The sequence below is a fragment of the Mytilus galloprovincialis genome, chromosome 8 (genome assembly GCF_965363235.1).
Source record: "Mytilus galloprovincialis chromosome 8, xbMytGall1.hap1.1, whole genome shotgun sequence".
Lineage (NCBI taxonomy): Eukaryota > Metazoa > Mollusca > Bivalvia > Mytilida > Mytilidae > Mytilus > Mytilus galloprovincialis.
This window is the reverse complement of record NC_134845.1, coordinates 63,480,615-63,624,793: the sequence shown is the minus strand read 5'-3', so window position 1 is coordinate 63,624,793 and position 144,179 is coordinate 63,480,615. Positions and strand designations below refer to the sequence as shown.

General features: G+C 32.4%; 2 protein-coding genes across 2 annotated transcripts; one reads left to right on the top strand and one right to left on the bottom strand.

Annotated features, from left to right (window-relative positions):
• The first annotated feature begins 34,159 nt into the window (after positions 1-34,159).
• On the top strand, positions 34,160-116,559 carry LOC143042355 (uncharacterized). The gene is made up of 49 exons (XM_076214632.1): positions 34,160-34,306; positions 40,407-40,561; positions 42,658-42,773; positions 44,274-44,416; positions 44,904-45,127; positions 45,466-45,545; positions 46,710-46,813; positions 47,438-47,573; positions 48,442-48,515; positions 52,177-52,308; positions 53,489-53,593; positions 54,095-54,265; positions 55,591-55,676; positions 56,207-56,360; positions 57,015-57,059; positions 57,643-57,816; positions 58,423-58,551; positions 67,786-67,911; positions 73,634-73,681; positions 75,046-75,183; positions 76,727-76,944; positions 78,141-78,282; positions 80,126-80,457; positions 82,480-82,621; positions 83,878-84,056; positions 85,096-85,242; positions 86,020-86,158; positions 86,906-87,196; positions 87,598-87,777; positions 88,806-88,963; positions 91,369-91,482; positions 91,983-92,098; positions 92,505-92,653; positions 93,317-93,513; positions 96,296-96,426; positions 96,801-96,862; positions 97,311-97,478; positions 98,010-98,060; positions 98,703-98,949; positions 100,211-100,311; positions 100,811-101,065; positions 103,658-103,821; positions 105,394-105,493; positions 105,933-106,186; positions 106,828-107,008; positions 109,210-109,467; positions 110,772-110,951; positions 114,024-114,266; positions 115,100-116,559. The coding sequence occupies exons 1-49, from the start codon at positions 34,258-34,260 to the stop codon at positions 115,312-115,314; spliced, it is 7,503 nt and encodes a 2,500-aa protein (XP_076070747.1). The 5' UTR covers positions 34,160-34,257; the 3' UTR covers positions 115,315-116,559.
• Positions 116,109-129,808, bottom strand: LOC143042356 (uncharacterized). The gene is made up of 8 exons (XM_076214633.1): positions 129,357-129,808; positions 128,597-128,682; positions 125,454-125,534; positions 124,542-124,638; positions 122,776-122,894; positions 121,300-121,384; positions 120,082-120,177; positions 116,109-117,970 (listed from the first exon to the last, which is right to left on the bottom strand). Exons 1-7 carry the CDS (start codon positions 129,805-129,807, stop codon positions 120,086-120,088), a joined length of 1,011 nt encoding a protein of 336 aa, XP_076070748.1. The 5' UTR covers position 129,808; the 3' UTR covers positions 116,109-117,970; positions 120,082-120,085.
• Between the last annotated feature and the right edge of the window lie 14,371 nt (positions 129,809-144,179).

The window sequence follows — 144,179 nt, the reverse complement described above, 5'->3', positions numbered from 1 at the left end:
TTACATTACAATACTTATATTGTAAGTACAACTTTACCCGAGACCGAAGAATAAAATTGTGTTGTTAATTGAGACAGAGGTCCCTTTTTTTGACATTAAAGGAATTTAATGATTAGATAGCCAGATACAAACAATGCATCTCAAGTCTACCAATTTATATATACATGTAGTACATAGTATGAAGATTCTTCGACTAAGTATAAGTAGCTTGCTTGTGTGCAAAATGCTATTAAAATGAAAATTTGATATCTTAATTGGTTGATGTATGCTTTATGTCTTTATACAAATATTTAATGCATATTCAGTATGAGGACAATTAAACGACAATTTCAATAGGTACTCAATAAAAAGCAAATTTACCAGGATTAAGGACAGCAAATCTGATTCTTTACTGATAATACAAAGTATGTTTGAAAGGTGTACTTCATACACACCACATTTAGACACCTCACATTGTAGCATTAAAGAATTGATATTAATCGTGATAGTCTTTATGTCGACAAAAGTTGATGTGAATTTTTGTTTTTAAAGACAAAAAATTCATAAGTTTTCTGAAGCAATCCAAAGGAATATTTTAACTGTCTATTAAACAACATTTTTTTTTATTTGTAAAAGCACGAATTAAAAGATTGAAAAAAATTCAAACAATCTGATGATGATACAGTCGTTAAACAATAACACCGTATGCATTGTAATAAGTAATAGCATGTGCTTTCAAAAAATGTATATAAAGTATTTCATGAAGAAGCACATGCAATGAACATGTAAATATAGAGTAATATATAAAGTTAACTTTTAAAACAGAAAATACAGCCAACACGTTATGACAACAGGTATGTCATTTATGTTGAATTTTATAAATCTATTATTTTACGGACTATTAAAGCTAACTATGCGGTATGGGCTTTGCTCATTCTTGAAGGCCATACCGAGACCTAAAGTTGTTTATTTCTGTGTCATTCAATTTCTTGTGAACAATTTTCTCATTGGCAATCATGCCACATCTTCTTTTTTTATTACAATATATATTGTTATCAACAGTCGGGAATTAAGATTATGGGCTGGACTAGAATTCTACATGGGCGTTGTTTGGAAATGGAAGGATGACACTGAATATGAGGAAAATGGTGCAGTTCAATGGGCAAGTAAGTTTCATAGAAATACGCAAATGTTGGTGTTAAACCATACCTAAGGCTTCCTCTAGTCATTCAAAACAATAGGGTTAATATTCCCTTTCTATATATTTCACTAGCAATGTGAAATTGCTGGACAACAGACGGATTTGAATAAAAAAGAATATGCATTTACAGCTGAAAACCAAAGAACAATTTGCTTTTACAAAATAAAATTTTATCCAGCACTATACATATTGGGGACAAATAAATTTTAATATAATTTACAAGTCTGACATGTTTTAACTTAAATGACGTCCCTAACCAAAACAGATGTATTTGTTTCCAAAATACAATTTAATTTTTGGTAGAAATAGTCTTAATGATATTTTTAATGAACACGTTACTATGAAAAAAGTGTATGCTAAAATTGGTAAGGATAAATCCATAGAAATTTGACAGAACATGTACATTTGTTATGACTGCTATCAATCTTGTATCATTATTGTGTAATCAGCTGAAATATAATACTGGAAATACAGGTTTTTTTTATGAAAATGAGAGAATTTTGCGTTTCGCAATCAATAAAACAACGAAAAACACGAAAAAATAAGGAAAAAATAAGATCTCCGTCAAAAGATTTGAACAGCCTCAGTGTCTGAATGTGAAACACTATATCGACCCAAGTCTAGAAAGAGGGTTAACAAATTTTCATAGACTTTTACTTTTCCGACTATGAATATACAAAATACAGAACTTGAAAATAAAATACAAAATCAACATGTGTCAAGATTAAAAAGGATTATAGTTTCTTCATCATTTACCTTTAGTCGTTTAAGTACGGATGTAACTTCTGAAATGATTCGACACTTATATATGGTTTGCTGTTTGAACATTTATTCAATTTCAAGATATCTGATATAACTTGTTATACATCTGTTTAACTTGAACTTGATAAGATATGCTTTATAGAAGTTGAATATTTCATATAGTTTTTAAGATATATGATATCATTTTAAAATATATTTTTCCAAGAAAAACTTTATATTTGATTTATAAGACCGCTGATTTAATCTATTAGATATTGGATTTAATCTATAAAATGTCGTGTTTGATTTAAAAGATATCTAACTTAATTGGATATCTTTACTATATATTTAGATACGGTCTTTTGTTAAAAAAAACATTTGGAAAATGAGATAATATGAAATCGGCTTTACATATTTATTTTTAGTCCAATAATACGTTGGCACTCAGCAGTTCAAATGTTGGTACATAAGATGGTTGGGATATAAAAAAGATAAAGAGATGTGATATGATGTCTAATGAGACAACTATCCACTTAATTTCAAATGTAGTGAATGTCTAATACATGATAAGTTTCCTATCAGAGTTGCAAAGAATTAGGTTGAACAACTCTGTAAAACTTTTAATTAATACGGAACAATTCTTAACAATGTCATAAAATATTTGATAACATTTGGTTGAATAATTTTCCCTTTTTTATTTTACAAAAATAGGTAGTAGTTTGAGAATGGAATATTGTTTTACAAACAATGTATATATTTTTTTCTACAGTACAACCATACAATCCCTCTCTATGTATAGGGATAGGAAGGTCTACTGGCGAGTTATATGATCAAATATGCTCATTCCATCAAGGTGTTATTTGTCAGAAAGACGTTGGAAATACGGGTAAATAAAGGCAACAATAGTATAGCGCTGTTCGAAAGTCATAAATCGATTGAGAGAAAACAAATCCCGGTTACAAAGTAAAACCGAAGGAAACACATTAACTATAAGAGGAAAACAACGAAACAACAGACAGAAACACTAAAGTTCTTTTGGACTAAATATACAAAAAAAATCAAAGTTATGTATTTCATGCATGTCATCTTATTCATGGTTTGCAATAAGTTTGTGCTCAAGTTCGGTCTAAATGATCTTACACCTTACACTTGATATAATATTTATTTTTTGTCATTAACCTGACTGAAATTGCACATAGATGAATAATAACTAAATTAGCAATCAATATTCCTTAAGTTTTTGTGCAATACCATTTAGTAATCGATACAAATGCATCTATTTGATATAGGATCTTGCGAATCCGGATGGGTAAAAGATGGATTTTTGTGTTATAAACTCTTTCGAAAGAAGTTCGATGGTGTAATATATACTGAAGCATTGGATATGTGTAAGGAAGATGGAGCTGAACTTATAATGCCGAAATCAAGTTTAGTTGCGAAATGGATCAGTACCAGTTTTGGATGGTGAGTAATAAACGTATTATTATTACTCAATTGCAAAATAAGAGACCTAATTGGTCGTGTCGTGATGTTGTGTTCACCAAGAAATGGTACTGATGAACAGTGCCACCATTGAACCAGCTGTATCTCTATTGATATCAAGTAGCCAAAACTCCCGGCCAAAACTTGATATGTGAAAGTGGTCCGAGTTGTCAATTTTTTTCAAATATTTTTATGCACGCTTAATGAGATATTTTTCACCTCAATGTGAAACATATGTTTTGGATACTTTTCAACTTTTTATTTCGCATTTGTACTCTACATGCTCTAGTATATCTAAAAGTAATTGAATACGGGCCACAAGGGAAATTACAGACTTTTGGACAATGAAAAATTTGGCAGGATATTTATTCCACAAGCCAAATCCATTGTAGATTATTAATAGAACAATCAATGACATTACATAAAAGATATTTTCGAAAATTGTAAGGTGCAAGATGTAGCCAAAGTATAACTCGGATCTGGTAAAATCTGAAAGAATCAATACCGTGTTATATGATTCAGATGTAAGTTTAAAATGACCGAAATATGTAGTTAATATAAACCGCACGGATCGTTATGTGAGTTATTTGGTTCAAATGAATTACTGAGCAAACGTGTTTCAACAATACACATGATACAGGTCTAGCTATTCTTGGTTATATCTGCTTCGTTATTCTGTTGACTAAATATTGTTGTTATGTCACATCTGCGTATCAGATTATTATACAGTTATGTCCACACGCGAATGACCAATACTTCTATCTGGTCATGTTTTATGTAATGGCTAGAACAAAATGTTCTCCAAGTCTATATCAGCCTAATAAAAGAGCAATTTATATCATGACAATATCGTCATTTTCCACTAGAATTTGCGTCATTGCAAATGAATTGCCTGTTTTACCCTAGAAGACGTTTAAAAAAAGTAAAATCACAAAAATACAGAACGCCGAAGAAAACCGGATATATAAAAACTGTCATATTCCTGACTTGGTACAGTCATTTGTTTTCTTATGTAGAAAATGGTGGATTAAAACTGTTTTTTAGCTTGCTAAACCTATCACTTGTATGGTAGTCGCATCATATACCATTATATAGACAACAATGTGCAAACAAAACACATTGACATAACAGGTAAAAATGTCCTAAAAATATTGTTCAGCAGTCAATATTGAGTTATAATTTTAATCACAATAAAAACAAATAAATATGTAACAAAGAAACACAAAATATCATAAAGACAAAGCACATGGTTTCCAACCAAAGCCAAAAGAATTAATATATATGTTATGTTGATAGGTTTCATGCGTTCACTTACACATTGGAAATAAGCAAAGACAGAGAACAGCTGATTTCCGCTCTTCGTATTAATAGTTTAACTTGAAATTTGAAACATACATTTGTAACTAAACTCTAAACTCTAAGACAAAGCACATGGTTTCCAACCAAAGCCACAAGAATTAATATATATGTCATGTTGATAGGTTTCATGCGTTGACTTACACATGGGAAATAAACAAAGACAGAGAACAGCTGATTTCCGCTCTTCGTATTAATAGTTTAACTTGAAATTTGAAACATACATTTGTAACTAAACTCTAAAACTTAATGGAAAAATGTTCAAATGATAATGTTAAATATTTTGAACGAATACATTTGTTCAATATTGAAGGCACTGTGTGATCATGACTTCAGCAAGAAGTGAGAGGTTCAGAAGATCTAATTAATGAATAGATATCCTGCCTTTTCACTTGTCCAAAAGTTAGCAATTTTTCTTGCTGCTATTTTCATTCGATTTTCGGAATTTCTTGGTTTAAATGTTCCAGACGTGAGAGGTTTATGTAGCTTCAAAACAAGGTTTAATCAATCACTATCTACACACGAAATTGCTTGTACCAAACCAGGGATATGAAAGTTATTATCCATTCGTTTGATGTGTTTTAGTCTTTGATGTTGCAATTTGATTACGGACTATCCATTTTTAGTTTTCCTCCGAGTTGGGTATTTGTGTTTAATTTTTGTTATATTATCCCAAATAATGACATGAATGATGTTTTGTGTTTCTCTTATAAAGTTCCTGTTGGATAGGACTCACAGATTATAACGCAGATGGTATGTATATTTGGAATGACGGAACACTTGAAAACATTTCAAATATGTGGTGGTACCAAGGTGGAAGTAGATGTAAGTGTTTCACAATGCTCTAGCTTTTCATTGAAATATAAAAAAGAAGATGTGGTATGATTGCCAATGAGACAACTATCCACAAGAGACCTAAATGACACAGAAATTAAGAAAAGTATAGGTAACCGTACGGCTTTCAACAATGAGCAAAGACCTTACCACAAAGTCAGCTATAAAAGGTCCCGAAATGACAATGTAAAACAATTCAAAGGAAAAAACTAACAGCCTTATTCATATAAAAAAAAATTAAAGAAAATATGTAAAACATAAAAAAAAAAACAACAACTGAATTACAGGTTTAGATGCATAGATGCATCGGTGCATAGATGCTAAAATTGACACCTACGACAGCAGTCACGAAATTTACTCTAAATTATTATCCTTCATTTCGACACGACTTTATAAAATGCATCATACATTGTACAGGTTAACAAATTTTGGATGTGAAACATAAGTTGCCGTTATTTAACACCAGAATTAAAAGAATGATTTACAAAAAGGTATAAAGAGTTATATTCATATCTTAACAAATATTATTTTACAGTTTAACTTACAAGTGGTAAAGTTATAGGACACGAATTAATATCCAGTCTCTAAAAGTAACTATACTAATCTACCGTACACGCAGTGACTTTTTACTGCTGAAAATGATCAGGAGCTTCATTTGCAGTTTCTTTTAAACTGTTAAATACATATTTATTTTTCTTGTCTAGCTTATTTGTATTTCTACAAGTATCTATAAAATAGAAACAAAATTTATTTTGATATTAATTCGTTGTTACAAGACAGAGAGGAAAAACGATGAGTGGTCCATTTCTTATAGTGTGTGTGTTTTATTTTTTATTTTGCATCTCAAAAAGAGGGAGAGAGAAGATAACTTTGGGCGGTTAAGATTCATAATTCCGTTAAAAATAGACCCCAAAAAGAGCACGAGTGGACGAGACGAGACGCGCGTCTGGTGTAAATAAAAATTTAATCCTATTTATCTATGATGAGTTTATTTATCATCGCTGGGCCGATGCCAATGCTGGTTGAGTTTTAATTCCCCGAGGGTATCACCAGCCCAGTAGTCAGCACTGTGCTGACATGAAATATCATTGATATGGTCCTATTGATGAATTAACTGTTTACAAACATTTTGAATTTTTGAAATACTAGGGTTTTTGTACCTCAGGTATGGTTAACCTCAGCTGTATGTTGCATAACTTTTGGGATTTTTTTCTACTTCGTACTTTACTTTGCCTTTTCAACTTTTTTTGGATTCGAGCGTCGCTGGTAGGTATTTTGTGGACAAGACGCGCGTCTAGCGTAAATACAAATTTAATCCTGGTAGCTATGATGAGTTTATTTCTATCATATAGCATATACACTATTATCCTTTATTTGTATGTTGAAGTTGCCCTACAGCCAGATAATCGGGAAAAGAACAACTTATGTGCTTACGTATATAGAGGAAAATTATATGACGACGACTGCAGTTCTCTAAATAATGTCATCTGCGAGGTGAATGGTAAGTCGAAAAGTAAATAAACTAGTTAAAACCCGCATCATGAATCAGGACATTGATCTTTCAATTGAGTTTCTAGGTTTATTTTTGTCTTGTCATATTGAGGCCTTCCGTTTCTTGCTATTAATGTTGCGCATTGTTGAAGGCTGAACTATAACCTATAGTTGGAAACTTCTTTTTCAATATCTCTGTGGTGGGTATTTCAATTAATGTGCAATCACATTACATCTTCTTATTCTATATAGGTCTGACTTGATTATTGGAGGAAAAATTTAATACTCGAATTATTGAAAAAAAAATAAAGACATCCTGAGTGTATGCATGCATCAGATAACTATGAAATATAATTGTTAATATTTACAGTATTTGGTATCTTGAAGTGAGTTGTCTCATCATACCACATCTTCTTATTTTCATTTTTTTTAACTTGGTATGTCAGAACAAAAATATACATTAATTTATGCTAATGTATGGAATGGTTTCCAACGTTGAGCAAGTGTACTTGGTGACAAGCACAGTATCGCATCTAAAGACGTCATAACTACTCAATTCCTTCAACTGACCATATGTCACACACTTGATGTTCAAAGTACATATATAAAGGCAACATTCAAAGATACGATTTAATTGAAAAGTTAAAAAAAATAAAAAATAGATGGAATACCATCAACTTCAAAAGGAGCAAGATCGGTACGTCGACAAGTTAGGAGTCTCCTGTTTTGTATGCGAATCATAATGTAGTCATAAAATTGATAATAAAGTGTAATGTAAGTAGCAGCCAACATGTACATACGGTGCATTGCCAACTATTTTGAATGTCTTTTACTTATTAGTTAAGAACTCAGCTTCCATAGTATTAGCAGGCTTGTAATACAGACGTTCGACTACTTAGTTAACTCAGACAACGAAGTCATTACTTAATTATCTGGCATGTTTCGCATACATATAGTTACTATTTATTTATTTGGCATGTTGTCTGGTATAATAAAACTCATCAAAGATATCAGGAATTTTTGTCTTATTTTACAAACATACTAGTATAAGGAAACTATTTCAAAGACTTATTTATAAATTCCAAGATTTCACAGGTTAAATAATAAAAAAAAATATTTTCACGAATGTAATGTAAAAGGTGCTTGGTTTGTTGATTTTTTTTTCTATTTGCAGCAACTGAGCAGCTGTCAACCATATTTGATATTAGTTCTGATACTCCAAGTAAATCATATATTGATACTTCAACCGCAGATGTCTCCCGTACGTCGTCATTAATACCTGGAGGAACGTCAGTATCTGATAAAATGTCTACACTTAGGAAAATACATACTAATGGAGCATCAACTGCAGATGAAACAACAACTGTGGCTAACCTAACCAAACATCGTGTGACTTGTACAACCCCATGCGACTGCTTATGGAACTATACAGATCCTTCAGACAATAAACATGATAGACAAACATATCTCCCATACAAAGTAGATAAGAAAACTTTATCATCATACCGTGGAAGAAGACAGTGTGCTCGAGACTACAGAAAATCAGCACTTTACCTTGGGTGTGGGGGTATAACAGTGCTTGTATTGTTCCCCTTATTCATTGTAATGTTGGATTTTTTACCAAGCGCAAGAAAAGTAAGATATCGTCATTAAATCTAAGCTTTGTTACACAACTAATCGAACAAAGAAAATGACAATAACTAATATACACTCTGCATCTTGGAATGTTCTCAATTTCAGGTTCAGGTTTTGTGATAGCTTCATTGAACAAAAAGCTAAGCTTTACACATCTTGGTAAAAAGGTTTCGATTGTTGAAAAAGAAAACTGTCAGCACTTTGCATGGAGCTGTGACACTTATTTCTTTTTTTAATGATTCTGATTTCACTTATGTTATTCGAGTAAAACTATTGAGCTAATCGAATAATCAACATGACACTTTGAAGATGATTAATTAAAATTAACAAGAGGCTCTCAAGAGCCTGAATCTCTCACCTGGTAAACAATGCCTTATTGAACATATTGAACCATGCCAGGCAAACATGTACAGCTAACAATTCTTCAATATTACAAATATATATGACTTACTGTTTATAAATAAAGAAAATGCGACCAAAACACAAACACTTAAAACTTAGCAATGGACTTGTAGGGGGACATGGTTTTTTTTCTGGTCAGAATATTTTCTATTTTTTGGAAGTAGCACAACAAATTATTTTTTTTTGCAAATTGCAAATTGAAAATTTCAGGACAGGTAGACCTTGACCTAATAAATATTTTAACTTCTAGTCTTATTTGCTCTAAATGCTGGAGTTTTTTAGATATAAGCCAAAAACTGCATTTTACCCTGTGTTCTATTTTTAGCCATGACGGCCATGTTTTTAGACAAAATAGAAAATAAAACACAAACTTTATTTTATACACCCTACTGATCATTCAGTTGAAGTTTGGTTGAATTTGGTTGAGGAGTTTTAGAGGAGAAGATTTTTTAAAGTTAGCAAATATGATGAACAAATTGTGAAAAAAGTGTCATTAAAGGACAATAACCCCTTAAGGGGTCAATTGACAATTTTGGTCATATTTAACTTATTTGTAGATCTTACTTTGCTGATCATTTTTGCTGTTTACAGTTTATCTTTATCTATAATGATATTCAAGATAATGACCAAAAACTGCAAAATTTCCTTAAAATTACCAATTAACTGGCAGAAACCCAACAATCATTATGGTTTGTTTGATTCGTCTGAAAATTTCAGGGCTGATAGATCTTGACCTAATGAACATTTTTACCCCCATATCAGATTTGCTCTAAATGCTTCCGTTTTTGAGATATAAGCCAAAAACTGCATTTGACCCCTATGTTCTATTTTAAGTAACGGCGGCCATGTTTTTTGACGGATCAAAAATCGAAGCACACACTTCATTCAAATCCATTCAGTAGTTTCAGAGGAGAAAATGTTTGAAAAATTGTTAACGACGACAGACGACGACGACGACGCCAGGTGAGCTAAAAATGCACTTCTCATATGCTTCTTGGAGTATATTTTTTTCTAATTGTTTACCAAAATACATATTTTACATACTTTTTAGTTTTTCTGAAAAAGTCTCAACAATATTTATTTTTTTTGTGCAATTTTCACATTTCTTGAGAGATGGGAGAAAAGTATTTCTCAATACTAGTGAAATATCTTTTCTAAGCAAATGATTAGCCGGAATTTTATTTGACGTAAAATTTCCTTCCTTTCTTCAAATTTTCCTAATGTGACGTCCTGAAAAATAGCGACTTTTTCTGATGATGTCACATATAAAGATCACAACTTTCTGCATATCTTTGAAAATAGCAGAAAAAAAACATAAGAGAAACAGATTCTATCACGATCACTCGTGTATTACTATCTTGTTCCACTCTCAACAGTTAATATATTTTTAAACCTCGGCAAGCCTCGCTCTTTAAATATCAAAATTAACTGTTTCGAGCGGAGAAATATCGTTTCACACTTTTTGCAGTGACAGGATCTATATTTTCTAACTGTTTTCCTTAAACAAGAATATTTGTTCCCCTCTGTCTACTGTTGGAAATTAACTCGAAATGTTGATCAAACTTTTCTTTTCATAACTGTATTTCATTTTTGTTTGTCTTTAACACTCAGTGCCATATTCGAAGCTGTAAATTGGATCCAGATCACAAAGTTACTAAAGTTAAATATACTTTCAACAAAAACAAATTATTATGAATAATACAAATATGTTTAATAAACATACTCAAAATTAGGATTCAAAAACAAGCACTTCAACTTAGTGTGGTGTAAGTATCCTTGATCTCGTTTCTTTTATGAACAATTTATTTTTAGACAAACTATAGCTCTTTTCAACAAAATTTAATCGAATCAATTCAACGTCACAATTCTGCGCGTCAGAAACTCGTTTATTCGTCAGATAGTTTTATACAAGATTGATCATGAACTCCCGCGTGACTTTACATGGCAAAATTAAGTAGAAAATTTATTGTTTAAAATAAATTGACCCAAAAGAAATCACTTGACATAATATATTACACACTATTCCTCTGAAACTAAGATACTCTGACTTATATTACCACACTTCACTTGAGTTAAATAAAGACAGACAAATTTCCTTATTTGTGGATGCTGTTGTGGAATCACTGCTTCCTTTAATGAAGGGATAATGTTTTTCTGTGGTGCTTTTGGTTTCCGACTTGGTTTTGCACTTATTACAAGTATAATATTGCTGCAAAGTTATTGGTAATAAAATTTATCGGTAATAGCATTTATTGGTATTTTACGAAATTTTCCGTTGAACTTGCTGACTGATAATTTTCTTTCTGAGCATAGCCGAGTGATATGAACAAATATCGCTAGAAACTAAGGGAACAAGACTTAGTGCCCGTTGTCAATGAAATTAACAACGTCGTCATATTAATGTAAATTAGCGAATTAGCGATAGACAGATTATCATTGGTCTTTTCAGCTCGATTGCTTTTCACACTTTCGACGTATTGGCTCAAGAAAGAAAATCAATATCGTTGAGATAACCAACGATAATCTATAAAGACATGACAAAAGGGTACCGGTTATTATTTTGTTCACTAAAGGTCTTGAATGTTCTTTTCTATGTTCGGTTATGCAAGATTAGAAACGTGCTTTGATAATTTTTTATAATGATCCGTGATTTTGAAATCATCATTGAAAAGTTCAATATTCATAGCGAGTAGCGATAACAGGATAGACATGTATTTCGTGTACGCCGATTGAATTTAGATTGTAGAGAAAATGTTTCTTTAAATGATATAGAAGCTGTAATTGTTCGTTAGAGTTATTATAAACATTTGGAAATAATTCTTTTCGCTGACAGCAAGGCAATCAGAAATTATGAAAATAAAAATAATTTGAAATATGTGACCCTGACGCTGTAAGGCGTGAAGGCATCTGAAATTTACTACAAAAACTAACGTATCTTATCAAAGCAGATCTAAATCGTGATCTTCCGACTTATCAATCCAAAAATCTGTCATTTAAACACTCACAACTGCATTTTCTTTTAAAATAAAGTTCATAGCATAGATGTACTGAAAAGTCGACATATTTTGTATATTTCCTTTTTTTATATCAAATTAAAGTCCATATAATGTTGGTTTTTTTTTATAAATTTCTCCAGATGTAGTTTTTTTCATGTTTTTTTCCCTTCTAAATATGATAAAAAGATTATGGGTCATAGAGCGTTTATTTACTCATTAGACAAGCTACATTGTCTAATTTTGTTAAAATGTACACGAACAAAAAGTGTTGCATGATAGAAACACAACTAAATGATAGAATTGTAATATGAAATATGAAGAAAAAAGAGTGTTTTCAGAAAATGCAAATTGGTTTGAGGCTAAATAGGTAGTTTCCCTAGGTATTTAACCTGTGAAACGATACGATATATAATATCAACTAAAGTACATACATATACAATTACTTGATACCCATCTGTTTAAAACATTCACGTCACAAATACAAATACAACAGTCAGCATTATTTTATAATCTAAATCACTCTCAAACAAAATTTAAGACTAGTATGGCGTTCATTATCACTAAACTAGTATATATTTGTTTAGGGGCAGCTGACGGACGCCTCCTGTTGCGGGAATTTCTTGCTACATTGAAGACCTGTTGGTGACCTTCTGCTGTTGTTTTTTTTCTATGGTCGGGTTGTTGTCTCTTTGGCATATTTCCCATTTCCATTCTCAATTTTATTTCAACAAAGAAAAACAAAATGGCAAATAGACACTTGAAAGATAAAGTTAATGAGCGAAAATAAAGGGTTGAGTAAAAATTTAATATAGCACCATACCCAAAATGGCAGTATATATGAATACTGAGCCACGACAAAAATTACCAAATATTAATTAAACAATAATATAGAGAGTAAAGGTTAACAATGTAAAAAAATACAATTAAAAATAGCACTATAGTACGAAATTGAGATGATAAACAAAGTCAGCAGATATAACTAATCTGTAACTATTATCTATTACTGCATTCTCCAATAAAGAGTATATGAACGGAACTTTATTTAAGCAGCAACTGCACGACAAAAAAAACTTAAAACATCTTGAGGTCAAAATTAATCCTTCAACACTACCAAGTACCATATTATCAGTTGTTAATTGACTCTGGTTCCGAGGATAATTAAACACATAATACAAAAGACCTACATTCAACACAAACATTTCTAGAACACAACAACAACACAAAATGGATTATTACAATATTCATGACATGGGACAAGTGGCCAGACTAATAATTATAAAAAACTAAACATTTTTTCTTTCAATTTTGATCAGTAGTTATTAAAATTACACGAGCTACATAAATTAGTTATTAATTGTTGTTTGCTTAACGTACACCGGCAAATAGATCATGCATGTTCAGGACCAGAACAATAAACAATAAATACAAGTCAGGCTGCGATCGGTCTGTAAAGGGGTTTGACCGTGGTGTTAAATGGCGTGAAACATGAACACGGATAGATGAAAGACCGTACAATACCATAAGTGTTTAAATATACAATGTGAATCTTGATAAGAAAACACAGGTGCAAGTATTACTCTACGAAGTATTAATTCTAGTTGTTCTTTGTTTTCGCAAGCAAATAGTAGTTAACCGATGAAGGAAAAATTATTCACTTATATATATTTCCCAAAATATTTTATTTAGTAATGTAATGAAAATTCAGTGCACACAATATCTTAGTACAGACTTAATCCAAATATTTTATCATAAAACCGTATGTTAATTACTTAAAAAAAATTCAGGCATGTGTAATCATTTTCCCTTAACAAATTCCTTTATTTTCAAATACGTTAGAACATTTGTGTAATATATATAAGTATCCATGTAGATCAAGTGTTTAATGAAAATAATATTATTATAAAAAGAGATCGAATTATGTTTTTGTTAACAGCTAAGAATATAGAAATTTTAGTCTAGTTAATATAAGTGTTGAAGTCTGACTTTTTACCTCAGGATGTCTTTTGGTGCGTGCGTCGTGTGGTTGATATCTCATTGAAGTTTTTTTTTTATTTCATTCGAACAAAAATTATTTTCAGATGACAATATCATTGTTTTGTTTCGATCGATATCGTTCTGTTTTGAAAAATATTGCTGTTTTCACATCGAGTTTGTATTCACCTAGTCTATTTCTCAGTCGCTTTTTTTTTATCATTTCCCATGTCCTGATGAGTTTTTTTTCGAAATGACTTAACAAGCAAATGCGCTTTATCATATCCAACATTGGTACCAACAAAATCGTCGGTTTATACAAAAAACATATATCATAAGAATACTGAATTTATAATTTCTAGCTTAACTTTATTGACCAAACGTGTGTATCTATAGGGGTATTTGTTACTAATTAACTCGTTAAGAATAAAGATTTGAAACAAGAAATGGTTCAAAGAGACAACTACCTGATCAAAAAGCATAAAACAGTCGAAGGCGATCAATGGGTCTTCACAGATAGAAAAAATCACGCATCTGGAGGAGGGCTTCATCCAGCCCTTAAACAATATGGTATACTAGTTCAGCGATATAATTAGAGCCACACTAAACTTCGTAACATACAAAGTCCGGTCCGTGTTTTTGATAGATGTTGTTTCTGCTTTTTATCGATCTGATGACTCAAGCCCTTTTCAACTTATTTTTATAGATTGTTCTTATGTTGTATTGTTACACAACTGACTTGGGTTAGGTAAGCCATGTTTAACCCCGCCTCATTCTTTATATGTAGCTTTCCTTAGTCAATAGCCTGTCGTTCCGTGGTTTTTCAATGACCCATGTCTGTCATATTATTTTCTCCTAAATTGTTTTTTATAACTAAGGCCGTTAGTTTTCTTAATTGATTCCTTTCTTATTTTTCATTTGCTGGTCTTTTAAAGACGACCTTACGGTATAGGTTTTTTCGATGTTGAAGTCTTTCGGTTGCATATTATTGCTTACATCCACTTCTTTTGAACTTTGGTGGATAGTTGTTCCAAACTAAATCTCCAAATTTTATGAATTAAATAAAAACACACACAAGACTACCAAGGCTAAAGGTTCCTGACCTTAAAAAATGCGACGTAGTTCATATCATGGTTTTTGATATATACAAATGAACCAAAATGAATACACACACACACACACACACATTCAGAAATAACAACTAAAGTGTAAGCGTAGTCTAATATTATCAACTAGTAACAACGGGTACTTGCTTACTCTTCCTGAGCACATATGCAAATATCACTTCCGGTTCTGATTTGTTATTGCTTAAAACATGTAACACGTTGGATAAAAAGGTTCTCTATTCATGTCAGTGTGTATAAGTCTTATTCTTGTACATGTACATAATCTAAGTATTATAGTGTAGACCATTCTAGAAATTGCCTATTGACTGAAGTCTGTAAACAAATGATATGTCTAACTACTTTTACATTTGTCTGGTTAATGCTAATGGAAATGCTCGTTTCTTTTTACATATTTATGGTCACTTATCTACTAAGTAAAGGGCCGAGTAGATTATGTAGTCGAAATGCTGTATCATAAGACTGTCAACACTTTGCCTGCGAACCACGCACGTGGCAGGTGTGCCCCGATTCAAATCTTAATTGACTAGGATTATCAGTTATCCTTCCTGTGTTCTACGCATGCTCTATATGCGCACTCCAGTTTCCTCAACTTATTAAAATTCATCATCAAAAAATCGTTAATCGTGCTGAAAGTAGCTTTAAACACGAATCAATCAATCAACCTACATTTGTGACATTTAGATTAAAATTCTGATACACATACTGTAGATACAAAAAAAATGATGAAAAACTGCAATCGACACCTGTTTCTTTATCCTTTCTACGACGTAGCAAACATTATTGAGAACACGTTGTAAAACAAGTGATTTGATCCAGCAGATTGACCTGTTGAACATAAACTATGCAAGAAAAAGTAATTTGTTCATGGCATTTTATTTTTAGGTCAGATATATTATACTTAATACTGTGAACGTTATTGTATGTACCACCCAATAACTATGCAAATCTGCTTGTGCTTATATGTCAGGATTTTGAATCCTTGACTGGAGACATAAAAAGATCTACTGAATCTTTTAAAACATTTTTTTTACATACTAAATCGAATATTTATAAAATATAATCAAACCGTTTTTTCCGTACAATTGTCCAGAATTATCACCGTAGGCCGTCTTTTTTCTGACTGATATAATTTTTTAAACATTTGCTTCCAATGAAAGGAATATCATATGATTATATTACGGACAATTATAGATGATAACGTTTCCAAAAATATTTACAATTATTAGCCTTTTATTGTCTGTGTCAAAGTGTATGTCGGCAATGTTTTCAATACCATCTTCTCTGTCAAGCACCTGTCTACCATTTTTTCCATCAGCTGATAAGAAAACGATATTGTATGAAGCCCGTCCTAACGCGTAAATGTTTCCATTTGCGTCCAATGTAATGTGTGTAGGCGATAGTAATACATTTTTGTCAACGAATTTCCAAATAATGTTTCCATGTAGATCAAAGAGAATTACTTCGTCGGTATCAGAGTTGCACACACATACATTATTCTTAGACAGGGTAATACCACGTTGAAAATTCACATAGTACCCTGGTAGATAAAAATCTGATACCGTATAGTCCGAGAGATTTAACACAATCACAACTCGACCATATTCGCAAAGATATAAAACTCCCTTTTGATGTGCTAATCCAAAATAACCGCCTTCCGCCTTGATCCAGCTCTTTTTGTTTTTGATATCAACCAAACGAACGTAGTAATGTTTTAAATTTCTACACGCAAGAGCAATTGTAGAATTGTCTATTGCTACTATATCTGCTATTGACCGACATTTGATTGAAAATCTATCCTGGCATGAACCATCCTTATTACAAATTGTCAAAACGCCGGCATTATCAGCAAACACAAAGTCTTTATTTAGAAATAAGCAAAAACCACGAATGTTTGGCTCAGGTGAATCTGCTTTTGCAACATTGAATTTATGAGCTATTCCTAGCTCCGTATTATGACTTCTAATTGGTATTTGAGCCCCATGGTACAACTCTCCTACTGGCGTTGTCTTATGGTTAATTGTCTTATTGGATATGTTGTGTTGGTACCTACAAACACCACATAGACCACTTTCACATTCTTGACACCATATGATTGAAACTTTATCTTTTCCATTTTTAAGACAAATACTATAGCTGACACCAGTAGACGTAGCCATTTTACCTGGGAATATCGTTCAACACTGCACAGCCGAATAGTTTCCTAGGTTTTTTTAATCACGTGTATATATCGAAGGTGGGGAATTCAATGTCAATATTTACATGCATCAGTTGACAAAGATTTCCTCAATACAAACATGCTACTGATACATTGTTTAATAGGGGTAATATGATAAAGAGATATATATTTCATAAATTTTATAGTGATTATAAATATAACAAAAGAAGATGTGGTGTGATTGCCAAAAAGACAAGTGTCCACAAGAGACCAACATGAAACAGACATTAACAACTATAGGTCACAGTACGGCATTCAACAATGAGCAAAACCCATACCGCATAGTCAGCTATAAAATGACCCGAAATGACAATGTAACACAATTCAAACGAGAAAACTAACGGCCTTATTTATTTACACCAAAAAATGAACGAAAAACAAGTTTGTTTATACACATATACAAACGACAACCACTGAATTATCACTGAATTGAAAAAGTTGTGTATAAAACCGCTTGTCAAACTATTTTAATTTGTCGACTACTATGTACTATTAATTAAACAATTAAAATATGTTTGATACAAATTCAGTTATTTGAATCACAATAACGAGTAACAAGAGTGTCAGGATACTTAAATTAGACAGCAAACCAACGAAAAAGGGGTGAAACAAAAATGTATGCATTTATAGGTCAATACTAATTGGTCTTCTCTTACCATTGACTGATATTTATACAATATGTCAACATTAAGATTTAAATTGGGGAGCACCTTAAATGTCATGTTAATATAATATATATTTTTTGTTTTCTTGAGATTTAATATGGTGCGTACAACTCTTAAACTGATGCGCACGACTTTTGATCTCGTGAGCACGATATTTAAAACTGGAGGGCACGACTTCCAAAAACACTATATATTTTAACAAAGGGTGCACATGGCTTTCAATCTCATATAAAGTCCGTCAAACTTTTTTGAAAAAAGTGACCTAATTAAAAGACGTGCTCACCAGTCTGAAAGTCGAACACACCAGTTTGAAAGGCATGCATACAGGTTCCAAAATCCAATGTTATTAAGTTTATTAAGTTTCGGGTACCCTGATGTATAAATATTTTCGTTTGACAGAAATTTAATCTTGTATGCACCAGTTTTAAAATGTCGTGCATACCTGTATTGCAAGATCGTGAGCACGTTTTTTGAACGTGTGCGTACAAGATTGCTTGTCTAATATATCTTTGATTAGGGGCCAGCTGAAGGACGCCTCCGGGTGCGGGAATTTCCCGCTACATTGAAGACCTGTTGGTGACCTTCTGCTGTTGTTTTTTTCTATGGTCGGGTTGTTGTCTCTTTTGCACATTCCCCATTTCCATTCTCAATTTTATTGTCTAACAAACTTTAGTTTTAATTCATTATTTTTTTATTGGTGGGTAATTGCTTTGAACTAGCTGTCATTAACTGGGAATACTCTCAGATAATACTTTTTTGTTTTGGGGATGTAGAAGTACCCAGCCACGTCTTCTCTATGTTTTTGTTAAATGTATTTTTATTTGTATTCATCTGATGAAATAAGCTTTTACAGCTTTTTGTATAACTCGTTCTTATGTTGTACTGTTACACCACTATCCCAGGTTAGGGTAGGGTTGGGATGCCGCTTACATGTTTAACCTCGCAACATCGAAAGTCAGGAGCCTGTATTTCAGTCGTTTGTTGCTGTGTAACATATTTGATTTTAGTTAATTATTGTTCACTCATTGGGTCGTTACTTTTCTCGTTTGAATTGTTTTACATTTGTAATTTAGGGGCCGTTTGAAGAAAAACTATGCAGTACGCGCTTTGCTCATTGTGACATGCCTTACGGTGACCGCGCTGAAGTACGTCCATTATTCATAGTTCATTATTCTAAATTCAAAAATGAATAATGAAATAGTTCGCTATTCACTATTCAGTATTAAAAAAATGAATAATGAATAAAGAAATAGGTTATGTTTCATTATTCAACTTGCAGCGGTGAATAGTGAAATAAATATTTAAAAAAAATTGACTGTGACACTATAGCTATATCCTGAGTCGCTATGATCATTAGAGGGTTTACGGAGGACCTAAATGCCAAAAAACGCGTAAAAATGAAGAAATAGCTAATTTGAATAATGAAATGGATAATTTGAATAATGGAATGAACTGCTAGGACCCTTCAGCCCCTAATTACAGATATATATTATACCTAAATCGAAAGCTTATTAAGAGAGAAACAAAAGGTATATAGTCAATATGTTCCGCAACGGATATTAGAGGAGTAACGAAGGACTTAAATATCGAAATACGCGTGAACATTGAGAAATAGCAAATTTTGAATAATGAAATGGATATTTTGAATAATGAAATGGACTTCTAGGACCCTTCAGCCCCTAATTACAGATATATATTATACCTCAATCGAAAACTTATCAACAGAGGAACAAAAGGTATATAGTCAGTATGTTCCGCAACGGATATTAAAGGAGTAACGAAAGACCTAAATGCCAAAAAACGCATAAAAATGAAGAAATAGCTAATTTGAATAATGAAATAGGTATTTTGAATAATGGAATGGATTGCTTGGACCCTTCAGCCCCTAATTACAGATATTCATTTTACCTCAATCGAAAGTTTATCAAGAGAGGAACAGAAGGTATATAGTCAATATGTTCTGCAACGGATATTAGAGGAGTAACGACGGACTTCAATATCGAAATACGAGTGAACATTGAGAAAAAGCTAATTTTGAATAATGAAATGGATATTTTGAATAATGGAATGGACTGCTGGGACCCTTTAGCCCCTAATTACAGATATTCATTATACCTCAATCGAAAGTTTATCAAGAGAGGAACAGAAGGTATATAGTCATTATTTTCTGCAACAATTGAGGAGTAACGCCGGACTTAAATATCGAAATACGCGTGAACATTGAGAAATAGCCAATTTTGAATAATGAAATGGATATTTTGAAAAATGGAATGGACTGCTAGGACCCTTCAGCTCCTAATTACAGATATATATTATACCTCAATCGAAAGCTTATCAAGAGAGGAACAAAAGATATATAGTCAGTATGTTCCGCAACTGATATTTCAGGAGTAACAAAGGACTTAAATATCGAAATACGCGTGAACATTGAGATATAGCCAATTTTGAATAATGAAATGTATAATTTAATAATGGAATGGACTGCTAGGACCCTTCAGCCCCTAATTACAGATATATATTATACCTCAATCGGAAGATTATCAAGAGAGGAACAAATGGTATATAGTCAATATGTTCCGCAACACGGATATTAGAGGAGTAACGAAGGACTCAAATATCGAAATACGCGTGAACATTGAGAACTAGCCAATTTTGAATAATGAAATGGAGATTTTGAATAATGGAATGGACTGCTAGGACCCTTCGGCCCCTAATTACAGATATATATTATACCTCAATCGAAAGCTTATCTAGAGAGGAACAAAAGGTATATAGTCAGTATGATCCGCAACGGATATTAGAGGAGTAACGAAGGACCTAAATGCCAAAAACGCGTAAAAATGAAGAAATAGCTAATTTGAATAATGAAATGGATAATTTGAATAATGGAATGGACTGCCAGGACTCTTTAGCCCATAATTACAGATATATATTATACCTCAATCGAAAGCTTATCAACAGAGGAACAAAAGGTATATAGTCAATATGTTTCGCAACGGATATTAGAGGAGTAACGAAGGACATAAATATCGAAATACGCGTGAACATTGAGAAATAGCCAATTTTGAATAATGAATTGGATATTTTGAATATTGGAATGGAATGCTAGGACCCTTCAGCCCCTAATTACAGATATACATTATACCTCAATCGAAAGCGTATCAAGAGAGGAACAAAAGGTATATAGTCAATATGTTCCGCAACGGATATTAGAGGAGTAACGAAGGAGTTAAATATCAAAATATGCGTGAACATTCCGAACTAGCCAATTTTGAATAATGAAATGGATATTTTGAATAATGGAATAGACTGCTAGGACCCTTCAGCCCCTAATTACAGATATATATTATACCTCAATCGAAAGCTTATCAAGAGAGGAACAAAAGTTTTATAGTCAGTATGTTCCGCAACGGATATAAGAGGAGTAACGAAGGACCTAAATGCCAAAAACAACGCGTAAAAATGAAGAAATAGCTAATTTGAATAATGAAATGGATAATTTGAATAATGGAATGGACTGCTAGGACCCTTTAGCCCCTAATCAGAGATATATATTATACCTCAATCGAAAGCGTATCAAGAGAGGAACAAAAGGTATATAGTCAATATGTTCAGCAACGGATATTAGAGGAGTAACGAAGGATCTGTTATCGAAAAACGCTTGAACATTGAGAAATTCAAGTTGAATAATGAAACATAAACTATTTCATTATTCATTTTTTTAACATTGAATAGTGAACAGTGAACTATGTCATTATTCATTTTGAATAATGAACTATGAACAATGGACGTACTTCAGCGCGGTCTTACGGTGACATATGTTTGTTGACTTCTGTGTCATTTCTTTTCTGATTCCATTGATGATGATACTACAACTTCTTTTTTAATATTAAATATTTATATATTACATGGTACTTTAAAAAAGGAGCACGGTTAATTACGTAAAGTTTAAAATGTTAACGGGAATCGTGTCAAAGATACAACAACCCGAACAAAGATCAGCCCCTAGCTAACCATAGATCTTAACCACATCGAGTGGTCTAAGTAGCTGTCTACTAAAATCACTAGCCAGTCAACACTGAGGTTGTTATTTCGAACCCCGCTCGTGTTGGTGCCCTCGACTTCAATCTTAATTTACTAAAATTGTCAGTATTCTTTTCGAATGTCGGTTGTTTTCTCCGGGCATTTCGGCTTCCTTCACCAATACAATCTGGCCGCCACGAAATAGCCCAAAAGCGGTGCTTAAAAGTGGCGTTAAAGCATAAAAAAAATCAAAATTAAATCACCCGAGCTAAACAAAAATCCCTCACCACATGCTTTGTATGTTTGCTAACAATATTCAGTCGATATACAATGTTTTCATAATTTGTCAAATGTTGCTTTAATCATGATTACATAAATTAGTATGGGTCACGAATGTTTTTCTCACGCTACAGTTCAGCCAATCTGTCAGATTTCGTATAGATAGTACAAGACAAATATGAGTGCGATAAAAAACAAAATTAAACGATAGAATTGAAGATAAAATATCAGATGACACAGTCACTGTGCTTTCAGAAAGAAAAAAAGAAAAATTGGGTCAAGGGAAAAGATTTCTACCAAAGAAAATATTTAAAGTCCTAGGATATTCTAGATGTATAAGACGATATAAAAATGTACATTACTTAGCCATTCGTTCATAACATTTATGTTGCAACTATAAAAACGCAACCACTTACGTATACTGTAATATGTAAAAATTCGGCATATTCTAAGGGTAAACGTATATTTCAAAAAAAACATTTTTGATATAAGTTTCGATTTAATAAAGTGCTTCTGCGTCTCATCGTCAAGCTTAAACCCTGCCAAAAAGTATACACTAAGACTCCATCTTTATTCTTGTAAGTTTGTTTAATCAGCGGTTTGCGTGCGATTAGAATGTTGTCAGTTCGAGACCTTTTATGCCGTAATATTTTCATATTACTGTCTGAACGTTTTAACTGAGTGTTTCCAAGATTGTGTCTTAGAACTTCCTGCTTTCAAAACAAAATGCACGATTTTATCTCTTTAAAGAGATAACAGATCAATTTATAATTCAACACTTTTATTCTGCAATCAACTTTTTTACCATAAAAATCACATGAACCAATGCCCCGATGAAAATTTACTAGAAAAATAACGTCACAATTTAGACGGCCTATGTTGCAAGCTTACGAATATGTTCAAATTACAGTAACTGTTCACGTAAAAGTTCAATGGTTCATTTCTGTAAAAAAATATCTACGTTGTTTTTGGTATGAATAAGGCTGTTAGTTTTCTTAATTGATTATTTTGTCATATTTGTATTGCTGATCTAGTAAAGGCGCATTACGGTATAGGTTGTATCTCACTGTTAAAGACCGTATCGGTTGCATATTTATATAATAGTTATTGAAAACAGGTCATTATCATAATATGTGGACTGCCCACACGTCATTTCATAATATCCAAAGAGAAAATATGTTAAAGTGTAGCGTTCTTTTATCCAGGAGTGTATTTTCACCGGCCTAAAAAATATCGTTGGGAAATTTGATTTGTAAATAGTGTAAAAGAAACCCTCAAAAATTTACACACATAGTGGTTATTTACTTAAATCTCTTGCATCATGTTACCAGTTGACTGATAAAAGTAATTGAAATTTTACGATAATCATATGTTGATGGTTTACAATGGGAAAATATAACATTTGAACACGGAAATAGTGGGATCAGGGCAAGTCATCTTAAGATAAAAAAAATTTGCATCAGAGACCATGATGGCGAAAAAAAATTTTTAGTTATATAGTATACTAGTGACCTAATACGGTTTATATGAGGCCAGTAAATTCCATATGGGGTTAGAGCGAAGCTCGAATCCCCATGTGGAACTTACTGACCCCATATATACCGTATTACGTCACTAGCACACTATGTAACGAATTTATATTACCGACTATCTTAACGTGTAAAATTTAGACTTGTGATCTATCAAAATGAGCAAGCCAGTCTTCAATACTGTTATCATTAACAAATTACTTTTATTGATTCTACAAGAATAGGTTTAAATGTGTTAAATGAATTTATTTCAATCTTAATCATCAATTTCTTCGTCTGTTGAAACCTTTAGATTTTTCTCAGTTCCGTTTTGTTTTTATAAAGAGACGTAACACCACTACTAACCGTGTATAATATAAGCCCTGCCTCCCCACTACCTAATATAGAATATAAAGGGACGTAACTCCACTACTAAACTTGTATGAAATAAGCCCCGCATCCCTACTAACCTAATATCAAATATACACGGTCTTCACGCAGACGCTTTTTACCAATCATATTCCTATAAATGTATAGGAGGCAAGATAATCTTGTATACAAGAGAAAACCAGGTATTGTTTAAAAAAAATGTATCAGATCGTGTCATACGATTCTGTCAGTCATCATAGGGAGGATCACTAGTGATTATTCTCCGGTGCTGTATCATCCTCTAACATAATTTAATATTATTACACCCCATTAAGCCCCCCCCCTTTTCCCCCTTTCCATTCTTCGGAGATCCCTTAAGAAAACCCTACGTAGAATTAAGAGTTTTCAAAATTTGTACATGCATAATTTCCCTAGAAAGGCGAAATTGTCTGTAAAATGATGATACGATTAGTTTTCCATGCTGAATAAAACAAATTAAAGAGATTTAATCAACTTGTAATAACGGGTACATGCTACATGTGTATCTCTTCTGGAGCACATGTTTATATCACTTCTGGATTGGATTTCTGTTCGTTAACACGTAGGGTCAAAAGGTTCGTTGTTCGTGTAAGAATTGTTTTTGTTCCTTTATACAACAGTCTAATTATTCTAGTTTAGACGATCCTAGAAAGCGGCTATTGACTGGGTCTAACATATGTCTAACTACTTTTGCATTTGTGAATGTTTATGAAGATGTTGGTCCCTTTTGAATTGAGATATATATATACAGATCATTTTTCTACTAAGCGATCTTTGTAAGCGAGTAGGCTAAGAAGTCGAACTGCTGATCCACGAGCCTCTTAACACTGAGGTTGTGAGTTCGAACTCCAATCTAAATTGACAAGGATTATCAGTTTTCCTACCGATGGTTTACATAAGCTTCTCTCTGGGCACTGCAGAGTCCTTAACAAATGAAGAATTATCACCAAGACATAGAAAATAGTGCTGAAAGTGGCGTTAAACACATATCAAGCAATCAAGCAACTGGATCTACAAATTTACTGTCAACTAATTTATTTTTGCGAGCAATTTGTTTTCACGTCTTTCTCGAGCAGAAAATTTACGGGAATGTGAATCGTCGTGAATTGGTAAAGCTTGGATGTTCCCATATTAAACTACATCAAGAAAATCAGAAAAACGAAATAGCCTTGAAGCGGTCAAGAAAGTGTACAACGCGGAATAAATTATCCGCAAAAATAAGTTGGTTTACAGTATGACGGACAGTAGATTAGAAAGTCCCAATTAACAAAACGCTGAATTGTGTCAGTAAATGTTACTTGTACACTTTTGTGACAGTAAGAGTAAAATTCTAATCCACATATTGTAGATACATAACATGATTTAATTAAATTTAAGCTTGTTCTACGTAACATATATTCCTGAGAACACGTTATAAACCGAGTGATTTGGTCCAACAGATTGACCTGTTTAACATAAACTATGTAAGAAAAATAATTTATTCTTGGCATTTTATTCTAAGGTCAAAAGTAAAAAATAAAATCACAAAACAAATCTGAGGAAAATTCAAAACGGAAAGTCCCTAATCAAATGGCGAAATCAAATGATAAAACACATTCAAACAAATAAACAACAACTGTCACATTCCTGACTGGGCAAAGGTATGTAGAAAATGATAGATTGGACCTAGTTTTAAAGCGCTAAACCTCTCAATTGTATGCTAGTTGCATAAAAAATCAGAGATATACTTGATAATCTAAACGTGATTATATGCACCATCCCATAAACTATGTAAATCTGTTTGTACTTATATGTCAGGATTTTGAATTCTGAATTGGACACATGAAAAATTCTATTGAATATAAAATTGAGAATGGAAATGGGGAATGTTTCAAAGAGACAACAACCCGACCAAATAAAAAACAACAGCAGAGGGTCATCAACAGGTCTTCAATGTAGCGAGAAATTCCCGCACCCGGAGGCGTCCTTCAGCATTCAAACATTTATTATCCTTAAAACTAAATTCTATATACTATGTTAAATCAAAAATCTATAAGATATAATCAAACCGTTGTGTCGATAAAATGTCCAGAATTGTCACCACAATGCCGTCTTTTTTCCTGTTTGCAGCCACTGAAAGCAATATCACGGACATTTATAGATAGTAACGTTTCCAAACATATTTGCAATAATTAACACTATTCGGTCTTTGTCATAGTGAATGCCGACTACATTTTCAATACCATCGTCTCTGCCAAGCAACTGTCTTCTTTGTTTTCCATCAGCTGATATAAAAACGACATTGTATGAAGCCCGTCCTAACACATAAATGTTTCCGTTTGCGTCCGATGTAACGTTTCCAGGCGAGAGTAATAATTGTTTGTCAACAAACTTCCAAATAATGTTTGCTGATGGATCCAAGAGGGTTATTTCGTCGATCTCCCAATTGCACACAAATATATTACTATTAGACATTGTAATACCATTACCAAAATTGGTATAGCCCTCTGGGCAATAAAATTTAGATACCTTATAGTCCAAGAGATTTAGCATAGACACACCACGACCATATATGGATAGATATAGAATTCCCTTGTGATGTGCTATTCCTAAACAGTCGTATGTCGCGTTAATTGTGCTCTGCTTCTTTTTTTTTATATCAACCAGACGAGCATATAGAACGCCCTCATCTCCCTCAGCGTGGCACGCAAGAGCAATTGTAGAATTGTCTATAGATATCATATCTTGTGTGGACGTACAATTAATCGAAAATCTCTCCTTGAATGAACCATCCTGATTACATATTGTAAACACACCGGCTCTATCAACAAACACGAAGTCTTTACTTGGAAGTAAGCAAACTGCACAAATTTCTGGTTTTGGTGAATCTGCTTTCGCAACATTGAATTTATGAGCTATACATAGCTCCGTATTACGACTTCTTATTGGTATTTGAGCCCTCTGATACAACTCTCCTACTGGCGTTGTTTTGTGATTAATTGTCTTATTGGATGTGTTGTGTTGATACCTACAAACACCACATAGACCGCTTTCACATTCTGGACACCATATAATTGCAACTTTATGTTTTCCATTTTTAAGACAAGTACCACAGCTGACGCCAGTTGAGGTAGCCATTTTACCTGTGAATTTTTAAATATTGTAACGTTATGCACAGCCGAACACGACGTAGCCATTCTTATTACCAAAGAGTATTCAATTTCACATAGGTTTTATTATCCATGTGTATATATGAAAGATGGGGAATCTAATGACAATATTTTACATGCATCAGTTGATAAAGATTTAAAATATATATATATATTTATTTGGGGATTTCCACCAGCCGAGTTAGACTTGGAAGATGGATCCACTCATAATTTATGAGGTTAAATATGTTATTTAATTAAATCTCATATTATTATTTAAATGTACAATTTTGGAATGGCAAAAATATTGAGCTAATTAAATAATCAACTTGACACTTTACAGACCAATAATTGAAATTAGAAATGCACTTTTTATATATGCATCTTAAAATATATTTTCTTCTTGATGTTTAACAAAATCCATATGCTTCAAAAACAAATCATAAAATTCCATTCGTTTGAAACGTTTGAGCTTTTAAATTTGCTATTGAATTAGGGTTTTCCGTTTTCAATTTTCCTCGGATTTCAGTATTTTTTGTGAATTTACTTTTTTTGTTCTATTTCCACACGGTTAAAAAATATTTTGCAGATATTTTCCCCTCTTCATAGATAAAGAACAATTCTGTTATTACGCTGTACTCCCTTAAACAATACCATTTTAAGTATGCTATGTCTTCTGTTGGAAACACGAAATCTTTAATTCAAGTCGAACTGTTGATCAATCATTTCTCTTAAACTGAATTTAATGTTAGGTTTGTTTTGAGGTTTATAAAAATAATGTAGTTTCCTTTAAGTCTAATATTGTTTCCATGATGTATTCTTCATTTTTTATGATTTTTTAATTTGCCATTAAAAAAAACATCTTTTGCAAATTCATTTACAAACATAAAGTTAGTTTTTAGCAATAAGGCTACGTTTTTTAACCGAATTCTGCCTACTATTTGAAATGGTATAAGCAGTCAGTGCTAATTTCGTTCAATTCATTATGTGTTTAGGAAAATTTACTCATTGAGAAAAATTGGAAAAAGAAAGATTATTAAAGACAAATTTATTTATTCTGCACCTTTATAACACGTGTTAATAACTCAGTCCACTCTAACATTGATTACACTAAGTCTTTTACGCAGATTAAATATAGTTAAGAAAAATATGATCAGACTGTTTGGTTTATATTTTCTGTAGATTTTCACAAAATATCATACCTAGGTCGTTGGTTTCTAGGGTGGTAGTTTAATAGACAATTAGCGCTAATTAAAGCAACAATTATATTTATCCTGATTGAAATTCTTCTAATTTGATTGGCTGATATTGACCCAAAAAAAAAATCGATACAACTTTTAATAACGTCAGTTGGAAGTATCTCCCTTATACCATTAACCTAATAAAAATGATAAAAAATTGTATTACTTTATGGTCCTCTCACAGTTTTAGATTAAATATCTAAAATAAATTTGGATGATATTGTCCTAATATAAAATTTTGAATATAGGATCAATTTGTTACACAGTGTTCAATTGTCCTAATACACCTATTCGCCTTACCAGATATGAATTTTATTGACCCAATAAATCCTCGTATTAGGACAATTGCACACTGAGTAACTAAATATATTACGGACAATTGTAGATGACAACATTTCCATGTGTATTTACAGTTATTAACATTTGTTGCGCATTGTCATAGTGTAAATCTGCTACGCTTCCAATACCATGTTCTCTGTCAATCAACTTTCTGCCTTGTTTTCCATGAGCTGATATACAAACAACTCCGTTGTAATTCAATACGTAAATACTTCCATTTGCACCCGAAGTGAGTCTACTTGGTGAGCGTAATAAATCTTTGTCGATAAACTTCCAAATTACTTTTGCTGATGGGTCAAAAAGTGTTACAGTGGCTTCGTAACTATTGCTCATGCATACGTTATTTTGAGACTTTGTTACATAAAGGATAGAGCCAGATATTGAAAAGAATTTAGAAATGGTGTACTCAGAAAGATTTGCCGAATACACACCACCTCCATAAGTGCCCATCCATAGCAATCCATTGTTATAATCTAAACCATAGCATGCATTCGAAGTTGGTATAGTTCCATTTTCTGCTTTTGCTTTATATTGACTAGAGTAACGTGATATTTTCCACCGGCAACAGCAATTGTAAAGTCGTCAATTGATGTTATATCTCTAATTTCATCTAATTCAATGGCGAATTGGTCCTTGAATGAACCGAAAATATTACAGATTGTAAAAATACCTGCGCCATCGACAAATACGAAATCTCTATTTGGGAGTAGGCAGAATGCAATAATTCCCCGCGGTTGTTCTGAATCGGACATTTTTACATTGAATTTATGAGCTATTCCTAGCTCCATATTACTACCTCTAATTGACAATTGTGTCATCTGAGACAACTCTTCTACAACTGTTGTTCTGTGATTAATTGTCTTATTTGATTGTTTATGTCGATCTCTACACAGATTACATAAAGCACTTTCACATTCAGAACACAATGTAAAAGCAGCTTTGAATTTTCCATTTTTGAGACAAATACCACATCTGATACCAGTAGACGTCGCCATTTTTATCTGTAAATTATAAATTCAGTTTAATACACATGCTAGACACATTCAAAATGTGATGAAATTTTATAAATGAAAGACCGATCAATAAGAAGAAAATGTTTACAAAATATTTATTAGAAGCAACGGTACCGTTTTTCAAATTTTCGTAAAAAATTAAGTTATAAAAAAGATATAAAAAAAAAACCCTGAGAAAATCGCATGGACCCCAAAAGAAGCTAGACCGTTCTATTAGCCTGGCGGGCTGCATTACATGCCAAGTGATTCCACACTCAATAACACCAAGGATTTGTATAGTTTAACTATACAATTCAATGACAACACTTAAGAATAGACAAATCAGACGACCATTCTGATATCTGATATCTGAAGCAATCAATCAATGAATCATTAAAATTTTCGCTGATGGGTTGAAACACGGACACCTCGTATTGGTCTATTCGTAATCACGGTGATCGTATATCTTATAATGTAGAGGTGCATGTTGATTTCTCTTATATTCCTCCTAACTCTTTTGCGCAGTTTCTGTGTTAGGTCTCACATGACCATCCCTGTTGATGACCTTTATACTACAGTGTGAACATGCATAATCGTAACGTATTCCTTGACATATTGTATACGTACAAATGTATACGCAATACGATGATTCAGTGGGTTGTTTAGAAAATGCAACGTTGAAAATTGGAAAATTAAAAGCCTCATTCACGCGGTACGTTACCCAATAAGCAGTAAATATTTTTTTAATCAGTTCAATTTAGGCTGAGAAGATCGAGTGCGTGAGTTACATGTAATCCAAAAGAAATGAAGATTTTTTCTATCGTTTAATTTGAACAGCGGTATACTACTGTTGCCTTTATTAATCAACGCATTAAAATCAAAAAAAAAGTTTCGGTTGTTTTAATGTGCAGGGCTAGATTAATCAAAATATTTGAAATTACGAATATTCCATTATGGGGTAACTTGATAATATGTAATACATTCTTGAAAATAATCATATAGACAAAACAAAGCAATCTATAGCATATATATGAGGATGAAAACAAATACATACCTACTTTAAAAATGTACCATCGGTTTATCAAATTGTTGACATTTGCAGTTTGATATATAATACATCTAATCATTTGATACGTGGTTACTATGTAAATTAATTTGAATACACAACACTCTTATACGTGTATTTTTCAAACTGAAAAACTCATCCATCATTTTCAAAGCATAATAAGGAAATGGCTGTACCATGTCAGGAATAAGACGGAATATGACTGCTGTTCTCGATTCGTTTGATTGTCCGAACTTTTTTGCCATTTAATATGTCACTTTCTGTTTGAATTTTCCTAGGATTTCGGTATTTTGGTTATTTTACTTTTTTCATCTTTCAGTAATAATTTTTATTTTTACATAGATTTACTTCGGAATGTATTTTTGCAGCGTTTTGGAATAAGCATTCTTGAAAAACGGTTTTAGTCTAATGATGTGTTACACAATATACTCTATTTACTCAAATCATGTGTGATCGTCGTTAATATTTTAGATCATAAAAAACGAGTTAATAGAAATGTTATATAAATAATAAGGAAATATGGTTTACATGATTACCAATAAGCAAACTATCCAAAACAGTCTATTGAATCGGGTCTAAACTACTATATGCTTGCACGATCTTGAAGAATGACCATAATCCATATCATAAAGTCAGCTTTAAAGGCACTGGTATGAACATAAAAGACACAACAATAAGTACAAAACAAATATGTCATATAGACTGACACCAACCAACCAAAACCACTGAATGATAGGCTTCCGGTTAGGGACATGCAGGAACATATAGAATGTGGTATGGTAAAAACATGCAAACATGTATCAGCGCTCAATTTTCTGCTTACCTGCTGCATTGGTGTAACAGCACAAAATATAAACATCAATTGAATCTGTCACTACACAAAGCGCAATAAACATAGTAAACACAAAGGACACACAAAAAATATCTATGGATATACTTTCAGCTCCTGAAATCTAGTTTCAAGCCAATAAAACAAATATATATATAATAGAGTTATGAGGTTTCCCAGACAAAAGCGCCAATCAGTACACATCAACGGATTTCGAGTAACTACGTCTTAAACTGTCCGAGAAAAGCATGACCTTATACAATGCCAAAATGTAATTAATTAAAAAAATGGAACGAAGGACTATCATGCAGCTTTTGTATATTTAAAAGGAATACACATATAATTATAGTATAATTATCTTTGTTGAGCAGTCAACAATACTATCCATCCTAGATCCGATAAAAACCATATTAATTCGACTGAGATATTACTTTACGGTGTTAAATTGATATGCTTTGAAGATAATTAAGTCACAGACTAGACAATTTTTTCTAGTTTTGCATAGATATCGAGAAGGAAAACATACACAAAGTAAGAAGGGGTCAAATTTATATAACCGTGCAAACAAAAATAAATAGTGACGGGGAACGAAAAAATGGTCTCAGTCGAAGTAAACAGTTGTGTTGATTTTCTGAAACTGAATTATTCCAAATATTGCCCCACTTTATACGTGTTATCGTTATTTATAAGAAGCAAATATCGTACGATGTTAGTTGTTGGCCGAAGGAAGTATAGTAAACTTAAGAATGGAACCAGGGAATGTGTCAAAGAGACAACAGTCCGACTGAAAAGCAGAGAATAAACAAAGGCCACCAAATGGTTATCGAACACATCAAGGAAATTTTTCACCCGTAGGCGGTCTTCAGTTGGTCCCAAAACTAAAATAAAATGTATACTCCTTTCATATCTGACTATGCGGTATGGGATTTGCTCATTGTTGAAGGCCGTATGGTGATCTATAGTTGTTAATTGCTATGTCATTTTAGTCTCCTGTGGAGATTTGTTTCATTGGCAATCATACTTCATCTTTTTTTTATATATATATAGTTCAGCGAAAATAAAATCCCACAAAACTCCGAAACATATACTTGAAAGGGTTGATCAAGCCATTTTTCAAAGGGAGGTTCTGGACAACTTTATGACGATCCTCATTCAAATACCTTGATCGTCCAAAAAAAGGCGTGGGGTTCCAACTGTTGGATCCGCCACTGAATTGAACGAAAATTAGAAAACCCAGAATAGACACACAAAGGCCAGAGGTTCCTGACTGAGAAGATGAGACTTGCGCAAAAAATGCAGAGGGTTACACATGTTTTATGAGAAATCAACCCCTAGCTATCCCTTTAGCCAATGAAGAATAAACAATCATATTCATGTTCAAATTGATCATCAATATCTACTAGATAAATGATAGTTATCATAGTCGATAGACAAAGATGTTAACCACAAGGGTAAATATATAATCAAAATAAAGAAGGTAGAATTTTGTCCATCGGTTAAGTACTTACCTGGGATGGGTCAAGAAGTATAACAATGACATATTCAACTTCCGGTTACCGTTGAGGGGTTACTGCGTTTGCTAGACTATTAAATAAAAGACCATTTCAAGAAATGAATTTTTAAAAGCTTATTAAATGTTAAAAGTAACTAAAGTTTATCACTGTGTTACAAAATTAAATAATTTCAAGTAATGTGTAATGTGTATTTATAACCAGCAACGCACACATAAGGAAATATATTAGGATGTGAAATGCAGAAACAGTGTCGACATAAATTTTTATATGCATTGTCGTATATAAAATAAAGAATTTAAAAAAGTTATACAGATTCTTTTTTTTTTTAAAGAAAATCAAGTCAGGTTTTTACCGATTCGTAATAGTCTCTCTATTTCCCCGCCCATATTCGATCAGATACATGTACATTTTTGAAATACCATGTGTTTTAATTATTTTCCGTGTCATTATAATATATTTAATACAAAATGAAAAGTATGCTATGTTAAAACAGATTCTTGCGAATACCTCATTTTCCTACTGCATATACATATCTTAACACAAAATTAGTTAACATGTTTTAAAAAACTAGATGGGGATAGTCTGGCCGTCACACCTTTGCATTCTTTTTTATGTATATATATCAAAAGCAAACGTCGGGGAAAAGATTAAATCAAAACAAATATTGAGAAATAAGTACCTGTCCCGAATTATCTCAACAATTAGATATAAGTATTTATTACTGATAAACATTGAGACTGAAGTCCATCAACATTGATTTTAAAGATACTTTAACACAACATTCATAAATATTTATTAATTAGTGAAATAGATCAACCATGAAATAGTAGCAACTATGAGGATTTTAGTGGAAACTGTTTTAGTTTTTCTTCTTTTCTTTTTGGGTAAGATATGATTATTAAAAGTCGTGTGAAACGTACAACCAGGGAAAATACACTGTACAGAGAGTTGTCGTTCCGCCCTGTTAGATACTGAATGAACGAGCTAGACTAATACTAGTTCCAGTTTTCAGTATTTATAGATTATCGTTGATCATCTCAACGAGATTGATTTTCTCGCTTGAGCTGGTACAGCGAAAGTGAGAAAAGCAATCGAGTTGAGATGACCAATGATAATCTGTTTATCGCTATTTTACCTATGACGACATTGTCAATTTCATGTCAATTTCGTTAGCAACGCCACGTGGCCTCCTTAGTTTCTAGCGATAATTATTCTATCTCAAGCGAGAAGCATGATATGAAAATTATCACAAAAAAAGATCAAAAGAAAAATGCACAAAATAGCGATAAAGTATAATATTAATAATTTCGGAAAAACACTCGACGATAAACGTTTGTATTTAACAGACACGACTTGCACTTAAATAAATAACTTAATCAATAAATGTGATATGTTGCAAATCGAATTATTAATAAATGTTTACCTAGATTCTAAAGTTTCGATTTACAAATTTCTTGTATTATGTGTCGCTGACTGAGCTTTGTTCCATCCTTTTTTTTTATTAGCTCAACTCGCTCAATGAACCAAGTCAGCTTTTCTCTTCACCTGGCGTTCATCGTCCGTCGTCCGTATTTTTTTTTTTTATTAAAATCTTTTCCTCTTTACAATAAATTTTTAATAACTTTTTGTAAATTTTTGTAATCTTTTACAAAAATCTTCTTTCCTGATACTAATGAGACAAATTTTACCAAACTTGGCCAAAATTGTCTTTGGGTATCTAGTTTTAAAAATGTGTCGGACGATGTCTCCCTAAAAATTCTGCCAATCACATGTCCGACATCATGGCTAAAATAGAACAATAGGCCGATAGAATGCAGTTTTTGGCATATATATCTCTGAAAATAAAACATTAAGAGCAACAACGAAGAGGGTAAAAATTTAAATCAGGTTAAGATCTATCTGCCCTAAAATTTTCAGACTAATCAGACAAGACGTAGTTGGGTTGCCTCCCCTGAACAGGTAATTTTAAGGAAATTTGGCAGTTTTTGGTTATCTGAAATATTATTATAGGTAGAGAAAAACGACAAACAGCAATAATGCTCACCAAAGTACAATCTACAAATAAGTTAATATGATCAAAATTGTTGTTAACTGACCCCTTAAAGAATTATTGCCCTTTTTAGTATTTTTTGGGAATCTTTTACAAAAATCTTCTCCCCTCAATCTACTGGACCAAATAGAATTAACAACTTGTCAAGTTCAATAGGGTATCTGGATTGAAAAACGTATCCGATGACCCTGTCGTTCAACCAACATGACCGTCAGGACTAAACATAGAACACAAGGGTAAACTATAGAAGTCTAAGGGCACTTTGAATTGTAAAAAAATACAATTTCAAATGGCAAACTTGAAAATAATTTGAATAATAATGAGAGGTCTTCGGTAACTACATTGTAAGACTAAATGATTATGATAAGATGACCTGCTTTTTTTTAAACTACAGGGCCAAATTAAACCAAAGGTCACCTAAATCATTATTTATTAGGGTATTTAATACTATCTATTATGATTTTAATCTTATTTTACATGATTTCCAAAACCACAGAAGATACAGGCGAGCGTGAGTGAGATGGGTTGTTTTGTTTGCATGCAGTGCAAACATGAATAAGATAGGTTGTTTTGTTTTGTTTCAGTAAGTATGTGAGTGAGCTCGAGATTTTTATTTTTTGTTTGTTTACGGTGATAGACGTGTGGGAGATGTTTTTTTAAAAATATTAATAAACTAGGGAATAGATTCCATAACGGCTTGCAATAGAGTGCTTTCGCATAAATCAGTGTATATAACATCCGAGATTACTCTAATCCATATTATATATAGTTGTGTTATAGTAGTCTCAGCTATCAATCCGGCGGATCACGGTAGACACAGTCACTGCCAAGCGGAGCCTGGACACAGAACCTCATATTTTAGCCCCCTGTGCATCCCTACTATATGTACGTGTTAGATCGTTGTTGGGCTCATATGGAAGGATCCTATACAATATCAGAGACACTAATGTCTCTGTCTATATGCTTCAATTTTTAAAGGAAATATATATGTAGTATGGGAACGACCATTTAACTTCAAGGGAAAACTTGGGGAGGGGGCTATCGGAGAGAAAAAAATTGTGGTCAAGCAGTTGATATAAACAAATATTCTGAATCCAGATTTTCCCAATACTTTATAGGGTTAAATTTTGAAGAAAAAAAAAAAATTTGATTGGTAGCGAAGAAAAACTAGTCTACTGGTAGACAAAACTTTAAAAATGTAATTCGCGCTATTTGATTTTTTTCCCCGACTCATACAAACACCCCTCTTTCCGACTTATTTTTTTTAAGATAGTCATAACAAAATGCCAACAAGCGGTTATACTAACTTTCTAAGAAGCTAATGTGTCACATTCTCTGTCCCCCCTTTTTTTAATATAAAATTTCCGTAATTTATACCCGGTACGATTTTGATATATCAAAAAAGGGGACGTAACTACAAAATGTATGGCGGGAAAGTAGTAAATTTGGATTTGACAGTTTGAGAATGGTGCATAATCCCATGATTTACACGTTGATGCATTTCTCAGCGGAAGAAAAACATACAGTCTTTACCTTTAATACTTATTCAATAGGGTAGATATATCATCACCACAAGAAGAATGGTCAAAAGCAGCTATTTTAGAGAGAAGTTTTTTTTTTTTACCAAAACAATAACTGAATAAGTTAAAAAAACTTTAATTGAGGGGTACAGTAAACACACATAATTTTTTTTTGGCCTGACCATATATGTATACCCAGGGATTAAATTTTTTTGTTACAGCTAACTAGCCCAGGACTTATTGGCAGCAGGATTTTACTAGCCGTTTGAAGAACTGCTAGTGCTAGCCCAAGTATGCCTAACAAATCAGAGTTTGCTGCATAATACAGGGTGACCTGGGTGGGTGTCATGTTTTAATGGGGACATTATACACTGTATTAAACTACTTCATTTTTATCCGTTGTAGTACCATGGGTCGTTAAATATTTTCTGGCACAGATAACATGTTCATTGGTTTTATTGTGTGAAACAAGTGGTTTAATTCTTGTATTTGTTGTCCCCAATGCAAATACAAGGCAAACCTTGTATTGGCGTGCTCGGGAAAACACGCAATATTCACACAACATGGTCTCTGGTTTTTCATCCCGGCGCCACAGCCAACCTTGCCCAGGGGAATCTTTCTGTCCATGTCACTGTAAATGTTATTTTCCTCTTTTCCCAATCGTTTTTTGCATTTTTTTTGGATGAATTTTCAACCTCATTAGTACTGTACCCCTTTCATCTACTGATTTTCGCTTTGAAACTGTCAAAGTTCCTGGGGTGCCCATACTAAAATATTTTGAAATATTTTGTTGTATTGTTTCGTGTTCAACAGTTGTCCGACAAGACCAATACATAATACCCCTGGTACCGTTAATTGAAAATCTCGACAGAAGCAATGTACAATACCCCCCTGTACTGAGAAATTGATATTGAAAGTACGAGATATTGCGATCAATGCATGATACCGGGCCACCCTGAGTTATTTGTTCTATTTTTAAAACATGTAACTGTACAACCGGACCTGTTCAAACCAGTTCAAATGCTTGGAATCCCAGATGACGTAATTGAATCTGATTGGCTAAGATAGAATAGGAATGAAGGGATTTTCCGCTATCTTAGTATCTATTTTGGAAACGCCAAGAATTTTTTGTTACTAGTCCGTCGGGCATATTGGGTTACAAATTTTGATTGCCCGAGGCGTAAATGTTCTAGTCCTGGGCGTCAGGCTAGTGGATTATTTAACCCCTGATACCCCTTTTAGTAAACCGTGGTGGTGAGAATATATGTATAAGGCCAAATAAAAAGGCAGTTGCTATTGTGTTAATTGGTTCTGATTGAAATTTAGTAATTTACTTTTGAAAAGACGCACTATGAAAAATTATGTGCACTGTCAACATTGATAAAAGAATAGAATAATTACGGATGTACATTTGTAACAGGGCTTTCCCTTGAAATTGAAGTAGAAGGCTAAATTAAAATTATAGGTGACTGTAACATGCGTTCGGCGGCAGGGGGTCTGGGGGCCACTTAAGGCCCCTAGATGCTCTGGCATTAATAGAGCAAAATCCTGCATTCTCGCAATCTCCTGGCACCTAATTTCATCTTTCAAATGACCATTTTTTATGTATGAAATTAAAGAAAAAAAAAAATCTCAAAGAAATTTCATTTTTTTTTTTATGTTATAGTTTGTTTTTTATTTTCTTTACCTTATGCTTAAAATTAATTTGCTTTTAAAGGAGTTTTATTTATATAATAATCTGATTTGTTAGAAATCTTGATCGATTTATTTGCATAACTACGTGCATTTGTAAACAAATGACCCCCCTTTTTTCTCCAAAGACTGTTAGTTACGCATATTTAAATGGTTAATGACCATCAAAACGTCTCTATTGTTATCGTTCAATGACCACCGGAACGTCTCTCTTGTTATCTTTGAAAAGAAACGATGCATTCTGACTTTTAATAGACAACCAATCAGTGACCTGAATTCATGTGAACTATGGTCGGGTTGTTGTCTCTTTGGCACATTCCCCATTTCCATTCTCAATTTTATATTTAGCCCAAGGTTAACACTGACCGTGACTTTGTGAAAATACGTCTCTCGGCTGCCTGTAAACTTTTGAAAAAGATATTTTTTTCTTTTTGAATTTATATTTTTGTCAGTGAAGTAGTCAGCACTTGAAGCCACCATAAACGGCTGAAATCAGCCGTCTGCCGGCTACTTTAGAAAGCCCTGTTGTAAACAGCTAAAGTTACATCCTTTGAGACACATATAATTCTTATAAAACATTTATCAGCCAAAGTATAAATAACTTATAAGAATGTATAGCAAGAAAAATATAATATATATATTGAACATCGATCATTTGTTGCAATAAAATCATATCTAAACTGTAAAAAATGATTTCAAACATGTACTTGTAATTATTTCTAAAATCAGTCAATGAATGTCTAATGTTATGAATGTACATGATGTATTAGATTCAAATTTCATGTTTTTAACTGTGTTTTATAAACAAAACTAAAAGTTAAAAATCTCATTGCATCATAAATTTGATAAAATATTATACAACATAACAAAGTCAATCACATAGCTTCAAAAATCAAAAATCATTTAAATTAGACTTGCTTTTGAAATAATACAATGTAATAGTCAGTTATTTGAAATTGAATTGCATATTTGTTAACAAAATAGTTATTTACTTGGCTTCTGCTTACCTAATGCCAACAAAATCACATATTTTCATTTTTTTAAGCACCAGCAATAAATTCACTATGTTGCTGGTGCCGGTCAAATAGCCACTTCTAGCTTGAATTAAGATATATTTAACATAACCAGCCAAATAACCACTACCAAAAAAAACAAAATATGTGTGTTTCCTAACCATATTCAGACTACATACAGTCTCCACGATGAACTGTTTAAAATACAGGCCAGGAGCTCAATTTTTGAATTTTTTTGTAAGTTTCTGTTGGCCTGTAGATATGAGAGCAATTTTACAAGCCTGTGCTGCCTGGGTTGCCGTTCAGCCTGAAGACTGTATATAACCAGTGCTTATTGAAAAATGATGGAATACAGAACTTTGATTTGTTTCATGTGTTGACTAAAGCTGAAAAAGCGTGCACATTGTACCTACAATCCTTAAATTCATAAAATGATAAATCAGTGTGCTGATTATAGAAATGAGATTTGCTCATTGTTGAAGGCTGTATGCAGATTAATAGTTGTTTACATCCACATCATTGAGTTAAATGTGGAGATTTTCATTCACATTGGTAATCATACCACTTACATGTATATCCATAATCTTTATATTTCATTGTATTTATAAAGCATGTGATTGTTAGGGGGTATTTTAAAGAAAAAGAAAATGGATAAGTACAATACTAGTATGCATAAAGTTCAACTAATTTTCTCTATTTTATTCTACAGCAAATCAAAGTGAGGCTGCATGTCCTGTAAATTGGAAAGAATACAAAGGAGACTGTTATTACATTTCTGAGAATAGATTCAGATACACAGATGCAGAAATTACATGCTCATCAAGAAATGCATCTATGTATGTTTTCCATGATGAGAAACAAAAGGTCAGTTTATAAAAGTTAAATGAAACTTAGAAAAACTGTTAGATGGAAGAATAGATTTTTTTAGATTTAGTATATTGTTACCACAAGGGTTAAATACAAAGGGTATAAAATTGAGAATGGAAATGGGGATTGTGTCAAAGAGACAACAACCTGACCAAAGAGCAGAAACCAGTATGTACATAATATATATATATATGTATTGAAGTGCTTATTATTCTGTTACATATCAAGCTGCATAATATTCACATTAAAAAAAATCATTAATTTTCAAAGTATGGTCTACAACACAGAGTTAGGCACACTCAGAATAGCAAGCTATAAAGGGCCCCAAAATTACTAGTGTAAAACCATTCAAAAGTCTAAAGTCTAATCTATATGAGAAATGCAAAACACATATGAACCCCATCAACAAACGTCAACTACTGAACTTCAGATTCCTGACTTAGGACAGGTGCAAAAAAAATGCAGTGAGTTTAAACGTTTAAATAGGTACCATCCTTCACCCTTATTCAAGTTATTGTCTAATTGTTGTAAATGTATGATAATGACCTGCTATGTTATATATACTTAGGATTATCAGTACATAATTTATATAGGTAATCATCTTATATATATATTGAACAAACATAGATCATGTAGATAGCAGACTGAAAGTTTATCATAGTTTATATTATCATGTTCATCATGTGTACAGTGTACGTAGATATATGATATGTCTCGTTATATAATACATGATTTTTAATCATGTTACCAAATGCACTTAGAGCTTAAGGTCATTTGAGTTCACATTTTATACATTTTTATGAAATAAAATGTTTGGCTATACAACTATTTTGATCTGAGCGTCACTGATGAGTCATTTGTAGACAAAACGACCGTCTGGCGTATTAAGTTATAATCCTTGTACCATTAATTGATAACTATATAAAACAAGACAAACTAGCAGCAGTGGTTGTAAAATGATGTAGTAACTACAACGTAGGTTTTTGATTGATTTTAGCTTCTTAGTCCTTAATTTTCTATGTATATGGTTTATCAAATTTATAGTTCTTTGTGATTTGGTATTTTCATGGATTTGCCATGGCATTTCATATAAAAAAGAAGATGTGGTATGATTGCCAATGATACAACTATCCACAGAAGACCAAAATGACACAGACATTAACAACTATAGGTCACCGTACGGCCTTCAACAATGAGCAAAGCCCATACCGCATAGTCAGCTATTAATTCAATTTTTTATGCCGGGTCCGTGACAACTGATTTTTAATGTCCCTTATTATCTATTACCAATGACTTATAAAACCCATTACAAAATTAGGCTGGTCTATTTTGTTTTCATCTGTTTGTCTTGACATAATTGGTAGCACACTAAGGCTATATAATACTAACATAAAAGAGAAGATAGTAAGGGAGATAACTAGAATCATAAAGTGTGATTTTAAGATATGTTGTAGTACCAGTTATGTTGATGTTTTTCTTTTATTTGATTTGCTATTATTTATTATTTTCAATCAAGAATTATCCAAAATCAATGAAAATGGAAAAAAAAAATCCAATTAACTGTCATCATGGTTATGTTACTGTAGAAAATGAAGACTGAGAATAGATAACTTTCGAGTTCCATGCATTTTCATCAAAAACTTTGGTTTCAGTGAACATCATTCATTTGTTTGAGGGCATCTTCATTTCTGTTGCTATGTTGAGCAAATGGTTAGAAAATTATGATGCTTTATTGGATGAGTTATTCGGCAAATTAAATTCTTGTAATTGACAATCAGTAATGCTATATCATTAGGGAATTGTGATTAAGTACCTACAGGAACAATATTATTATTTCAAGTTTATCCTGCACAATGAGGATTACTAAGATCCCTGATGAACATTAATAGTGCAGGGATACAGGCGATGCCCTTTATTTGGTAAATGACATCATAAAGGCACGCACAATTGATGATTTTTTTCTGGTGAAGGACTCCAATTGGTCTACAGAAATTGTTCTCTTACCTTTCTGTAAACAATTGTTTTGTGTGAGGAAAGCACCACTTGCGTTTGTTTCACATTTGTTTCACATTTGTTTTAATTATTTATTCTAGCAATGGATTGATGCTCAACTATTTCATGGTACTCGGATGGAATTCTGGATAGGACTACAGCGTGTAAATAAAACATGGACATGGATTGATAATACAACATATGATGCCAATTCTACGTATGTATACGGTCTTGGATTTATTACAAATTTTCTAGTCTTTCAGCATGTTCAGTTCTTTTAAACTTCAAAGATTTTTAAAAATGACAGTATTATGCAGTCATTGAAGAATTATGATGAACTGATGCTGCAGGAAATAAAATTAACCCTTTCAACGCTATGCACGGCATATGCCGCGATGACATACGCCGTCCGTCACTGCTATTCGCGGCATATGCCGCGATGACAACGGATTTTTCATAAGGACTCTTAAACCATTCGGGTCCTCTCTAATTTTTCCTTGTATGAATCGAGGATATGCAAGGTCTCATTTGCGCTTGAAATCCCAGCAATTTTTATTGTAAAATCATGCAGTAGAAGGAAAATTGAAGGAAAATAAAAACAAATATTTTGACAAATGCAAATGGCGGAAATCGGAAACGAAGCTGTAAATATGGAAATATTTCAGCATTTCTATGGCGAAACTGACGACGAGGATAAGTTAAAAGGTTTCTTGCTATCTCAATGTGTTTATTACATTCAATTCGTGTGGGAAATATGATTTGATCGATCATTACGAGACGTAGAAAAAGGGGGGAAAACGGAGGTTGACTGAAAATTTTGAGGACGGAGCCACTGATTTGTGCCATGATTACATAATATGTTGTGTATGGTGCAGTATGCTACGGAATCGAGCAATTGGTGTCTTCTTTATTATATGGCAGATAAAAAAACAAAATAGATGAAGACTAAAAGTAGTTTTTATTCAAAATTCAACACAATTGTAATAAATTACACCTTTTAATTACCTGAAAATGCAGGTAACCTGATAAAAAAAATTCTGAAATAACTGCCCAACATTACAGTTCATACTCTCCTGAGCATTTTTCATGCAATAACTTTTTCTGTATCTCTTATAATAAAAAAGATACAGCAGTCTGAAAAGGAATATACTGTTCTAATGAATGAACACAAAAAGAATGCAGCAGCAGCAGCCATTTTTCTATTTTTTTGTGTAGCGTTGAAAGGGTTAAGAAAAAAAAAGAGAATATCATTTGATTGATTTGATTTAATTGGGTTGAATGCAAACTTTGAAAAAACTATGAAATTAAATGCCCATGAAAATGCATGTTTTCCTCAATCCACAAAAAATGGTACTTACAAAAATAAACGAATCCACAGTTAACATGCAAACATGTAAATGGAAACAATGGCTCAAACATTCAGCTGTCTATGCATGGATTGGTTTAAGAATTTCCTCTAACATAAATATCGTCATAGAAGAGAGTTGATGAATATCAAAGGGACATTCAAACTAAGTTGAAATAAAAACTGACATGTCATGGCAAAAAAACAAAAACAACAAGAATACAAACAAGAAATTTGGTAGGGTAATTAGATTCTGCTGCATACGATGTACATGATACCCATATCATTCCTAAAGTCATATCATGTGACATTAAAAGAAAATTTCAGTATACATTCCACCATCTTGTACATTTATTGTCCTTATTAATTTAGGAAATGGTTGAGGAACAAGGTTGGTGTAGCGAATGATGCACGACACAGATGTGCTACAATGTATTCATATAGACCTTATACTGGACAGATACATCAGAATGACTGTAACCGTGGTAACGGAATTATTTGTGTCAAGTCAAGAGGTAAAACAGCTTAATTAAAAGGTGGTACATTACACTACAGGGAGATAACTCTGTATAAATCAGCTGATCGATTTAATTACGTTCTATTGTTAAGGAAATATTAAGCTTGGCAATGGTTAAAACTAGAATTTGCCAATCTGCTATATATGTCCAATGATTTTTGTCGATAGAGTGTATGTGGTTTCAATTTTTTATATTTTTGTCAAAGGTGTTTCCAATATTTTGACAAAATTTTATGAAAATAAAATAAGCCAAAATTAACTTTACACATGGTGTTTGATACCACATTTCAGATATGTTGACCATCAGATTCAGTAGACACCACTTTCTGTGTTGGCATGAATTATAGATGATATGATAGGAATTTTAAAAATTTCTTGCAAGTGAGGTAGAGAAACCTGATAATTTTTATAAATTTCCCGTTTTTTTTTATTTTAACAACTTTTTTGGTAGAAAAAACATTTAAATAAATATATATATATTGTAGATTCATTTGAACTATGCAACAGAGATGATGGCTGGATATTATTAGAACAAAAATGTGTTAAACTATTTGAGGACAAATCAGCATGGCTTGATGCTAACCGGACATGTACCAAAAATAATGCCAATTTATATCGAATGATAAATGGAAGAGAGGTTTATGCCTTAGGAGAAGTTGTTGGTTGTAGAACTGATGATAACCAGATGTGGATTGATATATCTGATGTGGTAAGATGGATTGCTAGTTTGAAATTTATTAATTTGTTTATAACTAGTAATAACTCATAAACTGTTTAACAATTTTATGAATTCTTGTTTAGTAATATGATTTTTTTTTTAAAAAGTCTTTATTAAACCCATTTTCTATATATATGGATTCAAAATTGAATTGGTGGAACTGTATAGTTACTAAGTATATATGTACAAAATAAACACAGAATGAATTGCAATTTTTGTACATTGTTTAACATGTTTAAGGATTGCAATTATAAATACACACACACATTTGCAATACTCAGAATAATGATGAATTGATCAAAACTTTCTTTATTTGTGTTAATTTTTAGCCCTACCCTGGTCAGTGGAGGTATAGTAATAACATGACAGTGAGGTACCAGCCTTGGGCGTCGTCTGCCAGAAAAATATTGTAAGTTCATCAATAAATGGTATACAAATTTATCTTATAATGATTTTTGATTTTTTTTTTATATAATATAATTGGTGATTTGAAAGCTGGGATACTGTGGATTAATGTATTTTCATGGGAACCAATTTTTGTGTATTCAAGAGAAAGTGTTTTTCCATGAAAACTCATTTTTTCGATATATAAGCTTTAGCCTATAGCAAATTCAAACTTCATTGAACATTTAACATTATAAAATTGTTCTGCCAATAAAATCCACAAAAATTAGTATACAACCAGGCCTGTAGTCAGGAATTTCCAGGGGGGGGGGGGGGTTCGTTGGACTCGTGAACTCGAATTTAACAGTCACAATTTGAACAAAACATTGACTTTAACAGTGCTTATTTGATTTCAAGGGGGGGTTCTTACGAACCCCCCGAACCCCCCCTGGCTACGGGTATGCCAACAAATCATAATGAATCCATAGTACAAGTATATGTTCTCTAATGCTTTAGTTTCTCATAAAGCCCTGACAAACATTTCTCTTAGATGTGGTCTTGCATCCTTTTAATCTTAACCCTTTCCTCCATAATGACGCTTTTTGACGCCACCACCTTTACTCCATAATGACGCCTTTTGACGCCTGTGTAGTGCCTCAGTTGAAACTTCTTAACTGCAAAAAAATCTGTATCAGACCTAATAAAATTTGTATCTAATATAAAAAGGGTATTCAAGAGAACATCTGACTGGAATTTCATTGATGAAATATTCCTTTTTGCAATGCATTGATACTTTAAACCTGATGATTTTTTTTTATTGAAAAAATCCTATGCGAATCAAGTATGTACAAATAAAATATCAATGGAGGAAAGGGTTAAGAATAGGCATTGGAAAATATCCATGTTCTTAAAAAAGTATGTCTGCTTTAGAACATATCTATATAAAAAAACTTTCCGGTAAATTAAATGTGTTGGAGGTCATAATGACCTTTTAAATACTCCACCTGCTTAAAAATACACAAATTATTCATTTCCTTATGAAATTAAATCCAACATCTAAATATTGATTTCAAATGTCTCTAGACTTCCCAAATCCTATACAATCGTTTCTTGAACAACCTTAAAGTTACCTATTAATATGTAAACATTATTGTGTAAATATAATGCTTGAATAACATTTTTTTTTCAGAACAAAAGGAGGAACCTGTGTGTTTGCAAATCCACGTCAGAATTTCTACTGGGATGTAGAATTGTGTACAGAAGAAAAGAAATTTGTGTGTTCTAAAGATACAGGTAGATACAAAATATTTTTTTTTTTACAAATGACCTTTTTTGAAGTCAGTATGTTTCAAGATAAATATTCCCCTATTAGTACATTACTTGTACGTTTCATTTAATTACGTTATTTTGATTGGCTAATAGTGATCTCACATCATTCTGAAATCACCTTCCTTTGAAAATTAAATGCAACATTCAAAATGAAAAAAGCTTCCACAATAAAGTGCAAAGGTCAATAAAAGAAAAGCTTGATAGAAATCGTGTTTTTCTGATCCTAGGAAAAAAATGTTATTATAAGTATTGAATGCTTCTTTATTAATATTATAGGGATGTAAATGCATTAACCCTGTGCACATTTTTAGAATAATGGATGCCCTCCACCAATCTGTCAATCAACACTGGTTATGTAGAATTATTATATAAAATTAAGGAGATGTGGCACAATTGCCAATGAGACAACTTTCCACAAAAGTTCAAATAAAGTGGACTTAGGCAGCCACACAACCGTCAACAATAATAAAAATGCCAAACTTTTAATAGAATTTCAATGATTTAATACCAATTTCATATTTTATTTTTAAGGAACCTGTCCTCAAGGTTGGGCTCAGTTTAATACCAATTTCATATTTTATTTTTAAGGAACCTGTCCTCAAGGCTGGGCTCAGTTTAGAAATGAATGTTTCCAGTTAGTCAGTATCTCCTCATTAAAAGACAGCTGGTTTGGTGCCAAAACTTACTGTGAAAATCAAAATACAAAATTATTGACAATAGCCAGGTAAATATCAGAGGGATATCATGCTTTTGGAATGTTGGATACTGTAATTATATATTTTTAAAAGAAGGATTCATTCATGACACACCTTTTGCTCATTAAAAATGGGTATGCATTATATTTGTGTATATTTTAAACTGAGCGTTAGCGATCGAGGTGTAAAATATAGTCAAATATAATGCCTATGACATTTTTATAACAATATATAATAAAATTTTATGTAAACAGCTCAAATATACATTATTTGTGAGGACAAAAAAGAAAAAAACTAAAATGTGATCAACAAATTTGTATGCATGTGTCAATCATATATTGTGCTAATTAGAACACAGTTTTGTTTACAAAGCCAAATAAGGACATCATACTAAAAATCTGCTTTTATATATATTTTATCAAACAGTGTTTTGTTTATGACACTAAGAAGCAAAGGATCAATACCTAAGAAAATCTGAAATTACATTTTTTTATGATATGCATTTTAATTTATTATATAGATATAGGAAGATGTGGTATGAGTACCAATGACACAACTCTCCATCCAAATAGCAATTTATAAAAGTAAACCATTATAGGTCAAGGTACGACCTTCAACACGGAGCCTTGGCTTACACCCAACAACAAGCTATAAAGGGCTCCAAAATTACAAGTGTAAAACCATTCAAACGGGAAAACCAACAGTCTAATCTATATAAAAAAAATGAGAAACGAGAAACACGTATAAATTACATAAACAAACGACAACTACTGTACCTCAGATTCCTGACTTAGGGCAGGTGCAAACATTTGCAGTGGGATTAAACGTTTTAATGGTACCAAACCTTCTCCCTTTTTCTGAAACAATAGTATAACATCACAACATGTTTACTTTCAGTTCAGATGAAGAAGGATTTGTGCAGAGTATGATGGTCAGTCAGCAAGTTCAGCGTGCATGGCTGGGATTTTCTGGTAAACACATAATTTACATATAATAAAAAAGTTTTGATCACTGAATAGATTCTTCTGTATCTTCTTACATTGGACAATCATATATTTTCTTTGCAGCATATTACATATGTTGTGTGCACAAGATGCCTCTGTTTCAAAATCACAATTGCTTATTATTTTGAAAAAATGATTTATTTTTTATTGTGAATGGTTATTATCCTTTTGTGATACCAGACTTATCCAATGTAGATATTTATATGCCCCATTTATTATGCCCCATTTATGGGCATTATGTTTTCTGGTCTGTGCATCCATTTGTTTGTTCGTTCGATTTGTTCGTCTGTCCCACTTCAGGTTAAAGTTTTTGGTCGAGGTAGTTTTTGATGAAGTTGAAGTCCAATCAACTTGAAACTTAGTACACATGTTCCTTATGAGATGATCTTTCTAATTTTAATACCAAATTAGAGATTTCCCCCCCATTTTCACGGTCCATTGAACTTAGAAAAGAGTGCAGATGGGGCAACCGTGTACTAGGGACACATTCTTGTTATTCTTGTTACATGTATGTATTAAATTTAATGTTTGTTGGGTATGTTTAAGGAATTAAAATTTGTTTACCATTTGGAGAAAAAGAACTGAAGTAAAAGGAAAAAATGTATTATTCTACTGAGACACAAAATAATTTGTATAAGAATTAAATGCAATATACACTTCACAGCCAAAAACATTCAAAGTATTATATATATGACACAACTATTGCTTAAGAAAAGAGATGTGTATTAATACTGTAATAAAAATATTTAGAAAAAAGTTTATAATACAAATAAATTTTTGGCACATATTGAATTTGAACTTTATTTGATCTATATTCAAAAAAAGTTAACCAATACTTTACTATCCCACTTTAACAGCATTAAGTGAGTGTGCATGATGGAACACCCTCTCACTAACTAACATTTTATTTAAGAATTGAATGCTTCTTTTTGTAACTTCATTGGGGTGTAAAAGCTTTCGGCCTAACCACAATCAGATGTGCATTTTGTGTTTCACATGAAGTCAAAAATGAGTATCACCTCAGGGAAAAACTCTCTTGATATTTTGGTTCAAAAATGGTTTAAATTATGAAAAATTGCCATCGTTAGGCTAACACTGGAAGCATTTATATAATTACATGCAGTTTTTGGAAGAAATATTTAATATTTTTATTAAATAAATGGTGTTTAAAAACTGTATAATTTTCTTTAATGGTTGCCTTCAAGACATGGTCACCAGTGTCAGATTTTTGGTCAATGACAAAGAAAACAAAATATGTTTAGAATTATTGAATATCAACTATTTTAATTGAAAAAAATTGACAAGAACATGTTTAACTCACAGTTATTTCAAACAACAGTAGCTTTCTTTGATTATTAATCTTATCTGATAAAACTGTATCTAAACTTATCTATAAATAACAAAACTTCCAAAAAAACCCTTTCTTTTGGTGTATAGAACATTAAAATAACTTGATGCATATTCTTACAATAAACAATCAAACTTAGCAATACAATTTATATGTTTTGTCTACGGACAAGACATTGTATTCATATTTAATGAAATGTATTATTAAAACCTAATTTTGATATAGCTGAAAGTGTTCTCTTGAGAAAAAAAACATACGTTTTATCAGGTTTATCTATCAAATGATGCTCAACTTCAAAGAAAATGAAAACAAATACATTTTGATAAATCTCTACGGACAAGACATTTTATTGATATTCAATTAAATGCTTTCAAAGATGATTGTTAAAGTTAAGATTAAAAGTTACCAATTAAATTATAAGCTGTGTTTTTTAAATTTTGGAAAATATAAAAATGTACCCATAATTCTTTACATATCTCAATAATTTATTGATTAAGCCAAAATGAAGACACATATTTTTAACTGAAATCCATTCATCTGACTGTTTAAAACAATCAAACTATTATTAAAACTCAATTTTGACATAGTTGAATGTGTTCTCTTGAAAAAATAACATACATTTTACCTATCAAATTAGGCTGAACTCAAGGAAATTGGATACAAATATATTGTGGTAATGTCTACGGACAAGACAATTTCAGTTAAAAAAAAAATTTGTTAGAATTAATTGTGACTATATTTATGTTGAAAATACTGAGTTTTAATTTGAATAGATAACTTTCATCACCTATAAATAAGGTTTAAGTTCCATAGCAGACAAATAATTGAATTTAATACTTGTTATGTACAAGTGTCTTGTCCGTAGACACTTCCTCATATGCTGTTAATACTAAAAATCAAAAGATAAAGTTAGAGAGAGAGAAATACTTTTTCTTCAATTGATTTAGTTAATCATTTAAGGTATGCAGCAACTGGAATAAACAATATTGAAGTAAAATAAGGTATGCTTTTTATGACTGATAATCTGCCACTTTTAAAATCCACTCCTGTAAAGTAATTTTACAAAAATTGAGAACACTTAAATTACCATTTATTTATTAAAAATAAGATATTTCTAAGTTTAAACAACACATAGGCCTAATTTAGACCCATAAAGCCAAGCAATATTGATAAAAAGACATGTCTACGGACAAGACATGTGTCTACGGACAAGACATTCTGACATATTTTTGAAATTTTTCCTCTATTAATAGATGGTAGAAAAAAATGTTAGTAGTGTTTTCATATCTACAAAAGAACAGGAACTTAGCAATGCAACATTAATGTAATTATGCTTCCAGTTTACTAGGGAATGCATGTCTACGGACAAGACATTTTTTCACTTTATTTGTATATCCAACTTTGATGGCATATATCTCCAGCTAGGGTACTGCAATTTTGATAAATGAGGTAGTTTTTGATAATGTATATACTAGAAGGGAAAACAAAACACATAATAGCATAAATTTGATTCATTTTTCTGTTTTATCACTACACTGAGCAAGCTAAAAACGAAAGAACAAAATTTCATAACGAACGCATAGTATTCAACTTTTTATCATAACTTTGTAACCACTGAAGATTTTTTGTTGTAACAACCAGTAAAAGAAAGATGAATAAATTGTCTATAACAGTGAACCAATAATGTAGTTCAAATTAAGTTCACTTATTAACTATCAATTGATAAAAACAGCGAAATTTTAAATGAAACAACATAACGTGAAATTTTGCCCATTTTCAAAACGGTAACACCTATACATGATATTTGATATTCATTGCATTGTGAAACCCTACATTCTATTCTTCAGTTCAAAGATGTATTACTTATGTAAAGTTTATCTTCTTGTCTTTAGAAGCCTATAACATAGACCCAATATGAAATGCACATCTGATCTTGGCTAGGCCGTTTGACCGAAGTACATTTTGTATGAAGCTTCCGCGCTTCATTCTAAAAATGTGCGTACGGTCAATGCTTTTACACCCCTATGAAGTTACAAAAGAAGCATTCAATACTTATAATTACATTTTTTAGCTATGATCATGAAAACACGAATTTTATAATTGTTTTATTTAATTCACCTGTGCACTTTATTGTGGAACCACGTGTTATCATGAATGATAAGTTTTATTGAGTGATGCAATTGCTTTAGGAATAACATGTGATGTGCAGTTAGCCAATCAGTATTATAATGAAACATACATCTAATGTAATTATTTTATAATAATATTCATATTTTTCAGATTCAGCAGCAAAACCTGATATTCTGTCTTGGATTGATGGATCTTTGGTTTCTGCAGGAAATTATACTCACTGGGATTTGAATTACCCTAAACTGACAAAAAATAGAACAGATTGTGGAATATTACAAGCTGGTAAAGTCTTTACAAATATGTAATACATCATGATTAATTAGTTTATGAATTAATTTATTATTAAGTTTCACAGCTTGGGAATGAGTTTTAAGAATTTTAGATTAATTTTCCTTTTTTAATTTTTAAAGCATTAAACAAAACACACATTTTTGTTTGGAACAGCAGTGTAAAAATTTGTATGGGTTCTGGAGAACCCAGTGTCTTGCCTACTTATGCTGTTAATCGCAGGCACAACAAAAATGAGTAAAAAAACCAATAAAAATATTACTCTCAATACTCTCTTTTGCTTGTAAGAAGCTTCTGTCCAAGTTTTGTAAAAATCCAAGATAGTTTATGAATCTGATAAATGTCTTAAAAACTTTTCACTGCAGACTGTATGCAATGTTAACTGGAGAAAATTATAAGTAACATACCGAAAAACAGGTACACAATTTTAATAGAATATCCTTCTAGATACTATAGCTTTTGATCATAAACATTAGCTTCTGTCCAAGTTTGGTACAAATCCAGGATAGCATAAGAAAGTTATCAAAATTTTAAAATTTTAACCTCATAGTAAATGTATTGTTTCCTGATAGAAAAACTAAGTCTGTTTATAAGTAAAATATGGAAAAAAGGATAATTTTTTTTACAAAATTCACCTCTGGATACTATCTTATGATGATAAACAAGCTTCTGTCCAAGTTTGGTACATATCCAGGATAGTTTAAGAAAGTTATTAAAATTTCAAAAACTTTAACCACATAGTGAATATTTGTGGACACCGCCAACGACACCAACAATGGATGACGCCGACTGAATGTAGGATCGCTATGTCTTGCTTTTTCAACTAAAGTGGAAGGCTCTGCAAAAATCAGAAGATGGGGTATGATTTCTAATGAAACAACTATTCACCAAAGTTCAAATGAAGTAGATTTAACAAATATAGGCAACCATACAGCCTTAGATAATAAGAAAAACCCATACTTTATAGTCTGCTATAAAAGCCCCAAAATGAAAATTGTAAAACAATTCAATAGTAAAAAAAACAGCCTAATTCATAACAAAACATGTGCAATGAAAAAATACATTCTGAATTTTTTTTTGTCATTCCAAATTATAATTTAACATTTCCAGATTTTAATTTGACCTTCCTGAGTAGTTGTTGACTGTCAAATAAGTATGTTTTCTTTTTTTCTAGGTCGAATAGCAAGTGCTTGGTCCAATGGATATTGTTTTACATCATTGCCATTTATTTGCAAGGCGACTATTACCACAGATGTAGTACAGAAGACCACCCCAAGACGTAAGAATATTTATACTTTTAACCGTTAAATCTAAAACCCCAAAATATTTTTGTCTATCATTTCTATGTTTGTATTAGCAAATTCTAAATAAAAACATTCTGTGCAAAACTCTTTTTTTTCATTTAAATAAACTCATCATAGATACCAGGAATAAATTTAATATTTACGCCAGACGGGCGTTTCGTCTACAAAAGACTAATCAGTGACGCTCATATCAAAAATGTTATAAAAGGCTAAATAAAGTACGAAGTGGAAGAGCATTGAGGACCAAAAATTCCTAAATTTTTTGCCAAATACAGCTAAGGTAATCTATTCCTGAGGTAGAAAAGCCTTAGTTTTTAATTTTTTGTCTGTAACATAATTATTGAATTTTAACAAAAAAAAATACATTTGAATTACAGTTAATTCTGAAATGAAGACAAAACATTTTGCCTTCCTAATTTATAAAATGAACTGGTATCCTTATCAAGTTAATATTTCTAATGTTTTTCTTCTTCCAGCTGATGTCCACTGTGATCCAGGCTGGATATTATATAATGGACAATGTTATTACTTTGGTGCATCACAGAACTCTAGTGGATACAGTTGGGATGATGCACAGCGATTCTGTTACGCAGCAAATGGGGATCTTACCACCATCTCCAATGCAAATGAACAGGCATTTATTAATAGTAAGTGCAAAGAATATTACAATTACTGGTCCCCTTCAAATTGATTTATCTAAGGACTGATTTATTTCACAAACTCTTGTTTTTATGACTGAAAATGATAGTCTTAATTACATTTTGTTTACATTTTCTGTCTATCTGTCTGCATATGAAGATCATGGTTTGTATCTCATAAATATTAAAGTTTCTCAGATTTTGAATAGCTTTACTTATTACATGATTTATCTAGAAGTTGGGAACTATAGGTAACTCTATGACCTAAACAACTTTAAGAAAAAACAATAATGCATAAGAATCTGTTAAAGGCCCCAACATGACAAAAGTAAAATACTTCAAAAACGAGAACTAAAAGCTTGATTAATGTTAAAAAAAAGTTAACAAACAACAAATATAATATACAGTAACAGATGAAAATCACCAAAATACAGGCCGTACCCATACCACCGTTATTTTGGCATCAATGGCGCTCCATACATTTGGAGATCATCATAATGCCATTTGATTCGGAGTGTATGCAGGTTTCCTCAATCTGACACTATTGATTGTCATGTTTCTCACTTTTAATATTCATTTTGAGCTCAAATATGAAATTCAAAATTTGATATCGGACAAAATTGTTTTTTTGGAGGGGTGGGCACCTTCAAGGTCTGAAACACGGAGTTAAGAGGACTGAAACCTTGACAAATACTGTTAACTTAAAGGCACATAATAATTGATCGTGTTTATTATCAAAATACGCCAAGGAAACGACTATTTCCAGTTGCAAGTCCATTTAAAGTTCAAAATCTTAAAAAATCGGAAATTTGTTGAATTTTGGTGCAAATAACCTTCTTTACACTGATGATCCAAGATCAGTTTCACTCCGACCTAACAACTGTTGTTATAAATGAAAAGTGTGCTCTGGGGTCCACTCTACATGAAAACTGAGATGGATGCATCTATAAGAATCTCTTGAACTTACAGGTGGAGATAAAGAAAAAACATCAAAATTGACGCTATTTGTATCCGAGGACCAACTTTGGGGAAAATTTTCGTCCACCCTTCCCCTCCTCCTCACCCGAACACCCCACCTTGTGATCCCCTATCTTAGATATATTGCAATCAGTATTCATCAGCATCAGGGTACAGCTCATTTGCATATATCATTTGCATATTTTTGCAAATACTCGAAATTTAGACAATTTCTGAAAACAATTCATCATTGTAAGGGTTAACATTCTTTAATCATGTTGGCAAAACACTAAATGATAAGGACTTCAAATTTGAAGCTAAGTGAATGCATATTAGTTTTGATTGTTCTATTAATTTGTACACATTTTGTTTTACAGAGAACCTATTGACAGTAAGCTCTGCCTGGATTGGTCTTAGGTATAGACCTACACAAAAAGGCTTGGCATGGGTGGATTATACTCAAGTAAGAATAGCACTTATTGCAGATACAATCCCTATTAAGCTCATCTGGTCCACAGATATCTTGCCATAGTGTGTCATTCATCGTGAAAATTCATTGTAATGCATGAAATGTCAAGCAATTTTCTTACATTTCAGATATCTTTTGTAATTTTGTCATTAATTAGGAAAATTCTATGAGATGTCAAGTTTCATTTTCCATTTATTAGGAGATCTTATGAGATGTAATAAGATTGATAATGGAAATGGGGAATATGTCAAAGAGACAACAACACAACCAAAGAGCAGACAAAAGCAGACATAGGTTTTCTTACATTTTAGCAGCCAATTATTTGTATATTTATTGTTCGTTATGAAAACTCTCTTAGATGTAGAAAGATTTCCTTACACTTCAGGTATACTTGTTATTGATTGGGAAAAAACTTTTAGATGTCATGAGATTTTTCTTATATATTTCTTGTAAATTTGTGTATCATTAGGAAAATTCTATAAGATGTCCAGTGATTTTTCTTATAAAAAAGTCTTACATTTCAGGTGGTATTTGTAAATTTCTATCCTGGAGAACCTGATGATTTAGGAAACGGTCAAGACTGCATTCAAATTGTTGGTGGACGACAGGATTTTACAGGGGCTTGGGATGATGGAAACTGCACCAAGCAACAAGATTTTATTTGTAAAAAAATAGCATGTAGGTATATACTAAGGGCTGTTCCAGAAAATACTATGTCCCCCCCAGGGAAGGCAATTTTTTAAAATATTATGTGGGTGGTTGTATTTGAAATACCAAAATGCAAAGGGAGTGCTGTTCTAATTAAATTTTATTTCTGTGGGTGGTGGGGGTTAAAAAAAAGTGCCGTCCCTGGGGGGGACATAGTATTTTCTGGAACAGCCCTAATGACTTGAAAATTAGGGTTGAAAATAATATGTAACATATTTGATTTCATAATTAAATATTTCGAAAGATACTGGAGGATCATCCAAACTCATTTGGAAACATAAATTAACAACACCATGGCAAAAATAGGAAAAAAATTGAAAACTGCATTCTGTAAAACACAACATAGAAAAAAAGGACTGATCATGAGTAACACAAACCCCACCACAAATCAGGGGTGATCTCAAGTGCTCAGGAAGGGTAAGCAGATCCTGTTCCACATGACTAAAAAAATATACTGTTGAGGATTTTTGTTGTTGCCAAGACATGTTATAACCTTTTGCAAATTAAAAAAAGATTTTTCTTTCAAACATATAGATCCAAATGGTAAGGTCCAGAATTTTATATTTTTAAAACTTTTTAGCTTTCATCATTGCCCACCTAATATGATATATTTTATTATTTCAGCACCTGGATTTAACACTCTTGTTACTTTACCACCAACAACTCTAGGTAAGGGTTTTATAATCCAAATATGTTAAAAAAAACAAAATAAAGAAATACAAATTAAATGATTAAATGTGTATAAAAAAAGTGTTTAAGTTAAATTGGATTTTTTTTAAAGATAAATAGGAAAAGTATATATTATTATAAAGTTAAATTGAAAAATATATTTAAAAAAAGTTAACTTTGAAAATACAAGAAAATTAAACAAAAGAAATTTTAAAAACACCTGTAAAATTTATAAATAAATTTATATATGGTGTTTTAAAATTTAAATATTTAACTGCCTATATATATAGCTAGATTAGAGAATTATCAAAACCTGCTATATGCAGTACTAAGTATAGTTATTTATATATTTACACACAGAGCTACATAATACTGTGCTAATGTTGATTTAGTTTTATTTGTTGGATACAAAAGACCCAAGATTTCAATTTTCAAAGAACTTCAAATTTTCTCTAATCTTGTATACTGACTTTGACAAAACCAAGAAATCAATTGTCCTCTTATTTGTTAGTTTTCCACAATCCTCAAAAATTGGTACCCACAAATATGAATTAATTGACTGTATTTTCTGTTTGATTGACAGGAGTCTATTCCTATCGTTGTGGACCCCAGTGGATCTATGACTCTCTAGATGATTACTGTTACCAGTTTGTACTGTACCATCCTAAAACTTTTGCCAATGCTCAGTGGGCGTGTCAACAAATGGGGAGTAATCTACTGAGTATTACTGGACCAAGGGAACAGAGATATATACAAGGTATAGATGACTTTTTAATTTATACACTTTGTTGTAAATTTTATACATCACAATGCTTATACTATGTTATTACAAAAAGTCATCATAATATATGTAAGAACCACTTGTACAATGGCACTGTGTTCAATGATTGATCTTGGTTTAACCTGGGTAACTCATCCATACAAAAAATTTCCACACATTGTATAGATAAGTAGATATGATACTATTAGTTCTTTCCGAATATGAATATGAATATGAATATTTTTGTTGGTTTTTTGGCAGAAGTAAATTATAACTTCATGAACTTGTAAGCGTTCTAATGATGGACTAGGGTATACGAATGCAGAGCTTAACTTACACTGATCTGACAACACTGTTTTATCTTCTGTTCTGGTAATTATGACATAAGCCAAAAAATTTCAGCTTTCAATTTATGAAGGTGTGTATTATTCCGACAAAACCAGAGGATCCAGAAAGGTATTTAAATCATAAAGCAAAATCAAGCTTTTTAGATCATTGTAAGCTAAGGTTTTGACATAGAATCTGTATAATAATCAGTTTGCAGTTAATTTGGTATTATAAACTGACTTTTTGGTATTATAAACTGACTTTTTAAAATTTCAGCCATACTAAATACAGGGAAATATTTAAAAGTAAGCAGTAACTATTGGATAGGTGGATCTGATGCCACACAGGAAGGTGGATGGTCGTGGATTGATGGATCACCTTTTGCCTATCTGAACTGGCATCCAGGTATGGACTGGTTTTTTTTTTATTATGGTTTCATTATTTAGAGTCATCCATAGGGTCCAGTTTGGGATATAAGTTCTTACAAGACTCTAGTTATGTATTATGATGAAATGTTATTGTTAGTGCTGGAGTAAAAGTGGGTCAGAATATAAGTTGGATACCATTTTCAGCTTAAAAATCTAAGCATTCAGTGTTGACCCACGGTAAAGTTTTACAAAATTTGAGCATTTTTTCCCCCATTTTTAGGCCAATTACTGCTCATCAATCCCATTTTTCCAAAGTGGACTAATTATATTTATAATGTTTTAATATAAATGAAGAAAGGATGGAGACACTGAGTGGAGGTTATACAACTTTGTTTGATGAGGAATTTACAACAGTATGTACAAGCTGATAGTAGAAGAGTGTGTAATTATACTCGTAATTAAGTCTCCCAAACAAAGTTTGGAGACTTATTGTTTTTGCTCAGTTCTTATTATTTTTATGTCACCCGATCGACAATGTCTGGTGACATATTGCTTTTCCTCTGTTTCTTTTTCTGTATTATTATGTCACCCGATCGACAATGTCGGGTGACATATTGTTTTTCCTCCGTTTCTTTGTTATTATGGCACCCTCAACGAAGTTGGGGTGACGTATTGTTATTCTACGTTTCTTTTTTTTCTTATTATTTTTCTTCCACCGATTTTGTCCAGCTTATTTCTCGGAATCCGATGGACCAATGTTGGTTAAACTCTACTATATTGAGGACCACCATGATAAGTTGTGCAGTGGACTTTGGCATGTGCATGATGGCTACCGTTACCATGGAAACTAAAAAAATGTAAAAAAAATTCAAAATTCCAAATCTTTCATTGTAAGACCCAACTGGATGAAACTTTATGGAAATGTTCCTTGGTGTGCCCTGATGTACCGCCTATATTTAGAAATTCCAAAATGGCCATCATTGTCATGGAAACAGGGCGAAAGTTTAACATTGGCCCTATGGGAAAAAACATTAAACTTGCTTTTTCTTGAAGAATATGATATTTAATCCATAGAAACGTTATGGGGAGGTAACATGTAATGAGTCAAAGTGGAATCTGTCTTTGGAATTTTCAAAATGGCTACCGTTACCATGGAAACTACAAAAAAATGAAAATGCACCAAACTTAATGAAACTTTACAGAAATGTTCACTGGAATGTGCAGAGTTGAAATATAATGTAGGAATTTTCAAAATGACCGCCGTTACCATGGAAACAGCAAAAAATCCAAAATTTTCAAAATACTCTAAATTGTCTTAATCTTTACTGTAATTTTGACAACTGGCATGTACATGTCTTCATGTGATTTTCGATTTTGAAATGCTCAAAATGGCTGCCGTTCACCTGGCAATGGGGGAAGGGTGCCATCCGCTATTGCTTGCAATGGCAAATCTAGTTATGTCACCCGATCGACAATGTCGGGTGACATATTGCTTTTCCTCTGTTTCTTTTTCTGTATTATTATTATTATACTTCCACCTATTTTGTCCGGCATGTTTTTTGGAGTGAAATGGAACCAATCTTAATGATAGTTCACTATAAGGTGGAACAAAAAATTTCGGGGTGCAGGTGGGTCTAAGACCATAAAAAATGGCTGCCGTTTCCATGGAAACAGAATAATTGTGAAAAATTCCAGTTTTTGGTTTTGGTGAATAATTTGGAGATTCTTAAACTCAGAATCATCATATTTTGATACAATGTAGGTGCCAGCCATATACTGGTTTTGGATGATTTTGGCAATCATTGGAACTACTATGTTGCCATGGAAACTGCACCAAAAATTTCAAAAATATCAAAATGCTCCAATTTTTTTGAAACTTCATAGTAACGATGAGCAACATTGGTAGATTTGCAATTTGGCGTAGGAATTTCGAAAATGTCTGCTGTTACCATGGAAACAAGTCGAAAATGGTCAAAATGCTTCAAAAACCTTAAAGTGGCATTTACTTTCTTAAAATGGTAGGTCAAATCCATTGAAACTTTGATGGTATGTTCCCTCCCATGTACCAATGTGTTATCTGCCATTAGAAATTTGGAATGGTATCTGTTACCATAGAAACCAGCCAAAATGTTAAAAATTTCAAAAATTTCAAAATGCTCCAAAATTCATGAAACGTAATATATTTGTTGACTGTCAAGTCTGCATGAGACTTTTGAAGTTGGAATTTCAAAAATGGCCACCGTTGCCATGGAAACTGCAGAAATGTCAAATATTTTCAAAATGCTCCAAACTTAATGAAACTTAATATAATTGTTAACTGGCATGTATAGATGAGACTTTTGACTTCGGAATTTTCAAAATGGCTGCCGTTGCCATGGAAACAGAAGAAATGTGAAACTTTTGACAATGTTCAAAACGTACTGAAAATTTACAGAAAGATATATCGCAATGCGTTGATCTGCATTCACTGTTAAATTGTTTTCAAATGGATGCCGCTTAGTGGCAATAGGGGAAGGGTGACATCCGCTATTGCTTGCAATGGCAATTCTAGTTATTATTCTTATTCTTCCAATGATTTTTGTCCAGCAGATTTTTTGAAGGCAATGGAACCAATCTTAGTGATAGTCAACTATAATGAGGAACACAAAATTTCGGGTTGCAGTAGGTCATAGGACCATTAAAAATGGCTGCCGTTACCATGGAAACAGAACAAATGTGAAAAATTCCACTTTTGGGTTTTGGGGAATTATTTGGAGATGCTTAGACTTAGAATCATTATATTTTGATACAATGTAGGTGCCGGGCATATACTTGTTTTGGATGATTTTTGGCATTCATTGGAACTACTATGTTGCCATGGATACTACACCAAAAATTTCCAAAATATCAAAATGCTCCAAATTTAATGAAACTTCACAGTAACGATGAGCAACATTGGTAGATGTGCAATTTGGCGTTGGAATTTCGAAAATGTCTTGTGTTACCATGGAAACAAGGCAAAAATGGTCAAAACGCTTTAAAAAACCCTAAAAAGTGGCATTTACTTCCTTAAAATGGTAGGTCAAATTCATTGAAACTCTGATGGTATGTTCCCTCCCATGTACCAATGGAGTATCTGCCATTAAAAATTTGGAATGGTCTGTGTTACCATAGAAACCAGCCAAAATGTCAAAAATTTCAAAAATTACAAAATGCTCCAAAATTGATGAAACTTGATATATTAGTTGACTGTCAAGTCTGCATGAGATTTTTGGAGTTGGAATTTCCAAAATGGCCACCGTTGCCATGGAAACTGCAGAAATGTCAAATATTTTCAAAATGCTCCAAACTCAATCAAACTTAATATTATTGTCAACTGGCATGTATAGATAACACTTTTGACTTTGGAATTTTCAAAATGGCCGCCGTTGCCATGGAAACAGCAGAAATGTGAAACTTTTGACAATACTCTTATTGTACTGAAAATTTACAGAAAGATATATCGCAATCAATAGATCTGCATTCACTGTTAAGTTGTTTTGAAATGGCTGCCGCTTAGTGGCAATGGGGGGAAGGGTGACATCCGCTATTGCTTGCAATGGCAATTCTAGTTATGTCACCCGATCGACAATGTCGGGTGACATATTGCTTTTCTTATGTTTCTTTGTTATTATTATTATTCTTCCACCTTTTTTTGTCCGACAGGTTTTTTGGAGTAAAATGGAACCAATCTTAATGATAATTCACTATAAGGAGGTACACAAAATTTCGGGTTGCAGTAGGGTCTAAGACCATAAAAAATGGCTGCCGTTTCCATGGAAACGGAACAATTATGAAAAATTCCAGTTTTTGGTTTTGTGAATAATTTAGAGATGCTTAAACTCAGAATCATCATATTTTATCACAATGTAGGTGCCAGCCATATATTGGTTTTGGATGATATTGGCAATCATTGGAACCACTATGTTGCCATGGAAACTACCCCAAAAATTTCAAAAATTTCAAAATGCTCCAAATTTTTTGAAACTTTATAGTAACGATGAGCAACTTTGAAACATGCGTAATTTGGCGTTGGAATTTCCAAAATGTCTGCCGTTACCATGGAAACAGTGCATAAGTGTCAAAATGCTCTAAAAACCTCATGGTTTGGTGAATAATTTTGGTATGGTAGAACTTGAAATCATCAAATTTTTACACAATATAGTTGTCCACTATATACAGCTTTTGAATGATTTTGACAATCATTGAAACTCTTCTGTTACCATGGCTACAGGACCAAATATTTCAAAAATTTCAAAATGCTCCTAAATTGATCCAACTTAATATGATTGTTGACTGGCAAGTCTGGATGAGACTTTTGACTTTGGAATTTCCAAAATGGCCACCGTTGCCATGGAAACTGCAAAAAAGTCAAAAATTCTCTAAATGCTTTGAACTTAATGAAACTTGATATTATTGTTAACTGGCAAGTAAAGATGAGACTTTTGACTTCAAAATTCTCAAAATGGCTGCCGTTGCCATGGAAACAGCAGAATTGTGAAATTTTTTAGAATGCTCTCAATGTACTGAAAATTTACAGAAAGATGTATTGCCATGCATATATGTGCATTCACTGTTAAACGATCCTGAAATGGCTGCCGCTTAGTGGCAATGGGGGGAAGGGTGACATCCGCTATTGCTTGCAATGGCAATTCTAGTTATTATTATTCTTCCACCTATTTTGTCCGGCAGTTTTCTCGGAGCCAATGGAACCAATCTTAATGATAGTTAACTATAATGAGGAACACAAAATTCCGGGTTGCAGTAGGTCTTAAGACCATAAAAATGGCTGCCGTTACCATGGAAACAGAACAATTGTGAAAAATTCCAGTTTTTGGTTTTAATGAATTATTTGGAGTTGCTTTAACTTAGAATCAATATATTTTGATACAATGTAGGTGCCGGGCATATACTGGTTTTAGATGATTTTGGCAATCATTGGAACTATCATGTTGCCATGGAAACTACACCAAAAATTTCTAAAATATCAAAATGCTCCAAATTTAATAAAACTCCACAGTAACGATGAGCAACATTGGAATATGTGCAATTTGGCGTTGGAATTTCAAAAATGTCTGCCGTTACCATGGAAACAAGTCAAAAATGGTGAAAATGCTTCAAAAACCTTAAAGTGGCATTTACTTTCTTAAAATGGTAGGTCAAATCCATTGAAACTTTGATGGTATGTTCCCTCCCATTTACCAATGTGGTATCTGCCATTAGAAATTTGGAATGGTATCTGTTACCATAGTAACCAGCAAAAATGTCAAAAATTTCAAAATGCTCCAAAACTGATGAAACTTAATATATTTGTTAACTGTCAAGTCTGCATCAGACTTTTGAAGTTGGAATTTCCAAAACGGCCACTGTTGCTATGGAAACTGCAGAAATGTCAAATATTTCCAAAATGCTCCAAACTTCATGAAACTTAATGTTATTGTTAACTGGCATGTAAAGATGAGACTTTTGCATTTCGGAATTTTCAAAATGGCTGCCGTTGCCATGGAAACAGCAAAAATGTGAAATCTTCTAAAATGCTCTGAATGTCCTGAAAATTTACAGAAAGATATATCGCAATGCGTTGATCTGCATTCACTGTTAAATTGTTTTCAAATGGATGCCGCTTAGTGGCAATAGGGGAAGGGTGACATCCGCTATTGCTTGCAATGGCAATTCTAGTTATGTCACCCGATCGACAATGTCGGGTGACATATTGCTTTTCCTCTGTTTCTTTGTTATTATTATTATTCTTCCAACTATTTTGTCCGCCACTTTTCTCGGAGCCAATGGAACCAATCTTAATGATAGTAAAGTATAATAGGGAACACAAAATTGCGGGTTGCAGTAGGGTCTAAGACCATAAAAGATGGCTGCCGTTTCCATGGAAACGGAACAATTGTGAAAAATTCCACTTTTTGTTTTTTTGGAATAATTTGGAGATGCTTAAACTTAGAATCATCATATTTTAATACAATGAAGGTGCCACCCATATACTGGTTTGGGATGATTTTGGCAATCATTGGAACTACTATGTTGCCATGGATACTACACCAAAAATTTCAAAAATATGAAAATGCTCCAAATTTTTTGAAATACTAGCATAACGATGAGCAACTTTGGTAGATGTGGAAATTGGCGTTGGAATTTCCAAAATGTCTGCCGTTTCCATGGAAACAATGCAAAAAGGTCAAAATGCTCCAAAAACTTCCGGGTTTGGTGAATAACTTTGGTACGCTTGAACTTAAAATCATCAAATTTTTATACAATATAGTTGTCCACTATATACAGGTTTTGAATGATTATGACAATCATTGGAACTACTCTGTTACCATGGATACAGGATCAAATGTTTCAAAAATTTCAAAATGCTCCAAAATTGATGAAACTTAATATGATAGTTGACTGGCAAGTCTGGATGAGACTTTTTACTTTGGAATTTCCAAAATGGCCACCGTTGCCATGGAAACTGCAAAAAAGTCAAAATTTCTCAAAATGCTTTGAACTTAATGAAACTTGATATTATTGTTAACTGCCAAGTACAGATGATACTTTTGACTTTGGAATTTTCAAAATGGCTGCCGTTGCCATGGAAACAGCAGAAATGTGAATTTTTAAAAAATGCTCTGAATGTACTGAAAATTTACAGAAAGATGTATTGCCATGAATATATGTGCATTCACTGTTAAACCATTTTGAAATGGCTGCCGGTTAGTGGCAATAGGGGAAGGGTGACATCCGCTATTGCTTGCAATGGCAATTCTAGTTATTATTATTCTTCCAACTATTTTGTCCGCCACTTTTCTCGGAGCCAATGGAACCAATCTTAATGATAGTTAAGTATAATAGGGAACACAAAATTGCGGGTTGCAGTAGGGTCTAAGACCATAAAAGATGGCTGCTGTTTCCATGGAAACGGAACAATTGTGAAAAATTCCACTTTTTGTTTTTTTGGAATAATTTGGCGATGCTTAAACTCAGAATCATCATATTTTAATACAATGAAGGTGCCACCCATATACTGGTTTGGGATGATTTTGGCAATCATTGGAACTACTATGTTGCCATGGATACTACACCAAAAATTTCAAAAATATGAAAATGCTCCAAATTTTTTGAAATTCTAGCATAACGATGAGCAACTTTAGTAGATGTGGAAATTGGCGTTGGAATTTCCAAAATGTCTGCCGTTTCCATGGAAACAATGCAAACAGGTCAAAATGCTCCAAAAACGTCCGGGTTTGGTGAATAACTTTGGTATGCTTGAACTTAAAATCATCAAATTTTTATACAATATAGTTGTCCACTATATACAGGTTTTGAATGATTATGACAATCATTGGAACTACTCTGTTACCATGGATACAGGATCAAATGTTTCAAAAATTTCAAAATGCTCCAAAATTGATGAAACTTAATATGATAGTTGACTGGCAAGTCTGGATGAGACTTTTGACTTTGGAATTTCCAAAATGGCCACCGTTGCCATGGAAACTGCAAAATAGTCAAAATTTCTCAAAATGCTCTGAACTTAATGAAACTTGATATTATTGTTAACTGGCAAGTACAGATGATACTTTTGACTTTGAAATTTTCAAAATGGCTGCCGTTGCCATGGAAACAGCAGAAATGTAAATTTTTTTAAAAGGATCTCAATGTACTGAAAATTTACAGAAAGATGTATTGCCATAAATATATGTGCATTCACTGTTAAACCATTTTGAAATGGCTGCCGGTTAGTGGCAATAGGGGAAGGGTGACATCCGCTATTGCTTGCAATGGCAATTCTAGTTATTATTCTTCTTCTTCTTCTTCCTCTTCTTCCGCCACTTTAAAAAATGAACTTGTCCGCAGCGTTTCTCCAAAACCGCTTGTCAGATTGACTTAGAATTTCATAAAATGGTAGACTAATATGTCTAGGTGAGCCATCAATCTTTCGTTTGTGCATTGGGGTCTATTAAGGGGTATTTTGGGGGGGAGAAAGGAGGAAGGGGTTTACTATAGAACCCTATGGGATTTTATTTTCTAAAATTTTCAAATGAATATAACTTGAAAACTGTAAGTGATAGATACATGCAGTCTTCAGAATTGATTATAGGACAATAAAACAAATCACATGAAATATAGGGGGAGTCCCTGGGAGTTCATCCCCACCCCCTTCAATTTGAGAATATGCTTATATTTTGTAAACGGTCCAGATCCCCACCCCTAAACCATATATATTCTTGAATGGGACGATAAAACAAATCAAATGAAATTAATGGGAGGTCCCAGGGGGTCATCCCCACCCCAGTCAATTTGAGAATGTGCTATTATCTTGTAAATGGTCCAGATCCCCACCCCTAAACTACATATATTCTTGTAGGGGACAATCAAACAAATGAAATGAAATTAAAGGGAAGTCCCTAGGGGGTCATCCCCACCCCCTCTTGTTTGAAAACTTGTAAACGGTCAACATCCCCACCCCTAAACCATATATATTCTTGTAGGGGACAATAAAACAAATGAAATGAAATTAAAGGGAAGTTCCTAGGGGGTCACCCCATCCCCTCTTATTTGAAAACTTGTAAACGGTCAACATCCCCACCCCTAAACCATATATATTCTTGTAGGGGACAATAAAACAAATGAAATGAAATAAAAGGGAATTCCGTAGGGGGTCACCCCACCCCCTCTTGTTTGAAAACTTGTAAACGGTCAACATCCCCACCCCTTAACCATATATATTCTTGTAGGGGACAATAAAACAAATGAAATGAAATAAGAGGGAAGTCCCTAGGGGGTCACCCCACCCCCTCTTGTTTGAAAACTTGTAAACGGTCAACATCCCCACCCCTAAACCATATATATTCTTGTATGGGACAATAAAGCTAATCAAATGAAATTAAAGGGAAGTTCCTGGGGGTTGCCCCACCCCGTTCAATTTGAGAATGTGCTATTATCTTGTAAACGGTCCAGATCCCCACCCTTAAACCATATACATTCTTGTAGGGGACAATAAAACAAATGAAATGAAATGTAGGTAAATTCCCTGGGGGTCACCACCACCCCCTCCTGTTTGAATACTTGTAAATGGTGGAGATCCCTACTCGTAAGCCATATATATTCCTGTATGGGACAAAAAATCAAATCAAATGAACATGGGACCATATGAATGGCGAGTTATGGGAGCTTTGTTTGGGAGACTTCGTAACAGCATCCTGTTACAATTACTTCTTGTTAATTTAATTATTCTATTAATTAATTTTTTTTTTAGGAGAGCCAAATGAACGAATGTTTTCCCCATCAGGAGAAGACTGTATTGAGATGGTGCCTAACTGGAATTATCAATGGAATGACAAAAGATGTGATAAAGAACAATATTATATCTGTAAAAAACAAGGTTTGTATAATGCTCAGTTAATTCAGAAATGTTTGCAATGCATTTAGTACAAAAAAAGAAATTCACAAAAATACTCAACTCTGAGGAAAACTCAAAACAGAAAGTCCCTTAAATCAAATGGCAAAATAAAAACTCAAACACATCAAATAAATGGATAACAACTGTCATACTCCTGACTATGTACAGGCATTTTTGTAAGTAGAAATTGGTGGATGAAACCTGGTTTCACAGCCACCAAAGTTTTTAGGAAAAATGAAAGTTGTATAGTATTTTTTTAAGGGCATCCGATACAGTTTCAAGGGAGTTAACTCTTGGCACGATGTTAAGTGTTTGAATTCCCGCAAAACATCACTTTTTGCGGGACGTAATGCGTGTAATTTTCTGTAAGAAGAAACCTAAAGTGTTATTTCGATGCTTCAATTTCTGTTTCTCCTGCATGCTAATTTCTACGCCATTAATACTAGTGCATTTGATTCTAACAGGATAACAGTCTAATAACATCATAAGAAATAAAACAAATTACTATTTCTTTGAGATCTTCAACAAAATAATGTAAAGTGAGCAATCTCAAGACGACTGACCCTTTTGGTGTTACTAATATCATGCATGTTAATTATCATTTTTATTATCAATCATCATCCATGACATTTTATTGCAGCACAGGAAACCAATGATATTTTAAATCTAATACCGAAAATGTAGGTACACGCCGCTAATATAAAAGAACAAAGTTCTTATTTCCTCAACGTTGCACGTATTTTATGTAACAAGAGGCAATAGCCAAGAATATGTTTATACAACCGTATTTTTAGCTCACCTGGCCCATAGGGCCAAGTGAGCTTTTCTCATCACTTGGCGTCCGGCGTCCGGCGTCCGTCGTCCGTCGTCGTCATCGTCCGTCGTTAACTTTTACAAAAATCTTCTCCTCTGAAACTAATTGGCCAATTTTTACCAAATTTGGCCACAATCATTATTAGGGTATCTAGTTTAAAAATTGTGTCCGGTGACCCGGCCAACCAACCAAGATGGCCGCCATGGCTAAAAATAGAACATAGGGGTAAAATGCAGTTTTTGGCTTATAACTCAAAAACCAAAGCATTTAGAGCAAATCTGACAGGGGGTAAAATTGTTAATCAGGTCAAGATCTATCTGCCCTGAAATTTTGAGATGAATCAGACAACCCGTTGATAGGTTGCTGCCCCTGAATTGCTAATTTTAAGGAAATTTTGCTGTTTTTGGTTATTATTTTGAATATTATCATAGATAGAGATAAACTGTAAACAGCAAAAATGTTCAGTAAAGTAAGATCTACAAATAAGTCAACAGGACCAAAATGGTCTGTTGACCCCTTTAGGAGTTATTGCCCTTAATAGTCAATTTTTAACCATTTTTCGTAAATCTTAGTCATCTTTTACAAAAATCTTCTCCTCTGAAACTACTGGGCCAAATTAAACCAAACTTGACCACAATCATCATTGGGGTATCTTGTTAAAAAATTGTGTCCGGTGACCTGGCCAACCAACCAAGATGGCCGCCATGGCTAAAAATAGAACATAGGGGTAAAATGCAGTTTTTGGCTTATCAGTCAAAAACCAAAGCATTTAGAGCAGATCTGACATATGGTAAAATTGTTTATCAGGTCAAGATCTATCTGCCCTGAAATTTTGAGATGAATTGGACAACCTGTTGATAGGTTGCTGCCCCTGAATTGGTAATTTTAAGGACATTTTGCTGTTTTTGGTTATTATCTTGAATATTATTATAGATAGAGATAAACTGTAAACAGCAAAAATGTTCAGCAAAGTAAGATCTACAAATAAGTCAACAAAACCAAAATGGTCTGTTTATTTCTTTAGGAGTTATTGCCCTTTATAGTCAATTTTTAACCATTTTTCGTAAATCTTAGTTATCTTTTACAAAAATCCTCTCCTCTGAAACTACTGGGCCAAATTAAACCAAACTTGGCCACAATCATCATTGGGGTATCTAGTTTAAAAATTGTGTCCCGTGACGTAGCCAACCAACCAAGATGGCCGCCATGGCTAAAAATAGAACATAGGGGTAAAATGCAGTTTTTGGCTTATAACTCTGAAACCGCAGCCTTTAGAGCAAATCTGAGATGGGGTTAAATTGTTTGTCAGGTCAAGATCTATCTGCCCTGAAATTTTCAGATGAATCTGACAACCTGTTGTTGGGTTGCTGCCCCTGAATTGGTAATTTTAAGGAAATTTTGCTGTTTTTGGTTGTTATCTTGAATATTATTATAGATAGAGATAAACTGTAAACATCAATAATGTTAAGCAAAGTAAGATTTACAAATAAGTCAACATGACGGAAATGGTCAATTGACCCCTAAGGAGTTATTGTCCTTTGTAGTCAATTTTTAACAATTTTCATAAAATTTGTAAATTTTAACTAACATTTTCCACTGAAACTACTGGGCCAAGTTCATTATAGATAGAGATAATTGTAAGTAGCAAGAATGTTCAGTAAAGTAAGATGTACAAACACATCACCATCACCAAAACACAATTCTGTCATGAATCCATCTGCTTCCTTTGTTTAATATTCACATAGACCAAGGTGAGCGACACAGGCTCTTTAGAGCCTCTAGTTTTTATGGGACGTATTATGGTACACAAATGTCCGTCGTAAACATGGAACAGCATATTATCCAAATTTCATTGAACTGAACATGACTTGTATGTTTTTTCAGTCATGATGGTCAAACGATCTGTTTAATTTTAGTGAACTTCTTGAGTTACAGGACTTTGTAACTAAAACAGATTTTTTTTCACAGTTCGCGCTGTAACTCAACAACGATTTATGACTATTGCTTAAAAATTTACACACTTCTAAGTTATATTAATCTGAAGATCTGTATATACTTTTTGAGGATGATTCTAACTTTGATTTTAGAGTTATTTGAGTTTATGACAAAAAGAGGGGGTTTTTACGTATTGCGCCGTATCTCAGAAACTATTTATAATTATTGCATAAAACTTCACATACTTTTTAGTTAAATTATCCTTAAGATCTGTATACTTTTTCGTGATGACTCTTTAATTCATTTTTGAGTTCTTGAATTTTTATTTAGTTTCAATTTGGGGATCATATAAAACATGTTGTGATATACAAACTTACTATTGAGCAAGAATAATGAATGAGTCAAGATATACTTAGCATGACTTCCTGTACAACCCCCAAATTATTTTCAAAACATGTATAATGTTTTTTTTCATAACACGACTGGCATATCATGCGCTCGTAGCGCAGCTGTTTATTTTGTTCTTTATATTTTTTGTAAATATATTAGAGAAATGACCGAATGACAGCAAATACAATGCAATTTCCAATATAATCAATGTTTCCAAATGGCATAACTCTTTTAAAGAATATTTGATATGCACTGATTTTCTAACGTATCCATACGATATCAGTTTTATAAAAAGTTGGCAAGACTTGTTCACTTGAAAAATGTTATTAACCAGAAGGACCGGAAGGACAAACAGAGGAATTGACATGCGATATTTCATGTACGCGCTATGGTGAAAAAAATATATAGTTATTTACCAATAAAATTACGCTATGAGAGAAGGATTTTAATCGCAACTAATCCAATCGTTTTTGCCAAATCAAAAATTTCAAAGTTATAGTTTCATTGTTTGGACAAGAGCATTCTTTAGGAAATTGAAGATTCCCCTTTAAAAGAGTTTGCTTTTGTTTTCTGACCACATAAAACAGAAGATGTAGTATAATTGCCAATGAGGCAACTTTCAACAAGAGACAAACCTGACACAGAAATTAACAACTATAGGGCACTGAACGGTCTTCAACAATGAGCAAAGCCCATACTGCATAGTCAGCTATAACAGGTCACGAAATGACAATGTAAAACAATTCAAACGAAAAAAGTAACAGACTTATGTATGTGCTGCAATTTATGTACAAAGAAAGAAGTTCCGTTTGAAGGATAAGGCTGAGTTCAAACGTAATTCAAATTCGATTCGCATTAACTTATTAGAATTAGTTTAATTCGCATTCGAAATGTTTGACGTCCTAACGTAAATTCTAATTCGAATTGCGATTTACTGTCCAAACGACCTGAACTTTTAATTTGTATCAACAAAAACGGATTTCTCAGTGATTAAAACTTGAATAAAAGGATTTTAAGGAATATTTATAATGAAACAGCAGCCTATCAAACAACACAAAACCAATATAGAGGTCAACATACGGTATGAAATAATATACGAGTGTGTACAGACTGTGTACAGTAATGATATACCTCATGTTGTGTATGTCACGTTCTAAATTGCCGAGTCTTTAATTTTAAAAGCCGTAAAAATTATCAACAGTCCGTTATTATTTTTCTTGAGATGTTTCTCACTTAGACCACAAACAGAGAGAGGTATTTGTTATTCTCATGATTTTATTTCCGAAACCAATACAACCAATTTATAGATAGTACTTTACAAGCACTATTTATACATCTAAAAAATGTCGCTGGTAATTTGCAGAGATAACATCGAAATTGTCTGCCAGCGACGTCGTGCACTTTAGCGCTAACGTTGAGGTTACAAAGGGGGGAACGCAATTTTTAGGATAAATCGCGTTTATCATGGAATCAAGCAAGGTGACCTATATTTTTTATTTGAGATTTGGAGAAAGCATAACAAAATGCAGTTTATACAGAAAAATGATAAAAATGACATTTTCAGAAACAGTTTATTTCCATTTTTTTAGGTTTAAAAAAATACCACTTTGAGCATCTGGTCCGCAATGTCAAGCAAGGCTTGAATAGTTGTATAGTTATTCGTGTAATGATTTATTTTTTTCCTTTTTGTCACTTATCGCAGCTTCAGATTGAACCCGATCTTAATAATTTACGACGAAAAATATCTGCTCCAAAAAATTTATAATATTGCCTTATTGTTTTACAAAATTGCACAAATCCCCAATTTTCAGCCTCAATTTTCTCGAAAACAAGCACGGTGACCTATGTTTTATTTTGTGTTTTATTTAATAACTGGCCAAGGCCTACAACATATTACAAAATTATAAAAATGACATTTTATCGAGAAACTGTATCGGATGCCCTTAACAACCTTGAGTGGCTGAACAGCCCTCACACGGCTTGCAAAATAGAATAATTTATCTCACTTTTTATTCGTTTTGCTACATGTATTACATAGTATTGCAATAATTTTTATGAACTAGCAAATGCTAATTGTTTTTTTTTTGTAATGTAAAATGCATGTTCTGTTAAAGTTTTCAAACTCTAAATGATTAATCACTTTATTTTCTGTACAGCAAGTAAATCTTTAGGGTTATTCCATTAAGATGTATGTGGAAAGGTAGAAAGGGAAGTTTAATTATTTAATGTGGGTCATGGGTCTTTTCAATATATGTCTATGATTACCATTATGCAAAATTTTCTAAAAAAATGTTCTTCGTTTTACAGATATTTTGAAAGTTCCTTCCTACTCTCTCACATACATTTTCAGTGGCGGATCCAAAACTTTTCCTAAGGGGGGGCCCGCTCCATTCATGCTTCAATGATTCGCTATATAATCAACCAAATTTTTCCCCCTGGATCCGCCTATACTTTTAATGGAATAGCCCTTGGACAAATTGCTTACTTCAGATTTTTTTAAAAATATACTGGTACCCAATGTTTTATGAATTGTCTGTTTTTATATACGTTACATTTCTTTTGCAGCACTACCATTGACAACGACTGCATTGACTCCAACCTCAGGTCCTATTTGTAAGTTATTTAAATACAGGAATTGGAAATGACATCATCATCAGACAAAAAATGTCAGATATAAATGAGTCGTGAAAAAATATAACGTTTTAGAAACGTTTTTTCATACTTTTTACACTATTTAATTGTATTCATCTAATAGCAATTTGATGACTTTTTAAAATTGTTGATGAGCCTCCTACTTCCACCTTTTAAATGGGAATTTGTATCCTGGACAACTGAGCAGGCCATTCATTAAGAGGCGGTACCCGGTACTTTTACCCTCTTATGCTACTGATAAGTACCGCCTAAATTCAGGATTTTTTATATAAGATGTTCATTGAATACATTGAAAAGTACCACCTACAAATAGGAATGTACCGGTCAACATGAAAGATAATGAAACCCCTGACTGAGGAAATTTAAATCAGGAAAAACTTGTAATGAACAAGTATCTATTTAAAAAAAAATAATGTTGATATTATATTTTTTTTTTTTATGTTAGTTACATTTTTCCTACTGGAAAATTAATGTAACAAGATTTTTAAGATTGGCATTTGAAAGTGAAATTAATTAACTTTATATCGTTCTGAATTAGTTCATTAAATCAATTAACTTGGTTGTCGTTTTGCCAGATTCTTTACTGAATCAGTTCTCAAAATTAACATTACCATAAAATTTACATTATATCTTTTTCCAAAATCAAGTTCAGTTAAACATATTCTATTTCCTTCAATATGCAAAAAGGATGAGAGACAAATTAAGGAAATATTAAGTTTACTTCCTAAATTGATAAGATACACTTCCACATTGCACATGAAATTTTGCAGAGCTTTGTTATATACTGTGGATCCATTTAATTTTATGGGTACCAATTTTCATGGATTGAAGAAAACTTTCATGAATATTGAATTTCTTTGTTTTTTTTTTTTAATTTTCATTTTTTATTGAAATCTGTACATTTGTTAGTAATGAAAACATCCAATACCTGTACCTTTTTCCGGCCTCGTTAATGTTAGCAATAGATCATGTAAATATATATGTGTTAGTATTTGTTAGTTCATTTTACAAAAAAAAATATATATAAGCTGTAGTTACTATAATATACAACCACATTTTTCATTTGCCTTTAAAAAAAAACATGATAATAATACTTCAAAAATAAGGACCACAAATAAATGTATTCATTATATTGGAATAATTATTTTAACAAACATACAGATATTCTAAGCTTTATAGAATTTTGATGTTTTACAAAATTTGCATATATTTTATAGACAATTTGTAGTTTGTTGTTCCCAGGTTACCAGGGAATCCACGAAAATTGGTATTCAACGAATTATAATGAATTCTTACTTGATATGAAATCCTTTATTTGCTTACAGACACATGTGGAAATGAGCCGATGATATCAGGGAACTACAGCTTGTTAGATGGTGACACTTCATTAACTGCATCATCAGTTAGAGATTCTGGTCATGGTCCATTTAATTCTAGGCTATATTTACAAACTGGTCTAAATGGTATGTATTAATTAGATATAGGAAGATGTGGTATGAGTACCAATGAAACAACTCTCCATCCAAGTCACAATTTATAAAAGTAAACCATTATAGGTCAATTTCTAACTTCAACACAGAGCCTTGGCTCACACCAAACAGCAAGCTTCAAATTTTAAGGGCCCTAAAAAATAACTAGTGTAAAACCATTTAAACAGGAGAACCAACGGTCTAATCTACATAAAAAACGAGAAATGAGAATTCGAAACACTTATGAACCATATCAAGAAACAACAACTACTGAACGTCCGCATCTGAATGTAGGGTTGTCTTGCTGTGTTGAAGACCCATTGATGGCCTTCGGCTTGTTTTTTACTCTTTGACACATTTCCCATTTCTATTCTCTACTTCATTATTATGGATTCATTATTATTTGTTGGATAGGAAGAATTAGTTTTTGTGGATCCCATGGGTACAAATTTCTACAAAGTTGTGTGCAGACTTTTTGCAAAGCCACAAATTTAAATATTTATGAAAATTTAAAGTTTTCCTCAATCCTCAAAATTCAGTATCTTTAATAATGAATCTGCAATATACAGTGAATATAAGTACAGGCAATTGGAATTTAAAAGTATATTGTTGTATATTAGCAGATCGTAATGATGCATAAAAAGTAAAATAACTAAAATACCCAAGGACTCCAAGGAAAATTTTAATCAAAAGTTAAAACACATTAAACGAATGGATAACAACAGTCACATTCCTGACTTGATACGGCATTTCTTATGTAGAAAATGGTGGAATAAACCTGATTTTATAGCTTATAATAAACATGCTTTCAGTAAATTTTACTATGTTTCTTGAATCTGAGTTTGTGTTCAGTGTGTTTTTTATACCCCACCTACGATAGTAGAGGGGCATTATGTTTTCTTGTCTACGTGTCCTTTTGTTCGTTCGTACTGTTCGTCCGTCCATCCGTTGGTCCGTCCGTTCGTCCCTCTTCAGGTTAAAGTTTTTGATCAAGGCAGTTTTTGATGAACTTGAAGTCCAATCAACTTGAAATTTAGTACACATGTTCCCTATGATATGATCTTTCTAATTTTAATGATTTTCAATTTCACAGTCCACTGAACATAGAAAATGATGGTGCGAGTGGGGCATTCGTGCACTTGAGACACATTCTTGTTCTCAAATGAATTTATACCATTGATTGTTTACAAAACAAAATTTGTTATTCCACTGAAAAACTTATAGTTGATTACAACCATGTATCTATGTATCAAAGAATGAGCCTTTTACTGGAATCCAATGCATGTTTTATTTTAATAGGCTAAACAAAACAGTATCTGTGTTTACTGTACACCCATCTACCCTACTCTGTTGCTGCCATAGACTCAATTTAAAAAAATAAAAAAATAAAAAAAAAATATTAAAAATTAAAAAAAAATACGTCCCTACCTACCCTATTTTTTTCAGCATGTGATGGTAAACACGCATATTTTTTTTGGCCTTATTAGTATTTTGGAAATGACCAGTAAAATAAATGAATTCCATTTGACTTTTACAGGAGCATCTAGCTATGCTAATACAGCAGGGTGGTCAGCACTAAAGATGAATAAAGGAGAATACATACAGGCCTACTTCTATAATCTTATCACATTTAAAGGCATTATAACAGCTGGTAAACCTGATGGTTCAGAATGGGTAACGCAATACAAAATTCAATATCAGTATGACTATTTCTCGGAGTTAGTTTGGTATGAGGAGCCACCAGGTACTATCAAGGTAGGCATGCATGTGCTATTACAGAATTTTACAAAATATTTGCTTAGACAAAAGTATGAAAATTAAGAAAAACTTGAACCACACACTTTATTGGAAACATTTCACTGGATATATAGCAGTTGGACAATCACTTTTGAACATGGAGAAGCTAAATATTTCCTTAACAATCCTAATAGAAAAAAAACAAATGATTAAAAAAACAGCTGTTTTTATGCCTCATTTATGGGCATTATGTTTTCTGGTCTGTGCATCCATTCGGTCGTCTGTCCATTCGTTTGTCCGTTCGTCCGTCTGTCTCGCTTCAGGTTAAAGTTTTTGGTCGAGGTAGTTTTTGATGAAGTTGAAGTCCAATCAACTTTAAACTTAGTACACATGTTCCCTGTGATATGCTCTTTTAAAGTTTAATGTCAAATTAGAAATTTTACCCCATTTTCACGGTACATTGAACATAGAAAATGATAGTGGTGATGGGGCATCAGTGTACTAGGGACACATTCTGGTTTACAGAGTAATCTCCTTCTAGCGTAACTAGCGTAATGCACCAGTTTAAATGCAAATAGTATATTAAGTTCACAGTTTTGCAGTTCAATGTGTATGCAATGTCATGCATATGTTTAAATAAGATATAATTTTCAGAAATTAAGAGATTTTAAGAATTATCAAGATCATTTAACAATATTTAGCTTAAACGAATGTCTTTCATCAAAAAGAGCTCGCGAAGTTGCCTATAAACTTCTCACAAATGTATTTCTCTATTTTGATTCATATCATTGTCTTACATGTTGAAAATGATTTTTAGGGACTTTCAGAACTTATAAAACAACCATTTTCCAGTTTTAATTCACAATCAAAACTAAACCGTATATACTTTTAATAAGCCTTATATTCCTTAATCCTGAAGTAAGCTCTAAAATCCGTTCCACTTTACTCTCTTATTTTGTTTCTTGAATTATGTCTTTGATTTTAAAACAAAAATATCTAGTAAGTAAATAGCTGTAAAAATGACAAAAAAATAGGTGAATACCAGTAATCACTGAAACAAGTAGTAAATACATGTAATTACTAAATTGGCTAGTAATTACATTTATTTACTGAAATGTTTAGTTATTACGTGTAATTCCTAATTTCACCTATTTACTGTTACATATATAATGAAACAAAATTACAAATGCAATTTGTCAAATTGTATATTTCAGGTTTTTAATGGTAACACAGACAATACTTCACCAGTAACAAATGTTATCCAGTTCCCATTTCAAGCCAAATATATCAGATTGTACCCAGTGAAATGGCAAAATGCTATATCTCTGAGGTGGGAGGTTCTTGGATGTGTTCAGGGTAAGTGTACCCAGTGGAATGGCACAATGCTATATCCCTGAGGTGGGAGGTTCTTGGATGTGTTCAGGGTAAGTGTACCCCGTGAAATGGCACAATGCTATATCTCTATGGTGGGAGGTTCTTGGATGTGTTCAGGGTAAGTGTACCCAGTGAAATGGCACAATGCTATATCTCTAAGGTGGGAGGTTCTTGGATGTGTTCAGGGTAAGTGTACCCAGTGAAATGGCACAATGCTATATCTCTGAGGTGGGAGGTTCTTAGATGTGTTCAGGGTAAGTGTACCCAGTGAAATGGCACAATGCTATATCTCTGAGGTGGGAGGTTCTTGGATGTGTTCAGGGTAAGTGTACCCAGTGAAATGGCACAAATCTATATCCCTGAGGTGGGAGGTTCTTGGATGTGTTCAGGGTAAGTGTACCCAGTGAAATGGCACAATGCTATATCCCTGAGGTGGGAGGTTCTTGGATGTGTTCAGGGTAAGTGTACCAAGTGAAATGGCACAATGCTATATCTCTGAGGTGTGAGGTTCTTGGATATGTTCAGGGTGAGTGTACCCAGTGAAATGGTGCAATGCAATATCTCTGAGATGGGAGGTTTTTGGATGTGTTCAGGGTAAGTGTACCCAATGAAATGGCACAATGCAATATCTCTGAAGGGGGAGGTTCTTGGATGTGTTTAGGGTAAGTGTACCCAGTGAAATGGCACAATTCTGTATCTCTGAAGTGGGAGGTTCTTGGATGTGTTCAGGGTAAGTGTACCCAGTGAAATGGCATAATGCTATATCTCTGAGGTGGGAGATTCTTGGATGTGTTCAGGGTAAGTGTACCCAGTGAAATGGCACAATGCTATATCTCTGAGGTGGGAGGTTCTTTGATGTGTTCAGGGTAAGTGTACCCAGTGAAATGGCACAATTCTATATCTCTGAAGTGGGAGGTTCTTGGATGTGTTCAGGGTAAGTGTACCCAGTGAAATGGAACAATGCTATATCTCTGAGGTGGGAGGTTCTTTGATGTGTTCAGGGTAAGTGTACCCAGTGAAATGGCACAATGCTATATTTCGAGGTGGGAGGTTCTTGGATGTGTTCAGGGTAAGTGTATCCATTGAAATGTCACAATGCTATATCTCTGAGGTGGGAGGTTCTTGGATGTGTTCAGGGAATGTTGGTTTATTCATTAGTCAAGCCCGGGGAATTTAAACTGCAAAAAGACTTTTTCAATCTTTTATACATGTCATCCTGTTTTCTTATTTTGACAATCATTTACAATTAATTTTCAGTCCAATTTGACAACTGTGAATTCATTTATTTTCTTGGGTATAAATTTTCATGGATTATGGAAAACTTGCATGTTTCTTGATATTTAATTTCATGTTTTTTTACGAAATCACACTCGCTACATACAAGTCTATAGAAAATTTGTTATTCATTGAAGATTTAGTTTTGTGGTCTTCTGCACACAGGAGATCCACGAAAATTGGTATCAAAGGAATAATAATGACTCCACGCTATATTATTCAAAATACTCTTTAATTGTATACTGTAAACCAACTTATTTTCGCGACCGATTTATTTTCGCCACTTTTGCGAGTAGAAAATAAATGCGAATATAAATCGTCAAGAATTTGTAAATCTTAGATCTTTCCTTATTAAACTATATCCAGAAATTAGAAAATCGTGAAATTAAATAGCCGCGAAATAGCTTACAAAGGGTAGAACGCGAAATAAAGTATCCGCGAAAATAAGTTGGTTTACAGTATATACTGAAGTTAAACTGAAAGTGCATTGAGATACTAGAAACAGAAAGATGATTATACTGAAAACTTACTTTCATATTTTTCATTTTAGAATTTTGTATTTCTGACTATGCCATTAGTGGGCCATTAATAACTACAGACAATGGACTCACAGCATCCAGTTCTTTGAGTAGTACAAATTCTCCAGCAGCTGCCCGTCTTCATCCATTAAAACCACAAACAGTGCCATCTTGCTGGAAACCATCTGCTGCGGATAAGAATTGGTTCATCCAGGTGGATCTTGGTTCAATAATGATAATAAGGGGAATAACTATTGCGGGAAACCCTAATGCAGCAGAATGGGTGACAAATTTTAGAGTTGCATATGGATCTAATCCAAAACTTGTCACTTCTTATTATCAGGAACCATACAAAACTATAAAGGTGAGTCAGTTATGGGGGAAAATAGGTTACTGTAACTTAGGCTTAATTTGAAAGTTTTATTATTCATTTTTTATTTGTCAGCTTCAATAACTTAAAATATTTAACATAGTAATTATTTTATTTCTATTAATCTATTTGACATTTAAGTCAGTACATAACACTTAAACAAATACAAATGACATAATTTGGAGGGAAATATTTTCATTAGATTATTTATCATAATCACCTTTTTTCTTTTGGAAACTATGAAAAAAGGACCTGGATTTTCTAAGATATATTCAAAAGATATGTAATACAGATATGCAAAAGAAAGTAGGGGATTCAAATCAAGGCTTCCAAAACGGTCATATATTCCGGTCATTTGTATAATGTCCGGTAAAAGTCCGGCTGGGCAAAGCATGAAACGGTCATATACTTTTTAGTTTCAATGCTTTTTCTGTCATTTTTACATAATTCACGATCTTTTTGACCCAATCTTTTGCCTTTTAACATCAACACATTTCCGGTCATAAATGTGACATGATGATTAATTACTATCAAAACAACACCTACTTCAAATTTTCTAATTTTAATCAAGGCTAATTAGTAGTTGAACAGCTGAAATCTACCTGTTCAGGTGACAGGTGAACTATGTTCAGTACCGGACATCGTATAAATTGATAGGTTTCTTCACAATTATTTTCTTACATTTCAGCGGTTTGTATCTAATTGATTTAGTCCAAAAGATTAAAATTATTAGAAATTAGTTTATCAACATGATTTGATGAAAAATTTTATAAAAAGGATTTAAATAAAAAATCGTCAGAACTACGTCGTATGTATGAACTAGAACAAGTGTGCGCATGTGCACAGGTGAGAAATTAAATAATGCATCCTACATTTCTTTAAAAATGCTAAAATTATCATTGATACCTGTATCTAACGTTCTAAACTTGAATTGATTCAAGTATTTTGTTGAAGAAAGAACGTGGAAAGAGCTTCTTCTCTCAGTCGTGCTTTGTAAACGTACACGGATATTGCGTATCCGTTTATGGTCCATGTTTTACCATTGTCAAGTCAACACCCGGTTGAAAACGAAAGTAAAGTTTTTGACAATGTCATTTTGCACAAATAAAAAGTCTAAGGCAGATAGGAGCACGCTGATGTGCACACTTTGAATGATGCACTGCCAATTTAACAGTAACATCCGAACATCAAATTCATATCATATCAAAGTAAAGTTTAAAATCAGTTTTTTTTTTTAATGTAATGTCAATCATTGGAATGGCCGTCTGATTACCATACTATTGCCTTTTGTGACTAAGTCTTAAGGGATTAAAATCGGGATCAGATATGAAATGTCCGGCTGGCTCAAATATTTTTTGGAAGCCTTGGTTCAAATAGCGGATAAAATTATTAATGGTGCTACATGGATAAAACCAGAGATTTCCAAACATCTGACTAGGAAAATTCCAAAGGAGTTACAATTTAGTGACAACTTTAAAATATTAACAACAAACATCCTGTAACCTTTTAAATTTAATAAGAACTCTTTACTTGTTTTAGATTGAGTAGTAATTATTAAGGGGCATTATGTTTTCTGGTCTGTGGGTTTGTTCCTTCGTTTGTGTGTTAGTTCATTTCTTTGTCCATCCATCCGTCTGTCCCGTTTCAGGTTAAAATTTTTGGTCAAGGTAAATTTTGATGAAGTTGGAAGTCCAAACAACTTGAAACTAAGTACACATGATCACTATATATAGCTATGATATGATCTTTCTAATTTAAATGCCAAATTAGATTTTTGACCCCAATTTCAAAGTCTGATGACCATAGAAAATGATAGTGCGAGCTTCAGGTTAAAGTTTTTGGTCAAGATAGTTTTTTATGAATTTTGAGTCCAATCAGCTTATAACTTAGAACAGACGTTCCCTTTGATATGATCTTTCTAATTTAAATGTTGAATTAGATTTTTGACCCCAATTTCGGTATGCTAGTGTGAGTGGGGCATCTATGTTCTAAGAACACATTCTTGTTTTATTGTAGGTATTTGATGGTAATGTAAACAACAATGAGACTGTGACTAGATACTTTAAAGGACATTTCCAGGCTCGGTATATTAAAGTAGAACCTACTGCATATGAAAAAAATATAGCATTGAGATTTGATGTCATGGTTTGCCCCCAAGGTAAGTTATTCTATGAAGAGAACTTGCCGTCAGGTCAAACTGAAAGTAATGAACAATAAAGGGCCTGATGGGGTTTTTTTGTTCTACGTGATCGATCCATTTTCTCTATGGTGATCCGTTTTTCTACAGATTTATATTTTCGTGATCCGTGATCAGGAAAATTTATTTTCTGTGAATCGTGATTGACAATAAAATCAACTGGTGAATTGTGATGAAACCCCCCTATCAGGCCCCTCAACAATGTGATTACTATATTTCTATCATGTTAGAAATAGGAGTGATATAACAGAGTCATTGTTTCCCTTTAAGTAATGACTAATATTTTTTTCTGTCTATTCGAAATAACATAAAAAATGTGGTGCTCACTGAATAATTATTTAAAAGTGTGCACCACATTTTTTATGTTATTTCAAATAGACAGAAAAACGTATTACAATCATTCCTTATAATTTATTTCTGAATTCCATTTTAAACCTGAGTAAATCATGAAAAAATGTTAATGAGGTCACGGTCACATGACAAAATTCTGTCTATGAGCTGATAAACAATAAGACGTCTTCCACTCAAAGACGTGTTACATCCAAAATTAAATTATAATACAATGTGATTCTTTTTTTAGCCTTGGAAGACTCTAGTTTAAAGAAAAATTGAGCAGAAATCACAAATTGAAATCTGTAATTTGCATTTAACCAAACAAAAGTACCCAATTTTTCACTTTAAAACTGTTTGAAGATTTTTATGCCCCACCTACGATAGTAGAGGGGCATTATGTTTTCTGGTCTGTGCGTCCGTTCGTCCGTCTGTTCGTTCGTCCGTTCGTCCGTCTGTCCCGCTTCAGGTTAAAGTTTTTGGTCGAGGTAGTTTTTGATGAAGTTGAAGTCCAATCGACTTCAAACTTGGTACACATGTTCCCTATGATATGATCTTTCTAATTTTAATGCCAAATTAGAGATTTTACCCCAATTTCACGGTCCACTGAACATAGAAAATGATAGTGCGAGTGGGGCATTCGTGTACTGAGGACACATTCTTGTTTCATCGTGTTTTAGTCATTTATTTCAAATGTAACTTTTTGATCCTTAGAATTAACAAAGCATTAAATCTTGATTTACAAATGATAAGGATTCCAAAAAAACTCTCTTTGTAATGCTGGATCATAACTTTTCTAAAAGGAACCAAAATTATCAGAAGAGTCCATCACTATCTTTATATGATATGTTTTCAATCTTGTTCATACTTAAAATTATTTATAACAGGTTGCAACCAGAAAACACTGCTGAGTGGTAAAACAGGTGTAAACGATGATCAACTCTCCGCCTCCACAACTCAAGACAATTTTGTAGGACCAGCACAGAGTAGACTGAACCAGCTAGCGATAGGAAATGCAGGGGGTGCATGGTCACCTAGGTACAATGACCAAAGACAGTGGATTCAGGTTAGTTTTATTATAGCATTTTGGTCACTGTGACCTATATTTTAAAATTGAAGACATTAATTAAGTTCTTGATGGATAGATGAATCACTGTTTTAAACATCAAAATGAAAATCAAATGCAAAATCAGGACAAGAACATGATGATATACACAAGAACATGATAATGTGATATGAAATTCAATATAGACCCTGCTTTGTACTAGATAGACATGCTGAACCAAATATTTTTCATGCTAGTTCATAATAAAACATCATCTGGAGGAGATTTTATTCAAACTCAGTATATTAGGTTTTAGCCTAACATATAGAATTGAATTGTGTTTTGTTTTTAATTATTTTTTAACACTGTTTACAACTGAATATTCTGGTTTAACTCAGATTTGTGTAAGTACAGTTGAGTCTCAGTTAAAAATGGTTTGAGAACGTGTTAAAATTATATAAGTGCAGTTCAAGCACAGCTCCAATCCAGTTAAGTCAATTTAAATACATATATTTAATATCAAGACATAACTTTTCAGAATTCTTCATGTTTTTATGACGACCTACGATAGTAGTAGAGGGGCATTATGTTTTCTGGTCTGTGGGTCCGATCGTTCCTCGGTCCGTTCCTCCCGCTTCAGGTTAAAGTTTTTGGTCAAGGTAGTTTTTGAGGAAGTTGAAGTCCAATCAACTTGAAACTTGGTATACAGGTTCCCTATGATATGATCTTTCTAATTGTAATGCCAAATTAGAGGTGTGACCCCAATTTAACGGTTCACTGAACATAGAAAATTATAGTGCAAATTTCAGGTTAAAGTTTTTGGTCAAGGTAGTTTTTGATGAAGTTGAAGTCCAATCAACTTGAAACTTGGTATACATGTTCCCTATGATATGATCTTTCTAATTTAAATGCCAAATTAGAGTTTTTCACCCAATTTCACGGTCCATTAAACATAGAAAATGATAGTGTGAGTGGGGCATCCATGTACTATGGACACATTCTTGTTAGATTAGTTTTCATTGTGCACCTTCACTTTCACCACTTTATGTTTTCAATACAGGTTGACCTACAAGCCATGATCCAGATAACAGCAATAGCTACACAAGGACGAGCAGGCCATGATGAATATGTTACTCAATATAAGATTGCTTCCTCACCAGATGGCCATTCATTTATTATGTATTCAGCCTTTCAGAGGAATGCTTTGGTTAGTCAGTAACATGCATAAGATTGAAATGCAAAAGATTTATTACTAATCCTAGAACACTTTGGTATCCTCGAGAAAAAAAAAAAGTATTTAGAAAGTCTACATTTTATTTAAGAATTGAATGCTCTTTTTGTAAATTTATTGGGGTGTAAAAGCGTTGACCGAAGTACGTTTTGTACTAAAAATGTGCGCACGGTCAACGCTTTTACAACCCTATAAAGTTACAAAAAAAGCATTCAATACTTATAATTACATTTTTACCTATAGGATCATGAAAACACGCCTTTCATCAAGTTTTTATTTCATTTACCTGTGCACTTTATTGTGGGACCTCGTATCATCATGAATGAAAAGTTGCATTATGTAATGCAATTGATTAAGGAATATCACAAGATTGCTAGTTAGCCAATCAGAATAACGTATTATAATGAAACATACATTTTAATGTAATTATATGGAAATGCTTGCACAAACTACCTTATGAAAAACAATTTTCATACAAAAAAGATTATTTATTTTGTAAATAAGGAAATTGTTATACTGTCAATTCAAAAATTATTGGGAGTTTTGTTTTATTAATTTGAATAATGCAACTAAGTATGATGACCATAATAGGTCAGACAAATTTTAAAGCTACTTCAAAACTCTCAGTACTATTACTGAAAAAACACTTTATGAACAGCAAACAGGTATTGCTCCATCTTATTTTGTATCCTTATCTAAGTTCGTGTTAAAAGCAAGCAGTTCAGTATTAAAATTTAGTAAAAACTTTTTCAGGTCTTCATGGGTAATATGGATGACAGTACACCTAGGAAGCATTACTTGACATTACCTATTGTTGCCAGATTTATTAGGATATATCCATTTGCCTACCATAAAAAGATATCCTTGAGGTGGGAAGTATATGGCTGCCCAGGTATGTTAATATTGGTCTAGAATTTGATTTTTCAGAAGTGTTTTTTATTTTGAAAATATTAAAAAATATTTTTTAAGAATGCTTTAAGCTTTGTTTAGAAAATGCAAGCTTTTAAATCACTGCTATTGATTGAAAAAATATAAATAATGGGACTAAAAAAGCATCTATGAATAAAATTAAAGGTTTAGAGGGAAATGATTCTCTTTAGATAATTCATACATTCAAAATAATGTGAATGGCACCTTTTTTCTTTCAAAAACTATGAAGCCTTGAGTTTGAAGTATGTTTAATAAATTTATCTGGATAATGCAAAAATATGATCCTAATAAATTGTGAAGTTTCTGGTTGCATTTATATGTTTTAACATCTATTAAGCTAAAGAATAATGTACCATTTTTAACAAAGAAACAGCAAAAAAATAAAATTAAAGTCTAGTTCTACTGGATTTAGTATGATTAAATACTGTTGATTCATTTATTTTCGTGGTATCAATTTTCGTGGATTAAGGAAAACTTGCATGTTCATTGATATTTTATTTCGTGGTTTTCCATTATTCAGCATTCAAGCCTATAGAAAATTTGTTATTAGTTGAACATCAAATTTCGTGTTTCACCTGTACCAAGGAAATCCACAAAAATTGGAATGCAAACGAATAATAATGAATCTACAGTAAGTAAATTAAATACTGTATGCGTGTGTGTCAAAAATTGGAAATTAATTATTTTAAGATAATCTTATTCATTTCAGGCCCAGATTCTGGAACATTAATTGGTTGCTATGCCGATGACAAATTAAGCAGAGATTTATCATACGAACCCTATGGTGACCCCTCAGTTGGCATGTGGCCACCAATGTGCATTCATCACTGTTTTAGCAAAGGATACTATTATGCAGGACTCCAGAATCGGTACATGTGTTTCTGTGGGAATTCCTACGGGAAATACGGTAGATCCAATACCTGTAATCAGCCATGTTACACAAGACCAAGTTACAAGTGTGGTGGAATTACATCTAATTCTGTGTATACCACTGGACTAAGTATGTTTATTCTATCAATACCCTTACTGGACAAAATATTTCCTTATATAGTCCTCAGAATGATTTAGTTGCATTTGTGAAATTCTAAAATCTTAAAAGAGTCCCAAATGAAAGGTTTTTGTGTTCTGGGCTTTCTGACTGACCCTGATTTAAGATGACCTAATAAATATCGAAACAATTTACAAAGCAAATATGACTAGCATCAACCAAAGACAACCACTGTAGTACAGACAACATGGTTAAACATTTATTAAGCGGCCAGCTGAAGCACTCCTCCAGATGGTGGATTTTCTAGTTGTATTGTGGTCTTTGGCTGTTTTATTCTCTTTTGTCGCATTGACAAATTCTCTGACAAGTTCCCAAATTTCATTCTCAATTTTATCATATATATATTTTAACAGCACCTGTGACAAAAGTGTGTCCACCCAATTGGAAGTCGTATAATGACAAGTGTTACCTGTTGTTGTTCAACCAGACATCATGGCTGAATGCCAGACAAGATTGTCGTATAATGGGAGGAGACTTGGCAACAGTCAACAGCCAGGCAGAACAAGACTTGGTCTATAGTATCATGAGTAATAGTAGGTACAGTATTGAAAAAAATATATTTATGTAATTATGGTTAGTCATTTCTCTGTAAAACTTATCAATTATTTAACAGTTTGCAAAAAGTTCAACATTGATTGGGATATAAAAAAAAAACCAAGTAGATAATGTGTAAAGATTATTTTTTTAGGTTGTTGCCAAATTTTGACAGATAAAATATGTGCCACACAAGGGACATTGAAACTCTGTTCTTTTATATGTTTCTAAAACTGCTTATGAATGCACTTGAACTGCCTGACAGAATGTATTTATATTTTCATAATAATCTCACGCATATGATCAACACATTATACTGTGGATTCATTTATTTTCATGGGTATCAATTTTTGTGGATTGCTAAAAACCTACATGTTCGTGGATATTTGATTTCGTGGTTTAGCCAATCTCTGTATACAAAGCCTTTTGAAAATATGTTGTTCGTTGAACATTTGAATTCGTTGTTTACCTGTACCCACGAAACCCACGAAAATTGGTATCCAACGAATAATAATGAATCCACAGTAGTACACATTTGTATCAGTTTTCTTCAAAGCCAAATCAAAATTTATTGTAACTTTGCTCACAGTACATCTAGTGTACAGCTCATAACTTAAATTTAGTTAATGTTATATTGACATCATAACTTGAAAGAAAAGTTCTAATCATAATGTTTAAATCTGATATTCTGTCAGTTGATTTGCTGAAGTTAAAAAAAGACGAGTAATTTTGTGCCCTAAATTATTTAAGTTTGTCATTAGCATAATTAGTCAGGATTAATGTATCCCTGGAATACAGTTTTTTAGTCATAGCCAAAGTCGTGGGAGATTTCTTGCATAATGCATCTTTTAAGTAACACTGCCTTAGGATAATTGAGTGTTAGCTGAGATATGACTTGTATTATAATAAAGAAATTCTTTGAAGAATCATAATTTTCACAATTCTAAGAATAAACGAACTTTACCTTTAACCCTTATATTTACTAATTTTTATCGGGAGTCTATAATTTCAAAATATTTTATATTAGAGGGAGCTTCAGATGTTTGGATAGGACTAAATGATCAACAGGAACAGAATTTCTTTGAGTGGATAAATGGAGAAGTTACGATGTACACTAATTGGAATGTCAATCAACCCGCCAATACAAACAGTGCAAACGAGAACTGTGTGATGATTAACCAAACTGTAAGTTTTCATTTAAGGAAATTTATAGAACGTTTGAATTAAATTGAATTTTATCCTATAAAGCCATTTATTATAGAAATAACACAATGGGGTATGATTACCATGAGATAACTCTCAAAAATTGACCAAATGACACAAAAATTTACAACTGTAGGTCATCGCTTGACTTTCAAAAATCAGTAAAACCAATACCATATAGTCAGCTATGAAAGCCCCTAAATGACAAATCTAAAACAATTCAAAAGAGAAAACTCATCACCTGATTTATGTCAAAAATGATAAATGAAATTAACCCTTTCAATGCTATACACGGCATATGCTGCGATGACACACGCTGTCCGCCACTGCTATTCGCGGCATATGCCGCGATGACAACGGATTTTTCATAAGGACTCTTAAACCATTCGGTTTTCATTCGGGTCGTCTCTAATTTATCCTTGTATGAATCGAGGATATGCAAGGTCTCATTTGCGTTTGAATCCCGGCAATTTTTATTGGAAAATCATGCAGTAGAAGGAAAATTGAAGGAAAATAAAAACAAATATTTTGACAAATGCAAATGGCGGAAATCAGAAACGAAGCTGTAAATATGGAAATATTTCAGCATTTCTATGTCGAAACTGACGAAGAGGATTAGTTAAAAGGTTTCTTGTTATCTCAATTTGTTTATTACATTTAATTCGTGTGGTAAATGGGATTTGATCGATCATTACGAGACGTAGAAAAAGGGGGGGAAAACGGAGGTTGACTGAAAATTTTGAGGACGGAGCCATTGATTTGTGCCATGATTACATAATACGTTGTGTATCTGCACCAAAAACTTTTTCAACTACTAGTCCAAAGACCAATATTCTGACATTTTTCTTATTGGGCCAAACAAAAGTTTTGCAAAAACTTACTAGTCCGAATGAAATTTTACTAGTCTGGGGCATCGGACTAGTGGCTAACCGTGTAGACTGAATTGGTGCAATACGCTACAGAATCGAGCAATTGGTGTCTTCTTTATTATATGGCAGATAAAACAACAAAATAGATGAAGACTAAAAGTAGTTTTTATTCAAAATTCAACACAAATGTAATTAATTACACCTTTAACCTGTTAATTACCTGAAAATGCAAGTAACCTGATAAAAATTTTACTGAAATAACTGTCTATAACATTACAGTTCATACTCTCCTGAGCATTTTTCATGCAATAACTTTCTCTGTATCTCTTATAATAAAAAAGATACAACAGTCTGAAAAGGAATATACTGTTCTTATGAATGAACTGTAACCAAGAAATCCACAGCCTAATATCTAGGAGACTGATTGAGGATTTGGTCACAACTAAATGTTGTACAATATATATATATATATGAGAATTAAACAATAAGCTAAGATCAATTATTACATAATGTGTTGACAAATATAAACAAGTTATTATCCAGATAAAGAAAGATAAATAATTAATACAACTCTTTTAGCAATGTCTCTAATTTAAGAAGGACAAAGGATTAAGCCCTGATGCATTATTGTCACTTTGATTATAAAATGTCCATTATCAATTAGATATATATTAACTTATTGTCCAGGTAGAATATATAATATAAAACATAATTAATGATAAATTCTTTGAGTCTCAAACATTAGCATTAAAAACCTAAACACATCTGAAAGTCATTTTAACTCTGTCATAGAACACAAAAAAATGCAGCAGCAGCCATTTTTCTATTTTTTTGTGTAGCGTTGAAAGGGTTAAATATGATATACAGCAACCAAGGACAGCCACTGAGTTTATAATATTGGCTCCTGCATTCATGTCTTCATTAACCTGTTTTCTTGCAAAAAGTCCAATTTGAATAGATAGCACAGAGGTGTAAAGATTGGTAATTGTACAAAAAATTTCACAAATGAAACCATTTGAATTTTTGATGGAAGTTGAGTTCTTGCCTGGCCAATTAAACAATTGAATATGAGTTTGAAAATTTGTAATAAATATAATAAGTGTTGCAAAATGCAAGAAATTGGTTAAAAAAAGATTTCTTGTGTGACATTTTTGTTTACTCGCAAGGTAATCTTTAAAACTATTTTTAAAGAGTCCATGAATTTACAACCGTTTTGGTATTTTAAAATGCAAAAAAATATCTTTTTTAGCATTCATTGACTTTCCTAAAACTATCTTTCATTTCAGATAAAGCAGCATGAGTTATGCAGTTAGTCATGAAAAGTTCATTTTCGATTTTGTGATTTAATCTGGAGAAAAGTTTGAAAAAAAAAATGAATCGAAAGTCAGGTTTAGTTCCCATAGGTATTGCATTTTTACTTTTTATTGAATAGATTAAATTTGTCTTTGATTGTTGAAATTTGCTCAGATCTTAATGCAGTTTTGAATCTCAGATAGCAATTAAATTTTGTTTTAACAGGATGGTGGTTGGCAGGACCAGAATTGTGATGAACCTCACCAATATGTATGTATGCAGGCTAAATCAGGATCATCTCAGCCCACATTACCACCTCAATCTCCAGGATGTGATATTGTAAGTTTTGGAAGCTTAATCGCCTACATGCTCTTCAGGTCCTGGTTTCCGAAAAAAACCTCATACGATTAAGATTGATTTTAAGTCATGAACAATTCAGTATACTTGCGTCCTATTTTAGTTGTAATGATTTGTGGAGTTTATACCCCTATTTATAATAATAGTGAAGTAATAGACAATAACAATCAAAACCAAGGAGTAAACAAAGACTCACAAAACCAAGGGACATTTACATCAACAGTTATAAATAATAAATAAGAAACAACACAAACTCCTCTACAAATCGGGAGTGTAATAGATTATTGGAATTGACGCTCAAATAAGAAGATAAAGATATGACAAACTTTATAAACAATACATTTTGACTTCATTAATTACTTATGAGTGTCATAATTCTGAAATAAAACTCAAAATATATATATACATATATATTTCTTTTTTCTCTTTGCAACTATTAATTTTAAGCAGAATAATTTGTCAGTATTAATTTTATACTTCAGGGCTGGACTGGTTTTAGATGGTCCTGTTATTTGTTTATGGACCAAACCAGAAGTTTTGCAAGAGCAAACCAGGCTTGTAAGGCAAGGGGAGCAACTCTTGTACAGATAGATGATAGGTTTGTTAACCTGAAATGATCTAATGAAATAGCAATTTAACAAAGCCTAATATGCTGTAGAACTCCATAGAATACTTTTTTTTATAGCTTTGAAGCTTATCATTTTCAGAAATGACAATTAAAAAGTTCAAATACTCATTAAATGTATTCTCATTTTGATTATCAATTGTTTTTTTCTATGTTGTAAAAGTTCTTTAATGTGATTAATATAGAATTACTATAGCTGAAAAATGAATTGATATTTTTTTTTTATTTGAATAATTGTATTTTCTGATTTATGGAGGCTTTTCTGTCACCATGTCTTTATGTTAGAAATTGATATTTATTCAATGTTTAAGAGCTGTTTTTGTTTCAAACAATGAAACTGAAAGTGAACAATCTACTATTTTCTTCTTTTCCATTGTAGATTTGAACAAGCATTTTTATCAAGCTCATTGAATTCCAAGTCAGGCATGTACTGGACTGATGCTACTAACTTAGTGTCACCTGGTACATTTAAAAACTTTGACAATAACAAAGAAGTGCTATATACCAACTGGGCTCCAAACAGACCAGGTAATGCATGATGAAGGGATGTTGAATTGAAATCATTTCGTCAGTGTAATAAAGATATAGACATAATTGTATGAGAAACTTTCATACAAGTAAGAGGTTAAGCTAGCTATAAAACCAGGTTTAATCCACTCTTTTCTACATAAGAAAAATGCCTGTACCAAGTCAGGAATATGACAGTCTTTGTCCATTTTGTTATGTGTTTGAACTGTTGATTTTGCCATTTGCTTATGAATTTTTTAGTTTACAATTTTTCTCAGAATTTGGTATTTTTGTAAATCTACTTTTTGAATAAGATAATTTTAGATGGACAGATTTGGATGCTTAAGCTTTTTATACAAATGTCTTGCTTTTTTCATATTTTTTGTCTAAGTAGAAAAAAATTATTTTTTGCTAAAAACTTTTAAGGACAGTTCTCATTTGTTTGTCTGGAAGGGTGGAATGATTTTTTTTCAGATAACAGGATTGTGCCTTTGTTATTTCTGGAATTCAGGATAAATACTTTCAAGGACTCAAGAATTAAGGATTCATTTTTGGGGATCCAGGAAAGAATAGTTAAGATGTATTTAGATATTAAATATCTTCAAATTTTTCTTCAAATAGTTTTTTTTTTACAAAGAAAATGTATATGTAGCTTTGAAAAGTAATTTTACATATTCACAATAGGTAATGCTAGATCATGTGTTGCTATGCAGACCAAGACACCAGCAGGCCTGTGGATAGACACGTCCTGTACAGTTTTATCAGGAGCTGTCTGTGAGAAACTTGGTGTGGGGCAGACAACTCCAAAACCACCTACAACAACTCCTGCACCTGTTCCCTGCCCTAAAGGATGGATAGAAGTCAACAACTATTGTTACCAGGTAGGTACCAGAAAGATAATATTAATTGTTAGTAATTTCATGTTCTAACTTGGTCAAAACTCAAAGAATAAAAACATTTTGATTATGTCAATCTAGTACTATTGCTTTTCTGAATTATTTTCCATTCTAATATATAGAAAAAGTTTACTATATAGCTAATATCAATACATGTTTGCCCTCGTCATGATGTGTTTTGGTTTTGAAGGGCTTCCCTTGATTTTCCTTCTGTCTTTCTGACAATAAGAATAAGAATACTTTATTAATCCAATTGCGGGTATTTTACAATGAACACTATACAGTTATTGTATGCACATGGAAGAGAAAGTAATATGGGAGACAATCAATTTATGTAAGGATTATTCCCCTTTAAACAGATATGGTGTTTTGAGCTGCATAAAAATGAAATGCAGCCCCAACTGATTAGATATCAGGGTATTTTTCTTCCATGTACATACAGCAACCAATTACTAGATATTTACGTATATAATTATATTTCTTCTACAATAGCAAGAATATGATAAGCACCTTAGAGATTTGACTGCAGTTTATTAATGCATATATGTTTATTAATGCATATATAAGCATTTACATATTAAGGTAGCACAATACAAAGATTTTAACCCTCCAATATAGGTTTGAACGTAGTTTTCAATTTAGACTCGTTTATATTTTTTCGTTTGGGCTTGTATCATATTTTACCTCCGGTTTATATGATCCGTTCATCCTATATTGACTCTTAAAATTGAAGAGTTTATCTAAAAATGAGGGTACTTTTTATATGGCCTTCCAAATACCGTTTCCCCAGTTTTAAAATGCTGTAACTTTCGTTATAATGCTTGAAAATTTATAATAGTGGTATCCATGGATAGCTAACAGACTTCTCTTTCAAATTAATGCAATGTTAGTATTATACAACAATTATGTAATCAATTATAATGATAACTGTGTCTACAAAATTTTACAACAAATTTCCAGTTTCAATTGAAATCAGCTTCTTCATGGATCCCCCTAGAGGGTTGATTTTATTACATGTTGTTCCTTGAGTCATTACCTACAAAAGGGTGTCTCAGATTTTGGATAGAATGTATAGATCAAATTTTACACCTAATCATACATTATCTACTTTTATGTGGTAAGGATGTTTACACTAATTACAAATTTATGAGAGAATGGAATACAATAGCGATAATTTGAGACACCCTTTTGAAGCTCCTGCTGTGCTGATTAAGATAACGTTCAAATTTCTTGTGTAGCTATAGAGATGAAAGAGCTAAATTCATTCAAGTGAACTGACCAATATTTTGCCACTAATTGCATAATAATTGATTACATAATGATTGCATCACAAAATTGTTGCATTCATTTAAAAGATTATTCTTTTATCTATCTACATATACCTCTTTTATTAATTTATATGCAATTTTAAGAAAGTTACAGCATTTTAAAGGTTGGGGATTGGAAGTAAAAAAATCTTTGTATTGTGCTACCTTAAAAGATGAAATATACATACACATAGATAGAGAAATGAGTATTTAAATTTAATATTTTGAATTTAAAATATAAATATATATATGGATAAACTAAAAGAGATTTAACCATTTACAGAATTTGTGGAACTCAATTCTAAACTCTGGATAAGAAAAATACTTAATGTTTTAAGTATATGTTGATCTTCAGTGGTCATTAACCATAAAAATTTTGATTTGCAGTCTTAAGTTATTAAAATTTTGATAGTGCTCATGAGCTTGATTCCCGACATTTATTATACAATTGGCAGTTTATTAAAAAATGAAACTCATCTTTTAAATCATTATGAGAACAAAAATTACAGGTCCTCTGTGATCTTTCTATAGGGTTGTTCTTATGTGGCTCTTTTTCTACTCGTAATTGGTGGGCACTTATGTGAAATTTACATAATATTGGTCTTGATTGAAAACTTTGAATATCAAGATATTTTTCCATTTGGAAATTACTTTTATGAGAAAAATATATTATCTAGCTTTCCAGTTACATTATCTCTATCATTGAACCATGCTTTTAAAAACAATGTCTTTAACTTTTTCATAATAATTTGTTTAAATCTATTTATTGAATAATCAATACAATATGTTTCTTTCAATTCAAGCTTTTGTAAGATAAATTTAACAGAGGAATACCATGTCATAGTGTTATTTTCATGCATATCTTTGTTACATAAAAATGCCTCTATCAATAAATTTGAGTTACAATGATGTAATCTATGCAGATAGCTTATCATAGATATAACAATATTAAAATATATAGGAAATCTACCTAATTCTTATTGTACAGCAACATTTGTACTTTTATTATTTAAGCCTAAAATATGCTTACAGAACTTTAAGTTCATTTTATCAGCAACATTATTCTGGTATATTTTTTCATGTACATTTGTAGCATCTTTTTTACAAGAAGCAGAGTTGGTTTTAAACATTCCCCATATATCTGAGCCATACAAAATAAAAGGTTTAATGGTATGGTCAAACAGATGTAAATTTGTTTTAATACTAGCATCTGAGCCAGACTGAATGGATTTATGAATTCACTTGGTTATTCAGTGTCAAAAGCACTAGGATTCTACTAATAGTCAAGTTATTGGCTGTAACAGAAAAATGTTTTTTGAGTTTTCAGACTAATGATAAAAACAATACATAATTATTGAAAAAACTTTATGATAATTAAAAGTACAAAATCTATAAAAGGATGTAATAGAAGCATATGAGTGTAACAAATTCAATAACTACACATTCCTCTCATTCCCCAGGTAAATGCTGTACAGGGCAGTCGACAGATGCCATACAGGGATGCAGACAAGGATTGTCAATCACAGGGAGCAAAGTTAGCAAGTTTTCATAATAGTTCTGACATGGATACACTATGGAGAAATAATCTTGTGTAAGTACTACTAGTCTATATAGTGTTTTTATGCCCCACCTACGATAGTAGAGGGGCATTATGTTTTCTGGTCTGTGCGTCCAATCGTCCGTTCGTCCGTCTGTTCGTTCGTCCGTCCGTTCGTTCGTCCGTCTGTCCCACTTCAGGTTAAAGTTTTTGGTCAAGGTAGTTTTTGATAAAGTTGAAGTCCAATCGACTTCAAACTTAGAATAAATGTTCCCTTTGATATGATCTTTTTAATTTTAAGCTTGCAAACGCCAGTATTTTGATCATCACTGCAATGAATTAATTTCAAAAGAGTTAAAATCAATCATGTTATTTCTACTTTATTCATATTTGACAATCATTTATTTGGTATTTTATCTGTTTTCTAGTGGCTCGAAAGTCAACTTCTGGATTGGATTGAATGATCTGACGTTAGTTAATACACAAAGAAGTAAGTAATGTGGCTTTCCAAAAATAAAATAAAAATTACTTGTTTACATGTCAGCATAACCTTTTTTTATAAAATATTGATGTCAGCATTTCAAAATACTATTCAACACACAAGTATATTGAATCAGGTTCATTAATTCAAGATTTTGAATTTAATATTGTATACAAATTATCTCCCTTGAAACTTTTTTCAATGAATTTTCAGATTTTGCATTAATGCTTGGTAGTTTACAGCCTTAATAAAAAAAATCATTGAAGATTTTTAAAAAAAGAAATAAAATACATTGCTAATTGATATTCAACAAAATGGATAGTTATTTCATTTGCAATCAACCATACCACATCTTATTTATATGATAATTTGAATAGATTTTATATTTGCAAACATAACACATCTTCTTATTATATATGATTCAATTTATTGTTTATTTTATTTTACTTTAAAATAGAATACAAATGGACAGACAACTCACCACTTAATTTTGTTAATTGGGGACCAAATGAACCAAACAATTTCCATGGGACCGAGGACTGCACAGAAGTACTAAGTGCTTCAGGTCTATGGAATGATCAAAACTGTCAGTACCATAGAAACTGGATTTGTAAAGTCAGAAAAGGTATTGTAACAGAATTTGTAATGTTATAGCTAACTGGGTAACCCTCTTTTGATAAAGAATTATTATTTTTAAGACCTTGAAAGTATGATGTAACATAACGTAAATCGGTTGTTATATAGCTTAAAAGATAAAATATCACAAATAAGTATTTACGATTGATTAAGCATGATAGAGTCATTAGTGCAGACATACTTTTAGTTAAGAGGTGTTTAATGAATTCATGTTTATTCTTGAGGCACTCATTTTTGTGAATTTGTTAAATTAAAGATTTACAAAACATTTAAAAGTGTTCAGAAACGCGCAATTTCCTTTCAATTTTTATGTTCAGAATTTGAAGAGAGAAAAAATGTTGAATGTCCCTTAAAATTTAAAATTTTCCTTTATTATGGAAAGTTTTACCCTAATAAAATCAATCCACAATAAATTTGTTTAAAAATGTATGTACGTAAGTACATTGCAGCAATTGTAATAACGTACAAAGTTATGACTTACATTTGCATTATTTGTAATAAAGACTAACTGTATTTTTAGGTGCCAACGTACATTCCAGACTAGTAAACAGAGCTCCATCTGCTGGTCCTCGTAAGTTTTTCTAGATTTTGATAAATATTTCGATATTATAAATGCGTTTCAGAGTTAATTATGTGTCCACTTTTAAAAAAATATTTTCTCTGTTTTGTAGTATATCATTTACTATTGAAAAAATAATCTTGAAAAGCATAAAAAGGAATAAATTGATAAACCAATAATATGAATAATATGTTTTTACGTTTACAAATTATGTACTAAATCTTTAAACTGCATATGGCTGGATGGGAAGGGGGATGGTGGATGGGGAAGTGGATTTTTCAATTTTCAATATCATTGAATAAACATGTTTTTTTCATGATATGTTAATGTGATTCATGTTTGAAGAATTGGTTGCTTTTTGCTCTACTTTGCTAGTTCCTGATGATTTTTTTTGGCTGGGGGGATTGGATGGGGAGGGGGTAGTTCTCAATTCTCAATATCATTGAATAAACATGTTTTTTTCATGATATGTTGATGAGATTCATGTTTGTAGAATTGGTGGCTTTGTGCTCTTATTGTTTGATAATTTATAGAAACTTTGAGAAGTTGCAAATATTTGAGTTTGAATATATATATACACGAGTCTAAATTGAAAACTACGTTCAAACCTATATATATAAATTGTAATTCTAACATTATAATTTTATTTTACAGCTGGTCGATGTGTTGGACTTATCAACTGGACATTCTACAACAATAACTGTTACATAGTAATGGATGGTTCAGGGAACAATGCTAAGACCTGGAGAGAAGCTAGACAAGTATGTCAAGGATATGGAGCAGATCTAGTCTCCATTGGCAGCATGCTAGAGCAACTGTTTGTACAATACCAGGCATCAAACATCTCTTCTTATACACTGTGGACAGGGTTCAGTGAAATTGATAATGAATTTGGATATAAGTAGGTGTATTGTATAAATAAAGTAAGAAGATGTGGTTTGATTGCTAATGAGACCACCCATCCACCAGAGACTAAATGATATAAAAAAAACTGTAGGTTACTGCATAAGTCTTCACAATTTGACACTAGTTAGAAAAATATGGAAAATTACAGAGAGCTTTCAGTAAGGGCATCATGAATATCCATCAAATTAATTTTTTTTACAGTGAAATGCTTAACATTGAAATATATATTTCTTGAATATGTAGAATGAAATCAATGTGTTTTAATTGGTAACTTATTTCTAATATATATTTTACTCAGCAACTACAAGTCCTAGTTTCTAGATACCAATGCAAGTTCATCTGATTTTTCAATGTATTGTGTGTCACGTCTTCAGTTACTTCTATATTGGCTTCCTGTTTGCCAAAATTTGACCTTTATTTCATATAATAGAATATGCGCATATAGGATACAAGAAATTTTTTCACATATTTTAGTCCACGAATTTATAATTGGTTAGTCATAGATTACAGCACATATTGTTTAATTAAGCAATATATAGATCCAATGTTCATATAAAAAGCTGACCATGATTTACCTATGGCCTGGGAACCAGTAGAAACTTTTTATAATCAGATTTGGTGCAGTATTATGAGATTAAAAGTGTAAAACCTGACTTAAGGAGGATCAAGGGTATACAAATTTCAGAAAAAAATTAAACATTTGTTTTTCATTACAAATTTTATTAATTACCTTTTGTAGTTGTTACTTTATCATATGGTATAAAAAATATTAAAAAAAAATAATTTGTGTTGGCCCCAGATGACTTTTAAAATGTAAACATCATTTAAAAAGTTCCAAATTATCTCCCTTTGGTGAAAAATGCTATTTTTTGGTTTTAAAATTGAAATATCTCTTTTAACTCATCGGTGACCTATATTTTTTAATATAATTTCGATATATGCTGTACTTAAACTAAATTATTGTAAGATTTGAGCGATTTCTGTAATAAATTTCTTTTTTATTTCGATATTACCTTTATTTCTCCTATTAGTTCAAAAGAAAAAAACACTTTTGCAAAGATGTATGCTTCTTTCGAAGGCAGATTGTCAGTGCAAATGAACGGTGACCCCATTTTTTTATTTTATTTTTCTATTAACCATAAGATAAAGTTCATTTATAGAAAAATGTAGAGAAATCCTATATAAATGATTTAGACCCGCGAACCCCCTTAATATCAGTATTTCATTTTACAAAGTTTCACCAATTTGTATTTTAGGTGGTCAGATGGTACAGTACCTTCTTACATCAACTGGAACCCAGGTGAACCCAATGATTATGCTGGGGCTGAAGACTGTGTAGAGTTGATGGTGTTTAATGGTAAACTACCATATCATAATTTGCATATATATATATTTTTTAGCACATTTTTTGGGGGTGTTTTTATAGGTTTTTAACCTGCATCTGCAAGATGAGGTCTTGTAGCTGCTTGATTGATTAAGATTTGTCTCAATTTTTGTACTGGTAAGGAAATTTTCCATCAATCTTTGCTTAACTCACTTTGAAGAGAATAACTATATTTTTTAACTGCAGCTTGATTATGCTCAATTGTAATAAGTAAGAATTTTTACAATTGCCACACAGTCACTTCCTGTCATAATTTAGAAATTTTCAACTTTCATAGAAAAAGCAGAATCTCCATCACAGTTTTTTCTCTAATTAAAGGAAATTATCACTTATGCTTAGGTAAATATGCTACCTAAATCAATTACATATTTTATTAATCTTGGTGTACATGTTCTACACCCATGCAGTACTGTTTCTTAAATCATGAATTACATTGAAAAGAATCCTGCTTTACATTTCTTTTTTTTCTCAGGAAAATGGAACGATGCACATTGTGCTGAAAAGAAAGGATTCATATGTAAACAAGTCACTGGTGTGAAACCACCAACAACACCTACTCCTCTAATGACTGGGTATTGTCCTGCTGGATTTAGAGCTCATCGTAATAAATGTTATAAAGTATTTACCACCTTGAAGACTTGGACAGATGCTAATACTGCATGTCAGGCCCTTGGGGGTAGAAGGAAGGGATATTACCTTGCTAGTATTGGAAATGTGTTTGAGAATGGTAAGTGTTCCTGTATAAGAATCAAGAAAAGTTAAATTTGCAGAATTGTATACCTAATTTTTTAAAATTTCGTCCCCAATTACGGCAGAAAAATCAAAAAAAAAAAAAAAAAAAAATTCGGGGAAAATTTTCATTCCATTAATGAACTTAAAATCGTTAACTTTTTTGTTTTCAGACTTTTTCAAATTCCCACATTTGCGCAGAAATCTACTTTCTTTTTCGGTTTCGTTGTCAGAAGACTTTGTGTAAAATATATATTTATCAGTCTATAGTAAAATATAAGAAGGAACACAATATCAATTTCATTTTTATTAGTGGAAGAAGACGTCAAGTCTTCTGAAGACTTAAGGGGCCGACCATTGGCTTTGAGTCTCCGTATGCCGCATTCATTTCGTGTATTACAATTTCAAAACAACTTAGATTCCTGACACCGATTTTTACACATGATTAGTGGAAGAAGACGTCAAGTCTTCTGAAGACTTAAGGGGCCGACCATTGGCTTTGAGTCTCCGTATGCCGCATTCATTTCGTGTATTACAATTTCAAAACAACTTAGATTCCTGACACCGATTTTTACACATGATTGGGCATCTGAATCATTTAATTTGTAAATTATGATTGTAAAACAATCACTATCGTAAATATGACCCTTTTATTTATGTAAATTATTAGATTTCATCTCATCCACATGAACGTAATTTGTTTACTTGTAACAGGATGTTTTAACTGTAGATATTTGTATTACGCATGCGTGAATTTGGTATCGGTACAACTCGCCCTGTTTACAAGTTCGCCCTTGAAGTTACGAATTTGCAATCCTGCAGACAAGAAGATTTTATTTTTATATAAATAAAAAGGATATATAAAGTGTTATCTTTATTCATGGGTTTCCTTTGTCATGTGAATTAGATGCCCTTCGTAACATACATGTGAACCTCCCGTTTAGGAGAAAAAACTCCCGTGTATGAAATTTTTCAGATGCCATATTTGATCATTTCTTACTACTGTACAGGTGTAATTGACACCTGTGTTAAATTTTACCTGAACATCAAAGCTTCACTTGACAGCTTGGGTGTCAAACATACTGGTAATCAACGATGTTTACCTCCGGCTAACTGCCGTTGTGTTATCAAAACGATGTGTATTGGGAATATTGAAATACTTTTTTGTTACTTCCCTTTGTTTTATCCTGTTTTCAGTTATTTTGCTTTTAAAAATGTAAATGGTAAAAAGACTATAAATGATCAATATTTTAATCAAATAATCATAAAAGGATGTTGATTAAATGAATTTAAATGATTTTGGACAAATAAAAAAATTAAAATTTATAAATTATTTTATTAATTTAGACCTCCTTTCAAGGATTAAATTGAAGTTTATATATTAAATTTGTTTATAACTAAAATTAACTGGTTATAAGTCAACATACAATATGTGCAACTAGGCTAATAGTTTAGCTTCTGCTAGCTTCATGTATAATTTTTCTACCGATTTAATATATAACTAGAATTATGCAAACAGACTTAAGGAAAAGGCATGTAAGTCATGTAAGTTCATACAAATATGACACTTTTTCTAGACAATCCAGATCTTGCAAAATACATCGCTAAAAATTGTAACCTTTAATTTTGTTGTTGTGCAGTAAAAACCCATATGGGAACTTTCAAAAGTTGGCAGGTATGTAACAAGTCTTACTATTTTTATGCTCCATTTATGGGCAATATGTTTTCTAGTCTGTCCGTCCGTCCTGCTTCTGGTTATAAAGTTTATGGTCGAGGTAGTTTTTGATGAAGTTGAAATCCAATCAACTTGAAACTTAGTACACATGTGTTCCTCTTGATATGATCTTCTTAATTACTGCCAAATTAAAGATTTTACCTAATTTTCATAGTCAACTGAAATAGAAAATGATTGTACGGATGGGAAATCCATGTACTTATGACCTTTTCTTGTTTGAAGAAAAAAAAATACATTTTAACGATAATGGAACAAAGCAGCCTGGGTAAGTGGGGCTGCTTTTATGGTAATTCAAGTTACCTTTTATTCACCTTCTTCCACTTCAGAGCTATCAGCTCTTTGATTAATTCTTTGATAAGAAAAAATATTACCTGATTAAAGGGTTTCTTTGTTTACATTGAATATGACGTCATAACATAAAAACGTCACACAACTAAAATCCCTAACAACAGAAACAAAATCGGAAATGTTACAGTATTTCTGTGTCTTTTTTAACCATTTTGAAGTTCAATTTTGTTTGAATTAAAAAAAATAATACATACAGACTTTGTCCCCTTTCACAGGTTATGCCTGCCTCATATTAAGATGCTGTTGGACGGCTTTCTGGTGACATACATGTATTAACCTATCTGCTTTGTTTTTTTACTATAAATTGCAATTAAAATTTAGTTTTAAAAAAATGGGAAAATTAAAAACATTGGTTGGTTTATAAGGAATACCTAGTCACTGAATATCATATGAAAAATATCACTAAAACGGTACCAATTTTACCGCACCAGACCTAGGTGCACATTTCAGCAAATAATGCCCCTACATTCAGCTTTATTCTAGCAGCATAATTGTTTATACTTCTAGCTTTTGTAACAACCTTGCTACAAGGTTCTGGTGTTGAGCCATGGATAGGTCTGAAACAAAGAAGTAACCACCAATTCTACTGGGTAGATAATACAGACCTGACCTATACCAATTGGGATGTAGGACAACCTGCACGTCCTGAAGTAGGACCAAGTGGAAATTCTGTAAGTTTATATAGAGAGCAATATTGACACCAGATTCATTTTATCGGTTCCAACATATTAAGGTGGTACCCAACACTCTCACTAAAATTAATTTGGCTCGTTTTATTTTGATAAAATTTTGACAAAGTATTAACTTTGACCCTTTGACAAAAATATGAAAATTTTAAAAAATTTGAACCAACCGTTTTATCAGAAAAATTACACTAGTTATATAGCAGTTTGATAAACTCCTATTATGATCATTGAGAAGCTTAATATTCCCTTAACAACACAACGTAATTAAAACGTTTAGCTGATTTTACAGAGCTATCTCCCTGTAGTGTTAGGTACCACCTTAATGGGTATAAAGTGCAACAGTTGTAATTTACTTTTTTCTTCACACTTTATCAAGGAACATATTTGAACAAAATGACTTCATATTTGGTTCAGTAATTTGTAAAAGTTGATAACTTGATAAATTGTAAGGTTTTAGTACTTTTCAGAAATGTCAGAAACACACTTCTTGTTTGCCATCACTTGGAATTATTCAATATTTTATATATAAAAAATATTTTTGTCATTTTTTTTTCTTAGGAACTTTTGCATACAATGACTTCAAAAATGGTCAACAGCTTGAGAGCTTTTGAGTGGCTGTCAGATCTGTCAGTTATTTTATGTTTTCCAAACACTTGTATGCTTATCATTGCAACATATGCTACAATTTCTTGTCTCATTTATATGATGGAAATAATACATATCTGATGTAAATTCAAAAAGTATTGCTTGCAGTTATTATTGCAATTTTCGGAGAGTGGACATAAATGTTAGATTAAAGTCATAAGAAACCTCAAATTTAAAAAAAATATGCATATGTTTTTTTATAACTAAATGGATAGTTTTCATTATACAACTTATGTACATTTACTTTTTTCTGAGGAAAATTCTTTAATTTGTCCACATTTAGAAGAAGTTTACTTATTTTTTATTGCTTCCTTCCAGGAAGCAATTCGCCGACATATTTTCCGTATGCATAGTGACCTGAGCATAACCCTCCTCGTAAAAATCTGGTGGTCGCAATACGCATGGATCTGTCATTAAAATAAACAATTCTCTGATTGTACATGTTAAACACGTGCTCAATACTCATGCTTTTTGTTATTTGTTTACTATAAGGTGATAATCGGTAAACCTCGGCTTCAAATCACGGCATTTAATGAGCAGCCATAATTGTTAAATCATAACAGACAGAGAGAAAAAAAATTGACGATTATACGTTATATTTGCCTAAAATATGAAAAAATCGTGCACAGAGGACTAAGTTTGTGATATATACATGCATTGGTAAAAGAATTGGATAAACATTTTTTTTCACCACTCACTCATTTCATGTGACTTTAATTATTGCGATTTCACAACAATTTTCATATGATATGTATCAGATATCAGAATGCAAGTTCTTATTATTGTAATCCTCGACCAGTTGCATTATTTCCAATATAAGTTTAACCCCGGAATAATTTCTAAATTAACAGAATTAATCAATATTTTGATAAAAATATTAATTCCGTTTCATGTTTTGTTTATACTTCTTAGGCGGTATGTACAAGAATTTATAGTGCCCTTCATAATGCTGGTAGATGGAGTGCTTCTCCATGCAGTTTAAAGAAGGGATATATCTGTGGCACTAATAAAAGTAAGTTGATTTTATATGAATAGCCATGGAGATTATTTTTAACCCCCCATTAGACTGCCTTTCAACTCTTAGAAAAAGTCGATTTTCATGTAGTTCAAGCTGTAATATCCTGATAGTTTATTTATGTTGTGACTTTTGGTATGAATTTTGAGTATGAAAAAAATATCCTTACTTTCCAGTTCTGAAGAAAATGACTGATACAGCGTAAACAATGTAGGCATGCCCTTATCAAGTTTTTGTTTTAGTGCATATTTAACATGATAGTTTCATGGAAATTATTTATTCTAAGCTGCTATTCAATTCAAATGTTTTAGGCAATTTCAAATACAGAAATTGAATGTTGGAAATATGGTATATGCCCTACCAATTTATGTTTAAAAAAGACATTAGAACAAACTGTCTGTATGAATTTCAATTGCGATTTTCTGCTATGTTCCAGAGTCCTACATCACTACACCAGAAGCTATACCTAATCCCTGTCCATCTGGTTACCTGTCTTATGGCATGGACTGTTTCCAGTATGTACCAACCAAGGCCACATGGTCTGCAGCAGACGCAGATTGTAAATCAAGGAAGAGTTTCCTAGCAACATTATCTAATCCATTTGAACAGAACTTCCTGTTTTTGATGATTAATGATCCTAAAGTGAGACCTTCCAAATCTTCTGTTTGGATAGGACTCAATGATGTCCAGGTAAAAACTCAGTTTTGAATGTAGCTTTTTGCTGGTGGATGTAGAAAAATCTATATCTGTCCATATTTATTTATAAAAGAAAAGAAAGGATATGATATACCAACTCATGACACGAAATTTCTTCATCTCAAATTCACAATGAGGCCTTTTATATGACCAAATTTACATCTATCTGATCTTGTTGTATGCATTATTTTAAAAACTGAAAAACTTAGATCTCACAAACATGTTTAACCCCGCCGCATTTCTGCGCCTGTCCCAAGTCAGGAGCCTCTGGCCTTTGTTAGTCTTGTATTATTTTAATTTTAGTTTCTTGTGTACAATTTGGAAATTAGTTTGGCGTTCATTATCACTGAACTAGTATATATTTGTAAGGGGGCAGCTGAAGGGCGCCTCCGGGTGCGGGAGTTTCTCGCTACGTTGAAGACCTGTTGGTGACCTTCTGCTGTTGTTTTTTTCTATGGTCGGGTTGTTGTCTCTTTGACACATTCCCCATTTCCATTCTCAATTTTATTACAAGAAAAAAAAAAGAACATTTACAGCTGTATATAAAGGATGTTTTCTTCTCAATCACTTTTCAATAATAATCAAAATACCTTTGTTATTTTAAATATGAAAGATTTTCTCTGTATATTATTAAGTTATGGAATTCTGGAAGCTATAGTTGGACACAAACAGGTTGGTCAGTTATTTACACCAATTGGGACAATGGTCAGCCAAAACGGGCATCCGGAGGTGGATGTGTGGCAGCTAATATATCTGGGCAGTGGGCAGATACTGCTTGTTCTCAAGCTTTACCTTATGTGTGTAAAAGTACAACAGGTAAGTTATAATGCTGTGTACATTATACTAGGGTTGTAGAAGGTTATTTTCCTGCAACATGATTGTCGTTTTTTATTTGACGTTCAACATGTTATTACTTTTTTATTTGACGTTCAGTCGTGCAAGACAGGTGCCTTGTTCAACGTGTTCTGCTTATTTAATTCTATATGTGCATTGGGATTTTCAAATGCTTATTTTGCAAGCTCTGTAGTTTTCAAATAAATTCCAAAAAACACTAGACAGGGATCGTCAAGAAAAAAAAGATTGAATTTTGTTTTTTGATAAATCGGAAAGGCCTATGATGTTGTCCCTTTATTTGAAGTTTAAACATTCAGAAGATACTTTTTTAAAAGCCGTAAACCATGTGTATACTAAATGGGGAATATCACTGAGTAAGACAGATAGTTTATATATACATGAGGACATTGAATCAGTCACAAAAGGTTGAAATCAAAGTTTTTATTTTTCGTGCAACATTCATGACAGAAATTATTTCACGTTCAATGTGAAATTGTGTCTTTTTTCAAGTTTTTTCCCGTGCAAGCACCCCCTTTACCACCCCCTTATAAGTTTTACTTAAAACAAGTACTTCACAAAGTTTTGAATACTTGGTAGTTCTTTTCTAGTTAGAATTTAATTAGACCTTCCTCTATATAATTGGTAAACACATGTATGGCTTGATTTGTAAAAACAACTAGAGATTTGTACTAGTGAATCTTTTACAATAAATTTAACAGAATCAGGAATGATTTTTCACAAAAATTCTTATGACTAAAATTAATCAAAAGAATACTTAATTGCATAAGACATCCTACCAATTTTAGTGGTAGGATTTTTAGTGAAAGGTGTCTTCCCCTTTAAAGACCTCCAGAAACCTGAACATTGGTTTTTATGCCCCACTTACGATAGTAGAGGGGCATTATGTTTTCTGGTCTGTGCGTCTGTCTGTCTGTTGTACCGTCCGTCTGTTTGTTCGTTCGTCTGTCCGTCCTTTCGTCCCATTTCAGGTTGAAGTTTTTGGTCAAGGTAGTTTTTGATGAAGCTGAAGTCCAATCAACTTGAAACTTAGTACACATGTTCCTTATGATATGATCTTCCTTAATTTTAAATAAAATTAGACTTTTGACCCCATTTTCATGGTCCACTGAACATAGAAATTAAAAGTGTGAGTTTCAGGTTAAAGTATTTGGTCAAGGTAGTTTTTGATGAAGCTGAAGTCAAATCAATTTGAAACTTAGTACACATATTCCTTATAATATGATCTTTCTTATTTTAAAACAAAATTAGACTTTTGACCCCATTTTATGGTCCACTGAACATAGAAGTTAAAAGTGTGAGTTTCAGGTTAAAGTTTTTGGTCAAGGTAGTTTTTGATGAAGTTAAAGTCCAATCAACTTGAAACTTAGTACACATGTTCCCTATTGGTTTATCTTTTTACTTTTAAGGCCAATTTAGATTTTTTACCCAATTTCACGGTCCATTGAACATGGAAAATGATAATGCGAGTGGGGCATCCATGAACTTTTGACACATTCTTGTTAAAGTATACTTCACACCATGTGATTAGTCTTACTAATAGTAAATAGCCAATGAAGTAATGGGGTGTCTGCACAATATGAAATCTATTTAGAATGAAACCTTACACACACATTCTTACATGCTATGGCATATAGATAACAGATGACAATATTTACAGGGATCATTAGGATATACCCGTCTGCATTTTAGTACAGAGTAACATATTTTATTGTCCTTCCCTACGCCTATATCACCCTGCTCTGCTGGTCCGTAATTCTCATATCAAGGCTTCAAAATGAGACCAGGCATTATCAGTGACACCACAATGTGAGAGGAGAAGTTATCAGCAATGTCACAATGTGAGAGGAGAAGTTATCAGCGACGTCACAATGTAAGAGGAGACGTTATCAGGCTTTCTTTCGTCAAGTGTAAAACTATCTTATGAAGAGGGAAAAGACCAGTAATAGAAAGATAACAAGATAATCCGGTTTTCTTCGTATAGAGATCGTAAAATATCAGCCGCTCGACACAATGTAAAATTTTTTAACTTGTTCACTGCGCTCACTCTTCAAAAAGCTTCACACTGTTGCTCACTGCTGATATTTTATGATATCAATGTGTAGAAAACCCGATAATCTACATATTATAGAAGTTGATTCCATTTTTTTTTTATAATTTTACAGGAACGCCACCTGCCACCCCTCCAGGACCAAATGGACAATGTCCAGGTCCAGGATGGATCTCATATGGCCCAAAATGTTATAGGTTCTATTACAAGACCTCTGTAAGCTACCTGGATGCCACACTGAATTGTAGTAGACAGCAAGCCTCCATGGTGTCCCTCCATAGCATGGACCAGAATACTTTCCTGATTAACACTTTGAAGTCCTATACAGTACAGTCAGAGGGATTGTGGCTTGGCTTTCATAAATCAACATCAGGTAAGTTGATTTGTGTTAAATCACCAGACAGCTAACCTGAAGCATCATATATGTTGTATAAAACCGTAGCTATAACACTTTCTACTTTCTGTTCACACTGAGGTTGTGAGTTTTGAACCCTGCTCTTGCTGGTGCACTCTACTCCAATCTTAATTGACTAGGATTGTCAGTTTTCCTATCGAAGGTCAGTGGTTTTCTCCAGGCACTCCAGCTTTCTTCACCAATAAAAACTGGCAGTCACGAAATAGTCTAAATGCTGTGCTTAAAAGTTAAAACATAAAAAAATAAATAAAAATAAATACTTTCTGTTTGCCTATATTTTGATTGTTTAACAAATTAAAGAGAACAAATATATTTGTCTCATTTTTAGCTCATCTGGCCCGAAGAGCCAAATGAGCTTTTCTCATCACTTGGTGTCTGTCGTCCGTCGTCGTCGTTAACTTTTTACATTTTGAACTTCTTCTAGAGAACCACTGAATGGAATGAAACCAAACATGGCATGAATGTTCCTTATGAGGTGCTGACCAAGTGTTGTTACTTTGTAGCTGATCCATCATCCAAGATGGCCGCCAGCGGGAGACTTAGTTTAACATAGCACCCTATCAGAAATGCATACAAATGACTTCTGATAGAGAACCACTGAATGGAATGAAACCAAACATAGCATGAATGTTCCTTATCAGAAACTTACCAAGTGTTGTTACTTTGTAGCCGATCCATCATTTAAAATGGCCGCCAATGGGGGACTTAGTTTAACATAGGACCCTATGGGAAATGCATACAAATGACTTCTTATAGAGAACCACTGAATGGAATGAAACCAAACATAGCATGAATGTTCCTTATGAGGTGCTGACCAAGTGTTGTTACTTTGTAGGTGATCCATAATCCAAGATGGCTGCCAACAGGGGACTTAGTTTAACATAGGGCCCTATGGAAAATACATACAAATTGCTTCTTTTAGAGAACCACTGAATGGAATGAAACCAAACATGTTTGTTCCTTTCCTTTTGAGGTGCTGGCCAAGTGTTGTTACTTTGTAGCCAAATTTTATCTTTTTTTTATATAATTTCAGAAACCGCCAAAAAAAGTCAGGTGAGCGATACAGGCTCTAGTTTTATTTAATAAAAACTACTGACTGGAATGACTTAACATTAAGTCAGCAGCTTAGCAGTGATATTTTATAATGTGTGATAACTTTTTGGATCTTTCAGTCATTCACTTCCTCTACTTAAAATTCATTGAGCACTAAGCTTTAAATTAGCACAACTACCATGTGTATTCTTGTTTAATTACAATTACAGCTGGATTCCAGTGGTATGATAAATCTACACCACAGTTCATAAACTGGGACCAGGGACAACCCTCAGGGAAAACTCAGAGAGGGAACCAGGAGAACTGTGTGGAGATCAGATCATGGAATGGGAAGTGGAATGATGTAGATTGTTCAGAGACACGTGGATACATTTGTGAAAAAATGCAAGGTATATTGAATCATTAAATGTTTATATTTGTGCAGCAAGTGTTGGGGTAGGAGTCAGAAACACATGATTCCAGAAAATAAAGGGATACAGCTTCAGAATACAAATAAAGTGTATGTATTGAAATATGTGTGTATGTAGTATTGTGCTTGATAAAGTTAATACAGATTCTGCAACTAATTTGAATGTGATACAATATTTATTCACTTGAGACAGTTAAATTTTCAAAAATGAAATGCAAGGCTTTTTAAATATTTAGAATTTAAATGTCTCGAGTGGATAAATATCATATTGCAAAAGATTTGGTGGTGGAATCTGTTTCTCTAAATATTTTTCTATGACATGCAAATAATCTTAATCCTTCTTTTCTCATGACCTGCAGGAAATGTGTTTCTTTCTAAGTGATGTCATAGATGAAGTGAAAAGGAAGTTAAGAGGAAAGCAAAAAAATTTGACATCATAATAGAAATTTTGACCAATGACTATCTGAGTTCAAACGAACCACACATTTATTAAATAAAAATAATCAACAGATCTCTAGTATGTGTTCTTAAACCAAATGACATGCTTTTTACCAGAAAACTCGGATCAAGTGCAAATTTGGTTGGGGTTACTTTTGCAGTTCTTGAATTATGCCCCTTTATTAAGTTGCATCCAAGCAGGAGCATCATCTGTGTCCAATAGACATATGGCTAAGTATTCAGTATAGTGTTGTTAGTGTGTGACAACATGTATGATTCTAAAAGTAGCTGTTTCAATCATAATAACATGATTTTCTGAAAGGAGAATGATTCTAGTTTAGGGTTTTACATGTAAAAAGATAGTTATTTTGTCAGAAAACATAAAATTAGACATAAATAGCATGTTGGACAGAGGTTATGTTGGACGTAACAGGACATTGAAAATTGAATATTTTCCTTTTATATGAAGGCTTTGTTAATAAATATATTAATTTTTCTCTGACAGTTCATAAGATCTTCAATTAAAGTATATCATTTTGTTAAATTTTTCAAAAACTAACTTGTAAGTTAAAAAAATCTTAAAATATGTCGGACAAACGGGGACATTTTTGGATGAGAATTTGTTCCATTTGCATCATTCAAAGTCAAAAACAAAATCAAAACTATGATGTTTATACTAATATCTACAGCTGGTGTTCCTCAGCAAGAGGTAAAATGGTTCATTATTAAATAAATGGATAAAACAAAACCATAAAAAACTGTTGGATGAACAGCGTACAGAATTCAGTTGTTGTAGGACAAACATAGGACAGATTATATTCCCTGTCGGACAAAGATAGGACAGAATTCATTATTTTACTGATCCTAATGGCAATTTAAAAATGGGCACCTCTTGAGAAGAGACGAGGAAGGGTCTGAGAACTATTTTTAAATTTATGTGGACTTGTTAGTTGTTAACAAGTTTCTTTTTACTTTTGAAAAGCTGTTACGTCCAACATTAGAAGATTTTGTCCTAAGGTTTGTCCAACAGAACATTATCGGACTCTAATTTTCAAAATTATGTCAAATTTAGACTGTCAACAGTTTAAAACCTCTTTATTTTTCATATATGCGGTAGTATTTAAGGTTAAGTTATTGTCAAAGTGGAAGCAAATTGATTCAGTGACTTGTGGCAGCCGTTGTAGAGAATATCTTGGATGTTGGATGTAACATCAATTCGGATGTAACTTCCATCTCTTGGTTGGACAGAAAAAGTGTTCCCCCCTTCGATGTTGTTGACCTCGAGTAAAAAGGAACAGTTGACAGCAATACCGTATGCGCATCGCGATTGTCGTAAAATTTGTTGTCATAAACATTAAAAAAAAAATAAACTGAGTTGGAAACTTGCAAATGAAAATTGAAATTTTCGCCCGTTACAGTTGGACAGATTTTTCAAGAGTAAACTTTAATGACAATTCCTGAAAAAAAATAAAACTTTCTGCTGTAACTTCATGATGAATTATCACATTTTAGTTAATAAGCTCAAGCCTCAAGATATTTTGTGCATTTAATTGCCCTCTATTGTTATATAATTTATATTTCAATTTCACTTAGGAAGAAGACAGAAAATGTTAGTCTGACATCGTGACCATTTAAAATTGTTTTTAATCCTTATTTTTCGAAGATTTTTCATGTTTTAATGTCCTAAACCTTGCCAAACCTATTGTATTACCTGAAAATCCTTTTTACCTAGTTACCATTCATGAAAAAAGGTTTATAAAACAATTTTGATTTTGGGTCATTCAAACATGTCACAAAATAAGCATGCAAAAAATAGGGAATTCAACACTTCATTTATAAAATACTTTATTCAACAATAAACTTTTCATATGAAACTGTTTATATTATCTCTTCATCATACAGTGGATTGATTAGCTACCTGCATTAAAACTCAAAATAATTTAAAATATGAAAAAAATGCATTTTTCTGGGACACCCATTGAAACAGCACTTTATTGAATACTTAGCCATATGCTACATGTTGTTAAGTAATAGATAAGTAAGAATAATTTAGAATATATATGGACAGATTATATGAAACAATTACAGTTGTTGCTAAACTAATTTGATTTTAAAAAAATCAGAAAAAATTTAAATAAATTAAACACCATTAAAGAATTGTGGTAATTGTCAAAAACATGATATCCATCAGTGTTGCTTAATTAAAAAAGTGTGAAGACCAAATCAATTATGTAGTTGAAAATCACTGGAATCATAATATTTTTAAAAGCTTATACTAGTCTATGCTTGAGTGTAGGAAACCTGAGTGCTTTGAATAATTCAACATTTTACAAACATGCTGTGTTTCTGAATCCTTGTTTTTTTAATAGATTAATCGGTTGGTTTTCCCATTTGAATGGTAATACTAGTAAGTTTTGAGGCCATTTATAGCTTGCTGTTTCAGTGTGAGCCAAGGCTTGGTTTTGTAAACTACTTTGATCTATAAAAGTTTACTTTTATAAATTGCGACTTGGATGGAAAGTTGTCTTATTGGCACTCATACCACATCTTTTCATATCTATGTAGATTTTATGCTTACAATGCATTGCCAAATCAATGATGATTTTTTTTTTAGTGGTAGACACAGCAGATAATTCCACACCAGGCCCACAGAAGTCAACAGTAGCCACGCCTACTAAAACGCCAACAATAGTTCCCCAAACTATTACACCACCATACCCAGGGAAACAAACAGCAGGAATACCTTCAAGACCAACAGGAAAAACACCAAGTAGACAAACTCAGAAAACCAATTCTCCATTGCCAACTATTCCTCATATATCTCCATACACAGGCACACCTCAGCCTGTACAGCAAGGTATGGGATTTCATTTTAATGCCAGGCTAATGTTGTTAAAGGGGCAGGGAAGCAATATTTTTACCGGTATTTTTGTCAGTCTACAATTTATTTTCCTGTATAAAGTTTTATTTTTGTTTTAAAGTTGTTTATCATGAAATTGTGAAAACTTAATAATCATGATTCAGTTATTCTGTATCAGCTATTCTTAAGCTGCTTTTGGTCAGGTTGTTGTCTCTTTGAGACACACCATATCTGCATTTTCATTCTCAATTTCATTCATTATGATAGATGTTTACAATTCATTCCACTAAGAATTTTCATTAATTGTGAGGTTCTATGAACATGGAAATTTGATAGTGATAGCAGGGTAGGGTGTCTGTTAGACATATTCTTAGATAAAACAGCTTGATTCCGATAGTCTAAAATAATGTAATATCCGCAGCAGTGTGTTTGGTTTCATTTATTTAGTTGTAAACAGTAAGAGGTAGCAAACAAAGAGATTGATTAATTCAAGACTTCTCCATATTATTTTAAGTTGAGTTTCGTCCACCTAATCCTAATACACCTTATCGCTTTTTGTCTGCCATTACTTGACATCACGAAAGTTCCCATAATAGAAAATATCTGATGCAACGATGGAAAAGTGATTTTTGTATGATGTCAAACATTCAAGCTAGACTGATTTTTTTTCAAGCCGGACAGATTTCCAAATAGCGATAAGGAGTATCATCAAACTAATTTGCAATCCAGATTGAAGAAACAAATAATGACAATTCAATTAAATTTGGTTCAACACTTTACTTCAAATAGATTTCTTGCACTAACCAATTAAATTCTATTTGCCGTTGTAGCTCCTCCAAGCAAGAATGGACTAAGTTCAGGTGCAATAATAGGAATAATCATTGGTCTAATTGTGGCACTAGCACTCCCAACAATTGGGATTGTTTTATGGAAAAGACGACAGCCACATACCTACCAGAATGGAACCGCTGGTGGTTTTGACAATTCTACATTTCAATTGGACACAAAACAAGAGACAGCAACCAGTGAAGAAACAGACTCATAATGATATTGGGAGAATATTGATTGTTATTTTGTTACTTAGCAACAGTGTTAGATTAAGGTCACTGCTGTTCATAAGACCGGAAGGTTAATGAACTATTTAAATGTGAATACTTATGTACTAAAAAAGTGGCTTGTGGGTTTTCTCTTATGTAATGGATTACGAATATATTCGCAATATGTATATACATGTAGATAACAAATGTGTATATAAATAGGTATAAGTATTCATGTAGATAAAAAAATATGGAAATCTTTATTTCACTAGGAAAAAACAGTAGAAAGCCAATTTAATTATGTACATCAATGCTTACATTAGCTTAATACCTTGTACAGTCTTTAACCACTTTTATTTGTTTGTTGAACTTTGCATTTCATTTTGTAAGATATAAAAATGGCATTTCAGGCTTTCATTTATTGTTCATCTGACCTTAATATCAATATCCACAGTTTAGGATTTTGCCACCATTGGATATTCTGCATGATTTTTGTTATTTCTGTAGAACCACTTAACAGATTGAAAAAAAATATTGTAAATAAATATCTGGTTTAGTATTGGAAAATAAATTAAACCCAGTGAAAATCTTGAAATCTCTAATAGTAGGCAGGTTCCTTGTAAGTTCTTTAGTCTTGACATTCAGCAAACAGATTTGAAGGTCATGATTAACTGTGATTTTTATTAGTTTTAAATGGACATGATGCAAACCACATTAGCAAGCAAAAACTGTTGACTTCATAAGATTTCTGCAGAATCTATAGGAAAATGTAGCAAGATATTACATAAAACAACACATTAGATGTATAAAAGATGTATATTTGTAAAACATTGAATTCGTTGAATATTTAATAGTATTATTATACTGCAACAAAGGTATTCATGTTGATGATGCTATTGTTTAGCAATTATATGGACAAAAAATGTGAGTTTACAATTTCAGGTAATCTTTTTAACAGTTTCGGGAAATGCTACACACAAAAGTGCTACCATTTAATGTTTTAAACTTTTTGATCAATGTTCATTGAAATAAGGTATTAAGGTCTCAAAAATTTAGGATTTTTATTTTTCTTATATTTGATAAATTTTACCTTATAAACAAGAAAAGGGGTTATGCAGCAGCAAGTTGGATGGAGATATTCAGATATATCCACAATTAAATTGTATTTATCATTATTTCATTTTTGAAATCTGTGCAATATTTTATTTACAATTACCATGACTACAAAGTAGATAATAAAATAAATGATATGACTTGGTTTTTTTTTTACCTCATGACATTTATGTGATCAAAATATATATATTAATAGTTGGCTTTGATGAAATGTAAATACAGATATATTGTCAAAGTAGGAATGCATGTTAGCCTCAAAATTCCAGTGTCCAAGACAAAAGGCATAAGAGAGGCCCATCCCCCAAAGTTCAGTGTCTATGCACCATCTTTATGAACTATCCCATTTTAATGCACACCTGTGTCCTTTTGATGAAAAGGTAAAAAAACTATCTGTTCTTTCTCTATGATCTTCCTACAAATGCTTAATTAAAAACACAGATTTAAATATACCATTTGTTACCTCTTTAGAATTACATATTAGTTAATTGAATAGGTAACATTTAAGACCCTCTCTCATCCCTGTCTCCTGAAGCAACAATCTTCAATAACTTTGAAAGATTGATTTAATAATTCCTAATATGTGCCAATAAACGAAAAGTTTTAGAAAAATGGATGTAAATGATTTCAATTACTAGTGTATTCTTAGTTAAAAAAGTTCACCATAAAAATATTCCTTCCATTATTATAAGATGAATCAACACTCTGAGACACTGAATGCATAAATGTAATTAAAAATTGTGAAGGGAATGTGAGCTGAAGCAATCACTTGGTGTTTGTCTTCTTTGTCATTTTATGAAATCTCATCTGAAATAAACAATGTATCCTTTATATATATACAACTACTCTATATACAGAGGTTCATGGTACCAGTTTGGTTCTTGAAAGTATATTTTCTCAGTGCTAGGGTACAATGTATGTATAGTTCACAGAGAAGTGACTATTAAAGCAAATATAACTGGATACAAAAAGAAATGTTAAGATTGTTCACTAACGAAACAATTTGTTCCGTTACTTACTATTTGTATAAAAATTTCAGGCATGAATTAATTCTTTGAATAATTTGATACCAGCAAATAATTTTATGGCACAATTCAAGACTTGAACAAATCATTATTGTTAAAAGTTTGAAATGTGAAAAAGAAAATCAGTTATTGCACCAATTAACATTGGACCACAGTGTCTGATTAGAGAACAAATATTTATAAGAGAAACTTCATTTGTTGCAACAAGGAAAGGCAGAGTTGACAAACTAACACTCTTGCAAGACTGTGAGCTGTTTTATGCAATACACATGCAAAAAAAAATGAATATGATAAGTTATAAGAGTTTGGAGTAGTTAGTATGGATAGATGTGAACATGCAAAAATGTCAATCGCTGTGTAACACTAGATACTGTATGCAAACTCGATGGTTTTCTACAACTAACTTTGAAGCACACAGTGTCTGTACAAATGCAGTTTGTTGAAAATTATTCAATTTGTTGAGAATCTCTAGTGGTTAATAGGTAAACATTTGAAATTTTCCTGCCTTCTTCAGAAATATCTTTGATCCCTAAAACATGTAAAAATCCTAACTTAATAGTTAAAAATTAAACAAAAGCTTTCCGACCATTTACTTTATAAGTATAAATGAAGAGTATTTCACATGGTAAACATTTTCAACAGTATTGAGTTAACTTGTTATCATTGTTTTTCATTTACGGTTATCACTAATTATCAACACTGGAAAAGAGCATTGGAACCCCATGCTCATAGCAGAATGTGCTCCACTCAAATCTTAAAAGATGTAGAACTGATTTGGTCCACGGCTGGTACTTAAGCTTCCTCTCTAATAAAAGTCTCCATGATAAAGCCATTAAAATTGTTTTAGTTTATACATGTTTATTTATGTATCTAGGTTATAGATCAAGTAAAATCACAAAAATACTAAATCTGAGAAAAATTTCAAAACGGAAAATCCCTTATAAAATGTCAAAATCAAAAGCTCAAACACATCCATCGAATGGATAACAATTGTCATATTACTACCTTCGGACAGGCCTTTTCTTGTATAAAAGGGGGGATTGAACCGGGTTTTATAACTAACTGAACCTCTCACCTACATGACTGTCGCATCAAAATCCATTATATTGACAACTATGCGTGGACAAAAGACAGACATAATAAGTAAAAATGTCGGTGTCGGGAGCGGGATATGCTCGCTGTATTGAAGACCCACTGGTGGTCTTGAGCTGTTATCTGCTCTTTGGTCGGGTTGTATTGTGTAGTCACCGGACAAAGTATGGTTTGTGTTTCAGAAAATTGTATCTATTTTGTTATCCTTTGTAGCCTTTTTAATAAAAATACTAAAGTATATTAGGCATTTGACTAAACTGAATTAATATATTTATTACTTTTGAACACAGGTATACTACGGTTGCCTTTACTTGTCAATTCGCTCAAACTTCTTTCTATAAAAATGCACCACTTGAAATCGCTTACCATGTAATTTTCCAAATACTTTTTTTTATATTTTTCAAAAGAGGGACGAATGATACCAAAGGGACAGTCAAGCACATAAATCTTAAATAAACTGACAACGCCATGGCTTAAAATGAAAAAAGACAAACAGACAATCAATAGTACACATGAAACAACATAAAAAAAACTAAGGAAAAAACAACACGAACCCCACTAAAAACAAGGGGTGATCTCAGGTGCTCCGGAAGGGTAAGCAGATCCTGCTCCACATGTGTCACCCGTAGTGTTGCTTATGTGATCACAAATCCGGTAATAGCCTAATTCGCTAGGTCAAATTCATGAAAGGGAAGGGAATTGTAGTTACGACGTAAGGAACATATCCGATATCATTTCTGAAACGGTCAACCAACTCGTGATGGCGTCTGTAAAATTTACGAAGGAATGATTTCAACTTCACTATTTGGAACTCTTGGTTTGATAGCTTCCTTGTGAGCAGCAACCTTCTTTCAAGAAAATCATGATAGGAAATGCAAGCACGGGAATATCGTATCAATTGAGAAATATATACCCCGTATGCAGGTGTTGCTGGCAGGTTGCTACTTAAAAATGGAAAGTTCACAACTGGAAAGCTGAAATCATCTCTTTTGTCGTAAAGTTTTGTTTTCAACCGACCATCATTGTCAATTTCTAGATGTAAGTCAAGAAATGAGGCCGACCTAACTGTATCTGTAGTATCCTTTATTTCTAGTTCGATGGGATAGATGCGTTCAACATAGTCACCAAATTTTGAATTATTTAGTGAAAGAACATCATCTATATAGCGGAAAGTAGAGTTAAAGGATATTGCTAACTTCTTATCTTTCTTCCCAAGAAGTTCAAGGGTCACAACTATAAGAAATAATTCATTAGGGCTGGATATTGAAATGTTGCAAGAATTGTAAAAAAAACCAATTAAAATCGGACAAGAAATTTAAATGTACATATGAGAGTGCATAAAGTATTTATAACAAAATAATAGTACGAGCATTTAAACTCATTAATGATTACTTTGTAATGTTTGATGAATGACTTGAAGGTTCAGTTTGTCTCTCTCACATTTGGTCATAATAAACAAGATAAACAAGTATAACATACTGGTTCATATTAAATATAAAACAGACTGTAAACAGATATATTATAGTGTATAGACAATATTTACCTAACCTGTTTACATTCTCTTGTCATCCGGCATCCTACGTGGTCCAACATCGGTGCGTGGTCGTAGATCACTTCTAGACCCTTTCAGAATCATTCCTTTGCCTAAAAATTAATTATTGATAACTGACTTGTAAAATTATACATTCCACCTAAATTGTTAGTCGTTTTTTACACTTTTCATAGAATATACTTTCTCAAGATGTTCTTATGTCCATGTAATCTAGTCGTTGGATCAGAAGGGTTGTTGATTTTCATTTTATAATACTCCGTCGATATCACTGCTAGTAATCGAGAATATCATCTTAGTATTCATTTTTTTAATTTATTGTTCGTTTTTACCGTAAATTGTGTGCAAATGTATATGATTGCCATATTATTATTTAAAATGAGTGTATGAAACATATTCCATATATCTCTGTATCAGAGCCACAGCAGATATGCAAAGGATATTTAGTAATTGGACTTATAGGTTACTATAATTGTCTCTTTTTTAAATGAACTCATCATTGATACCAGAATTGAAATTTGATATTTGCGCCAGTAGCGCGTTTCGTCTACAAAAGCCACATCAGTTACGCTCGAATCATCAAAAGTTAAATAAGACTAATTAAAGTACGAAATTGAGGACCAAACATTCATAAAAAAAATACAGCTAAAGTGATATATTCCTGAGCTAGAAAAGTCTTTGTATTTCATAAATGACAATTTCAATGATAATTCATGTCAGCACAGAAGTGCTGTCTACTGAGCTGGTGATACCCTCGCGGAATGAAAGGGGTATCGACCAAGTGGTTGTAAATAAATACATTTACGGCGCAGGATCAGTGTATCATTCTAGAGCCCCAGGGATCACCCCGGTTTTGTGTATAGGTTCATCTTGCTTGCTCAGTCTTAAATTTTTTATGTTATTTATTTTTATAGACTTGTGAAGTTGATTTGATCGCTTTTTGAGTTTGAATATCTCTTTAATATTTTCTGTGTCGTCTCCAAGTGAACCTAGTAGTTACATTATCATATATGTAGCAACAAACATAAGCCAAATTGATTAAATTTGAACCTTTATATTTATCATGCCTAGGGTATATGGCTATGCAATATTTTTGAACCGCCAAATATTTCATTCAAAAGTTTCAAGGTTGATAAAAGTACTGTTATGAAAGAAGAATTGAAAAACTTTAAGAACCAATGCTTGTTTATTTTGATTTATGACATATTTAATACAACCTCTTAATTCAGTCTGCGATGACATATCATGCACTTGCGGATTAAATGATAAATGTGAAAGACGTCTGGAATGGAAGTTGTCATGCTAAAACAAGATTAAATGCTGCAATTAGATATGACGTACACAGCAAATTTTCAATTTTTAAAATGTTTACTGATAATACAATTTTTAGAGTAAACGTTTGCATTTATTTTTGGATAAAATAGCGAAGACACCACTACTTTTTCAATAAGTCATGGATTGTTCTTACACTTGGACATAACATTATCCTAGACTAGTATTTTGCAGAACAAAACTTGTATATCTGATTTCATATTTCCAAATATTTATTTAGAAAATAAGACAGGGCTTCAAAATATCTGCTGTAGTTCATGGTTAACCGAATTGAAAAGATCGACATGTAGACTTCAGTATCAGCAGCCTAGTAGTCACTAAGAAAAGAGAGGCAAAAGATTACAAAAAAACCCATTCAAACTACTAAGGTGAAAATAAAATGACAACGCCATGGCAAAAAGATACGGATAAAGACAAACAACAGGACATAAAAGTCACAACATAGAAAATCAAAGACCGAGCAACACAAACGGGGTGATCTCCAGTACTCCTGAAGGTTGAGCAGATTCTGATCCACATGTGGCACCTGTCGTGTTGCTCATTAAATTACTAACCCAGGAAAGGACTAATTCCGTAGGTCACAATCGGAGACGTTGTCACAAGTACCCGACCACGTCCACTTGTAATTTTATCAATCTGATGAGTAAAGCTTTTTTCAATTTATGTAGTTCTTTCTTATGTTGAAATGTTATACCACTGTCCCAGGTTAGGGTAAGGGTTGGGGTCCCGCTAACATGTCTAACCCCGCCACATCCTGCATGTATGTGCCTGTCCCAAGACAGGAGCCTGTAATTCAGTGTCAGTGATTGAGGATTGTTTATGTGTTACATATTTGTTTTTCGTTCATTTTTTTTTACATAATTAGGCCGTTAGTTTTCTCGTTTGAATTGTTTTACATTGTCATTTCGGGGCCTATTATATCTGACTATGTGGTGTGGGCTTTGCTCATTGTCGAAGGCCGAACTGTAACCTATACATGTAGTTGTTAATGTCTGTTTCATTTTTGAGTCATTTTGATCTCTTGTGGAGAGTTGTCTCTTTGGCATTTTTCAACATACCTTTAATTGCACATTAGAGCATACTGATTCCTTGATGTTTTATAAATCAAAAACAGTTCGCCTGATCTGAACAATAGGGCAAAGGCGTCCTTTTACAATTGTAGATACTTCATTAATATTAAAAAGAAACAGTCCACAAGGGTTATAATGGTTTTAATATGTTGCCATAACGTACCTGTTTGAGACATTTTCCTGTTTGCCTCCAATATTTTGAGAGAATGTTGGATTTTTTTGTGTCAATGTTTTTTTTTAATTTGTTAAATCATTTTCATTATTGGTAATGTAAGTCAATGCTATATTAACCTTTCCAGGCATTCTTCTGGCTCGTGTGATACTGGTACCAGGTCTATCGCTAAAATTAATTCTTGAGTTGCCAAAGAGGCTAGGTAGCCTTCCATTCCCAACAATTAATATTTGTCCACCTACATATATGAATAAAACGGGATAACATTATAATCATATATCAAATACATCATATGTAGAAGCCAAAATGATTAAGTCAGTCACTTCCATTTGTTATGATAGAGATAAAGATAGGCTAACAAAATACATGATACTTTTATGACTTTTATAACTATAAACGGCTCATACAGGTAACATAAAATTGTCAATAATTGAGATTTATCGTTTATACGTTTTATTACTTTATGGTATCATTGTTTGTATATTTACTATCCACCCATTGTATATGTTGACATGAGTTGATTCAATAAAACGTAATTGTTTGTTCAATCACATATTCAGGTCGTACTTAACATTCATTTGTTTTCGTCATGTCTAAGGTGTTTCGTTGATACAAAACAGAAACTGAATGGGGTAATGGATAGCCATGCAAAATAAATCTTTAAAGACACAAATGTTGCAAAACACTGTCCTACCTCCATGACAACTATAAAGCCCCAAACGACATCGTTTTATGTGTAAACAACATTAAATAAACTTCTTGATAAATTGATAAGGTATTGACAATTCACTTGAAAATTCAACTTATATACCCTCACGACATTTACCAAAGAGAAAATCTTGGATTATCATAGGTCTGTTCTAAGTTCCTTCGGTAATTCACCCAAAGATGAAGAACTGGATCTTCCATCACTGTATTGAATACCGAAACTACATACGTGTCCGTACACACAACCCCATAGTAATTGGATCCAAGTGTTACATGAAACCTATTTCTTAATCATTAACATCAATTCTATAAAAAGGTGATGACTATGTTGAACACATCTATCTCATCGAACCTGACTTCAAGGCATTGACAATAAGGGTCGTTTGAAAACAAACTTAACGACAAAAGAGAGTGTTTCAGCTGCTCAATTGTGAACTTTTCATTTCTTTGTCGCAACATTCCAGCAACAATTGTAAACGAAGTATTTGTATATATCTACCAGTTGATACGATAATCCGGGTCATATATGTTCTATCATTAATTCCTTGATAGAGGGTTGCTGCTCACAAATAACCTTTAAAATCAATAATATCAGGTGGTGAGGTTGAAACCGTCCCTTTGTTAATATTACAGACGTTGTCATGAGTTGGTTGGCTGTTATGGAATATCTGTATAGCAGGTGATAGCAGATATGTTCCAAATCTCGTGACTACAGTCTCGCCCTTTCCCCCGATTGTAACCTTCCAAAATAGACATATTACATTGTTAGTTCTTCAAGAGCAATACCAAAGGTGTCTCATGTGAAACAGGGTCTGTTTACGTTTCCAGAGCATAGAGATCTACCCAAGTTTTTGGTGGGATGCGTGTTACTCAGTCTTTGGCATTCTATAATTGGGTTGTGTGTACTCTTTTCTTATGTTCGTCTTTTTTTCTTTTTACCCATGTTTTTTTCAGTTTATTTTTGAATTATAAGGTTGAATGTCCCTTTGGTATCTTTTGCATCTCCTTTAAGACATTACCGTTGTTTCATAATCATTCTCATCAAAAGAAGGATACAGCACAATATCATCTTTGTAAGCAATGGTACAAACCAGCCATTTTTGGAACGTTGTCTCATTAGCACTCATATCACATCTTCTAATATCTTTTTTATGTTCAGTGTTTCAACACAACTTACTTTCAACTGAATTATTTGGTGAAATCCATGTAATTGGATTCAGTGGTGTGCCATAGGCAGAATATCTAGAGTATGGACTTCCCATTACTGTTTCAGCCTAAAAGTAAACACTAATACATACAACAATTGCTATAAATATTGGCATGAAGAGAGGTTAACAATAATGACAACATTTTATACTATTTGCTCTATTTTAACGGTAGTAAATTTTGGTTTTTTAAAGTGATCAACAAATGTAGATAATGAAATTTTAAATCGGCCAAATTGTGTTTACGGAATAATACAACGGATAAAATAACAAATTAGTTTTTGTTAAAGTCATTTGAAACTAGTATATAATAATTAAATGGTTAAATAACTAAATATGGAAAATGTATCGACGAATGACACACAGAACGACAATTTGTTGATAATAATTCATTTCTTGATATTTCAATAAATGAAAGGATTTAGTTTTAAGACACAGTCTATGCACATATGATTTATGATATAAACCAGAAACGGCCATTTAAGTATATACATCCTATGTGTCTCTTTTATGGAATCTAAATAACATTCAACTTTAAAATGAAATACGACGTCATAAAAAACACAGACATTCATTTTATAAATATATGTGCTGAATTCAGCATTATCAACCATTATTTTTCGACCTACTTGGTTGTAATTACAATAAAAGCATAGCTTAAAGCGAAAGCTGTGTAAAACACTTAAAATATTATACCAACTCCTATACTATTTTCATCGGCACTAACATTGATTTTTAAAGGCAATACAGGTAGTAGAGTAAGTTCTAAATCAAAAAGATATATGTTTTCAGAATACACCTGACAGTAGGAAATAAAAGCCTACATAACATACGTCATTTAATTGTTTTTAAAATACGTTAGTCTATATGTTTATGTCAAGTACCCGGCGTATAATATCATCTCTAAAACCTTGTTCTTCACTTTGTGATGGACGAATGCTAGCAAGAGCTCGATTGCTGTTTCTCTGAAAAAAAAGTACGACTCAATGAACAACATGAACAAAAACACGATAAAACTATTTCTAAACAAAATAGTAATTCTTCTTCTAACAACAGAAAACTAGATACAGATCATTGAACTGTTTGGATGAAATGAAGGAGAGATAAACGTCATATTATGTTTCTCTGCGTCATCATGCACATTATATACGTAATTGAGAGTGATTTCCGTTTCTATTTGAAAACACAGCCATACATAGGAGCACAGACAAAAAGACAACGAACAACATATGCGCCACATAGCCCGACATTTGCCAAATTGTCCCTTTGATATCGAGTATTGGTGTTGTAGCAAATATAAAATGGACTACGAAAAAGATAAAGACATTTTTAGTTTTTTTAACCTTCTTGATGGTACGAAATAAGAAGTCTGCTGATTATATTTTTGCGTATGAAACTAGTGAATGCATTGCAATTTACGATTTTGCTCGAAATGAATGTGTTCTGAAACTAAAATAACTGTATTTCATTTTTAGTTATCAATTGAACATTCAACATGTTCAATATACATGTATTTTTTCTTTTAAAACATATTCGTAAATTTATTTTCGTTATTCGTTCTATGGAAATTTAAAAGAGGGACGAAAGATACCAAAGGGACAAACTCATAAATCTAAAACAAACTGACAACGCCATGGCTAAAAACGAAAAAGACAAACAAACAACAACACACATGACACAACATAGAAAACTAAAGAATAAACAACACGAACCACACCAAAAAACTAGGGGTGATCTCAGGTGCTCCGGAAGTGTAAGCAGATCCTGCTCCACATGTGACACCCGTCGTGTTGCTTATGTGATAACAAATTCGGTAAATAGTCTAACTCGGTAGGTCACATTCATGAAAGGGAAGGGGATTGTAGTTACGACGTGAGAAAGATATCCGATATGATTTGTGAAACGGTAATTCCATAACGGTCAACCAACTCGTGATGGCGTCCGTAAAATTTACGAAGGGACCGAACCCATTTTATAAAAACATTAAACAAAGTGTGATTGTAGGTGGTCTCGGTAGATGATTGGATGAGTAAAGGGTTATAACCTTAATCAGCACGCTGAATGAATCAAAATATGCTTACAGATGTTAATGAAATTGACAATTATGGGGAAAGCGGAAGGCACTCTAGGAGGATTTCGTTTAGGAAAAAGGAAATTTTATTTTTTAATCAACAAAGAAACAGATTCTTACATAGTTACATAGTTACTCATAAATTATCGGATTTATCCAATCTCGATAGCTAAATTATCAATTTTAAAGTCCGAGCCTCAGTGAATAAATATTTAACATTCTTTAACTAGAATGGTAAGTATTAAGTAATGACAATGAACGTTTGTGATTTGCTGAATAATGTATTTGATATGGACAAATATATATTATTCACCTATATATTTCATAGTATTTGAACCGTCAACCTAATTGAGTAAAATTACATACTGCGAATTATGAGCAATTATAAATAGAATGGGTTAACAAAATGTTTGCCTTCATCTCAAACAGTCATTCTCAGTCAGGTAAAGTATACATTTATCTAAATAATTCTTCGAACGACGGAAAGCTAACTTGGAATTTGGTTAGCAGTAATTCCATATAAGCCATCAAAAAATTAGAGATGTCAAATTATGGCATTGAATATCTGTAAGAAATGGCAACCATTATTAAATATGTTCTGATACTTTACTAATTTCTTCAGACTTGCCTCAAATCATTCTATTGTTATTAGATAGATCAGTGAAACCAATAATTGCAATATAAGTCCAAGGATTTGTATAGTAAGATTTTACTATACAAATCCTTGATAAGTCAAATCTTTTGTTGATACACTTCTTGGTAGGGAAAATAAAAAAGGTGCGAAAGATATCAGAGGGACACTAAAACCCATAGATCGACAATAAACTGACAAAACCATTGCTTAAAAAGAAAAAAAAACAGACAACACTCGTAATAAGACACTACATAGGAAATTAAGGACTAAGCATCATGAACCCACCAATAGATGGGGTGATCTCAGGTGCTCTGGAATAGTAAGCAGATCCTGCTCCACATGTGATACCCGTCGTGTTTTTCGTGTTATCACAAACCCGGTAAATAGTCTAATTCGGTAGGTCACATTCGTTGAAAGAAAACGAGATTGTAGTTACGACATAAGAAATATATCCGATTCCATCTATGAAACGGATATTCCATAACGGTCAATCAACTCGTGATTGCACCCATATTATTAACAAAGGGATGATTTCAATTTCACCATCGCCTCGATATAGCCTTTTTGTGCTAATGCGGCGTAAAGCAGCCAACAATCAATCAATCAATCAATTTCACCATTTGGAACGATTGGTTTAATAACCTTCTTGTGAGCACCAATACTCTATCAAAAAAATTATGAGAGGAAAAATAATCAAACACATCTGTTAAAGATTGGCGAAAGACACTGAAGGGATATCCAAACTCTTTAATCGAAAATATACTGATGCCAAGGCAATGGAAAAAAGGAGAAAAATACTAAAACCGGGGAATACATAAGAGCCTGATAACTGACACAAGTAATAAATTAATAACCTATTAATATTAATTTAGTTCGCAATTCAGAAACTGAAATTTTCTCTTTTGTCGTCAAGTTTTGTTCTCAATCAACATCATTGTCAATATTTAGGTTGTTTTAAAAATATACTACATAATTGGATGGGAAAGTCAAAATCACCATATTTTTGAACTAGTTAGTAAGATTTCATAATCTTTACAGAAAATTTTGATTCTTCCATTGAAGATCCTGTATGCATGCTGCCCTATATAACTGAAAAAAACATGTCGACACTTCAGGGCTCAGAGTTAAATACACACCTGATACAGTGAAATTGGAACGGTTAATGTTGTTACAACATAAGCATTTTAAATTGGGATTGATCCATTGTTTTCTGCAAATGCATTTAATCAAGTTTAGTAAAATCTAAGCGAGTACATGTATGACACTTTCCATACACAGGTAGTTACTTAATATTGTATATAGACAGATAATATATTTCCTACCATGTAATCTTCCTCATGACTCAGCTTTCCGAATCCATCTTGATTTCCGGTGAAATCTTGATCTTTATATGAAAAATGGAAGGTATCTTAAAATAAAAAAATATTTCGTATCTAATTCACAAATAATTTATGATAGTCTTGAAGTATAGATTGTAAGTATTGACGTCATATAATATCTTAATTGTGTTCAATAGTGTTCTTTTAAATTTTCGTTGTAAATGTTAACCATTATTGTTAATTCTTGTCTTTTAATTTTATTTGTGTACTTGTCTATCCAGTTTATATATGTATTAAGTATTTCTGTGTTAGAATAGTTATTTTTTTGTTTGTGTTTTTGTGATTAATGTTATAATACAATGTTGACTGCTGTACCCCAATTTTTGATATATATTCGAATGTGTGTTGTAGGCTCTCATGTCCTTGAGGCTCTCACGAACGGTTGGTTTTTATGTCGATCTCATTTATGGACGACTGGTCTATTTTAACATGAACAATGTATCTGAAAGTAGAGTAGCTAAAAATACAGAACTCCGAGGAAAATTTAAAACAGTAAGTCCCTAATCTATTGGCAAAACTAAAAACTTAATCACAACCACCGTTTTTACTGTACACTCTTACTAAGTAACATACAGCTTGCCTTAATTTTGCAATGTATATTTCATAAAGAGTCGTAAAATAGATGTCACAGATTTGTAAAGGATAATAGATAAATCGTATAAAAAATCAAAAAAATCAGAAGACAACTGTGTACATTGTTTACCTTTCTTAAGTGTTTGACAGTCTTTAGGAAGATCTTCACTGGAACAATTGTCCGAACACTCGTCTAGGTTGCACAGTGCTTCAATCTTACGACTATGTTCAAACATAGCTGCTTTCATGGTTTTAACACCCTCTTGAAGTAGCTGTACAGCATCTTTCAATAACTTCTCAGACTTTTTTAATGTATCTTTGTCAGCAGAAATATCATTGAATGTTTGTTTTTCAAGATCCGCAACAGGCTTTTCTATCAACTCTTCCATTGTGTGTTTATATAAATCGAATGTTTCTTTTAATCCCTTCATTGCATTCCTCAACAACCGATTTCTTACGAGCACTGCATTTGTATCTGTCGACGATCCCGATGTATCAATAGTGCTGATTACAGTACTTGAAGTCTCCTCAGGAACATTAAATTCTTCGTCTTGTTGCATGTTCGCCGAATCCTCCATCATTTATTATTTCACTTCCTTTAGATTGGGATTTTCCGATTTATTTTAAATTTCAAATGTAAAAACAAACAAATTTAAAAATAGAACGACTAATCAAAGGTTCATTGGTGAATTATTTTCCATATACAAGTGTTTTTGTGTATTGTGTTAGTGTTTTTTTTTTTTTACTAGGTTTGTCTTTTTAACACACAGACAAATAATCAATTCTTAATCTTTAGACTTAAAACATTGTGGGATTGCCCAAAATGTACCTTGGTCTTATAAAATCGATATAGAAAACCATTATTTATGTATGCGTTTTATTTTCACATTGACTACGGTAAAATCGTGGCTCTAAATACATTTGAATGACATTTAAATGTCATTCATTTCATGTTATTTATCTGTTTTTGTTAACAATGCATATATTGAAAAAGTTAAAGCAAGTTAACTTTATCATGCTAATTGTTTACGTGCATTTAAAGTCTATTGGTTACTAATAATACTTTCTCAAACATATTACTATGTCACTAAGTGTAAACACTTTTAATGTAGAACATAAATGTAGATCAGAATATAGTTTGATTCAAGGATTGGAAAACAACAGAATATTCATTTAGTGTAAAGTATCACATGCTCTTTTGATAAAACGATCAATTTCAAAAGTAGTACGCCCAAGTTTGATATTTGAATAATCATCCCTTGCTACCTTTATCATTACTGCCAGGCTATGAATTAAAATTAGAATAAAGAATAACGTCCTCATATGATATCTTTTTTTATTCTAAAGCGTCAATAGATTCCGAAATTAATATCAATTCAGGATGCATTTGACCAAATAGCATATCTTGTTCTTGCAATTGATCTGCATGCATTAGTGCTTTTTTATCCAAACATATTCTGAACACATGCATATTTTGAATTAACAAATAATATAGTCTTTTGCTAATTGTTCATAGACTTATTTTCAACTTTAATTGCGTAAACCCCTGAGGGTTTACGCAGTACATATTGGACGATATCTGTAGTCTTTCGAAACACCGGATGTTATTCGGAACACTTCTGTTCTTTTTGTGACCACCTTTCAAATACATGCGCAATAGCTTCTATGACCATCTTTCAAATACATGCGCAATAGCTAACTAATCTGTTGAATAAGCATTAGCATCCTAAGTTGCTATAGAGATATTTTACGTATGATCTGAAATTTATTATGATATAATATTTCCTTGCACACGATTACAAGCTGCTAATATTAATCTACATGCGTGTATTCTAATTAGAGTCAAACGTTGAAACCAGCTGTGTTTTGATAAGATTTCATGTAAACAATGCGATTTATATTCTGAACGAGAATAATTAAAAATACAATCTTTAAAAAAAGTATTAGTAGCATTTTATTTTAGATTTTAAGTTTAGGGAAGATGTACATGATGTAAAAAGCAAGCTATTCATTTTTTTTATACTGAAATTAAAGGGAAGTCTTTCTTGCATATGATTAAATTACAGTTATTTTTTGTGATTAATAATTGCAATTACTTTAATTAAAAAATTTTGGTTATTAAAAATGTAATTAAATAAATATTGAATATGAAAAAATAAAATAAAACGGAAACCTATAACTAAAATATATTAAAAAAAAATACACTTGACTATGCAAATTTTCGTTTTTCGTTTGTTAATACATTACATGCAAACATTATTTTGTTTCTAACTTCAACCTGTTTAAGATTAATTTTTTCTACGTTTATAAAAGTATGTTTTTCAACAACATGAGCATGAATTATTGAAAGTTCAAATAGGGTCAGAAAAGAAATATTAAACGCTGCTTCTACTTCTGTAGCAGTTAGAAAATAACAACAAACGCCTCAAAACGTTTTCAAAACTTTAGTTAGAAACTATTGCACCCTAAAAGTGCCGCTTTAATCATAAATCTTAAAATTAATCATGCATGCAATTTCGGTAGACTTAATAGGGTCAGCGATAAGATATCAAATGTCTATTTTCAGATACCGAGAGATGACAGATGCAGATCGATGCATTACGTTTGCGCGCATTACCATTACATTTTCGCGCAAAAAAATCATTACGTTTGCGCGCAGCTTTTGATTACAATTGCGCGCATTTTTTTGACAGGTCAACCCAGGTAAAATACAGATGATAATACTTATTTAATTATAATTTGTTCAATTATTAACAAGTATAAGTTTTCATTCCGTTAGTGTTAGTCCCCAGCTCACCAACGATGAGGTTGGAGTTGGATTTCGAGAAAGATAAGTCCGTTTTATTATGCACAAGCACTTAATCCTAGAAATATATAAAGATAAAAATTATAAAATGCTAAAACATACGTTACCTATTCTTTAAGGTTAAAGTATAGATAAAATAAGTGTAAATATATAGTTGAACCTTACTTTAATTGTTAAGTGTTAATATTTTGTACTTTATAGTGCACTTTATAGTAATACCAAGGACACAAGTGAAAAGGATTTCTTAACCGGTTAAAAAAATCAATATCTTAGCCAATTTCTTACTTAAACACTTTTCCAATTAATTTCAAATTTCAAAATCAAAGTTTGTTCAAGTAATATCTTTGCATATAAATTGATACATTGTATGTGTCTGAAAGTTTCAAAAGATTCTTAATTTTGAAAGGCTATATGAATCTTTATTATTTTGTTATACCAAAGCTTTTGTATTATCTTAAATAAACTTGCCATGTTTGTTTAAAATAAAATTATTGGTATTAAATTGCTTTGTTTTTTGCATTTACTTTTCTTTCACTTAAAATATATAGGAAGATGTGGTGTGAGTGCCAATGAGACAACACTCCATTCTAATGACAATTTAAAAAAATAAACCATTATAGGTCAATGTACGTCCTTGAAGGGTTCAAGACGGACATAGCCTTGGCTCACACTGAACAAACATAGAAACACCAAGAAACTTGACATTGAATGACATATATAATTGGAGATTACTTTCTCTAGATTCAACTGGTTTGAGTTAAAAAAAAAATCAATATTGGAAATCAATTAATTTTTCATTCAAAACAGATTCGCTTTAAAATTCAGAAGATGTGGTATGAATGTCTTTGACACAACTCCCTTTCAAGACACAATGTGGTACAATTAGGCAAAACGTAAATTTACAGGTTACATTGTTTTCTTTCAATACAAACCATCTTAGTGATCAGTAGGTTATACAGTGCACCCAAATGACTAGACTAGTATAAGAGAAAAAGGATAGGTCAATATAAGAAACCTACTTCAGTTCAATTTAAATATTTAGATTATTCTAATGAAATAATCAAATGTCAGAGAGAAAATGTGTTTTTAAAGTGGTAGGAATACCAAAGAGAACTCTCCAGTAAGATACAATGTAGTTAAAGTAAGGAATAACAGGTTATAATACAGCCTTCAATATTTGGCTCACTTTGAACTGCATCCTACTAAGGGTACCAAAAACATTGTTATAACAATTCAAACAACATGCTTCTGACTAAAACATGTGCTTATGAATATACCTGTTTTAAAAAATCTTACACACATCCCATAAAACATTAATGTAACTATACCATGTAAAAGTCACTTTTTTAAAGGTTAATAATTACATGAGATGTATGTTTCATTATAATACATCATTCTGATTGGCTAACTAGCAATCTCTTGATATTCCTTAATCAATTGCATTACACAATGCAACTTTTCATTCATGATGACACGAGGTCCCACAATAAAGTGTACAGGTAAATGAAATAAAAACTTGATAAAAGGCGTGTTTTCATGATCCTATAGGTAAAAAAGTAATTATAAGTATTGAATGCCTTTTTTGTAACTTTATAGGGTTGTAAAAGCGTTGACCGTGCGCACATTTTTAGTATGAAGCGCTTCCGCGCTTCATACAAAATGTACTTCGGTCAACGCTTTTACACCCCAATAAATTTACAAAAAAGAGCATTCAATTCTTAAATGAAAGAACATGTTCAAATATAAAAGGAACACCTTACAATTTTCATAATTGTGAGTTTTCCTTGTTCAAATAACTATGAACATACACTACAGCTCAGGTTGATTCTGCTTTGTCTACTGGCCCACCAAAGGAGTGGGCACCGGGTGGGCAAAAATTCTACCTTGTCCACTCTGCCCACCCATAGGAGTGGGCATGTAGTTCCTTTTGTATAATCTAAAAAACATGCCAGTACAATCACTTGAAAAAAGCAGATAAGCATTTATAATCAATATTTTTACAAAAAAAGAGATTATAGCTAGAGTGGGCATGGGTGGGCAGGTGGAAAAAGCAAAATCAAACACAGGCTGTTGTGTATCTCAAATTCCAATAAAAACAGCTATAAAGTTTCACGTATTGCATTTTTTTTTTATAAGCACAAAAATCATTAATTTGTTATTAAGCCTAGAAACCAACTCTTTTCTTAAAAAATATCTAGTATTTAATACCAAACATGCATTTTGGGTTTACGATTGCATTTCTTTTTTTAAAGAAAGCAACTTGTTTGAGTGTTTTCTCGAAGTCTTATAATATCGACTTTACCCGTTTACCAAATCTTTATTCATGTACGAATAATAGCGACAAGTAAATTTTTATATAATTTTTAAAATCAAATTATGGCAAAGGAGTTTATCAGCTGTACCAGAACTATAAACAATTGTGTTTGAATTCATGAATAACTGGTTGTTCAAATGTTAGATATCACCCCTTTATTGATTGCTTTATAAAAATGCTGACTATATCAACATGTTCTTTCTCATGAGCTATCTGTCGCAGATATTTGCCTCGAAGATCGTTCCGCGTTATTGCGCTATATGGGTAATGTTATTTTAGCAGCAGGTTGTAAAGCTGATCGTTCATTATCATGAATGTTTAAGTCGACATCTTCACTAGTTTGATCAGGGAGATGTAACTACATTTTAAATAAGTCAATCTAGCCTTCCATATAAATTTCATTCAGAAGGTTTTTTGTTAGTAAGTAGTGCCTTATATTTGATATCAGTTATTCCCTATATGTTTTGTTTTATAGGTTTATATTGTGATATATACTGTCTTAACTTCTCATTTGCAAGTTATGTTTTTAATTAAACATGTGATAACTTTATCTACTTGTTCAGGTCTTACTTTCCCGTAAACCTAATGATCCTTTAATTCTCCAAATGATATGCATACATATATCATTAGAACTGTCCATCTGACAAATTGGAAATGTATTGTTCTATACTTTCGCTTGGATATTTTTTTAAAGAAATCATATAGTTTGTTAACCTCTTTACTGGCAGCAATTCTACATACAAGTAAACCTGTTTAAGGCAGCTTTGCAGTAAGGGATAATCTTTTTCTGCATTTCTGTTTTGATAAAATGTTTCAAATATACTGTGTTGTTCTTCTTGTGAGAAATAATTATCATCTCTTTGATAGCTATGTCTTTTAATGAGATCTACAACATGTAGTTTGTTAGCTTTATATCAAAACGACAATTTTTGACAAAAGGTATGATTGAAATCAAACCTTATGCCTTACTGCTCTCTAGAACTGTCAGAAAACAACTGTTCATGACTGTTCTGGAGCAAATTGATATAAGATCAGTTAAACATGTTATATCCTGGAATAGGCTGACATCCAGTTTGAATTAACTAACAGAAATTTAACTTTTAATTAAAGAGGGTCGTGTTGGTATATTTGAATTGTTTACATCGGAGAGTATGCGTGTTAAAAGTATTAATGTACATTCAGGTGCATTGTGTAGAATTTTGAGCAGCTTAGCTTACTTTCTTTCTTCAGATATAGTACAAAATGTATGTAGCTTCAAGAGACACAAGAGATATTTGAACAAAAATATTTTTTTACAAAACCTTCGATTTAGGATCATCATACCGTTTTTGCTAATATGGACGTATTTACACATCAAATTTTACTTTGAGAACAAACTAACATGTGAATCTGAAGAAGTTTTAAGGCATGACAAGACCTAGATAAATACATTTTAAATGCATGTGATGTTTCAGAAAATTATAAGTTTTTTCTTGATTTTGCTATTAATTTGTTTTCATTTCTGTAGAAGGTGGAAAAATAAACAAAGTTGGGGAAAAGTTTGAGAAACTCCCATCATATAATCAATTTGGTGAGTAATATTGATTTAAATTGGCAATAGATGGATAATAGCAGTCTGCAATCTATAGTTGATTTAAACTGTGCAACTGAGTTGACCGTATTAAATGAAACTCGTATGATTGTTTATTTTGCTATCTGCTGCAGACTCGGAAAAATGCATATTAAAATCAAGGTAAGTTCTTAATTTTCTAAAACAAAAACTTCATATAACTTTTTGGTTCACATCACGATGCGGAGCTATTAGTTTTAGTCGATATGAACACGTCATTTTGAAATAATTTCTCATCACAAATAGCTTCTGATTGGCTTAAATGAGATAAATAATTTCAGACTTATCTCAGGATAAGACATAAAATGCCCCAAAATTAACTATGTGTATTACAGTTCCAATCAACTGTCTTTAATTCATGTTCGTATTACTTTTGCACACTGTTCAAATTAAATATTGAAATATTAATTATTAAGGCGTGTTTGTTTACTTTGTTAACCTGCAATATGTACCATTTGGTTTGCTTAACAATATTCCTATACAATTTTACAAAATTCATTATCTTTATTTTATAACTTCTGCCAATCTAAACACAACTCCAGACAAACACACCTGCGTGTCTATTTGTAAATGTTTTTATGATGTGTAACAAGTAAAGTGAACCCATGTTTTAAAGCACTGGTATATAAATATAACGCGCACTCTTAAAGTGAATCCAATGTATATCAATCAATACCTAGAAATACTAAATCAACAACCACACTTACACATATTACCTAAAGTTATGATAGAGCAAAGCAGTCCTCGGCTTTTTAGACAGCTCATACTTGTATATGTTACAGTAAATAGGTGAAATTAGGAATTACATGTAATTACTAAAATTTAGGAATTACAGGCAAGTCCCGATGCACTTAGTTAATACAAGTAATTCCTTAAACGGCCCAGTTATTACCAGTAATTACTAATTTTAAAATGAATTATTACACCTATTTACTGACTGCTAAAACAATGTTGTATTATGGTCAGATCATCAAAAGTTATATGGTAATACTAACTAGAAGATCAGTTAGTACGTTTTAAATATTGAACAGTTGATTTGTATTAAAAATATCTTGAATAAATATGGACTTTCAAATATTTGGTTTAAATCAGAGTAACTTTAGTTTTAATCCAAAATGGTTAAAGATGAGCATTGAACAGAGAATTTTTGACCAATTTCAGCAGGAATGGAAATCAGAAATGGAAAATTCTCCTAAAGCATTATGTTTTAACTTTTTAAAAAAAAACTTTGAGTTTGAAGAATATTTAGACTTATTAACTTATAAAGATAAGATAACGTTATGATTGATTGATTGTTGGTCGCTTAACGTCCAGTGGCAAATATTTCATGCATATTCAGGACGAGAACAAGTTAACAATAAATACAATAGGTAGGTAGTTGTAATAGAGGCCATCTAGGATGATGGTCGGGGAAATTTGGACTGCCACCGGAAAATGAGGGTAAATTGGATAGGGACAGAAATTTTGCCTTGCAACAGGCCACCTACGGACCCCTCAAAGAGTTGTCGCAAGGGTTCTTAACGTGCAAAGAGCGTGGCACCGGATTTAACGTCCCCCTTCTGACCGGACGTGACTGCGAACTTGATACATCCCGCACAGCCAAACGGACGCCCCACTTCGGCAAGCGTTTTACTGCCGGTCGGGAGAAGACCAAGTGACCATATTTCTATTCCCCAGTCACCCTTTGGGGGGGGGATAACGTTATGTAGGATAAGAACTGGAATGAACTGTTATGTGCATTAGCTTCCAGATATAAAAAAAATATATATATATTTTTTATTGTTAAATCATTAATAAAAATGATATAGTGAAATTATAATTCACTGATAGCAGCCAATTTGGTTCTATTTTGTTAAATTAGCTGCGAAAGAAGGTTGATGAGTTGTGTACTTGCAAGTGAATATTTGGACCTCATTGAATACGTATTCATGTGACCTTCAATTCAACCCCTAGCTAATAGTCTCGCCTACTTTTGCTGTTAATCGCAGGCTCAACAAAAATTAGGAAAAAATATAAAAATTTTCCTCTAGATACTATCTTTTGACTTAAGTACTATAAGAAGCTTCTGTCAAAATTGGGTAAAAATACAGGATGGTTTATAAATTCTAATGTTTTAAAATATTTAACTGCAGAGTGTATGTAATGTTAACTGGGAAAAAAACTAGGCCATTTTTGATGTTTATAAGTAATATAGGGAAAAAAAGGATTTTTTTTACAAACTTTACTTTCGGATATTATCTTATGATCATAAACATTTAGCTTCTGTCCAAGTTTTATAGAAATCCAGGATATTTGGAGAAAGTTATTTTAAAGTTTTAAACCACAGTGCATGATTGAGATTTTAGTTTAACAAAATTATGAAAATCAATTTTGGATTGATATCATTGTCTTGCATATATAAATGCATATAGTGACGGAGTTACAATTAAGACCTATAAAACAACCATTTTCCAGATTCAATTCACAAACACTAAAGAGTATGCACTTTTGATGTGCCTTATATTCCTACATCCTTAAGTAAGCTCCCTTAAAAACCCTACCCTTTACTTTCTTATTTGGTATCTTGAATTATGTTTTTCATTTTAAAACAAAAACATCAAGTGAGTAAATAGCTGTAAAAATGACAAAAAAAATCAGTAATTACCAGTAATCACTGAAACAACTAGTAACTACATGTATTTACTAAATTGGCTAGTAATTACAGGTATTTACTGAAATGTTTAGTAATTACGTGTAATTCCTAATTTCACCTATTTACTGTAACATATATATGAAGTTCCAGTCGTGCCTTAAAACGTTCACAGATGCATCAGTTTGTCTGTTCCTATAGTAGATTTTGAGGTGTAAACACGGCCGTATTCTTCAATTATTTTTGATGAACCTTAAGGTAGGTGCAAATGATTATGTTATGTGAATTTCAGTTGGCATAAGTACAGATTCTGTAAAAATCAAATCCACAGAAAGTTGACCTTTTAAAAGCATTAATCTTAATCTCTACCCCTGTCACAGTTTTTTGTGTGTGAAGAAAAGCTAAAAAAAATCGACAATTACATCATCGACAAGAAAAAACGGATACACCTTTTTATGTCCAGGCGTATAAGCCTATAAAACAAAATCAGTCGATGAAATCTTTATCACGATAGAAGGCAATATCGAGGTTTATCTTTTTATGGCTTAACATTCCCAATTCTGGAATACGTGATGTGTGATAAACTGAATAACGAAGACTAGACTAAACAAAAATATGACTATATTAATAAAAGATGGCATAACGTACATATCAAAAGTAATAACTAATACTTCAACCTATTTTTTTTTCTAAAATGAATTAACCGAAGAATTTCGTTTTACTAGGACGGTTTGTAGCATTCATTACTATCATATGGCCGATTTACTTTCAGAAACCTCAAGTCAAATAGCAGGCTTATATATCATGGAGTAGTTATGAAATCCTGGAAACATATTGTGTTCGCGCGCCACCTGCATGATCTATATCATAACAATATAAACGTATGATTTAGATTAAAAAAAAATGAAAAGCTGAATAGTACAGCTAATGCTTACATTCTAAGATAAACAAAATTAAACGATCGACTTAAATATATAAATCCTCTTTTCAGTTATAGACTTTACTTTGTGTATCTCTTAAATGTCATCAACTAAAAATAGCAATATTTTATATTATTTTCCTTAACAAAGTTTTTCAAATATTATTTGATAAAAATATAAAATGTAGATTGGAATTGGGATATAAAATGTAACAATTACAGTACAGTTTGGACAAGGAAATAGCGAATGTCAATTAATACTATTGCGACAAACAATGTATTATTCCAACAAAAATAACAATTTCAGGAAAAATGATTTCCGTTATCGATACATTATCACTATTGAAATCATTAGAACTGAAATATATATTTCAGAATTTTTTTTAACATAATGTTGATACTTTACATTAGTCTCTTTCTTGTTGGAGGAAGGTTCTGTAACGGAAAGACATGCAGTAAATCAGATACGTACGTACTTTATCCAATTTCAAAACGGTAAGCGTGCAACTTGTTGTATACATATGATATTGACACGCTCTTCCCTAATGTAGTTATGTGAATGAGTTGAATCATGATCTCATACAGCATATATGTCCGTAAAGGCTGTACTAGTAATGAAAGCATAGTCAATCATATGATTTTCCCCTATTTTCATGTTTTGATTACATTTATTACAGTTCAATATAAGCAGATTAAGTAATATAAGCTTATTGTCAGGAAGTACGAACAAAGACTTCGATCTATTGTTATTATAATATTTTGTTATCATATTATTTGTTGTCATCGTTAGTTCCTTTTTTTTTTTAGAAGAATGTGTTTTTTTGTGCGATTGTTTTGTTACTGTTTTGTTGAAACACATACATGTATATAGTCTTTGTTGTGGCTTCTATCATAGTATGCTGATTGCCTAGGGATGATAGATACCGTAAAGGAGACTTTTCCGGTGTCACCAAAGCAATGATTAAAATCCTTATGAAAGAAGAACAACATTTTATTATTATAATTTACTGATTTTAAATTGTCGAATAGATTGCAACCAATGTATGATTTGGTTTAAACTGTAAATTTAGTGACCCCTTTCTTCGTTGACTTTAGAACAATGGTGGGTCAAACATTTTACCCAAGAGTTGCAAAACGAGAGAAAACCTAGCTCATCAGCTGTTTTGATCGGTCGTAAAAAGACGGCGAAAGATAATAATTCATGATTCACGTCGTAAGGAAAATGATTTCGATGAATATAATGACTTGGCATTATTTTTTGGCCTTTCAATTGATGTCATTTACCTTAAAAAGTTTCATATCTGTACCTTGAAACTTTCATGTCTTTGTAGTTGTTCTTAATTGTGTATCGGCTGTATATCATACTGATGAGTTAAGCTTTTTTCAACAGATATCTATAGTTTGTTCTTATGTAGCGCTGTAACAACACTGTCGCAGGTTGGGGAAAGATACACCAGTTTGTTTTTATTTCATCATATAGATATAGAAAGATATGATGTGAGTGACAATGAGACAACTCTCCATCCAAATAACAATTTAAAAAAGTAAAACATTATAGGTCAATGTACGGCCTTCAACACGGAGCCTTGGCTCACACCGAACATCAAGCTATAAAGGGCCCCAAAATTACTAGACTAAGTGTAAAACCATTCAAACGGGAAAACCAACGGTCTAATCTGTATACCAAAAAAAACCCGAGAAACAAGAAACACGTATAAATTACATAAACAAACGACAACTACTGTACATCAGATTCCTGACTTAGGACAAATACAAAATGTTAACAAGGATCACACGACACATTTACAACACGAATGTTAGATCTGTAAACTAAGATGTCACGATATGACAGTAGTCTTGAAAAGAGACGCAGAAAATAACAAAGAAAGCATATCAGAATCATAGACATCTGAAGAATTTTGATAGCGATTAATGTTTGCTACTGTAGATTGTTCACTATTCGTTGATTTCTAGTTTAAAGGTGAATCATGAATCTAAATTTTCAACAAAGTGGTTTTTTTCTGTAGGCTTGTAAGAAGTCGTAGGAAAAACAAAAAACGCATAAAGAAATCAAGAATCCACAAAAATACAATTTTTTTCGCAATCCGCGAAAATTGAACCTACAAAACTGAATGAATCAACATTATATGCAAACAAATAGATATGTCTTTCTCATACGAACGGCAAACTGTTACACGATTGATGTTACACAATGCATCTCGACAAACAATGGAGTATCACCAATTGCAACCTCATGTACTGCAAATTTAGAAAATATTAAACGATTTTTACATCATAACAATCATAAATGTTGCTATAGTTATTGGCATCATTGCTTTTGTAAGAAAAAAAGTACAGTAAGATTGCACAAACAACCTATTTTGCAATAGCGATTTCGAATCAAGAGCAAGAATATTAACGTACATCTTCCGACTGCTTTACTATAGCATCGTTTATGTTTGGTTAAGTTACATTTATCTATTAAACCGAAATAACTGAAACATACTTTGACGTTATATTTTATATGAGCATTGTAAGCGGGAATATTTGCGGAAAATAATGCATAATGGATTTTTCAAACTTTAAGTCAACATTTGGTGACTATTTTGAACGCATATATCCCATCGAAACTGAAACAAAGGATACAACAGATTGATCTATCTCTGATTCATATCTAGATAGTTATCAAAAGTACCAGGATTATAATTTAGTACACCAGACGCGCTTTTCGTCTGCATAAGACTCATCGGTGACGCTCATATCAAAATATTTATAAAGCCAAACAAGTACAAAATTGAAGAGCATTGGGGATCCAAAATTCCAAAAAGTTGTGCCAAATACGGCTACGGTAATCTATGCCTGGGATAAGAAAATCCTTATTTTTTCGAAAAATTCAAAGTTTTGTAAACAGGAAATTTATAAAAATGACCACGTTATTGATATTCGTGTCAATTCCGAAGTGTTGACTACTGGGCTGGTGTAACCCTCGGGGACGACACGTCCACCAGCAGTGGCATCGACCCAGTGGTGTAAATAGTTTCGAGAGCATTGGGGATCCAAAATTCCAAAAAGTTGTGCCAAATACGGCTACGGTAATCTATGCCTGGGATAAGAAAATCCTTATTTTTTCGAAAATTCAAAGTTTTGTAAACAGGAAATTTATAAAAATGACCACGTTATTGATATTCGTGTCAATGCCGAAGTGTTGACTACTGGGCTGGTGTAACCCTCGGGGACGAAACGTCCGACAGCAGTTGCATCGACCCAGTGGTGTAAATAGTTATTTAAAGTACCAGGATTATAATTTAGTACGCCAGACGCGCGTTTCGTCTACATAAAGACTCATGAGTGACGCTTATATCAAAATCTTTATAAAGCCAAACAAGTACAAAATTGAAGAGCCTTTTGGATCCAAAATTCCAAAAAGTTGAGCCAAATACGGCTAAGGTAATATATGCCTGGGATAAGAAAATCCATAGTTTTTCGAAAAATTCAAAGTTTTGAAAACAGGAAATTTATGAAAATTACCACGTTAATGATATTCATGTCAACACCGAAGTGTTGACTACTAGGCTGTAGATACCCTCGGGGACGACACGTCCACCAGCAGTGGCATCACCCCAGTGGTGTAAATTGTTTTGAGAGCATTGGGGATCCAAAATTCCAAAAAGTTGTACCAAATACGGCTAAGGTAGAAATTGTTAATGACAGTCGATTGAAACCCAAACTTAACGACAAGAGAGATGATTTCACCAACCAAATTGTGAACCTCCAATTTCTATAAGCACCATTCCAGCAGTGCCAGTAAACAGAGTATATATCTCCCAGTTGATACAATATTTCCGGGCTTATATTTCTTATCATGATACCCGTGAAAGATGGTTATAGACAAGATTGGTATTAACTGGAATAGTATAACGGTGCCACATAGGGAGTAGGATGTGCTTATCCTTCTAGAGCATTTGGGTTCAGCATAGTGAGGAATGTGGTATACTACTGTTGCCTTTGTTTGCTTAGTCTTTATATCTTAATGTTATGTTTTGTGTACTGTTGTTTGTCAGTTCGTCTCTATTTAATCATGTCGTTGTCATTTCATTTTCGATTTTGAATGTCCCTTTGTTATCTTTCGTCTCTCGTTTCATTTCCATTCAGGAATAACAAGAAGAGAACTGACAGCACATGGTGTACTTGTAACACAAAGATCGGTTCAATTCAATCTATATTGAGTAAACCTCCGTTTTCTGTTTTACATGTACTTTTTATTTTATGGTTACGGAATTTTATAGGAATGGTGTTCTTTTTCTTGAAATAATATTTATTACCTCTCTTATTTTTTTAGAACTGTTGAATTATGTATCAATAAATTATATTATAATTAATTTCTCTATATTGATTCTCATTGCATGTCGTGAAATCATATTCTGACGTCGGTGGGAGTCTGTTGTCTTATAAAAGATAACGTCAATGTTGCATTTTACATTCCTTTTTATCAGTGTCACTGTAAATGTCACTTTAGTATGATTATTTCAAAAACTTACCATAGAAAACAAAATGTTATGCAGCTTCATTTTCCTATTAAACATGTTTGCAGTGGTTTGGAATATTACTGCTGTGAAAACTCGGAACCAAGAGGCGGTACATGTGTAGGTAAGTAATGTTGTTTAAGTTTATTTTTT

What these genes read in the sequence shown, in the direction of transcription:
- LOC143042355 (XM_076214632.1), top strand. Translation starts at nt 34,258, where the DNA reads ATGAGGATTTTAGTGGAAACTGTTTTAGTTTTTCTTCTTTTCTTTTTG. An exon ending in CTTGTACAGATAGATGATAG is followed by an intron (nt 92,099 to 92,504) that starts GTTTGTTAACCT and finishes TTTCCATTGTAG; the next exon opens with ATTTGAACAAGCATTTTTAT. An exon ending in GTTAGTTAATACACAAAGAA is followed by an intron (nt 96,863 to 97,310) that starts GTAAGTAATGTG and finishes ACTTTAAAATAG; the next exon opens with AATACAAATGGACAGACAAC.
- LOC143042356 (XM_076214633.1), bottom strand. Translation starts at nt 129,807, where the DNA reads ATGATGGAGGATTCGGCGAACATGCAACAAGACGAAGAATTTAATGTT. An exon ending in GAGATGATATTATACGCCGG is followed by an intron (nt 124,639 to 125,453) that starts GTACTTGACATA and finishes GTTTACTTTTAG; the next exon opens with GCTGAAACAGTAATGGGAAG. An exon ending in ACCAAATAATTCAGTTGAAA is followed by an intron (nt 122,895 to 124,541) that starts GTAAGTTGTGTT and finishes TCATATATGTAG; the next exon opens with GTGGACAAATATTAATTGTT.